The sequence below is a fragment of the Pogona vitticeps genome, chromosome 7 (assembly GCF_051106095.1).
Source record: "Pogona vitticeps strain Pit_001003342236 chromosome 7, PviZW2.1, whole genome shotgun sequence".
Classification (NCBI taxonomy): Eukaryota; Metazoa; Chordata; class Lepidosauria; order Squamata; family Agamidae; genus Pogona; species Pogona vitticeps.
In genome coordinates this window covers 637,037-770,956 of record NC_135789.1, presented here as the reverse complement: position 1 = coordinate 770,956, position 133,920 = coordinate 637,037, and the positions used below count along the sequence as shown (strand labels likewise).

General features: G+C 58.7%; 5 protein-coding genes across 29 annotated transcripts; 2 read left to right on the top strand and 3 right to left on the bottom strand.

Moving 5' to 3' along the window:
* Positions 1-7,313: 7,313 nt before the first annotated feature.
* On the bottom strand, positions 7,314-11,720 carry LOC110073187 (proproteinase E). Of its 2 annotated transcripts, XM_020782094.3 has the most exons (8): positions 11,566-11,720; positions 10,443-10,528; positions 10,068-10,165; positions 9,719-9,853; positions 9,307-9,443; positions 8,224-8,366; positions 7,793-7,945; positions 7,314-7,394 (listed from the first exon to the last, which is right to left on the bottom strand). In XM_020782094.3, the coding sequence occupies exons 1-8, from the start codon at positions 11,612-11,614 to the stop codon at positions 7,374-7,376; spliced, it is 822 nt and encodes a 273-aa protein (XP_020637753.2). In that variant the 5' UTR covers positions 11,615-11,720; the 3' UTR covers positions 7,314-7,373. The 2 variants fall into 2 exon arrangements, with proteins under 2 accessions (XP_020637753.2, XP_078234944.1); XM_078378818.1 differs by lacking the exon at positions 11,566-11,720 and having other exon boundaries at positions 10,443-10,652.
* Positions 11,721-13,725: 2,005 nt separating this feature from the next.
* Positions 13,726-18,840, bottom strand: CELA3B (chymotrypsin like elastase 3B). Its single transcript, XM_020782095.3, has 8 exons — positions 18,760-18,840; positions 18,417-18,502; positions 17,361-17,458; positions 16,726-16,860; positions 16,296-16,432; positions 14,584-14,726; positions 14,172-14,324; positions 13,726-13,921 (listed from the first exon to the last, which is right to left on the bottom strand). The coding sequence occupies exons 1-8, from the start codon at positions 18,800-18,802 to the stop codon at positions 13,901-13,903; spliced, it is 816 nt and encodes a 271-aa protein (XP_020637754.3). The 5' UTR covers positions 18,803-18,840; the 3' UTR covers positions 13,726-13,900.
* Positions 18,841-25,135: 6,295 nt separating this feature from the next.
* On the top strand, positions 25,136-105,758 carry HSPG2 (heparan sulfate proteoglycan 2). Of its 17 annotated transcripts, none has more exons than XM_078379486.1 (99): positions 25,136-25,676; positions 46,378-46,513; positions 46,770-46,844; positions 49,390-49,467; positions 52,176-52,285; positions 53,101-53,159; positions 53,507-53,667; positions 54,131-54,169; positions 56,512-56,637; positions 56,813-56,938; positions 57,358-57,618; positions 57,817-57,936; positions 58,541-58,672; positions 59,176-59,320; positions 59,433-59,584; positions 59,982-60,128; positions 60,426-60,589; positions 60,948-61,127; positions 61,564-61,760; positions 62,020-62,167; positions 62,645-62,772; positions 63,100-63,186; positions 63,383-63,441; positions 63,882-63,949; positions 64,445-64,585; positions 65,058-65,240; positions 65,551-65,730; positions 66,010-66,128; positions 66,379-66,490; positions 66,917-67,030; positions 67,334-67,461; positions 67,676-67,762; positions 68,141-68,190; positions 68,657-68,736; positions 69,144-69,284; positions 69,416-69,607; positions 70,022-70,060; positions 71,024-71,125; positions 71,780-72,028; positions 72,281-72,376; positions 73,130-73,213; positions 74,066-74,158; positions 74,306-74,386; positions 74,629-74,859; positions 74,988-75,101; positions 75,428-75,555; positions 75,666-75,752; positions 76,052-76,110; positions 76,696-76,869; positions 77,142-77,252; positions 77,808-77,908; positions 78,255-78,435; positions 79,038-79,106; positions 79,594-79,716; positions 80,504-80,656; positions 80,796-80,938; positions 81,971-82,106; positions 82,482-82,633; positions 82,778-82,916; positions 83,554-83,696; positions 83,894-84,026; positions 84,158-84,309; positions 84,989-85,118; positions 85,497-85,651; positions 85,968-86,112; positions 86,560-86,711; positions 87,096-87,237; positions 87,880-88,031; positions 88,953-89,091; positions 89,194-89,334; positions 89,528-89,662; positions 90,024-90,205; positions 90,572-90,764; positions 90,983-91,162; positions 91,425-91,685; positions 91,820-91,994; positions 92,513-92,610; positions 93,078-93,344; positions 93,470-93,582; positions 94,312-94,459; positions 94,756-94,872; positions 95,790-95,874; positions 96,229-96,373; positions 96,912-97,011; positions 97,429-97,538; positions 97,746-97,854; positions 98,321-98,419; positions 98,512-98,733; positions 99,407-99,651; positions 99,979-100,150; positions 100,415-100,537; positions 100,776-100,832; positions 101,130-101,208; positions 101,522-101,600; positions 102,284-102,325; positions 102,820-102,890; positions 102,979-103,062; positions 103,414-103,517; positions 104,067-105,758. In XM_078379486.1, the coding sequence occupies exons 1-99, from the start codon at positions 25,548-25,550 to the stop codon at positions 104,237-104,239; spliced, it is 12,951 nt and encodes a 4,316-aa protein (XP_078235612.1). In that variant the 5' UTR covers positions 25,136-25,547; the 3' UTR covers positions 104,240-105,758. The 17 variants fall into 17 exon arrangements, with proteins under 17 accessions (XP_078235612.1, XP_078235611.1, XP_078235610.1 ...); XM_078379485.1 differs by having other exon boundaries at positions 82,479-82,633; XM_078379484.1 differs by having other exon boundaries at positions 82,476-82,633; positions 101,133-101,208.
* A 401-nt stretch (positions 105,759-106,159) lies between these two features.
* LDLRAD2 (low density lipoprotein receptor class A domain containing 2) lies at positions 106,160-113,280 on the bottom strand. Its single transcript, XM_072977443.2, has 5 exons — positions 111,273-113,280; positions 108,201-108,659; positions 107,958-108,107; positions 106,933-107,067; positions 106,160-106,830 (listed from the first exon to the last, which is right to left on the bottom strand). Exons 1-5 carry the CDS (start codon positions 111,358-111,360, stop codon positions 106,607-106,609), a joined length of 1,056 nt encoding a protein of 351 aa, XP_072833544.2. The 5' UTR covers positions 111,361-113,280; the 3' UTR covers positions 106,160-106,606.
* A 236-nt stretch (positions 113,281-113,516) lies between these two features.
* Positions 113,517-131,385, top strand: USP48 (ubiquitin specific peptidase 48). 8 transcript variants are annotated; one of them, XM_020782091.3, is made up of 27 exons: positions 113,523-113,774; positions 114,935-115,055; positions 115,631-115,787; positions 115,876-116,003; positions 116,239-116,363; positions 116,481-116,589; positions 116,798-116,931; positions 117,469-117,551; positions 117,925-118,104; positions 118,353-118,475; positions 119,144-119,293; positions 119,923-120,123; positions 121,163-121,277; positions 121,480-121,610; positions 121,842-121,910; positions 122,436-122,560; positions 122,984-123,106; positions 123,642-123,703; positions 124,024-124,134; positions 124,602-124,732; positions 125,667-125,773; positions 127,197-127,301; positions 127,798-127,953; positions 128,491-128,616; positions 128,746-128,794; positions 128,952-128,978; positions 129,578-131,385. In XM_020782091.3, exons 1-27 carry the CDS (start codon positions 113,641-113,643, stop codon positions 129,598-129,600), a joined length of 3,105 nt encoding a protein of 1,034 aa, XP_020637750.3. In that variant the 5' UTR covers positions 113,523-113,640; the 3' UTR covers positions 129,601-131,385. The 8 variants fall into 8 exon arrangements, 5 of the variants coding, with proteins under 5 accessions (XP_020637750.3, XP_020637749.3, XP_072833532.2 ...); XM_020782090.3 differs by having other exon boundaries at positions 115,873-116,003; XM_072977431.2 differs by lacking the exon at positions 113,523-113,774 and adding an exon at positions 113,851-114,044 and having other exon boundaries at positions 115,873-116,003.
* Positions 131,386-133,920: the final 2,535 nt, after the last annotated feature.

Here is a 133,920-nt window from a genome sequence, read left to right as displayed (position 1 = left end):
CTTTTGCGCAAGACAGATAATAACGTACTACCTTATTGCACAAGTCCTGCTCGGCTCTGACCCACCCGGGGTCATCTAAGGCTTGAACCCAGGGCAAAGGCCAGCACTGGCCACCATGTCTGCTCATGGAGCATGGAGGTGGTCCTTCCTGCTAGGTGAGGAAAGATTGGGGAGGGGGGGGCTTGCATTTGTTAATCGCCAAGCCTCTAGTCCCTTTGGCGAGGATTCTCTGCCTAGTTGAAAGCAGATGGCTGGCTCGATGTGAGGTGGAGTGAGGCGGCCGCCTCAGGTGGCAAATGCTGGGCGCTGTTGGAGAAGAGACCTGAGTGCCCTGTAACTGGCCATACCCCTCCTGTGCAAGCTCCCCCTCCCCTTGGAGGTGATGGTGGTCCCCCCAGTGATGATCCCTCCCCACTGGCTCAAGGGGATCATGTTCCGTGTGTGTGTGTGGGGGGGTCATCCTTTTCTTTTTGCTCCCACCAAACCCCAGCTGAGCCCCCTCTTGACGGCCAGTTTCCCCAACCTCTGGCTCATGGGCCTGAATAAGGAGCCAGAACCGGGCGAGGGGAGCGTCTGGGGGGGGCTGGCTGGCTGGTGCGTAGCCCTTTCAAAAGCTTGCAGAAACGGCCATGCGCCGAGGGCATATCTTCCCTCCGGCTTTCCTGTCTTGTGAGCCTTTGCTTTTCTCCCTGTCCGGCTGGGTGAGTCTCCACAGAGTCCCAGCCTGTGTCCAAAGGGCCGCTTCTCTCTTCTCGGGCCACCCGGACTCCCCTGCCCACACACTTTCAACTCCAGTCAAGTTGCGGCAGGGCAAGGAGAGAGAGAGAGAGAGAGAGAGAGAGAGGGAGAAACACATGGTGGCGCATGTGCCTCTCTCAGAGCATTGGCACGAAGGCAGCTGGGAAGGCTTAGCCCTGGTCAGCTCAAGGAAAAAAGAGAGGTTTGTTTGCGCACTTGGGCATCCGACCGATGGACCAGAGATGAGCTTTTTAATGGGTGATGCCTTCTAGCCATGCGTCGGCCCTTGCCCACCGTTTAGCCACAAAACAGAAAACCTGGGCCAAGCTCCACGCGGGCTGGAAAGAGCGAAAAATCTCCACCCCGTGTGGGAACCGGCCCTCTTCCCAGGAACCTGGGAGCTGGGCTTCCTCCCCTCTTCCTCTGCTTGGCCCCGAGAGGAGGAGGCCTCTGTCTCCGCTCGGGGGCCTCCCCGGGGGTCCTCCTCCTGCCCGGATCCCAGGCCAGGGCGTCTGGTAGCCCACGTGCCAGGCGGAGGCTGTGAGGCCAGAGGGAGAGGGCCTTGGCGGGGAAGACGGGGGACCACAGGGTGCCCACACGCCCTCTTTGCCAGGGAACACTCCTCTCTTTGGAAGGGTGGCTGGAGGGCTGTCTTCCTTTTGAAAAGTGCTTCTGTATGGACCCTCTGTGAAAATGTCCCCCCTGGGCAGTACTGGAGTCCCCCCCACCCACCCTTCTTTGCAAAGTTGGGAAAAGGGAGGTGGTCTTCTTGGCTTTATGCACTTCCCAGGAGACCCCATCGCTTCTGAGGTCTGGGGCCAAGGCCGGGAAGCCTTAGCGGCTAGCCGGCGTGGATGACACAGGGAGACACGTGCTGAGGGTTCGACTCTGTACAGTATGATAAAGCCGCTTCCTCTCCTTTTGCAATCCCTTTGGCCTCTGCACCAGGCTTCCCTGGGCTGATCCCCTCCCTGATGTCTTGGATCACAAAGTCCATCCTCCCCCTAGAGGAGTCCGACCCGTTGAAAGGGCCCCAGTAGTCTGAGGACCGCCAGTCTGTCCCAAGGCTAAAGCACATCTCTTTATTTTTTAAGCGAGTCACGAAATTGCTAAGTAACTCTTTTTGCTGTTCTGGCTGTGTCTATGACGAAGATGATGATGGTTTGTTATTGCTGCTTGTTGGGTGGTCTTTTGGTTCCTGATGGTTTATTTACTTCTTAGGAAACTTTACATCTTTAGCGAAATGATATTGTTGTTGTTGTTCTTACCCTCAGATTTCTGGACTTTCCCTTGAGCCTCCTGCTTCTGGAGAGGCAGACTAGGAGGTCCTTCCGAGCCCTGCCTGGTCATTTCTCCCCCCCCCCCGCTCGCAGGTCAGGAGCCCCCGTGGTTCTCCGGGGAGCCCAGCAGGATTCTTTCCTCCTGGAGGTCGATTCCCGTCCAGGAGAACCTCCTCAGGCCCAGTTTTTCATGTCTGAAGCCAGACATTTAGGGACAGATAGAGACAAGGATTCAGGAAAGCAATGGCTTGACTCCTGTTTTATTTTTGAAATCTGCTGGCGTTCCCACCCCAGAGTCATCCTTCCTCCTCCTGCCCCCGCCCCCCTGCCCTGGCTGGCTGGGCACCAGAACAGTTTGTGCCATCCTCCGTCAACCTGCCAGGGTACGTGTCAGCCGCCCCCCTCCCTGGGGTGAATTGGGTCAGCCCATACAGGACCTGGGGTCGCTGGGTTTGCCTGTAGCCTCTGCCGCCGCAGCAGCCGCCTGCCCTGCGTGGGAGCTCGACTTTGCCCTGCCTTGGCAGGCTCTCGCGAAGGCTCCCGCACCCGCTCTCACCCCCCCCACACACACACACCCTCAGGCCGTAAATAAAGGCCGCCCGGCTTCTCATGCATTTCAGTTCAGGACGTTCCCAGCCCAGTTACGTCCGTCATGCCAGGAGTGATAAAGACAGACTTTTGCCTGCCCTGTGCGGGAACCGGGTGACCACGAGCACCCTAAAAGGGGCGGCAGGATGAAGAGGTCTTCCTTCTCCTGTCCCTGTTTGCGCGCATGCACACACACACCCCTCCTCACTCCCCCCCTCCGCATATTCGTTGGAGACTCTCATTCCCTGCTAGGACTCATGTGGTCAGCTGCACCCGGTAACCTTTTCTGTGGGCCAGAGTATTTACCGGGGCCGCCCCTGAGCTATGAATAGGGTGTCCCTGAACAGAGATGACTCAACACTCAGCCAGTGGACCCTCTGACTCCACCCTGCTGATGGAGGGCTCCTCAAAAGTAGATCTCTCTGCAGCTGGGTTTTGCAGGAAGATTAAGGGAGAGCATGGAGGGCAGTGGCCCGATACTGCCTCGTCCTAAAATAAAACAGATCCCTGCAAGGAACAAACTAGCTCCTCAGGGACAAATCTTCCCTCGGAGCCAGGGAATGTGTTTGCAAGGATGTGTTTGTTGGAAACAACAGGAAGGATTATTGGTCCGTTTTTTGTTTAGTTTTAAACGTGATCCTTTCTCTCCAGGCATCCGCCTGCAGCCATCCGAGGCAAAGACAAATAAAGAGAAGAAGGTGGAAAAGAATAACACGACAGCATCAGCCCAACAAAGTCCTTTAAAATTGCTCTGAGCCTCACCAGCCTTGCCGTGCTTGTTGTGAGGGCAAACAGGGAAGAGAGCTCTCTCTACCCCGTAGAGCTCACTAGAGGAAAGGCTACTAAATACTGTCTGGCTAGCTAAATGGTCGTTTCTGTCCTTTGCATGCTTTCATGACCTGAGGTTCTTGGTGTTGGTGGTTCTTCCCACCCACCAGGCTATAAAACCAGCTATAAAAGAAGTAATAAAACTCATGGCCTGTCTTCCTGCCACCCAGCTCTTTGAAAAGGGACAGCAAAGGGCAGGACGGTCAGGGGTGAAAACACCATCACGGAATCCATCTTTGCTCGACTCCACCTGACCGAGGAAAGGGAGGGTCCAGCAGGAACCTTTTAAGGGGAGGCCTTGAGGCGGATAGGAAGGGGGGGTCAGGGAAGGCCAGGAAGAGGAGAGAGGGATGGGCTAGAGACCCCTGACCCCTTCTGGAGGACAGGGCCATGGCATGGCTGCACCACACAAAGTGAAGGGCAGTCAAACAATTTCTCCTCTTCCGTCATCTTGTTTGAAGTGGCAACCCCAGTTCTGCCCTTTTGGCCTCCCTGAACCAACCTAAGAAAACGTTTGCACTGGAGCAAGGGTGCAAGAGAGAGGTCAGAGGTCAGAGGACATGGCCAAGGCTGGGAGAAGTTCCTCTTTTCTTTTTTTTCCAACTACCACTCTCAGAATCCACTGCGTGGCTGCCGGCCGGAGGTGTCTTGAGAGCTTTGATTGGGAAGAAAAAAAAGAGGAGCTTCTGCAGACTTCCAGAAACAACAAGCCCCCCGGAGGCTGATGAGGAGTTCTGTGGCACTGGGAAATGTGGCACATTCTCTTGCCAACTGCTGGGGGGGGAGGAAGAAAACTCTGTTGGCTTGGCTGACGGCTTCTTTCTGCTTCCCAAAGGTTTCAAGAGGACCTGGCATTGACATGGGCGTGGCCTGAAGGTAGGGATGCTTGAGTTTGTCAATGGTGGTTTCTATCCATTTCTCATTTCTCCAGTCTTAAGAGGTTTTTATGCCAAATTTTTAAAATATTTTCCCAATCTTCAGCTGCTTGCCCCAAACATTGACCGGGGGGTGTGTGTCTATATGTTTGCCTTTCTGAGTGGATTTCCTGCTGTTTTGTCCAATTGTATTCATGCATTTTGCAAGCAATTTTCTTCATGTAGTGCATCTTCAAACATCACACATTTTCATGAACAAACACATAACCGGCCTGCATTTTCTGGCAGCCTACCTGTCCTCAGACGGACGCCTTTGGTGGGGGTGTTCCCCAGCCGAAGGCAGACAGGGCCAACTTTAAAAGGGTTGCTGCATTTCCCCCTTTTGGACCAAGAGGCTGAAACCAGGAACATTTGCATACCCTTCCTCCCGGCAGGTGTGGGGGTCAGCCCTAAATATTTTGCTGCTAGAAGCAGAAGAGCAAAGAGTGCCCAGACCTCCCCCTGAGCCAGAGCTCCTGGAATCCAAGCCCAGACTAATTACCAAGGAATCACTAAATCCTGATTGCTAATTGCCTGGGGCAGAAAATCCACTAGTTTCCCTATCTTTTATTTTTAAAATGCCACATTGTTCTCATCTTTAACCTTTTGCTGACTTTTATTGACCTTGCTCATAATCTGGGGGAAGTTCCTTCTTTGGATATTGCTTTGCATGCTTCCCCCTGCCCCCCCCCCCCCGTGATGAGGACACCATGAATCTGCCGCCCGAGGCAGCCCTCCCCTATAGGTCCAGCTGTGTTGCAGCCCTTCTCAGCTTTTTCCTTGTATCCCCAGAGGACTTTTAATCTCTTCGGGTCGTCCTGAATCATGGGCGCTTGCCTGTAGGTTGATCAAAGGCCTGGGCAGGCAGCCGTGAGTGCCTGAGGATGCGGATCCTGCCCGTGAGAGGGTGTGTGCCCAGTGTGTCCTGAAGGACCATGGGAACAGGAGCCCTGCTGACTTCACAGAACATTCCCTGGGGCAGAGCCTATCTGATGGGCACAGCTCGGCCCCGATGCCCCCTGCCTGCAAGGGTGATAAGCCTAGCATGGAAACTAGGAAGAGGGAGATGCAGGGAAAAGAGGGTGAGGGAATAGGGGCCATCGACACGTCTAGGATGGGGCGGGCCAGGTCTGGGCCACCGCAGGTGCCACCCGGGGAGGGGGTGTCCCTCTTTCACCCGCCTGCCTCCTCTTGGGGGGGGGGTCAGGTTCGCAGCAGCAGCAGCAGCAGCAGCTTCCTTATCAGCAGGCTGCCCTCCTCTCCCGGTACTCACAGTGGCCTCCAGCCAGAACGCCCAGGGGCGATCAAAGTACCCGTTAATTGTCTTTCCTTGCTGTTATCTATATTGGGTGTTCTAGGACCAGGCCAAGTTAGAAAACAAATAAGGAGGCTGGGGAGGGGAGGGGGGAGCAGATCGCTGCGAAGGATTGTTTATATGGACTGTGTGTTTAAAGCCATGCATGTGGACAGCCAGTGTTGAATCTTGTGGCGGTGAGTTCCACCCTTTTACTGTGTGGTTGTGGTACTGTGCGTCAAAGAGAGAGGATGCATTTTTGTTGTATGAGACCGAAGCGGGCCTTTCCAACAGGGTCTGGGGTTTTGCAGCCTGAGGCAAAAGAGAGCAACTTCCCATATCGGTCCAAGTATTAAAGCCAATTAGGCAGAAATCTCTTTCTTCAGTGGTTGCCACGGAGCAGCATCTTCCAGCAGAGCTGAAGGCAGCAGGCTAGCTTGGGGGGGGGGGTGGCGGCGCAGAGGGGAGGCTGTGTTCTCCCCTCCCACACCTTGCAGCCACCTCTCTGGGCCGCCTGCCCGAGGACATCAGTGCCGCCTGGCAGTAAGGTTTGCTCTGAACAGGACAGGAACTCAGCGGAGCTCCCTTGCTGTTCCGTTTCCATGGAAAGGTAGACTGCCTCTGGTCCTGGAGGCTCAGTACAGGCATTGTGGCTAACCTCCACCTGTAACCCTGCGCCTCTGGGAGTTGGTCTTAATCTCCTTTTCTGTGCTGTGCAAGTCAGTGGCCAGGATAAACCTGCGGCCAAAAATAGATGCGCTATCTCCCCGCTCATGTCCCACTGCCCTTCTTCCAGGAGTGGCTTTCATTCCCAGGACAGCCATCGAAGATACAAATGAAGCCTTCAGAAAGCACTTCAGGCAAACACGCACGCACGCACGCAAAGTGCTTTTTTTTTTCTTGCCACAGGGTGAAAACAGACAAGGGGCTCCGTGGAATAACTCTCAGCCTGGGAAACATGACTAATACTGGAAACCTGATCCAATAAGCGGCTCTTCTTTGGCAGAGCTGTGCAGGCCTTCTAGAAGAAGCAGGGGTTATATCAGAACCGCCCGCCTTTGGAAGGAAGTGGCCACGGCGGAGGCGGCTGCCCTCTCCTGGGGACAGCTGGGATGGTTTCCGTGCAGGAAAGGACGCTCAGATGCTGTGGGAACCCCCCCCCCTTCCTCAGGGATTTGCAGAGATCTGCCTCCGGGGCCAGACCTGGAGTGGTCCAGGACATTTTGCCACCTGAGGGCAGGGCAGCTCCCGGGGACCCCTTCTTGGTGAATTCGTGGTGCCAAGCTCTTTTCGTAGAGGCGTCCGAAAACCCAGCCAGCCCCTCTTCCCCATCCCCTGACAGACCCAGAGACGATTAAAGCGCTGGCAGCTTGCTGCCCTGTTATAAAACCCAGATTCCGCCTCCTGAAGCAGCCGCCTCAGGCCACCTGATGGGAGGGCCAGCGCCGGGGGGGGGGGGAAGGCGCAGGGATTCAGGGCTGAAATTTGCCAAGCCCAGGAGACGTCTCCAGTGGAGACGCTTTACAGGGAGAGGAGGCAAATGTGCACAAGATGGATGGGCTGTGCATGCCAACTGGAAACATGGTTGCTAGGAAGATTCTGAAGCAGAAGGTGCTTTGCGTTCGAGACAGGATGCTGAGTGAAAGAAGAAGAAAGGAAAACGCCATTGGATTCTGTCTCGGTTGTTTTATTCAGGAATTAGGAAGCTTTCCCCAAGTATAAATCCAGTCATCATGGATGTGCGGCGATGGTCTGAAAGAGAAGGAGGAAGGAAGATGAATTTTTAGAATTAAACTCTTATCTGCTGTTGAGGGTCTTGAGTGGCAGCTACTCCAAAGAGGGCTCCTTGCCTTGACCTTCTAATCTCGTGGAAAGATTTTGGCCAGGAGGGCAGAGATTGCCTTGGACAATTATTTTGCAGATGAGAACTCTGGGAATTGAGGTCTGAAAAAGTTGCTTTTCCAAGCCCAGAGGTCTCCTCCACGTCCTTGTGTTTCCTTCCTTCCCAGCGGCTGGAAGGGGGTGGGGGAGCAACATCGACCTTCCCTCCAAAAAGCAAGGCACGCGTGAATTTTGGAGGAACGCACGCACCAGGCCAGCTCAGCCACGTCGCAAGGGCCACCTGTGGCTTCCTCGCCAAGGCCACTTACCTCCTGGATCCAGTCCTCAAAAGCGGAGACGCGGGTGAAGACGGTGGGCTTCTTCAAGGCGTTGCAGCCCAAGGCGGAGACGAAGCTGGCGATGCCGTGGACAGCCCACCTCCCGTCAGCAGCCTGGCAGTTGAGGGGTCCCCCGGAGTCACCCTGGAAACAGGAAACACCCCCCCAAAAAACCCAGAGCGTTGTGAGATAAAGGGCCTGCAAAGGACCTAGGAGAGGAAAGGTGGGCAAAGCCTTACTTGCACTCTCATCGGGTGGGCTGTTTGGCAGTCTCCCCTCCTTGCTGGGGGGGGGGGGCAGCTGCCCCATGTCTGACTCACTGCTTGATGCCTGCATTTTTGTTCTGGGTCCATCTGAACCAGAAGCACTTGAACCTTCCAGGCATGACCAAGAGTCTCTTTCTTCTGGGCTTTCCGACTTACATTGCAACCGGACCGGATGTCGCCACCTGCACAGATCATGTTCTGCCGGATGACACCTCCCCACCAGTCACGTTGGTTGCAGTGTTCATTGTCGACCACAGGAAGCTCCGCTTGCTGCAGTATATCAGGGAGGGGTCCATTGGCTGCAAAGGGAGGCAACGCGGGTAAGAGCCGGAAAGTCAGAGATCTGCACCGGGTCCAGCTAGGGAGACCACAGCCAAGAAGATCCCTTGAAAGGATTTGTAACGGTACAAGGAAATCCATTTATAGATAGAGCAGGAGGAAATGTTTCTAAACGTATTTAAGGAATCCCTCCTAGATCTGGTTTCCATGCTTGCAAGTCTTTGGGCAGCCATTACAGAGATGCCACAGACAGCCTGCTGTTCTCTGTCTGGAAAAAAGAAGAAGCTGGAAGTGACCTCAGAGTGAGAAGGAGGAAGGAAGTGAGCCCCTGAGTAGCAATCTATTTACCGATTTAGGGAAGGCATGAGGAGAAGATGCACCTAGGATCATCTGGCCCTTCTAACATTTGTGCCGTATTAGCATTGCTCAAGGGAAGGTGACAGGCCAGCCAACACAGCCATGCAGAACCAGGGGTGAGACATGCCATTTCCCCAGATTTTGAGACTTCTGGCTAAGCCCCATCCCTCTTCTGCTCCCCACCGCGCCCCCCCCTTTGAACAGGGGACCTTTCTGCTAGCCAGATTAGGCCTGCCAGCAGAGGTTTTTCCCCTCCTTTGGAGGGCCTTCCCCTTGACCTTCTTCAGATGGCGATGCTGGGAAAGGGACCTGGGACTTCTCCGCACACCACCTGGGTGCTCCCCCCCTTCCTTTCCCCTAAGCTGCACTTTGTCCCAAAGATAAGAGCGTTGCACGAGAACGTGGGGGCTATGGCCCAGGATGGGCCACGAGACAGACTCTCTCTCTCTCTCTCTCTCTCTGTCATACATACAAGTCAGTCTCTCTCCCAGTTCTGGGGAAACAGCCCAGTTGGGTGAAGGATTGTGAGAACGGTAGTTGAAAACACGTTCCTCCCTCCCTCCCTCTTTCTCGCAGCCGTTGTCAAGGCAGGACCCCACGTACTGTAAAGCCGTCCCCAGCCCGTGATGTAACAGGGATACTCGTTGGGCAGAATCTCTCCCGCGGGGGGAAGGCAAGCCAGCTGCACCCGGTCGTTCATCTTGGCACTGCGGGAGAGCTTCAGCAGGGCAATGTCATTGCTGGAATCGAAAGAGGGGAGAGTGAGTCCCAGAAGGGATCCACAGGGGAGGGGTGGTGGTGGCATTTGGCTGATGTGTGGGCCTCCCCCCTCCGTATTGCTGCCAGAGGGGGTCTGGGAGGGTCTCCTGCCGGCAACACACAGACCCCGGTTCAGGGGCTGGCCTTGTGAGATGCAGGTGGCCTCTTAGAATCTGCGGCTGGAGGCCGTTGCCACCCCTGGTCGGTCTAGCCCTCGGGCCGGCCCTGCAGCGCTCCCTCCAGATGCCTTCCTTACCCGCAGGCCGCGCAGATGGAGAACCACCGGGGGTGCACAAAGATGTCGTCCGCGTTGATGGGAATGAACTGCTCAAAGCCATCCTCCCGGCTCCGGTCGTACTCGCCCAGACCCACCCGGTACTCGCGGGATTTGCTGAAACGAGAGTCCCCAACCTCAGGAATGGCAGCTTTGGGGGTTTGGTTTGGGGCTGCCGCTGAGGCAGGGGGTCCAAGGGCCACCCAGAGACCAGCCTGAGGCAGGGATGGGTTGGTCTCTTCCCCTTGGCAATTCCCCCCCTCTCCACCCCCCCCACGACAGACCAGAGAGAAGGCCCGTTCCCTCCCTGCTCCCACAGAGAGGCACTCACGAGATGCAGTGGGCGGCTGTCATGACCCAGTTGGGGCCAATGAGGGACCCCCCGCAGGTGTGGTAGAACTCCCCGTCTTTCTTGTACTGGAGGGAAATCTGTGGGGGAGGCAGGTGAGAGAGAGAGAGAGAGAGGTGGGGTTTTTTTTAGCTCTTTGGGCAGCAGGGACCTCGACCACAGAGTTCCAGTAGAGGTTTATCAAAAGCTATTTCTTGGGGCTTCTGTTTGCAAAAGTCCTTGGCAGCAAGCCTGCCGCGTGGTCAGAAAGGAGGAGAGAATGGAGGGAAGGAAAGAGGAACCAGGGAGAAGGGGAGAGAGAAGAAGAAGAAAGAGGGAGGAGGGACAGGGAGGGAGAGGCCATGTGTCTTGGCTTACCTGCCAGGGCCAACTGTACGGATTGGCATCTTCACCGTTCACCACCCGGGCATTTGGGGAAGAGACGGGCTGCCCACATCCAGAGGCTGCAGAAGAGGGCAAAGGGGGTTGGCCGTGGGGGGGGGGAACTGAAGCCCCCAGGAGCAGCAGGAGCAAACAGCAGAGGCGAGAGCCCATGGGGAGCCTGAAGGGCCTCCTCTCTCCCTCTCACCTCCGTCTCGCCCTCTGTTTTCAAAAGCGTTTGACCCCTTGCTTCAGCCTGCTCTGAAACTTCAACCCAGAGCTTAGACCCAGAACCCCTAGAATACCTTGCCCCACCCCCCATCCCAGCCGCGGCCAGCTTATCCTGGGTACCCCACTGACTGTCCACCTTGCCTGTCTGTCCGTGCGCCTGTAGAAACCAAGCGCTCCTCGCTGCTTCAGAAGCAGAGCTTGAAGGCTGTCGGGCCTGGCCCTGTCCTTAGGCAAAGTAGAATGGCTGCCACAGGGAGTGGATGCCGAAGGGAGAAGGCAGCACGTTGGTGGAGAGACACTGAAAACAGAATGGGGTGGGGGGCGTGTGGCCACCTGCCTGCCTGCCTGCCTGCCTGGCTGCCCACCTGCCCAGGGGTCCAGACTGGCTCCCTCAGGTGACGGATGCTCTTTGGTGGCCGGCGTGCAAGGGAGATCGGACTGCTGTACGTGTTTGAGCAAGCACAACTATCTCATCTCTCATCCCATTGATAAAACCTCTGAAGCCTGTCATGTGTACGGACCGGTCAGAAGACCCCTCGATGATGCCGGATGAGCAGGGGCTCAAAGAGAGAAGCGACGTTCACACAGCACACCGACTAAGCCATGGTTTATAATAAAGGGCTCTTTGGTTTTTCACGCTAGACGAAGCTGCCCATACGAAGCGGCCTTCTGCCGTCTTCCGTCGTCACGTGTTTTTATTTCATGCATGTATGTGCCTTCTTAAAAGGAAAGTTTATGCACCATCAGAAGTACAGATCCTGGAGTTCCACAGGACAGAACCCCAACAGTTAAAGGGGGGGGAAGGTCACACGGTTCTTCGTGGGGTGCTGTTTGGTGAGAAACCGAGAGAGAGGAAGCGAAAGGGAGAGAATGGGAGAATGCTTCTTACCACCAGCCACCACCAGCGCCAGCAGCAGGGGGACCGACATCGCCAGCATCTTGTTCCAGACGGGTCCCAGGCCTGGCGAGGCACGTTAATATCCCCCCCCTCCTTATCAGCAAAAGCAGGACGTTGGGCGGATGGGCCTCAGCTGCAGGTGCTGATCTTCCCCCATCACTCCATCCAAGGTCGCTCCGTGACTTCACGGAAGGAATCGGCCTCATCCTTCAGAACGAGGTGGAAAGGACCACGTGATGGACAGGAAGGAAGGGAACAGAGCAGCTGGTTTCATGGCCTCCCTGAAAGAGTTTGCCAAACAGAAAGATTACCCACCAAGTTGGTGAACAGCAGCGGGGAGGGGGCGGGAAAAGATGGAGGAAGGGTTCTTAGCAGACTAACAGCCAGCGGGAAAGGAGCCGTGTCCAAAAGAAGAAGACACACCGCCCGTGCTTAAAGAAGGTCACTTCATTGTGTCAGGGCTGTCACACCATGACCGGGGCTGAAGATGAGCTTCCTGTTTCCGGGGGGGGGGGGCAAGGAATCTGCAGTTCACACACAGCCCCTTTCTCACGCCCTTGGTGTTGCCAGAGTTTGGAAAGGTGGCGTTCTTGGATTACAGTTCACACAAGCAAAGCGGATTGAGGGATGCTGAGGTCCTTGGTTCAAAAAAGCCGCTTTCTCAAGCTCTGCCCTCCGTTCCCCTTAGCCCAGATGGGAAGCTTCTGGCCTGAGAGCGACCGCAGGTGCCCCGGCAGGGGTGTGTGTGGTGGAAAAAGGAATCTGTTACCAGCTCACCCAAATTAACCTTGGTCGAAAAGGAGAGCTGTTTGTAAGAGCAGGAGGGGAGGCCAGCCCTCCAGCCACCTTCAGCGGGAGGTCAGAAAAGGTCAAAATGAAGACCAGCCCATTCAGGACAGGCTGCAGGAAAGGAACGCTGCTTGTGGCGGGCCAGGAAAAAAACCCATGCTCGGCGGCCCCACCTCAGATTAGAGAGCTGGTTTCTCCCCTCTCAACATGGGGGGGGGCAAATGTTGGTTTCTCAGGTCTCGGAATTCTGCTGGGGGAGTTGCACTGCCTTTTGCCTGGAATTGTTCTAATCATTCTGTTCTTAAAGCCTGCAGAGGTTTTAATTTCCACGTCCCCAAGTCCACGTTCTTCTTTGTGGTCTCTGTGAATGCACACGAATGGGTTAAAGTGCACCTGCGCCAGGCAGTTTTTGCTTCCGGCATGGCATCGGGGTTTTTTTATGCCTTGGTCTCTGCTCAATTTTTTTCAGGACTTCTCCAAGGTTCCCCCTCTGAACCTCCCACCACAAATCCTTATTACCAAGGCCTCTGTCCTTTTTATTTCTCGTATTAGAAGTAAAACCTTCATCAGGGCCAACCGACCACTCACAGAACAGTTTCCACGCTTTAAAGGCACAGAACTAGAGAAGTCCTGGAGAACTGGAAAGCTTGCACACTGTTCCATAATTATTTGATTGGCCTGATAAAGGTATTGCAAACCTGTTATCAATTTTGAGTCTCCCACCACCAGCTAATATGGCTGCTGTTCCTTGTTCATTATCCCTTCCCACACATTCTCTGCTTTTCCAGAACTACTTGATTTGGACAGTGGAGCAGAATTGCTGAGCTTATGTAGTTCCTGGTTGGAAAGAAGCCTGCAAAATGGCATGGTACTGTATCCGTAAACTCCATTGTGCTTCTTATGGCTTAAGCAGAGACTGAGCTTTTTAAGCTTACTGTCTCTCTCCCTCTTTCAATAACTGGTTCTTTCTATAGTCTTGTGCATAGCCCATATGTTGTTTTTTGTTAAGGTTTTTATGTGGGGTTTTTTTTTTTGGCAAAACTGATGTCAACTCAGCCAGCTTCTTCCTAGATCAGAATGTATTCCTTCAAAGACTAAAGACTAACAGTTGTGGTGAATTAGTGGATGGATGCTTTGGTACATTCTGTGCTCATATGCTGCAGGAGGGGGCCTTGCTTCAATTAATATGTAGCATGCCTTACTCAGAAATGGCGCTGGCAGTCCCTGCCGTGACAACCCCAGTAGATGTGGGCATGTGGGGGGCTGTTTGCCAGCTAGTAACTGTTCTGAGTTTGTTTCCGGGGCTGGTTTTGGTTCAGCCACATGTTATGTTCAGGTGTCTAAAGCCCAAGCACTGTACAGGAAGGGAAACCAATAGAAAATGCCTTGTTGGCATCTCCTGATATTTTGAAGGGATGAGAGGGTTGAGGACACTGGAAAGAAGGAAAGCCATGCTGCAGACAGAAGATTTTTATTATTGTTATTCTTGAAGATAGGTAGAGAATTTAGGGAAGGACAGGCTGGTGTTTCCTGCTGGTCATTCATTGCTTGCGATCGTCTGCAAGATAAAACCGGGATTGCCTCATTAGTGGACAAATATGGAGAACAGACCTAACCAGGAATGCTGTGGTAACTTCAAGGCCTACAGATTTATGACAAGAAGAGATTCCAGTCTGGGCCTCTCCCCCGCCCCCCAGCTGTGGTATTTGCAGAAATCAGGCTCGAGATTTCTGGCCTCTGAGGATGAGCTGCCTGTAGGGTTGGGCTACTTGACCGCTTGCCGCGCCACAGAGAGTAAAGGGCAATACCTCTTCAATCCAGGAATTGAAGGCCGAGACGCGGGAGAAGACAGTGGGCTTCTTCAAGGTGTCGCACCCCATGCTCGAGACGAAGCTGGTAACTCCGTGGACGTACCACCTCCCATCAGCAGCCTGGCAGTTGAGGGGCCCCCCGGAGTCACCCTGAAACCATATATATTGATCATTTCTAGAATGCCGTCAAGACTGTGGCTGGTATGAATAAAACACACACCATTGGGGCTCAGAAACAGAGTTGCTGATCCCAAGGAGTCAACCCACTGGATTGACGGGATTTGGGTCCAGTGCGGATCCTGGAATCCCCAGGCACCCCGGCCTGCCAAGCTGTCGCCTCCGAGCCACTGACCCTTTCTAGGCTGCACTTCATGGCTCCCTCCTCCTCCTCCTCCTCCTCCTCACTTACGTTGCATCCGGCACGGATGTCCCCTCCGGCACAGACCATGTTCTCCTTGACGGTGGCTCCCCACCAGTCGGGCTGCGTGCAGTGCTCATGATCCACCACGGGGAGCAGGGCCTGCTGCAGGATGGAGGGGAGGGGCCCGCCGGCTGCGAGAGAAGGGAGGAAGGAGCATCGCTGGAGAAGAGGCGCCCAGGCACCCTCTGGCCTGCTGAAGAGGAGGTGCTCACCCAGAAAAAAAAACCCTGCGCTTCGCCACAGAGCCTCCTCTCCCAAGAGTGCCCGGTCCCATCAAGGTGCTAACCTGTGGACCAGGTCCCCCGGAGCGGCTTGTGCTGCTCGGCCCATAAGCGGTTTTCCTCCCCTGGGTGAGACGGGCGGCTGTTGTTGGCGGCTCTCTTCCTCTCCCCCCCCCGTGCCAGTTTCAAAGCAGGGAAGCGAAGGGATGATAGGCTTTTGGGTGCCCAGGTTGTGAGAGCACCCCAGCCATGGGAGGAACCGGGGGGGAGGGAGGGAGAGAGGGGACTGGTCACCTAAGGCAGAGTCATGCCACCCTAGAGGGACGATGCCCAGCTGGACTCAGGAGGGCTGCCCAGCCTGTGAGGGATCCGTGTGCCTTTCTGCGGTAGTGCCTCATTTTGCATGTCCTGTCAGCCCCCCCCCCATGGCACTCTCTCAGAGGACAGAAGCTCGTGGGGGTCCTGGCTGGCCCAAACCCATGCGTTAGGACACAGGGGTTCTACTGTGGCCAGATGATCTGCCTCCATGCCCTTGGTTTCCACCCCTACAGCTTGCAAGCAGGGCTGCCCACACCCTGGGTCTCCGGCTGGCCTGCCAAAGAGATCCTGAGCTTCCAAAAGTTCCTTTTTAAATCCCTCTCCCCCTCCCGCCCCCGACATCCAGCATCCTTCCACCTGTAGGGTGCCATCTAGTGGAGGTTTATGGTCTAGCAGCTTTTCCCTATCTAAAAGATTTTGGGTCTGGCAGTCCAAAATAAACGTGGTGTGTGTGTGTGTGTGAGAGAGAGAGAGACAGACAGACAGACAGACAGACAGACAGACAGACAGACAGACAGACAGACAGACAGACAGACAGAGTTTGCCAGGTTCTATATACTGTATTTTAGAGTGGAGGGAGGCTGAAGGGGATCTGAGCTAGAGGGGCCTCTCTTATGTGTCTGGAAGTCAGCAGGACATGGAGCAGAACCCAGGGTGCTCCCTCCCTCCCTCCCTCCCTCTCCAGCAGGTGACAGAGAGGCGTCCAAAAGCACTGGAAAGGGTCCCGTCCAAGAGAAAAGCTGAAAAGGGCGAAGGATGTCCCTGCGGTGTCTTGGAGACCTGAATAGAGTCAATGGGGAGGAAGGCCCTGTATGTAAAATCTTGTTAGGGTGGAATTTCTGCCAGGGCATGGCATATTGAGGAGGCGCGTTCCTGTGATTCTAACAGTATTTTAAAATAATAATAATAATAATCCAGTGCCCTTCATACAAAAGGTAAAGTGATAGTAACATTGGGTGGGGGGAAGTAACTTATTGTGCTGCTTATTTACTTTTCTTTGGATTACTTTTCATTGCACTTGTTTAAAAAACCGTTTGAGGGGGCTGCTGCTTTCTGGGAGTGTCCGCTCGGTCCCCCAGCCCTTCTTTCCTTCCACATGGCGTTCCCCAGACTTCCCTGCCGCCTGCTCCCCCCCCCCCCCGGGGGTCCTGCGTCACCTACTGTAGAGGCGGCCCCAGCCGCTGACGTAGCAGGGCTGCCCGTTGGGGAGAAGCTCTCCCGGGGGTGGGAGGCACCCCAGCTGCACCTTGTCGTTGAGCTCCGCTTCGCGGGAGAGCCGGAGGAGGGCAACGTCGTTCCTGGGAGAGAAGGGAAGCGGGGCGAGTGGGGAGGGATCACTGGCCGGGGCCCTTCTCGGGAAGAGCGCCCTTGCCTTAGGCAGCCAGAGCTGGGAGGTGGCAGCCAGGGGCTGACAGGCGGGAGAGGACCAGGTGCCCCCCCCCCCGACAAAGCTGCCTGCCTGCCACAGAGGATGCTGCTGTGCGGATCCACACGTATGGATTCGGGAATGTGGTCTGAAGCAACCGGGGCGGGGGGGCTCTTCCCCTCTGTTTCCTTTGGGGCGGGGGGGAGTGTCTCAAGGGGAACTCACCCGCATGACAGGCAGTTGCTGTTCCAGTCCGGGTGCACAAAAATGTCTCCCGCATTCACCGGGATGAACTGCTCGGGTCCCTCCTCCCGGCTCCGGTCATACTCGCCCAGCACCACCCGGTAGCTGCGGGAGGAGCTGAAAGGGAGAGCCCAGCGGTCACCCCAGGGCCCAGGCCCAAAGGCCACTGGCCGCGGGTGCCCCACCCGGCTTGTTTGGGCTCTGAGGCTCCCGAAGGGGTTCCAGGCGTTGTGGCCCCACCAAGGATTTCTCTCTGTCCTCCAGAGGCACATCCTGGGGCTGCCCGAAGGAAACCCCCCCCCCAGCGCTCCCTTCCCCAGACCAACCGGGTTCTCAAAACTCCCCTCCTTTTCCTGACAGGACCTCGTAGAACAGACTGAGCTCCAGCCGGCAGACCTCGTTCTCTGCTTCCTCCTCACTTTCTCCTCAGAACAGCCCTGTGAGGTAGGCCACTCCCCCCCCCCCGGTCTCAGACCAGCCATTTCATGAGCACTCCAGGAGAGTTGCTTAGGGGCCTGGCTTTAGGGCCCAATGGGGCGGGTGCTTCTGCCGAGCCCGCGGGGGTGAGAGAGAGAGAGAGAGAGAGAGAGAGAGAGAGAGAGAGAGGCCGGACTTACGAGATGCAGTGTCCGGCGGTCATGACCCACTTGGGAGCGATCAGGGACCCCCCGCAGGTGTGCCGAAACTCCCCGTTGCTCTCATACTGGAGGGAGATCTGCGGAAGGAAGGAAGGAAGGAAGGCAACGGGAACAGAGACCCTGCTCTTGGCCACCCCGAGGCAGGCGTGGGCCCCCTTCCTCCTCACACGGCACCCAAACCCCCAAGGCTGGACCGAGAAGAAAGGCCAAACTGGGTCTGTGCCTGAAATGGGAGAGAGAACTCCCGGACTGGCCCAGCCAGAGTTTTTGGCGCCTCAGAAGTAAAATGCCCGAGCTTTGCCCCTTGCTCCTTCGGGTGATCTTAGCGAGTGTGCCAATTCCATATTTCAGTCATTCATGCCATGAAGAAGGGTTTCCCTTTTTATGCCCGGATTCCACCCTCTGTCTGCTTCCTGGGTGAATCCACGTTACAAATCCTTCCCTGTCATTTCCCCCCACATTGCACGTCATGCTAGAAACTTATGCTGCGTTTGCTCCCCTTCTTCACAAGTTATCGTTTTCTCCCCCAAACAAAATATTGTTGTTGATGATGATGATCAAAGCTGAAGTTTCTGTCTTTTCTCTTCCCCCATCTACTGACCCACCTAGGCTGTTGTCTCTCTCTCTCCATCTCAGCATCTTGCTTGATGAAAAGGCCTGGGAATCTGGAAAGCTTGCATGCATTTTTGTGCCCTTTTGATGGGTGCCATAAACGCTTCAGCCTAGTAGCAGAGACTGTGCCGAAGTGCTCTTGGCCAGTCTGGACAAGGGTTTTGAAGTCTTTCCTCCTTAACCCCCCTGGCTATTTGGGCTTCCATTTTCTGCCCCTTTCCTGCTCCAGCCTCTTCTTTCCAAGCACAAGCTTTTGAGATCTCTACAGATCTTCATCAGCCAAGAGGCTGCAAAATACAAGCGCTAATGGGTTGGTGACGCAGGCGGGAAAATTCAGAAAGGCCCCTGCAATGAGAACGAAACAGCCTGGATGGTCGTCAGCCCCTTCGGCTCCTGCCAGGCCTTCCCCTTGGCCGCACTCACCTGCCAAGGCCAGCTATAAGGAACAGCATCCACCCCATTCACCACTCTCTTCAGTGGGGAGTACGCGGGGACTCCGCAACCATGCGCTGTGGAGAGGAGAGAAAGTAAGACAGCCGGTCACATCCGTGGTCGTGGTGCCGGTGGCCACAGACGGGCCAGGGAAATTCAGAGTTCTTCTGAATGGGTTCTTTACTAGCTCTGGACCTAATCCAGAGAGAAAGCGGGGGGGTTACCCAGAAAAGAACACCACAGAAACTGCTGTGGGGTCGGGTCAGGTAACGGGGTAAGCCTTAGGGTCCCAGGTGCAAAACGGGCCCTTTCCTCCCGGGATTCTCAGGTTTACCCTGGGTGGCGAGCAGAAGCGTGGCAAGGAGAAGCCTCCACATGGCAGCACAAGGGCAAGTGGCGATGTGTGAGCGCGAGAATTAGCCACGAGGGGCTTTTATTCTTCCCCTCCTTCCAGGGGACGAGAGCGGTGCTCCAAGGACACGGACACACACACACACACACACGGACACACACGCACACACACACACACACACGCCTTGGCCATGTATGTTCAGTCCTCTGTCCACGTCACTTTTCTCAGGCCCATTGCACGTGCCCGGAGGCACCAGGAAAGAGGGGTGCGGCAGGAGAGAGAGAGAGTTTGCTTTCTGCAGGGAACGTCCCGGGTTGGACACCCCCCACCCCACCCCACCCAAAAAAGGTCTCCCCTGGGGCTGGGAAAGAGCCCCTTCTTGAAAGGGGCCGGCCAGAGCTGGCAAGGCTGGGCTACAGGGGCCTTCCCTTGGCAGGCGGCCTCTTCCTCAAGGGGGGGGGGAACGTGGTCTGTCTGCACCAGCTGTTTTCCTTGTGGAAAGAACACCTCTTCTTTCCCAGCAAGGACTCCCAAACTGCCCCCCCAGATGTTTTTGGACTACAACTCCCAGACACAACTCCTGGGGCAGGAAATCCAAAATCCTGGGAAGCCAGGCTTTAAAGCACCCAGCAGAGCTGTCCCAGAGCGGGACTTCTAAAGGGGGTGAGCGAGCGTGAAAGGAACGATGGCCTCTGAGCACGTGCCGAGCGCCCTGCCTTCCCTGGCAGGAGCCCCGTCGAGGCCAAAGGCTTGCGTTGGAAGCCTGAGCGTGTCTTTAAAGCAGAGTTTGCCAGCATCTCCCTCTGCTTTTAGGGAAAGGACAGGGATTCTCGCTTTCCTGGCCATTCATGGTAGTGCAGGATACGAGATGTGGGTAGATTATATTTCTTTTCTCTCCCCCCCTCCCCCCTCCGTGTCATGCCAGAGCCTGGCCAGGGAAGGGGAAGGGGTTTCTTCGGGACTTTTCCTGGCGAGAGAAGCCGTGCATTAAATCAGCAGGATCAGAACCACCCAAGCGTCCCTTCCTCCCGCTTGCTCGGGGCTGGGGAACCCCATCTGCTGCCCCCCAACCAGCCCCTGGGGTGGAGACCTCTCTGTGTCCCCTCCCTCCCTCCCTTCCTTCTTCACCTGAAGTCCTCTCTTTGCTCTCTGGCTTTTGTTCAAGGACTCCCACCCAGGGAGCTCCAGGGGGCCTCCCCTGTCCTGGGGGTCTCGCCCGGGCATCCTGCCGCTTGTCTTAGGAAAAGGAGACCCGCCCTTTGGTCAGGCAGCCCCAGTTCAGTGGGGGGGGGGCTCCCTTTGAGGCTGAAGGTGCAGGCCCTGGGCTTCTCCTCCTGGGGTTTTCTCATCCCCCCCAGCCCCACCTCCTCCCCCTCCTCCTGTAGCCTTTCCCCCCCACACACACACACACTCTTTTGCACTATCCGTGGGAGCTGCTGCGGCTGCTGCTGCCACTGAGGGGAGGGGGAGACGGAGAGCTGCCAATAATTAACCAGGAGCCCGGCTGGGAAGGTTATGTGGCAGACACCTGGCCAAGCACAAAGGGGGGAAGATGGACATTTTTTGGGGGGGGTGTACGTGGGAATCCAGAGTGGGTGCCTGGATCACATCCTGTTGCCACGGTGGGGCACCCCGGAGGGCAGGAGACCTCTGGCCAGAGGCCGTGGGGGGAGGCACCCGGTTCCTCCTTTCCCACTGGGGATGGGGCTTTTTGGGGGGTGGGTGTGGGTGGGCTGCCCTCACTGGAGCTGCCTCTGCCCTGCTTTCGGCAAACACCACTCCAGGCATCCCAGGCACTAGTACGTCCAGCAGCCCCTTCAGGCCTACCCAAGGCACCTGGGCATTATCCTCCATCCAGCTGTGCTCTCTCTCTCTCTCTCTCTCTCTCATATCTCTTCCCCCCCCCCCTTTGACAGGCCTGGTCTGCTCCACCTACTCCACCGCCCAGGAGGCCTTGACCTTCCCAGGCTTCCCATTACCTTTGACCTCCCCACTTAATCCCCCTGGGAAAGAAGGGGGTGAGGCAGACGGGGGGGGCGGCGGGGGTGTTTGCAGTTGAACAGAAACAGCTTGACCTGACCCCGGCCTTTCCTGTCGGTCAGCCCCGTCCAACCACCCACCCGCGCGTGTGTGTGTGTGTGACTGGCCCGTCTTGGGCAGCTCCCGTCACCTCTCGAGGGTGGGGCTCCCTAGGAGGTTTGGGGCACCGCTTTGCATTGGGGGGGCAGCAAGGACTCCTTGTTGGATGGGGATATTCCCTGAAACACACACAAGCACCTGCCACTCTGATTGGTGGGGGATTCTGGGATTCGAAATCCCACATAGTCACTCTCCAAAGCTCTGCTGGGTAGGGGATTCTGGGATTTGTAATCCAAAAATATTGTCTCCGAGCTGTTCTTGGCCAGGATTTAAATTATAACCAGGCGGGGTCTCCTTGTGATGTGCTCTCGTCCTCAGTTAAAGACTTGTCTCCACTATTCACATTGCCAGTTGAACTTCCCTTTCTGATATTCTGTTTTTAAAGATACTAATAGAGTGCGTCTTCTGGATTTTAATGTATTGTTTTTATGCATTTTAACCTTCTTTGCTGCTTTTAATGACCTGTTTCATGGCATTCTTGTAACCTGCTTTGGAGTCAAAACGTTGTCTGAGAAAGCTGTGATGGCCAAAGTGATATGCTGTATATATTACATTTGCCCTTTGGGCTGGCTCTACCATTAGGCGGAGGACAGAAGAATATTTGCTTTGGGGTGGGTGGGTGATGGTTTCAGTTTCAACCCAGGGAACCTCTGGTTGAAAAGACCAATTAGCAGCTGGCCATGAGGGGTGTGTGGGTGGACTGGATCTGGAACCCCCACCCCCACCCCACCCTCACTCAGCAGGACCTTCTGCCAGCAAAGGTGAGGCATCCTGGTCCAGACAAGTGAGCAGACAGGCTGAGGTTATGCCTTTGTGAGTTTCCTTCTGTGTACAGGATGATGATGAATTGCGGTTCATCTCTGATTTTTTCTGTCCCAAGGAGGCCTGCTCTTCCCTTCTGTGCCAGCAGAGGGCAGCAGCGATGAAGCCCAGAGAGAGAGAGTCTCCCTAACTCTGCCCTTTACGCCGCTGTAGGTCCCACTGGAACGCTCGCCCTACCAGGATCTCCTCTGAGATCCCTTTTGGTCCCTGGGCTGAGAGGCATTTTCCCCTGCCTTCGCCTTGGCTGGGCCTGCCTCTGGTTTTCCATCATGCCCAGCCAGAGGTGGCTCTGGGATCGGTCCCCCAAGAAGGGCAGGAGGGCAGCAAACCTCTCCTGTGCATTGGGTCTCCTTCTACTGGACATTCAAAGCTAGACTGCCCCTGAAAAAGGAGGCTCTCTTTTGTGTGGCCATATATTCCGTCCCTTCAAGGGTCATTCATCTGTGTTCTTGCAGGAGAAGGGGGGTTCATTGTCAGTGAGAGGGGCATAAGGTGCCCCCTGGGGGGGGGCTCCTTTCAGCACATGGGCTGTGCACCCTCTGTGTGGAGTCCACCTTGTGCATCATTTGATCTCTCTCTCCTGCCACCTCCTGACTCGCTTGCCTTTCTTCCCCTACCAGATGTATTTTGTATTTTGACGCTATTTCCAGCAGTCCTTCTTCAGGGGTTTAACTGTGAAAGATTGGGTTGTTCCTTTCCTGGCCTTGTGTCCCTGTCGCCTTGTAAGGGCCTGGTTGTGCAAAAAAAGAAGTGTGTCTGTGCGTTGGCAGGCAGGCTTTTGAGGTGCGGTTGTGTGTGTGTGCTTGTTCACTCTGCCAGCTGCCGAAATCTTTCCCGGGTGGCTGTGGAGCGGTGGCCTGGAAGCCTGACTTTGTAACGGATGCAGCCTCTTGAGAAACTCCCATCCCATCGCAGTGGGCTGCAGTCCACAAAAGGTCTCTTGGTTGTTTCCAGGGCCACACACACTAATGGGCGGCTGCCCCCACCGGAGCTGAGCCTTCCCTGCAGGAAGGTGTTTTGTTTGTTTGTTTTTGCCCATCCTCAGGAACATCCTTTTATCTGACAACAGCTTGTCGGGCAGAGGAAGACCCAGCTTTATGGAATCGGTTCCAGAGCTGAGCATCAGTGAAGGACACTTACATGCAAACACAGAACGCTTTGCCTAAAGGCCTCCCAAGAACTGGGCTCCAGATTTTTTCCCCCACCCACTTTTGGGGGGCTCTTTTCCGCCTGGCCACAAAATCCTCTCCTCTGTTTCTTCCCAGCTACTCTGCTCCTCCTGCATTTGCTGGAATTCTTTCTCTCTCTCTCTCTCTCTCTCTCCCTGCATGTGTACAGGAATGTGTGTGCACCACCGGCCCACAGCTGCTGGTGTTTGTGTAGCTGGTTTGTGTATCTGTGTGTATATTAGATACTACAGCAGCACACACCCGCCCGGGCCTCACCCTTTTGGAGCATGCTTCTGGGAGGACACAGAAGAGGGTGCAGCCACAGACAGCGGAAGAAAGCCAAACCTGGGGATGGGGCGCCCGGACTTTGCAGAAGTTGTTTTTCACCCCCATTGCCATCATCCCGTTTATGTGTGTGCCACTCCTCCATGGTGGAAAAAAAAATAGTAACACACACTCTCTCTCACTGTAACATCAGAAAATAGTTACGTAATCCCAAACAATGATATTTCCAGACGATTTGGCAACCCCTACAATTCAAGATTTAAATAATCATGCCCTAGGCTAAACACTTAAAGAGTAATAAATATACACCCTACAATGAAGCAGTCTTATAATAAGTCAGCAACAGGCTTCCATCCGTGAATCTTTAAGGCAAATGAAACTCGTTTCCTCTTTAAGGTGGCTGGAAATGTTGATAGGGCTACTGCTGCCATAATTCACATTCAGATCTAAAAAAGAAAAAAAAAGGAAAAGGGAAAAAAAGGAAAAGGAAAACAAAACAACAACCCTGGAATAAAATTTTAAAATGTTGAATTTCCCCCCTCCCCCTTCCAAAAAGTTGACCTCAGCAACAGGCCAAAAGCTAGATTCCATTTCCAGGCGGGGTGGGTGTGGATTCTGGGATTTGTAGTCTCTCCAGAAGGCATGCTTTGAAGCCATGAGGTGCCCTGGTCTGTCTGAAGGGGACCCTCAAAGCTCCCAGGCCTTGGCAAACGTCGCTGCTTCCAGACTTGGTTTCTGGAAGATGGGTAGCTCCTGTCATGGAGAGGGGCTTAGATGCTTCCTTTGGGGGTGGGGGCGAGGGGGGACTGGGGCGCACTCAGAAGGGTTCTAGCTGCCCCTTTGTCCCAAACTCTCGGCCACACACCGGCCGGCTGGCCTCGGCAGAAGAGGTCAGGCGCTGGCCCAACGGGGGACGCCATGGAAGCGGTCCCAGGGGCACATTGCCTGCAGAGCCTGTCGTGGCCCCCTAGAAATGACCCCAAGAGACGCAGGTGGCACCTTAAGACGTGCCCGTCCAATCCAGTCCGGCACCAGCCTTCAGGGGCTCCAGCCCGCTCCCCGAGAGACCTTTTTCTCCCATGAAGTCCAGGAGCCTTCCGGGCATCGTGGCCCTTTGAAAGAGGAGGCCCCGTCCAGGAGGCAGGACAGGCCCTGATCCACGTGCCCCGCTTTCGGGCCTCCTGCCAGGAGCTCCCTCTTGGGAAAGAGCAGCTTTGACCGGGTCTTCCTGAGATCCATGATTTGCTAAAGGGATTTTCCTCCAGGAGGTGCCCATGGGCCCTTTCTCTCCCCCCCCCCCGCCCTGCTGCATAAGAGGCTGGTCGCCGGAGGGAGGCTTTAGCCTCGTCCACTCCGGGGTCTCCTGGTGCCTGGATGCCCCTTTTGGCCCGAGGGACGGCGGGGCGGGGGGGGGGAGGGAGGAAGCTTCCTAACCGCAGAGGGCTGGCTGGGAGCGAGAGGCAGGACCGGGCGCCCCCCCCCCCGGAGGAGCGCGGCTCGGTTCTGCTTTCCCAGAAGGGCTCCGGCGGAGGGGGACCGGCAGGGTCCGCGCCCAGCAGGCGACCGGCGGCTAGATGACCTCCGAGCGCCCCTGGAGGGGGCCACTCGCCCGCCCGCCCGCCTGCCTGCCTGCCTGGGGCGAAGCGTCTCCTGGCCGGCGCCACGGGCCCCTCGCCTCGCCCGGGCCCGGCTTGCCCAAGGTGCCCACGCGGCGGCGCCTGCTCCCGCCTCCGGCTGCCCTCGGGCGGCACTCTCGCCCCACTGAGCGAACCGGGCTGGCCGGTGCCCGGGGGGGGGGGAAGGCGGTGGTCCCGGCCGAGAGGAGGGGAAAGGCGCTAGGAAGGAAGGAAGGAAGGAAGGAAGGAAGGAACGGCCGGAGGGGGAGCGGCGCGGCGCGGCGCGGCGGGCGGCCGGGACGCGCCACAGTCCCCCCGCTTGCCGGGCGCCGCCTTGGGCTTCCTCTGGAAGGGCCGGCTTCGGGAAGAGGGAGTTCCCGCCTCTCCGCCCCGCCCGCCCCGCCCCTCGGCCCGCCCGCCCCGCTCCCCGCTTCCCGATCCGAGGAGCCAGGCCGGGCTTGCCGAGCAGCCGGCGGGAAGGCAGGCGGGCAGGGGAGCCAGGAGGCGAGGCCGGCGGAGTCTGTGCTGCTGGGACGGGGCTCGCCCTCGCTCTTTCGCTCGCCTGGCGCGCCCGAGGGACCGGCCCCGGGAGGAGCAGAGCGGCGGGGAGGCAGGCAGCAGCCCTCGGGAGGCAGGCGGAGGGAAGCGAGCCCCGCGGCCGGAGGAAGGAAGGAGGGAGAGAGGGGGGACTCGAACCCGCGCCTTCGCAGGAACCCGACCCGACGGGGGAACGCCGCTGATGGGAGCCGGGAAGGGCCCAGGCGGGCCAGGGGCTGAGCGCGGCTGCGGCTGCGGGGGGACCGCTCGCCCGGCGAGGAGCCTCGCCGCCGCCGCCTCCTTGCTGCTGCTGCTGCCGCTGCTGCTGGGCGTAAGTGGGGGCGCGCCTCTGGGGGGCACCGTCGGTCGGGGGGGGACAGCGGGAGGAGGGTCGGTCGGTCGCGCAGGACTCGGCAGGCGCGGAGGCATCGTTTGTGGCCGCGGACTACAAAGCCCAGAATCCCCCGCCGCCGCCGCCGCCGCCGCTTGGTAGAGGTTGTAATCGAGTCGGAGAACTTTGCCCAGTCGGAGATCCCCTTCGGGCGGGGTGCCGGGACGCCCCGAGAAAGGCCGGGACTGGCTCGATCCTCTCCCCCGGGTCCGGCCTGCGAGGAGATGGGAGAGGAGGGATCGGGGCCACGGCTGCTAAGCCCGGGCGCCGCGAGGACGACGGCTAATTTTAAAGGCTGGGCTCCCCGGAGAGAGAACCTATTTAGGGCTCGGCTGGCGTCGGCCGGCTGCCCCCTCGGTGCCCAGCCCAGCCCGGGCCCCGCTTGCCCGCCCGCTCGCTCGCCGGCCGAGCAGAGGCTCCTCGTCTCTGCCGCGTTCCTGGGGGGGGGGGGGGATCGGGAGCCCCGGCGGGGCCTGGGCGGCAAAGCGGCGGCGGCGGCGGGTGGGGAGCCCGGGGCGCCCCGGCCTGCCCTGGCGGCGGCTCTCTCCTTCCTGGCGGGCTAAATTTAAAAGCGTGACGGCCCCCGGGGAGCATCCCGCCTGGAGACCCGTAAAAATAGCCGCCTGAAAATAAAGGCAGCGGAGACGGCCAGGGGTGCCAAGAGCGCAGACGTGGCCTCCTTGCCAATGGTGGCGGGCCGTCAGAGTTGGGGGAGAATGGGTAGCGGACTCCAAGGCCCAGGTTCCCCACCCCAGAAGGCTGGCGAGCTGCGGTGGGCGCGGCCCAGCGGGCCAGAAAAGGGGCTTGATGGCATCTGGACCGGGAGGGGAGGGGAGGGGAGGAGGCCCAGGGACTGCCCGCCCTGCAGGGGCCGGTGAATGCCAACGTGGGTGCCACCACCCACCCACTCACCCACCCCTTCTGGGGAGGATGGGGTTAGACCCGAAGTCCTCGTGGGGCTAGACTGGGTTTCCCACTCAGGGGTGCCCCCCTCCGGCAACAGGGCCAGCAGCCTTCCTCCCCAGACAGGTGCCCCCCCTCCCCCCAATTTCAGGGTGGAGGCATTTTGAGGGATGGACTTTGTTCTCCTTGCCTTTTGGCCCTGGAGGGTCAGGGCTTCTGGATTATTGAGAATTACTGAGAGGGCTCTAAATTCTTCCACACACAGACACACAAATCCCCTTTTCCCTCCTGCCTCTTTCTTGGCTTTGAGGAAGATGCTTGCTCCTCCTTTCCTAAGCCAGGCACAACCTCTGTGCCTTTGGGAAGGAAGCCTCTTTTCTGGCTGAGCTGCCCTCCCTGAATTTTCGCCTCTGTGCTCCCCAGTATTCCGGCTGCTTTGAGGTTCCTGCAGCCGCCGGGCCCCTCTCATGTTCCTGAGCTTAGAAAAGTTCCTTTTCTGGTACTACACGGCCTATGAGCCTTTGCCCTTTCTTTCTGCCTTTCCCATTTTGGACTACCACTCCCATTATCCAGTAACTTTAGACCACAGCATCCAGGGTCTCTGGGAGTCAGAAGCCTCCCCTGTTGGGATGATGACTCCTGGCCCATCGAGCAGGCTTTCCCGAGGGATGCTGGGTGATGTGGTCCCCGGAGGAGATGCCCTCCCCTCCCCGCTGGAGGGGGGGGTCTCTGCTCTGGACTGACCAACAGCTTTCTCCTGGTGGTGGTGAGGGTGCTGCTGCCATGGGGCGGCTCAGCCTTGGAAGCCGGCATTCTTCCCCCCCCCCTCTGCCCGCTGCTGCCCGTCTCCCCGCCGGCTGTTCCACCCACCCACAACTTCTTGCGCGCCTCACTCCCCACCGGTAACAATGGCCTGCTTTGTGCTTGACTTTTCGAGGACTGGGAAGACGAAAAGGAGGGAGAAAGGGGGGGTTTAGAAGTCCCACCAGCCACTCACCCTCAACCCCCCCCACCCCACCCCTCCTGGGCCAGAAGCCTCAGCCCTTTCCTTGAGGGCACATTCCTCGAGGCCCGGCCACGCCCTTGGCAAGCCCTGGCACAAGGCGCCTCTGTGCGAGGCGGGTGGGGTGACGTGCCGAAGAAGGCTGCCTTTCCCCGGCTGGGCTGCTGGAGGGAGAGGCCGGCCGGCCAGCCTCCCCGAGGGCTCTGGGTGCTGTGGGAGGGGAAGGAAGGCAGGAGGAGAAGGACCAGAAGGAGAGAGGGGGGGTCTCTGCCTCTCTCTCTCCCTCTCTCTCTGTCTGTGTGTCCATCCGTCCTCTCTGGCCAAGAAAGAGAAGGGAACTTTGGGTGGAGCCCCACGAGGCAGGGGTGCTGCTGGAAGGAAACCCACCCAGGGTGACTTCGGGGGAGGGGGGTGCCAGGGCTGAAGCTGGCTCTCTCCCTTCCTTTTGGGTGGCGTTCTGGGGCACGGCCTGGTTGGCCTCAAGGAGGGCCCCTGAGGCCTCACCAGCCTGGACGATCACCATGCGCCCTCCCTCCGGACTCTTGGGATCGGGACCTTGAGGGTTGCCCTCCCCGAGCTTCTCTGCCAACTGGATCCTGCTTCGAACCTCTTGTGTTTCCCTCCCATCTTCTCTTTCGGGGGTGTGTGTTTGTGGAGGGAGGGCTGAGATTCTTTTCCTCTTGAGGGCTCTCAACTCTTTTCCGAGCGCCCTCTCACTCCCGACGCCTCTGCCAAGCACGTTCCCGGATTCGGGATGGAGATTGGGAGCCGGGACTTCCCAGGCCGCCTTGCCGCGTTTGATCCCCGTGCGTCTTCACCTTTGCCCCTCCAGATGTTTGGACTTCCTCTGCCAGATTCTCCGTCCAGCCCCTCGGCTTGGCTGGCTGGGTTGAAGTCTGAAACACCTGAAGGAAGGATGAGGGTGGGGGTGGGGGTGGGGAGAAAACTTTAGCCCTCCAGGCCCTATGGTTAGGGCCTCAACTCTTATTTGAAGGGTGGGGGGGGAGAGACCATTTTTGTCTCCGTTTCTCAGCCCGAACATTTCAGGCCGTCATGGAATTGTGTGGCCCAATAATTCAGAGCTTGGAAACTTTTCTTCTTCCTTTTCCAAACTAGAAATGCCTGAATCCTCCACAGCCGGTATGGCCAGTTTGCAAGCTTAGAAAAGATTTTGGCTTTCAAGTTTGCAGAGAGAAGGAGACCCAAAATCTTGCAGACAGCCCCAAGGGATTCCGTGCCTCTTGAGTCCTGGCTGTTTCCTCCCCTTTCACCCAGTACTTCCAGCCTGGCTTCTTTCACGCCCCTCTCCTCACCTCCGCTGGCCACCTCGCGCTGTCCTCCACTTGCCCAGACTTGTTTGCCGCGCAGAGGGAGGGCGAGGGCAGCTGGTCTTTGAGCCATGGATCTCTCCTGGAATTTGGAGGGAGAAGAGAAACCCCCGTCCCGAGGCAGTCCCGCTGGGGGAGGTTCAAAAAGAAGGGGTAGGCGTGGCAGACTACGGCGCCCACAATTCTGGTGACGGCTTTGGTCGCAGGATTCTGGGAGTTGTAGTTTTAAAAAGGGCAGCCTGTCCATGTTCTGAGCAAAGCTGTAAACACTGGACATCCAGAGGGATCCTTGCCTGGCTTCGGACAGAGGGGAAATTTTCTGAGCGTCTTCCTTTCTGCCCAACCTCAGTCTGAGTTTGGTGTGTCGGCACTTTGCAGATGGACTTGAGCTTGGATAGGCCACAAGGGCGGGAGGAGGGTGTGGGGCCTCGAACCCAGGCAGATCCATACAGGGCATGCATTTTCCTGCCTTTGCACTTGGCCTTAGCATGGATGGCTTCTCGCTGGAGGGCCGATGGGGAGCCGATCTCCTGACATCTGCTTGCCTGCTGGAGGAAAGGGTGGGGGCTGCTTTTGGCGGCGAAGCCCTGAAGGCGGACTTAGAGGGCTAGCCGTATGCCAAGTCAGGCCCTCGGGATTCGTGTCAGTGGAGGAGTGGGTGCACTCTGTACCTGCTCAGGGTCCTCGCCTCATACATTCTGGGAGGCAAGAGTCCAGGGCTGCTTCTGAGATTCCCCCCCCCCCCAATGCTCTCCTGGCGCCTCCTGGGCTTCTCAGCTGGCTGTTTTTGGCCTCCCGGCACCTTTTGGATTTGGCTTGGCCCAGGTCCCCAGCGAATGGGGGTGGTGGCTGGACTGGGGCTTGTTTACAGTGGCTCCTTTGCACCCCTGGTTTGATGGAGTTGTTTCCACCCTGGTGCTTTTGGGAGCGGAGAGCAGCTGGCGAGGGGGGCCACCTTGATCTAGACCAGCCTTGAGAAAGTGGCTGTTTCGAGCGACACCTTCCGGCCTTCCCCAACCAACCGTTTTAAAAGCCACGTTCCGAATGCTCTCAGGGAGCTGACTTTCCTGTACTTGCAGGAGGCTGGACAAAATAAACCTTGGGAAAGGGGGGCTTCCAAGTTGGCGAGGCTGCAATTTTCTCGAAGCGTCGCGGGAGGTTTCAGGCGGCCAAGATGGCTGCCCCCACAGAGGAGGGGGCGCTTGCAGCATGGTGGTGAGGAACATGGCCAGCAGGTCTGAGGGTGAAGCTCGTGGGCTGGGTGGCACATTCTCGGCGCATTCTTTGGGAGGGGGCGCGGTGGTGGCGAGAGTGTGTGAGCCTGCAATGTGAGCGTTGATTTCCCTTGCTTGGCCACTCCTCTTCCTGGGTGCATGCCAGCTGCGATCTGTGATCACATTGAAGGACTCCCAAACTGTTAAATCTCCCTAGAGATCCCCCCTCCCCATTTCCTTCCCTCCCCCCAGCTGTGAAGAAGAGGGCAAAGGGCATGGCAAGGAATGCACGGTGCTAGTGCTGGTAGAAGGGCAGGCTTCTGGGTTGCAGCGTGGGTGGGTGGTTGCGGAGTGCGATGCAGCCCAAGGAGGAAGGTGAGCAGGATCAGGCCGAGCTGGGAGGGTCAGAGGCCTCTGAGCCGGGCGATGGCCTTGGGAGTCCCAGCTTTGGGGAAGAGGGTGGGCAGGGCTTTTCCGCAACCCCCCCCCCCCCAGCTGTCATAGTAGCTGCTGACTCCAGGTGGGCGAGCCGAGGAGGGGGAGGTCTTGGGGCATCAACCCAAAAGCTGAACCTTTTGGAAAAGAGGGCAAGAGGGCAACCTGGACCAAGATGTGGTTGGCCAGGTCTGGGGGGAGGCCAGCTGAGCCTCTGCTTCCCAAGCCTTTCATTCAGTAACCGCAACAGGGAAAAAAAAAACCTAGGGGTCTCCAGATGCAGCTGGACTGCAGTTCCCATCATCCCCCACCGTGGCCTCTGCTGTCAGCACTGAACTCCGGCAACCCTGAGCGGCCCCTCCTGGCCCGGACCCTGATGGGAGTGTTTGGTTCCTTGGACGGCTTCTGTTGTGGGTTTCTTTTTCCTCCCTCTCCCCCCCCCCCCCCAGCCGCCTTTCCTGCCATCATCTCACTCCCATCTTAATCTTTCCTGACCAGGGCTGCTATTTTTGAGCGCCTCGCAAAAGATAAATTCAGCCCTGTTGCTCAGGGCAGGAATGTGCCCGGCGTGTTGGGCCCAAAGCCCAGGCAAAGAAGAGCTGCCGCCGCCGTGTAAGACTGTTCCGAGCAGGACCGGGGGGTGGGGGGGGGAAAGGAGGTGACGCCGGTCCTCTGGGGGCAGCCTTGCTGCCACTGAGCCTCTGAGCGTGTGCAGAGGGCATGCCCCCTTCCCTCCATCCCCTTCCAGTGGCCCTCCGCCCATGATGACATCTCTCTTCCCTTTAGGCCTGCTCTTCTTCATCCCAGCGGGGGGGTGTGTGTGTGTGTCAGGATCCCTCCCTTCTCCTCCTCCTCTCCGGGAGGAGTCGCCCCTGCTGCCCCTCGGGGGCTGAGTTGCAGGACTCGGGACAGTGCAGCAAAGGGGGCTGAGCAGGGAGGCAGGAGTGGGCCCCTCCTCACCGTGTGGCTCCCCGTCTACCTGGTGGCCGTCCTTGGAGATGCTGGGTTTTGTCATCCAGCCAGGAGCCCAGCGTTTTCTGCCCCTGGACTCTCGTCCCCCTCCACCCAAACTACAGCTCCCGTAGGGTGAAGCATTTCAAGCGGCAGTGCCCTGCCAGAACAGTCTAGCGCCCCGGCGTCCCCTCGGGGTCCCCATCAGGGGTGCCACAACCACAGGGGTGCCCTTTGGCGCTCTTGCTGGGGATAAAGCCGAACCCCCCCCTCTCCAGGCTGCCCAGCCTCAGGGTTCTGGAAAGTTATTTTTAAAAACGACGACTCCCATCGTCCCCCGGTCTGAGCGGCCCCAAAGGGGAAGGTGCTCTCCTGGCCCCCCCTTGCCTGGCACAGACTTCCCGCCCCCCCCTTTTGTTGTCCTGACCAGAGATAGGCAGATTAGGGCTTGTTGTGACTGAGGTCAGTGGGCCCGCTGCCCGTTCCCTCCGTCCCCCCCCCCCGCGTTGGCATCTGGGTGCCAAGTTATGCACAGGCTGCTTTCTGGCTCAGCCTCAGAGGCCTGGCCAGCTGCCCGGGAAAGCAAGAGCGCGGGAGAGCGAGAGGACATGGCTGGGTTGGCATCTCCTGATAATGAAAACCAGCCGATGCTATCGCGTCTCGGGCCGAGGCCTCCTTGAGCCACCGAGCCTGATCCGGCCGGGCGCCCCGCGCTGCTCTAAAATCTGAACTTTTCGTTTGCCCTGTGGCGGCGTTCAGATGGGAAGCCGGCGGCACCGTCGTCGGAGCAGGAAACACCTTAAACGTTCCTGACGTCAGCCAACCTTGGCATGCAGGAAAAATAGCCGGGGAACGCTATTCATAGTTTCCTCTCCTTTTCCTTGAGGCTGTGCCATTTGTCGCCTCTTTGCTCAGACGTTTTGGACTGGCCTGTTCAGGGGTGGAAAAGTCCCTTTTCTGGGCAGGGAAGCAAACCCTCACCCTTTGCTCTGTTGTCTGTCGTCACCTTCCGAAAAGTTTGTTTCTGGGACCTCAAGGTCTGGACTTGGAGGCTGAAGTCCGCCCCCCCACACACACACACAAAAAGGAGCTTTTGGAAGTTCAGGCCTGGCCATGATAGGCCTCCCGAAAGGAACATATTATTTCCGTCCTGTGATATGTCACCCCCCCCCCCTTCTGTCCGGCCGCACAGAACAGTTTCTCCCAAGGTTGAGAAGTAACTCTAGACAGGCCTGGCCCCAGAGAGGGAAGCAACAACTGGCCAGCCCGTCTTTCTTCCCTCTGCCCCCCCTCCTCTTCTCTCCCTCTCTCCCCCTGCGTAGGAAGCATCTTCTGTGACCGCCCTTTCTGCTGGGGGCGAAAGCAACAGATCTTTAATGGGCTTGTCCAAATCGAGATGGAGAAGCACCGTTCTGCTCAGCCTTTGGTCCTTGTGTGTTGTTGTTGTGGAGGGGAGAGGATGCTTTGAAGCTTGGAAACAGGCCTTTCTGCTTGGAATTGGGTGGGTGGGGGTGGAGGAGCAGTACAGTATACTTGTCTGGGAAGCCCCGAATCTCCTCTTTCCCCCCCCTTCCCCTTGGGGAGTTGAGTTCTTGCTTTGAACCATGGCCCCAGGCAGGAGGTGGAACTGGGTTTTCACGATGGAGCTGCTGTGGTAATGGAAGCTTTTGGGGGGGGGAGCCTGGGTTTGGGACCCTGGGCCCCCAAATCCCCATCCCACGAAGATCCTGAGCGTGGTCGTTCAAGGAGCCCTTTTCAGAGTTCTGAGTCCGTCGGTCTCCCGCCTCCGCCTCCCATCGCTACCTCCCTTGCTCTCTTTGATGAATGTTGGTAGCAGAAGGCTCAGTTGAGCCTCTCCTGTGCGTGCGTGCGTGCATGCTCTGGATTTCCGGAGCTCCTATTTCACCCAACTGTGGATTCACCATATGTCATGCTGGTCATTATCTGTTGTCGTTTCCACATTTTAAGGTCCTCGCGGCTTCTCTTCCCAAGCAGACGCCCTCAGGGTGGGGCTGTGTATCTCTCTCTCTCTCCCTCCCTCCCTCTGTGTATGTCTAGGATATGGCAGGGGTGCAGAAAGCAGGTCTTTTTTTTTTGGGGGGGGGAGGGTGCTGCCCCTTCCCAGAATCCCTTGGTGGGCATGTTTGGTGGGGAATTCTGGGAGTTCCAGAAGAAGAGGAAAAGCCTCCCCCCCCCCCCGCACACACAGATCCAGTACATGTACCAGCTGGCGGATTTTGGGAATTGTAGTCCATGTTCTGTAATTTGAGCACTCTGTGCACCTGTTCTAGTTTGTGAACAATCACACGGTCGTAGACCCCCCAAAACGCCTCAGGGCCTTGGGTTGTTTCTAGAGGGCTTCTGTTTCTTTGCAGTTATCATTGCTTGCAGATGTTATTCTGCGTTTGTCCTGGAACGGTTCTCTCTTTGCAATCATGGCCAGCCCGGGAGGGCGTTGGCTCCAATGCCCTCCTTTCCAGAGAGCCTTCCGCTCTCCCGCTGCCCGTGGAGCGCATGCCAGGGAGAGGGAGGGAGGAAATAGAAAGATGAAAGGCCCGTGGTTTCCTCGGGGGGGGGTGCGTGCTCCCTACTCGGCGGCACAAGGTGGACTCTTCCTCCCCTTCCTTGCTAGGCTTTGGGGGCATCGGCAGAAGTGTGGGCGGCCCCGGCCGTGCCTGCTGGGGAGCCAAGGTCCGTTGACGCGCGAGGGCCCCCCGAGACGACCCGGGCACTCGGCAGGAAGAGCCGCGCGGCGGGGCTTGCTTTCTTAAGCCGCCCCATCCATACTCGCTCAGGGCTGGTGGCGCGAAAGGCAAGGGAGGCTCAGCTGGGCTGGATTAGCGGGCCTGGCTTATGCAACCGGGACGCGTGCGCGGGGTGGGTGGGGGAGCAGACCTCTCCTGCGGTGCCCCGAGGGAGGGCAGAGGGGTGGCCGGCCCTTACAGATCTGAGCCCGCTCAGCGGGTGAATTTGGGGTGTTCCTGTCAGCACCCTCCGGCCACGACTCTCTGGATGGGGGGCGGCTGGGAACTGTTGTCCAAAAAACGGGGACCTTCTCCTGATGTTGGTGTTTTCAGGCCCGTCCCAGTTGAGGAAAAAGCTCTTAGAGAGAAGGCGAAGCAGACTCAAGACTTCGTGGCTGCACCCTCTCCCAAACCCCTTTGCTTTTGTGGGGGAATAAGTCGTCTTATTGCCTTCTCAGAAGGCTGTAACTTCCTCCCAGCCAGTCCCTTTCCCCCCTTTTCAATACCGGCCGTCTCTAAGTCTTACTCTTCAAACAAAAAGAGGATCATGGAGCACAGGCGGGCTCCTTGCCGGGAGGGGCATGATGGGCTATGTTTCTCTCCTGCCTCTCTTCCCCTTGAGCTTGAGCTGAAAGGTGTGGTTTCCTTCTTCTTCACCCCTTATCCTCCCCTGTGAGGCAGAGCAGGCAGAGAACGAGAAAGAGAGAGAGAGAGAGAGAGAGAATCTAACACTCCCAGACCAGTCTACCACGTGGCTGGCTATTGGTATCGCCTCTGGGAATGCATGTCCACCCCTGTGGGATCAGTCCCAGCAAAGCAGTCATGTGGAAGGCCCCTACACACACACACACACACACACACACACACACACACACACACACACACACACACAAACACACACACACACAAACACACACACACACACACACACACACACACACACACACACACACACACACACACACACACTGCTTTGGGACTGGGACCCCAGGGTTCGTGATCCCCGCGTCCAGAACCATCTCTCCCCCCCCCCCCCCCCGGCTTATAGACAGGATGTTCTTCTCCGGCTGCTGGCAGGAGATTCTCGGGAAGAGGAGGCAGGCTGCCGGCCGGCCCCGAGAAATGGGCCACTTCCGGCAACCTGAGTCCAGCGAGCAGCCCTGGAATGCCTGCTCTTCCCCCTTGTTGTCGTCCATCCGTTCCCCCCCCCCCCCCCGCGTGCGCGGTCTCATCCTGCTGCTTTGGCTGACAGGTGCAGAGCGGGGACTGGGTGAGGAGGGTGGCCGCTCGCCACCTCTCTGGAGCTGAGTCAAGGCATGAAAACACGGAAGGGATCAGAGGGGCAGGAGCCGCTTGTAGGTCCCGTGGGGAGGATGCCTCCGTGGGGTAGAGAGGGCAGCCTGTAGGTGGGGCCTGGACCATGGAGGAGGCCCCCCAGAGAGGAGACCTTTCTGGAAGGAGAGCTAGTGGGAAGGCTGGATCCAGACCTCTCAAGGGGGGGGAGTGCAGGGGGGGCCTGCTCCTAGGCTGGCCTCTTGCCCTCGCCAGTGGGATGAGAAGCACTTTTGGAGGGATCTTGCTGGGAGGGGGCGCCAGTCTGGCTAACGGGAGAGGAGAGGGAGGATCGGGACCTTCCCAGCATGGGGACGTGCTCTAGGGTCTCCCAGGCGTCGCCACCTGAACTGCCACCTGCCTGCATATGTTTCTGGCTTGCCAGCCCCCCCCCGGGGTCTATTTTGAGGAGGAGGCTGCCGGCCGATCCACTTTCACCCGCAGCCATCTTGGGCTCCCTGTCCTGGTCGGTGGGCCAGGGCCTTGATCCGTCTTCGGGCTCCCTTGGTTGGGGCTGAGGGTCACACAGGCCATCGCTCGGGGATTAGTGCTAGCCCTGAGGGTGAGGGTAGCACGGGAGTATTGTGTGATTGTATTTTATTGTGGTGTTAGGGTTATGTTGTTTAGGCTGGATGTTTGTTAAATATATTTATTTTTTAAAAAAAGGAATAAGGGCCTGGAAAAACCACCTGCACCAGGGAAAGCCTGGTCCTTTTTTTGGAGGCGAAGGAGGAGAGGATCCAGAGGGGTGCTCTTGGCTGTCTGGCCCAGCCTGGCCGTGAGGCAGAGAGATTTCCGTTGTTTTTGAGTAGGTAGCCTTGACTCTTTCGGGATTACAGATGAATCCTGAAAAGCCACAGAAAAGTAAGGAGAGGCCCATGTGAAGTTCTCTCCTTCATGTGCCAGGTAAGGATCAGGTGGACCTGGGCTGGCTTTTTGGGGGGGGGGTTGCCCTTCTCCACCCTCCCCCAGGAGCCTGAATGCCTTTGGGGCAGCCCTGCTTGTTGAACTCTGGCCAGAGAGGCCCTCAAGGGAGAGTCCTGTGGAAGCGGCAGGAGGGGTCACATCCTTTGGAAAGTGAGAGAGAGATATATATAAAAAGCCCAGCCCATCAGTGGAAATGTCGGTCAGGCCATTGTTTTAAAAAAGGCAACGAGGGAGGAAGCAAAGAAGGTCAGGGTGGGAACAGAGTGCAGCTGATCTGGGGTGTGGGGGGGGGAGGCGCGAGGGGGGGGCGGAGGAAAGGGGTAGGGGGACTGCTCCGGGTCTGTTGGTTATTTGCCCAGGCGCTGAAAACGAGCAGGGCCCAGAAGAGGTCAAGGAGAGAGGATGCTGGTCAGCGGAAAGCTTTCGGTGGGCCCTGTTTGCTTTCTCTGCCCCCAGGGGGGATCGGGTCCAGAGGGCGAGGAGACCGTTTGCACCAAAGTAAGCAACTCCACGGCAGCGTCGCAAAGTTCAGGAGGCAGATCATTAACAGGACCAAAGAGAAGCGGCTTCGGCGCGGCGTGTTTCCGTTCCTCCCGGAGGCCTGCCCTTTGGTCTCCCTTTCTCTTGGGTCCCCACAGATGATGCGTGCGGTGAAAGAGAGGTTCAAACACACACACCCCTTTTGCCCTGAAGTCACCGTTGCGGTGGGGTTTGGAAAACAGCCCTCACGTGCTCTTCTTCCCCAGCTGTGCTGTCTGGTTTTGGAAAAAACCGTCAGTGTTTTCCCTGACTGTTTCTATGTATCTGTTCCGTTTGCTTCCGTCCCGCTTTTCTCCTCCTCAGGCGGCAAGCAAATGGAGGACAAAGCCAGGACCGCTAAAGGCACCCACACATTGCAGTATTGAAGTATTAAAGACTATAATTTGCAGCCGTCTAAACGTTGGGTGGTGGCGGCGGTTGAATCGAGAGAGGTGTAGAACGCGCTGCGTCACCTGTTCGGAGCCCCTCTTGAGCTGCCCGGACTCCTGCCCAGAGAGAAGGATCTTTGTCGCTGGAGGACGGGAGGCTGAGAAGAGAAGAGCAGGAGATAGCCAGGGGCTGGGACTACCGCTCCCAGAATCCCCTGTGGCAGAAACGTCTCTACAGCATCAGGATCGGCGTGTCTCTCAGTGGAAGGGAGCAAACCTAACAAGGGGGATCTTGGCCTTTGAGGAGCCCCAGGACGGGCAGAATTCCTGTGGCTGGCACGAAAATCCCGGTGGCTCTGTTGGTTGGAGGATGCTGGGGTTGGCAGTCCCTTTCCCACCCTCTCCTCTTGCCCCATGGTCTATCTCGGTAATGGACATTATTTAGCTGTGTTTTCCCCCCACCCTTTCCTCTCCGCTGGCAGTTGTCCCTGCTGTTTACTCCAAGGCTAGGGGAAGATGGATGGCGGACGCTCAAGGCATTCATTTCCTCGCCTTCCTGCGTGCGTGTGGCCCCGTGTGAAGTGTCCGGAGGAGGGAAGCCCTTGTTGTCACAAGGCTGTCGCTTAAGTGGCTCTCTGGGAGGTTTTCCGGAAGAGGGATGAGAGGCGAGCCAGGGAACCAGAGAGGGAGCAGAAGAGGAGTCTCTGAGGGGTTGACGTGGAGGGAGAAATCGGGGGTGGAAAGAGGGCCGCCTCTAGGGTGAAGCAATGGGACTTCCACAAGGCTCCAAAATCTAGGCTGGAGAGTCGTGGGACCTAAAGGGCAACCACCTGCTGGGCCGTTGGCTTTCTTTCCTTCCTTTTCACCCGTGCTGTGCAGAGGGGGTGGAAGGCGGTACCCGTGGCCTCGCGGCCAGACGCTGCATCGGCCTTTGGAGGGGTGTTCTGCCCTCGCAGGGTGTGACAACGCTTGTGCAGAAGCTTGGAAGTGCACAGACAGACAGACAGACAGACAGACACACACACACACACCCTGGCTGATGTTCTTAAGGGACTCTCCCAAAGCAGGAACCACCGGCCTAAGGTGGGACTCCATCCTGGATGTGGGGGGGGGGGAGAGAGAGAGAGAGGGAGAGAGGAAGGGAGTGGGTGTCTGAGCACAGGAGGGCCCCTCTGGGACTCCCTCCCCCCCCTCGTCCGGCGTCTTGGCAAGGGGTTCCTCCTTTCCCAGCGTTGCCATCTTGGCAACGAGGTCTCTGGGACAATTTCAGGAAGCTGGTCAAGGCCGCTGGGGCCCCTGGGGCCTCCCTCTGCAGCCTGTGAAAATAGCCGAGGAGTTCTGGAAATAACAGCCATTGTTTGGCTGGGGGTCTGGATGGAAAGACGCTCTTCTGAGGCAGGATACGGGGCAGGGTGCGGAAGGGGCGCTCAGGAGAAGAGCCAAGTTGTATTACGGCAGGAGCTTCCTGGAGAGTGGAGGCTTCCCCCCCTTTCTTTTTCTTTGGACTACAGTTCCCATAATCCCCCAGGTAGTGTGGCTGTGCTAGTTGGAAAGTCTGGGAATGGCAGCCTAGAAAAGAAACTTTCCCCAGGACTGGGCAGGATCTTACCAAACTATCCAGCAGGATGTACGGAAGGAAACTGAGGAGCCAAATGGGGGAGTCACCGCTTAGAAAAGTTACTTTGCGTAGGCGGGCCGGGCGACTGTGGAGGTAGCCGTCCGAAAAGTAACTTTTCAAAGCTCTGGGCAGCCGACTGAAAGGCTCTTCTAGGACCGGAGCCTGCTTAGGCTCTGCATTGCAGTCTTTTAGTTTGTTTCACTTTGTTTATTATTTCCTTTTCCTTAGCTTGTCTACAATTGTATCCCAGTTTCCAAAATGTTATCCCAGGTCGGCTACCCCAAGTGACACTAGCAATGAATGGAAGCAGATAAAGATGACTTAGAAAATGGAAAAGCGGTGGTAAAAGACAATTAAACCAGTAAAACACCAGCCAAGGTCTCAATTTTTAAATGCCTTGAGATTGTTATTATTGTTTTTTTAAGTCTTTGCTCACAGAACATTTAGCTTTGAGATGCCAACCTTTGTTACGTTGTATTAGCCTTTAACTGTATTAATCATTCCAGTGAATCAGCGAGGTTTCTTATGATTGCAGAAGCCTTTGGATGACAAAGCCCGGAAGCAGCCATGCTGGCTAGGGAATTTTGGGCCTTGTAGTCCCCCAAAGTACCATTTCCAAATTCAAGGGATGGTGCTTGTCTATAAATGGCATGCTCAAATCAAATGTGTTTGTCTTTAAGGTGCTGTTAAACATTGACCCATGGGGCGTTTCATACCCATTCAGACCATTCCCACCAGCTGCAGAAAACAATACATGTTTTAACCAATGTTTCTTTTGTTAAATATATACATTTAAGGCTGGCAGATTTTAGCCTGAGCTTTTATGGATCATAGTCTGTACAAAGGAAGCATGGCACTTAATAGGGTTTTTTTAGTTTTTAAAAAAAAAAACCATTTAAAAATACATGCGTATACTCTGCAGAAATGTGTGCATACCTTTCTGCAGGCTGTGATCCATGAAAGCTAAGACTAAACTCTGCCAGTCTTAAAAAGTGGCACTTTGGCTCTTGTTTCCATGTTGAAACTGACCTGAGGCTGTTTCCTTTCCCCCCTAGATTACAGGCCTTTGTTATTCTTCCCCTAATTAAGCGTAGATTAAGTGCCCTGGGAACTGGAGATAAAACCTGAGCACTGAAGGAGGGAAAACCTAGATCAGCCTCTTCTAAATTGTCCACCCAAATTTCGGACATTAAGGCACCGGTTTAATTGCTGGTGCTCCTGCAGCGAAAGCGTGGCACTCTGAGCCGGCCCTCCTCGGAGGTGTCTCCTTTTCCTGGATGCCGTTGGGTGTTAACCAGAGGCCAGGAATCAGGCGGTGAAGTCAGGGTTTCCTGGCTGCAGAGGAGGAAAGAGAGCAAGAGAGTGTGTGTGTGCGTGTGCACACGCCTTTTTTTGTGTGCACACACAGGTTTGTGTGGCTCTTGTTGTAGCACTCGCACCACTGGCTACGTGTGGAGCTCCCCGTCAGCCGAGTGGTATACCTGCCCCCCCCACCCCGGCCAGCCAGCCAGCCGTTGCCTCCCTCTCCTCCTCCTCCTCCTCCTCCTCCTCCATCTTTTTCTCTAGTGGGTGCCAAAGACGCTTGCCGTCCCGGATCGCTGCCTGGCGTTCTTTCCTCTGCGCTGGAGGGCAGGAATGTCCAGTGTTTACTCAAGGACTCAACTGGAGGGACCCCAAATCTTTGCAGGCTGCTCTCCCGGGGAAGTTGGTCTTGCCGTTGTTTTTCCGGGGAGTGTGGGGGTGGGGGTGGGGGTTGGTCCCTCCCTCTTGGAATCCAGTGATGACTCCCAAAGCTTGTGCCACAAGATTGGGAGCTGCTAGACGGAGCTTCTCACAGGGGCTGGTCCCCAAAACGGTGTCTGCAGTCTTGCAGAAATAAAATAACATTTAAATATGGGATGTCGAAAAAGTATGAGGCCACCCAAATAATCAGAGAAGGGGAAAGGCTCCCGGAGGACACTTTATTGTGCTGTGAGAGTCGGCCTGATGAAATGTTTTTGAAAGACCCAAAAGCTGGCTGTTAAAAAAGGAATGATTCTTTCGCTTTTTGCTTTCACCGATTCATCCCACAGCAGAGTTTCCTGTTTCTTTTTAGTCAAAAATACCAGTAATGCCTCTCTCTCTCTCTCTCTCTCTCTCATTCTCTGTGTGTGTGTGTGTGTGTGTGTGATCCGATAGGGCAAGCTAAAGAAAGGTGTTTTGGTCCTGGCACTGGACCACAGGAAAGACCACCTGAAAGAGCAAAGCAGTGTCCCTTCCATGGGCCTTCCCCCCTCCCCATAGAGGGCTTCGGGAAGCTGCTTGGGGGTGGCAGGGGGGCTATCACTTCAAAACAAAACCAAGCCCCCGTAGCTGGTGACGGGCTTTCCAAAGTCTTGATACTATGGCTGGTTATGAAATCGCGAGGTTGTGGTCCAAGGGAGGGGGGTTGTTGGTTTTTTCTGCAGCGTGAACGACGTACAGTATGTCGAAAGTCCTCGGTTCAAGTCTGCAGATGGAAGGGAAAGAGGGGTCCATTTCACAATCGTCCCATTTATTCTTCCTTGCTCCGTTTGGACCTCAAGTTGTTTCTGCCCTAAAGAGGATGTCTTCTGGCTTTGGTCAATCCTCCAAACTAAGGATGGCCGCCTTGGAGTACCCGGCCACTGCCGCTATCGCCACCCACGGCACTTGCTGTTTTGCAGCATGACCTCATGCTTTGTCTGAAATAGCCCCCTGTTTTGGTTCTTCCCTCACCCCCCCCCCAATCTTTGCAAGCAACAGGTGCAAGGCGGGGGGGGGGGGGCTGCCGCGCTAAGGGAGAGGCTGGATTCTCTTTCCTGGCTTCCCAGCCTGGCTCCCTGGGGGAGGGGCTTCCGAAAGGGAGGCCCGCACTGGAGGGAGCGACTGAGATGGGGAAACGGGAGGTAGGCAGAGTTCTTTCCTTCCCCTCCAGATGCAAGAGCTGGCCACAAGCCCTCTTTGCAGGGATTTTACAAATTAAGTTTTCTGGCAAGGGAGTGTGTGATCAGTGATCTGTCTCTGCTTACACGCCCCCCCCCGTCCTCTGCCCCCCATGGGGTTGGCTGTGCCCCCACCCACCCCCCTTCGACCTCCCCCTCCTCCAGGATTTCTCCATCCAGAGCAAGAATTTCTGAGTTTCTGGAGAATGGACGTGATGATGGAGGCGGATGTCCTGTTCAAGGGCAGCTGGCTAGGGAGAGGGGACGTAGGAAAGGGAAACGGGTGGGTGGGTGGTTAAGAATCCTGCCGGTGTGGGGCTCTGTAGAGAGAGAGGAGGAGAGAAGCGACGGGATCCTGTCCACCCTTGGCACCGAGGGAGACGGCGGGCCCCGGCCGGCCGGCCGATCCTTCCCTCCATCCCTGGCGTGGTGCCCTGCTGGCCTCTGCAGCCACCATGGTCGGCTACCTCCTGTTTCCCCTCTTCCTTTTCACGCCCTTTCAGACAGTCCGGCGCGATTAAGTCCCCTTTTATGCCTCTGGGCCTGCCTTTTGTCCCGCGCCCGACCAGCCTTCAATAACGCGCCCAGCGGTGTTTGCACAGGAAAATGCTGCCGTGACGAATTCCTGCCGGGGTCCTGTTGCCCCAGGCGGCGGCTCTCCTGGCCGGCGAGGGGGGGGTAGGAGGGCAGGCGGCCGGAGGGCAGGCAGGTTGCTCTTTTTCCCACCCCGGCTGGGCAAAAAGGGCCCACCTGGAGGAGGCAGACTGGAAGGGAGGGTGTTGGAGGGCCAGGTCTCAAGACTGCAAACCAAAAAGACAGGACCAAGGGAGGAGGGGTGGCCACCCTCGTGTCTGCAGCCAGTGTTGTGGCATGATGGGAGGTGTAGTCCTGCGTGGCCTGGAGGGCTGCAGCTTCCTCAGCCGTGCTACAGAGGATCCTGGAAAGAGGAAGAATGGCCAGTTGAGCCATTTTTCTTTTTCTTTCTTTCTTTCTTTCTTTCTTTCTTTCTTTCTTTCTTTCTTCCTTTCATGTTCCATCTTTCCTTCAGTGTGCTGAGAACAGCACCCACACTGCTCCTTCTCCCCTCTTTGCTCTCACAAGGACCCTGTGCAGCAGGTCAGGCTAAGAGAAAGAGCGACGGGCTTAAGGTCAGCTAGTAAGTTCCATGGCTCAGTGAGGACTAGAACCTTGGTTGTCCCCTGCACTATCCCACCTCCACCTTAATAGAAACAGGAGAGAGAAATCATAACTCTTTGTCCCTGGTTTCCACTGCCAAGATCACAGCCTGGAATGGTCTCAGCATAGAGCCTCCATCTCTGGAGGTAGTCTAGCTCAGATGACTAGCTACCAGAATATGCAGGAGGCTTCCTGCTCTGCTAGCAGGCGGCTTCCTTGTGGCCAGCCGGAGAGGGGACCAAGCCTGTCTTCCTGGGTTTGCTCTCATCGGGAGCACAGACGCCTCCCTCCCTCCCCATTCCTGATTCAGCCTCTGGAATTCAGTGGGACGAAGCCACGTCCGTCTCTTTGGGGGTCCCAGGGGGTAGCGAGGGTCAGCTGCAGGCTGTCGGACCAGACCATGTGGAGGCGCTGGCCCCTTTCTGGAGATCAGCTGGGGGAGACAAGTGGGGGGTGGGGGTGGAAATGAGGTCATTGTCCCCCCCCCCCGTTTCCTCAGAAGCTGACTCAGTTTCTCAGCAATGTCGGCAAGCGCCCTGCCAGGAGGGAGTGTGCAGCTGTGAACAAGGGGGGGGGAAGGAGGAGGAGAGGGGCCAGCAAGGTAGGCTCTGGCCAACTGGCCGCCCAGCCAAGATGGCTGTGGAAACGTTCCCCGACCGGCCCCCTTTTCGGCACCCGCGTGGCCCAAACTGGGTCACCTCTCTGAGTTGCCCCCCCAGATGTGCAGCATGACTTTGTGGGTGCCCAAAACATGTTCCCACACGCACACACACATTTGCATGCACCTTGGGGTGTTTGTTGTTGTTCCCCCCCCTCGCCCCTTTGGCTTTGGGGTTGCTGAATGTTCTCTGTGTTTTTTCCCCTCTGAGGGCTGTTCTTTTGCCCCCTCCTGGAGGAGATCCTTCCCCTCTCAGCCCATGAGACTAGGCTCCCGTCCATGGCCAAACAAAGCAAGCCTCTCCTGAGCTTCTGGGGCAGGTTTTGCACCCGGAGCTTCTTCCCCGGTTTTTGTTCTGCTGCAAAGGGCTGGACCCCTCTCTCTCCATGCGCAGGGCTGGCCTGCTCTGGCACTGGAGGGGTGATTGCCTGGGCCCTCAGCAGTGGACCTTCCAAATCAGTGTGGCCCTAAGGGCTAGAAACTTCATGTTCTACTTTTAAAAAGGAAGGGAAGGGAAGGGAAGCAAGGGGGACCCCTTGTTTTTCAGAGCGAGTGGCAGGACACCAGGCGGCCCCAGGCAGACATGGATTCCTTCCTGCTCTGCTTGCAACAGTTTTAAAAATCCAGCTGTGTTTCCCCTTCCACCTGATTGCTCCATGCAGTGAAAGCAGAGCAGGCGGAGAAACTTCTTTCTCTACCGAGAACATTTATTTGTGCATTACTAATCTCATTAAAAGCCTTCCAGACCTCTTTCCTCCTGGGGAAGTGTTCCCTCTTATCTCTGTTTGTCCAACGATAATAAATTGCGCTCCTCTTCAGAGCTCCAGAAAATGACTCAGAAAGTTAAAGAGAAACGAGAAGGGTCTGTTCATCTCTGGCCGTGAAAAGAGCCCCCTGAGCTGTCCAGGGACTTAAGGGTGAACAAGTATGGTGATTTAAGGATGATTTACGATAGCTGGGTCCCCCCTTCCCCCCCCCCACTTTTGGCTGGATGTAACTTAGTGTATGCGGTGCGCTAAGTGTTGCCCTGAGTTGGCCAAGATGGCTGTCGGGGAGAATAAATGGTCAGTTGTGAAGGTTTAGGATGTGAGGAGAAGGGTTTGCCGGAGACCTTCTCCTGCAGAGAGAGGGGGGGGGCGAAGGTCTTGCAAAATCCAGGGCAGGCGCCAGCCCCCCCCCCCCCCCCCCCGTGCCTTCTTCTTGGCAAAGTAAATTTTTCCGGACACTGGCTCACAGAGTCTCTGAGCCTTTTTGAACCTCTCTTTCTTTCTAGCTGTGTTGCGGCAGTTTGAGACCCATGTTGGAGGAGGGAAACCCTAGTCTCAGGGAAGCTGGGGGGGGGGGGGTTCTGGGAGTTGTAGTCCCAGAAGCATGCCTTTCCCAAGGTGCAAGCAGCCGTCCCTTCGATTCTGCTTGTTATGCTGCCCTGTTTTTGAAATGTGATGTTGTGAGGCTGTTGTTGCTCAAGGAAATGATTGGTGTTGGGTACCTTTCTCTTCCAACTTGGTGGGTCCAAGCTCTGGGGTAGCGGAACGCCTGAGCACCCCTTGTGGACCTGACCCTGCTCTCCAAGCTCTAAACCCACATGTCCAGCACTGACACAGCCTGGCCCTTCTTTCTCCCTTCTCTGGACCGTTGCTCCTTGATTCTTGCTCCCTTATCAAAGAAGCCCCCATCCGCCCAGGCCTTTCCCCAGGTCCCGCTCCACCGCCTGCTCTGAGGGTCCTCAGCACAGCTACTTGACTTGGAATGCTTTCTGTGCAAGGAGCTTGCACGGTGTAGCCCCTACTAGTCCAGCCGCCTTGGACTGTTTCTGTTGTTTGAAATTCTCTAGCCGAAATCCTGTTCTGTGAATTGCCTCTGCGTAAGGGTGAAGACATGGCTGAGACCAACAGATTGCTGGTAATTAAAGAGTTCCTGTTTGAATCCTGGGGCTTACCCAACTCACACGCAATGAGACTCATTGCAGGTGAGTTGAGGACCTGCTGGAATCGAAGCAGGAACTCTTCAATTGCTGTCTGTCTTCTCTTGCTCACAACTCTTACACAGGCATGATTTGTGGATCAAACTGTTGGCACCTTTTTGCAGCAGTGGCTTACCTCCCTGGAGGTGGAGATAGCATTGTTCAGATCACCACCTGGAATGAGGGGGGGGGGTCTCAAGCAACTCGTTTTATCCCCAGCCCTCTTTCTTGTTCCAGGTGGTTTTGCGCAAGGTGGCACCCTTAGGTTTGGAAGACAGGTGGGGATGTGGAAGCAGAGCTTGGATAAGTTCCCTTTTTTTGGGGGGGAGACCCTAGTCCCCATTGCCTGTGGGGTTTGGGGAAGTGTCTTCCGCAACAGAGACCATGTCTGTCCAGAAGGGATTCAGAGGGAGTTGTGTGTCCCATACAGGGAGACACGGGACATTGACCCGCAAGGGGTGTCTGGGGTGAGGACCCTCCCCTTGATGAGGCGGGAGCCGTTCTCGTTGGACCCATCTCCTCTCTTCCTCCTGCCACAGGTGGCTCAGGCCTCCCAGCGCCAGGATGAGGCCTCCTTCCCTGAAGACACCGAATCGGACACAGTGCGCCGGCACTGGAGGAGCTACCTGGACCTTTCCGACGATGAGGATCTGCTGGCAGACGAGGCTTCCGGAGGTAAGGTCCGGGAGGGGTCCCCCAGCACTATTGCTGCAGGTTTCCCACGGGGGAACCTGGTGAAATCCGGCAGGACGGGAGAAGGGGTCCAGGGCTTTTTCCCCGGGGAGTCTGGCGTCTCTCCTTCCCTCCTGAGACCTCGCTCCGCCAGGCGTTGGTGAGCGGGACGAGGCCCCCGTCGTTCCGCACCAAGAGCTGTTTTTTTCCTGAGGGGGGGCCCCCAGCTCACCCACCGCCCTCTGGGTTTTCCTTGCAGATGGCTACGGCAGTGGCGAGAACGGCAGCGGGACGGTGCCTCCGGTGGGGGGGCTTCCCTCCGTCTTCCCCACAGGTGAGAGGCCGCTGGACAAGCGGCAAGAGGCCAGGCCCCAACTTTCATCCTCATTAGGGTGTGTGGCCCTCGCAGAGTCAGGCTAGGACCCGAGTTCAAATCCCCCTTTAAATGAATTGGGTGATCTTGGGTCAGTCGCTGTGTCTCCGCCGGATGGAGGCTCAGGTCCCAAGCGCCACAGCCGGAGCCCTGAAAACTCCCGGCCTCGCCGTGGGCCGTTCGCACGGTCACTCACTTTCCGCTCGGCCTGCTCCACAGGGTGGTGGTTTGAGGGGATGAAGTAAGGAGGAGGCCAGATTGGGGGGGGGCACGCAGGCTGGAAACGAGGGAAATCAAATGAATGAAATGCAGGTGGACCCGTCGGCCTGGAGGGCTGCTTCCAGTCCACGTAGACCACCTGGGCCTGTGAGGGCTGGCCTTCCGACTCGGCGGGTGGCAGGATGGGTGCGGGAGGAGTTCAAGGTCCACCAGTGGGCGCTGGGTGCGAACGGTTTCCTTGGGACTGGCCGTCCTGCAGGCGGGGGCTCCCCTCCTCCCTCACCTACGGCTGCGCCGGCGAGGGCCGACGGGTGCTGCCGTGCAGGAGCAGCAGCAGCTGGAAAGCAGCCCTTCGCCTCCGCCTGCGTTGGATCCTCAGCCGCTCCCAGGCATCTGGGCTGGCCTGGCCTGCAAGCCCTGCAGCTGCCTGGCTCCGGTCGGGCCCGAGCCCCATGCGGTGGAGACCTGGCTGGGGGATGGACGGACGGACGTGGTTCCAGGATCTGTGACCAGACACCTCTCGGCCTGCCAGACCCCCAGCCCCAGGGGATGAGGAGGTGGCTGCTGGGGAGGGTTTTGGGAACCCGCCGAGGCCCTCCTCCTCGTCTGGGCCTCGTCCGCATCCGGTCCTGGCCCCGCTCCCCTTTCCCGGGCGGCTTCTGCAGCCTGGTCGGCGGGCTTCTAACTCCAGCCTTTCCCTTCCAAGACCAGCAGGGACCCTGTGGCATCCACTTCTTGCCTCCTCAGGGCTTTGGGAAAGTTCCCATCTTCAGCTCCCCTCCCCGCCCCCCAAATTTACACCTTCTCTGCACCCCCTGTGTAGCCCTTGCAAGAGCATGAAGGGGAAAAGGGGAAGGCAAAACGAGGAGCCGAGATCAGGAACCGGGTCGGGTCGGAGTCCTCTCCAGACCGCCTGTGCTGCTGTTTGTGCCATGGCTGTCCAGAGGAGCCGCCTTGCCTGCTTGGGCCAGTGTGGCCCACCGTCCGGCACGCTGCCTCTGATTTTTTTTGGGGGGGGGAGTACAAGGCCACTGGGACTGGGGGTGCCAAGGATTACTTGTAGACCAGATGCGGCCTTCCGGCTCACGTTGGCCACCTCCCAGGGGTGGTGGTTGGGGGGGGCGATGGGCGCTAGAGGCAGGGACGTCATGGGATTTCAAGGTGGAGGGAGGCTGGCCTCGGGAACTGGGGGTGGGGAGCATCCCCCTTGCGCTCAGAGCCCCGGCAGCTGAGATGGGCCCTCTTGGCCAAAGCCTGAGGAGGCGGCCATTGCAGGGCACGCAGGCCATTCCCTCGGTCCCAGTCCCTGGAGAACCTCTCGGGCTGGAGAGGACTCAAGTCCCTGTTGACCGACCCTGGGGAGGGGGGGATGGAGAGTCTTCTCAGCCTCTGATCTCCTGGCTGTGAGCTGCGGGGGTGGGGGTGGGCTGCGAAAACAGAGCTTGGGGGGAAATGCTTTCTTGGGCACAACCCAAAGGGGGGCCTTTCCACGCTCGCTCGGGCAGCCACTCCTCGGAAGGGCCCCTCCCGCTCGGCTCTGCTGGCTCTCAGAGTGCCGGTTGGTGCGGCACCGCCGAGCAACATCTGGAGGGCACATGTGGGGCCTGCCAGGTAGAGAAAGGACTCCAGGCAACCTTTAGCAGCTTCTGCAGCCTCTTCTCTCTCTGTGTGGGTGGGTGTGAGCAAATTTCCCCCCCCACACACCCTTAGGGTCCTTCCCTCCTCTGTGCCACCTCCGTTGTTTTCTGTCACTCCTGTCACACACACACGCCTCATTTTCATTCTTCCTCCACACCTGAATCTTTTTATTACCTCTGTCTCTCATCTGTACTGGCTGTGTTTGTGGACAATGGTGGGGGTGTGCATGAATGGCAGAGAGAGGGAGAGAGGGAGGGAGGGAGATCTCGTAAGCGAAAGCATCCTTGGGGAGGAAGAAACCTGGTCGCCCAGTGCCTTGGGGTTTCGAGGAGAGCTTCCCTCCGTTCCCCTGGACTAGGAAGGGCTCCGCAGGAGGCGAGCGAGGCCACGGAAGGAGGGAGGGAGGCCCCAGGAGGTGGCCAGGGCGGGGGCTGTCGAGAGAGGCTGGCCGTCCTGGAGCTCACCCGTGGTGGTCCCGGCCATCCTGGGCTTTCTCTGTTCTTCCTCCTGCCTTCTCTTGGGGCCGGGCCCCCCACCCCCCACCCCCACCCCCACCCCTCTCTCCAGGACTATACCCCTTCCTTGCCTGCCTTCTTCCCTTCTCTTCCTCTCCTCTCTTCTCTTCTCTCCTCTCTTCTTCTCTTTGCAGACCTTCCTCCTCCTGCTCCCGTGGGGCTCCCTCGCCCTGCAAGCATGACCTCCGAACCTGAGGATGATGCTCCGCTCAGTAAGTGGCCCCGGGGCCCTTGCTTGGGGGCCTCCCAAGGACCGAGTGTCACAAGCGCCCGGGAGGCAAGGCTCCCCCTGCCCTCTCCACAGAGCAAGAAGGCAGAGCGTTATCTGTGGAGGGGGCTCGTGTGGGTCTCGGGCAGAAGGGGGCCCAGGAGAGGCCGCCAGTAGCCGAGGCCTCTCCTCCTCCAGGCTGGTTTTGGCCCTTGGTTGGGTCTTCTAGCGGTCGTGCTGCAGAAGTGAGCCTTGCTGTTTTGGACTATGGCTCCTGACCAGCTGGGGGATTCTGGGAGCTGCAGTCCGCCTCCCATCCTGCCCCTGGCCAGGTTCCCCAGTGAGTTTGGCATGGGCCAGCCTGCTGCCAGCGGCTGTGCAAGCACGCAGGTGGGCCGAGGGAAGGATCTGGACCGGGAGGATGTGAGACCCCCCCCCCCGATTCCCCCCTAGCAAAGTGGGCTGCTAGGATGGGAAGGCATGTCCTTCTCACGGCCTCTGGTCGGACTGGGTTCCAGCGTGGAAGAAGGGATTTCTGTGTGCGTGCCCCCCCCCAGTGCCCCTGCCCCCACCATCCTCTGCTGGGAGGAAGGGGTCCTGAGATCAGCCTTTCCCTGTGATTTCAGGCCAAGGGGGCTGGCTGAGCCCCGCCTGGAGTGCCCTCTGCATCCGCCCCCCCCCCCCAGGCACCCGGGGAGGCTGAGTCAGCGGGCAGGAAGGAAGCCGAGGGCTCTGGTTTTGTCTGCTCATTGTTCTCCTCGGTGGCTGGAAAGTGATTTTCCAGCTCACCCCCTCCCCTCCCCTCCCCTCCCCTCCCTTTCCCCTCCTCGGCTGGTGCAAGAGCAGCCCACGGAGGGAGGGAGAGCGTGCGCCAGGGCTCCTTAAAAGGAGGCAAAGCGAGAAAGAGCCCAGGAGCTGGGCTTGCTTGGACGGGGGGGGGGGGGGGCTGGCAGGGCCGGGATGGGCGGAATAGAGCCTCCGGGATCTGAGGGGGGGGGAGGAAGAAGGCGAAGGCAAAGAGGCTGGCTTTTCCCCTCCACGGGGGGGGGGGGAGGGGGGGCAGACGCTTCCATCTCTCTCGTTCTGCAGAGGGACTCCCCGCAGGGCGTTGGGCCAGCCTCGACCCTCCCGGCCCCTTCCGTCCCTCTCAAGAGTTTGGGAAGGTTCCTTTGGGGGAGACTACAAGGCCCAGAATCCCCTGCAGGCTTGGCCAATCCGAGGGGCTCCCGTCTCTCCCAAACTCAGATTTCCCCATGCTCCGTTTCCTGGGTTAGCAAGGAAGGGGCTTCCCAGGAGAATCAGCCCTGAGAAAAGGTGGGGACCTGGCCAAGAGAGACGGGGGGGGAGACCCCTGCCCCCTTTTTCCCCTCTGGGGCGGCTTGGAGGGGGTCACGCGACCCGGAAACCTCTCCGCGCAGGCAAAGCTGCCTGTCTTCAGCTCGGCCTGCCCAGCCCCCCTCCCCATTTCAGCTTCCCAGGAGAGAAACAACTCTGTATGTGAACAGAGGAAGCGTTTTGCTGGATGGTTCACTAGCCCTGTCCAGAATCAGCTTGTGCCACCAAATTCAAGGGTTCAACCCAGACCTCTGTGAAGTTCATCCCCCCTCCCCCAAAAAGGAAGCGGGGGACACGCAGGGTGTGGGGGTGGCCTACCCCCTTCCCTGGAGCCAGAAAACGAGGCTTAAACGAAGAGCCGGCTCTTGGAGGAGAAGGCTCTCCTTCCTTCTCGGCTCCGTCCGTCTCCTGTCCAGCCCCCCACCACCACCCAGAAGGGCTCCAGCTTGAGAAAGAGCCGTTTGATCTCCGTGGGGCGTCACACATTCTTTGGGGGGTGACTCTGCAGATGGGTGGGGCTGCCTGTTCGCGTTGGGGGTGGTGGTGGTGGTAGAAGGGTTCACTGAACAGCTCTCCCGGGTCTGTGAATGGAGCCATTATGTGCCTCTAACAGGACGTGCCCCTGGGTGATGGAGGGGGAAGGCTGGGCACCCTGACCTCTCGGGTCACCCCCCCCTCCTAGAGCGTCTTGGGGGGGTAGGGGGCTCTTTGGGCCCCGTGGGTTCCTTTCCTGCCTCTCGTCTGTACCCGCTGTGCCCAGCCTCTGGATCCAAGAGGTGTCCCTTATCTGCTTGGGACAGCTCCCCGTGACGGTGGATGTCACACCCACCCTCGCCCTCACTGCTCCCCTCCCTTCGGTTCCCTGTCTGAGGGGCGCAGAGCACAGCCAGGATCTGAAAAAGCAACAGCCAGGATCCTATCCCTGCTCGGGGGAAGTTTGCACAGCCCAGTGCCGCCCCCTCCCCCTCCCCTGAGTGGTCACACGCTTGACGGCACAACCGAGATGGGCACGCCGGCACCTGGTCGGTTAGCTGCAATTGGGCCCCTCGCCCCGCAGTTCCAGAAAGGTGGAACCTCCTCTCCTCAGGGCTTGCTTATTGGCAGGTTTTGGGGAGCCTCCACCCCAACCCGAGGGATGTGGCTGGCCTCCAAGGGCCACCACGGTTAGGCAGTGCCGGTCCACCACCGCCTTTGGTCCATGTTCAGGGTGGGCTCATGGTCCGTGTCGGTGGGCAAGGGTCAGGATCCTTGGGGTGGGCGGAGGGTCGGCCCATCTTGTGGGTGAAGGCGCTCTGGGTAGCTTGTGTTCCAGGTGAGTCGGGGGGGCAGGTGGTCACTGCCACCCCCGACCCTCGTTTGGCCTCCCCTTCTTTCCAGTCTACTTCCGAGCCCTGGTGAATTTCACCAAGTCCATCGACTACAGCCCCCACCTGGACGACGTCAGCTCGGTGGAGTTCCGGGACGTCTCCGAAGCGGTGGTAGACACGGTGAGCCCCGTTGCCCTGGGGAAAGAACGGACGGCGGAGAGGGTCAGGATTGGGCCAGAAGGAGCACCAATAGACCTGCGCTCTGCTCACCTCCTGGCTGATGAGACCCCTCAGTGGGAGAGCCCACCAGCCAGGGAGGCGGAAGGAGAGGAAGAGGACTGGAAGCTTGATGGCTCGCTCTTTCTCCAGGAGTGGGTGGAAGACAGGGGGTGGGGGTTGGCTTGATCCGTTTGCCCCCCTCTTAGTCCTTCATCTTCTCCTTCCTCCTCCTCTGGCCCGTTCGTGTGTGCAGCAAACTCTTTTTCTATATTTCAAATTAATGACCGTATCCCATTTTCTTTTTAAAAATGCAAACGATCACAGATGTCAAGGTAAGGAAGGCCAAACAAAGGGTGACCCAGTGCAGGGGAAGGGAATGGCCGCGTGTGTTGTGTGCAGGGGGCTGCATCTTCCCCTTTGTGGGCGGAGGTGGGGCACCGTCGGCCCTCTGGATGTTTCGGACTAGGTTCTTCGCAGTCTTTACCCTGGGCCGTGCCAGGAGGGACTTCTTGCAGCTGAATGCCAGAAGCCACGGGTGGGTCCCTACTCTGTGCCTTTAGGGTGGCTCCTGGATCCTCGCTGGGTGCCACGTCCGTTAGGCCACTGCATCTGCCCACAGGGCCTAAATATTCTGAATAGAGGTCCTGCCAGAAGAAGTGGTAAAACAGATGTGCTCCAGCGAGGCACAGCTGCCAGGATCTCGGCTCGAGAAGGGCCGGGGCGCCACACTCCCCGTGAGATCCCTCCGTTCAGCTGATGGAATTTTCTCTTCCTAGCTGGAGTCTGAATATTACAAGATCCCCGGGGAACAAGCGGTCAGCGTGGTCTTTATCAAGTGAGTTTGGGCGGCAACCAGGGGAGGGGTGGCTGGCGGGCCCCAGTTTGAGCCGCCTTCTCTCGCAGAAAGAAGGGGTTGGCCTCGCGGGTAGAAATCTAGGCTGGGAAGGAAGCAGGAGATTCCCAGAAGGCGGGAAAGGTAGCAGGAGGCTCCGGGAACCGCCCCTGGGCTCCAGGACAGCCGAGTGAATGACCGAGCGATCCCGCAGCCGGCTGCCCAAGGGCTCTGCAGAAGAGGGACCTGCCCAGAAAGTCTTGGGGGGGGGGAGCGAGAGGGAGAGAGAAGGCCAGCTCCTTGTTTAAGCCCCCCTCCCCTCCTCCCTCCTCCCTGTGGCTTCTTTGCAGAGAGATTGATGGCTACATCTTTGTGGAGCTGGACGTGGGCTCGGAAGAGAATGAAGATGAGGCCCAGATCCGGGAGGTGCTTTTCTCTGTCATTGAGAGCGGCTCCATCGCCTCCTACGTCACCTCCACCGCCGGCTTCCAGTTCCGGCGCTTAGGAGCAGGTGAGAAGCCGCTGATCCCGACGGTGCCACGGACCGGCTTCCCTTGCCCTCTCCCTGGGGGGCCGGGCTCTGTATGGGTCTCCGGGGCCGGAGCGTCAGCAGCAGCGGTTTGGTCTGTGGCAGCAACCAGCAGAGGCTGCCAGAGTTTGAAATGGTGGGCCCAATCCTGCTGGCGTGGGGATTCTGGGACTCCTAGTCCGGAAGAATTTTCTCTAGCTCTAGCAGGAGCCGCCCAGCCTCTGGGGGGGCACCGGGAAGAGACGGGCTCTTTAGGGGTCAGCTTTTGTGGGATGCCACTCAGTCCACGGAACAGAAGCTTCTTCCCAAGAAGGCCTGCTCCTGTTTTGGGGGCCACGGGTCTCTGTGGCCAACATCAGGGGTTAGCTGTCTGACTTTTTGGTTGTGTGTGTGTGTGTGTGTGTGTCTATCCCGTGTCGGGTGCTAACTTTCTCTTCGCTTCCAGCCCAAACCCCGCCACCCCCCGTTGCGGCCAAGCCTCGAGGTGAGTGCAGGGCCAAGAGGGGTGCAAAGGGGCGCAGAGAGGACCTGTGGGAGGCCACGAGCGGAGACCACGCGTGGACGATGGGCCTCTCCTCCTCTCTTGTATCCAGCGCTGCCTTTCAGTTCCAGGCAGAGGAAGCGGAGGCTGATCCTTGGCCGAGGCTTCGCTGTGGCCTCTCCCACTCCCACCCAACCCACCAAAAAAAGAGAGAAGAGAGAGAGAGAGAGAGAGCGTTTCCAAGTTCTAAACGCCATTCTAGGGTCATTCTTTTATTTAGGGTCAAAATGTTGAAAGGCCTGAAAAAGACCCAAGGCCGAGAGAAATTGGGCGGTCCCGTCCACCCCTTCTGGCCTGGTTTTCCTCTCTTGTCTAGCGGAGATGGGACAGAAGCTGGCACCCTGTGTTTGGGGTCCTGCCCCGTATGGCCTGGGTGGCAACATCTGCTTCTCACCCACCCACCCCCCAAAAAAAGTCAGCCTTGTCGCTGGGGCATCCGTTCTCACAGCAGCCGTGGGATCTGCTCCCCCCTCCCAGGCACACTGACAGCCAGGCCAGGTGCTCCACTCCGCTCCGCTCGGCTGCCCTCGGGAATCCCAGCTGGAAGAAAGCAGAGCCCCCCCCCAGCTGTTGCTCCGGAGGAGCTCCAGTTTCACCCTCTGCCGGAGAGGTCCCAGGACAAGCGTGGTCTTGGCCGATTCGTGGCCGGGGTCGGCAGCCAGAACTTCCCCAGAGCTCAGTAGCATTCTTGTCCTTTGGGGAGTGGTTGTTCAGATGTTTTTTTTTAAAAAAAGGGATCCTTTCAGGGAAAGGGCGAGGGGTTGCCAGCTCACCTGATCCTTTTAGGGGCCAGTGCGTGAGGTGGTGGTCCTCAGCCTCTCCCATCCTTTCCCAGGGTGGGGTCTCCAGGCCCCCTTTAGCCCACCGAGGGAAGTCTCCAGACCCCTGGCACCCCTCTGCGCCTGCCCTGCGTGTGTGGCCTTTTGGGTTTGGCTTCCGTCCCTCCCCCAGAGGGGCTGCTCTCCGCTTGGGCCCTGCTGCATGCGAACCCCTGCCCCTCCCTGCCCACTGCTGGCCGAAGGGGGCCACGAGGGACAGACCCCCACCAGGTGGTTGCCCCTCGAACCCCTAGGGCTCCGCCATGCGGGGGAGGTTGGATGCTGAGTGCCTCTCCCGTGGACAGAAGGAACGTGGGCTGAGCTGGAGGGGGGGGAACATTGTCTCATTGACTTCTTCTGCCTGAAGCAGCTGGAGAAGGTTGGCCGGGAGCAAGTCCTGTGGCCTCCGACCAGGGGCTGGTCCCACACTGGCCTCAGGGAGCGAGCGGACAGGAGGGCTTGGCTCACGTTCAGCGGAAGAAGTTCAACTAGCAATAATCTCTCTCTCCCTCCCTCCTTAGACCATCTGGATGGGGTTTGGGGGAGGGATGGAGGGAGGGGGGCTGTGAAGCAATGTCCTTGGCAAAGTCCACGCCTGCAGGAGGAGAGAGAGAGAGAGAGAGAGAGAGAGATGATTGCCTTGCGCTCCCTCCTCCTTGATGTAGATCTTGAGGAAATGACATGTTTTGGACTACAGCCCCCAGAATCCCCTAGTGGCCATGCTGGCTGCAGGATTCTGGGCTCTGTGGTCCAAAGAAGAGAGACCAGGAGGCATCGAAGCCAGCTTTGCTTTGGTTTCTGGAGGTCGAGAGCAGAAGGGAAACTCCGGGCCCCCTTCTAAGGGTTGAGGAGGGTGGCCCACCTCGCTGGGAAACCAAGGGTTCGATGGCCAGTCCGAGGGGCGCTTCCGGTCTGCTGGGAGGGAGGGCCTTGCGTTGCTTGGCTTGCCCTCGCAGCTCTTGGTAACTGTGTGCCGTGTGTGTTTGGTGTGTGCCGGATTCCTAACAAAAGGGCGGCAGAGGGTCTGCTTTTTGTGTCGGTCGGTGGGCGGGGGGGGGCATGTGTTTTGGGGCAAGCGGGCGGCACCGTCGCCTTCCGAAGCCTCTGCTTGAGCCTGCGGAACAGCTGGAAAGCCTCTCAGGGCCTTTGACGACTGGATTCAGAACCCAGTGCCGACATTCTTGCTCTGGGCCCTGCCCCTGAAGGCAGAGTGCGAGAGGGAAAGTAGTGTAGTTCAGGTGGGTAGGAGGAAAGCGAGGAGACTCTGGCCCCGGTTTCTGAAAGTGAAGAGGCTCCTTGGCTTGGCAGAGGGGGGCGTGGCGTGGGCGCCCTGCTCTCCTCCAACCTCCAGTCCCGGCGTTGCCCCTTGACAAAGGATCAGAAGAGACGTTGGTGGGAGGCAGTAAGCGGCTCTGCGGGGTGCCCGCCTTGCGGCCCTGATCCCGGACTCTCCCTCCTTCCTTCCAGTGCCTCCCGATCTGCGCGCCTGCACCTTTGAGGAGTTCTCCTGCGGCAGCGGTGAATGTATTCCCAGGGAGTTTCTCTGTGACCGGCGGCCGGACTGCCGGGACATGTCGGACGAGCTGGACTGCGGTGCGTCTCTCTTTGGGCGGGGGGGGTGAGGGTGGGGGGGTCTGCAGGTGGGGCTCGGTGGGAGAGGAGGAGGAGGAGAGCCTTGGCCTGAGTGGCCCAGGGCTTCTTGTGCACCCCTCTTTCATCCCCCAAATCCTGGGGCCCAGCCTCACTTTCCTCCCGCCCTGCCCCACAGCCGAGCCCCCGGCCCCCGAGTGTGCTGCCGGCGACTTTGCGTGTGACAGCGGGCAGTGTGTGAGCGAGACCTCCCGGTGCAATGGGCACCCGGACTGCGAGGACGCTTCCGACGAGGACGGATGCGGTGAGAAGATGGGAGGGGTGCCCCAGGGCGGGAAGGCCCTGCCGGACGTCTAGGGGGAGAGGGGGGTTACCTCTGGGGCCCCACTCCCCCCCATGGCCATGGGCTGCGGCCGCCTGGGAGTAGCCAGGATGCAGCCCCATTCAAGGAACAGAGTTTTCCTTTGTTTGCTTGTGTTTTGGGGTGGTGGGGGGGGGTCGTGGGGACCCTCGGAAGCTGGGGGGGTTCAGGGGGACCATGCGGGGGAACCGCACCTACACTTTGTGGCCCACCTTGGTTGTCGGGAATCAGGAACCCTTTCTAGTCATTTCTGTTGTGGTCCCCCCGTTTGCCCAGCTCATCTCACCACTAAGCCTGGGGAAGCCGCTCCTGGGCTTCTGAAGGGAGGCTCACTGCCCTGGCCCCTCCGCTTTTGCTCCTAGACCTGACCACCCCTCCACGGCCGGTCTCTTCCGTGCGACCCGCCACCACCCGGGTCCCGGCCACCTCGACTCCGGGCGCCACCCGCCGGGCACCAGTCACCCCCCCTCCCCGGGTCGGCTCCCCCAAGCCTCCGCTCTCCCCTGAGCTGCGCCCTTGCCGGAAGGACGAGGTCCTCTGCGCCAACAGGCAGTGCATCCCCCGGGAGTACCTCTGCGACGGCGAGCGGGACTGCCCGGACGGCAGCGACGAGTCCGACTGCGGTGAGTCCTGGTGGCGGGAAGGGGAGGGGGAGGGGGAGGAGGTGGGGGTGGCAGCCGTGGCTCCCCGGGTGGCTCTTGGGGCGAAGGGAGAGCCTGGGGAACAGAAGAGGGAAGGCGTGGATCGGGGGGGGGGAGAGACAGTCGTGGGGGTTGCTGCTGCTGCCCGGAGGATCACTCCTCTTTCGACCTCCCGGACAGGCACGCCGTCCCCCTGCGAGCCCAATGAGTTCCGGTGCCAGAACGGGCACTGTGCCCTGAAACTCTGGCGCTGTGATGGGGATTACGACTGCATGGACGGCTCTGATGAACTGGATTGCCGTAAGCATCCCGGGGTGTCTGGGGCAGTGGCAAGGCTGGGAGGGGACAAACCCATGGGAGGAGAGTCAGGCTCCGGGCGAGCCTGGGCCCCTTTGGCTGGGCCCCTGCGTCCCTTTGGGGCTGGCCTTTCCTTTCCGAAAAAGGTCTTTCTCGTTCCCTTCTCCTCCATTTCTCTCTCTCTCTCTCTCTCTCTCTCTCTCTCTCTCTCTCTGTGTGTGTGTGTGTGTGTGTGAGAGAGAGAGAGAGAGAGAGAGAGAGAGAGATTGAAGGTGGCGCAGGCGGCTTCTCTCCTCCTCCTGCCTCTGAGACCAAACTTTCTGAGGGGGACGAGGCGGAGTGCGAGGATGGCCCTTGCTGGGGCTCCTCCAGGGACTGCTAGGGCTTAGCAAGGGAGCGGAACGGAAACCTCCCAAGTCACACTCTGAAACGCCGGCCACTGGGTCAGGCTGGCCACGGTGTGGGTTGGAGCCGTCTGGGTGGGCCAGCGAGAGACAAGGGGGGTGGCAGAGGGTGAAGAGGCGGTCGGAGTTCTTCTCCCCACCACCACCACCCCCATTGCTCAGGGGCCCCGCCCTGGCCCCTCACGTTCTTTTCCTCCCGGCAGCCACCAAGGGCCCCGGAGACACATGCGGCCCCGGCCAGTTCGTCTGCGTCTCCAGCCACAAGTGCATCCCGGCCAGCTATCAGTGCGACGAAGAGGTGGACTGCCCGGACCGCTCGGACGAAATCGGCTGCAGTGAGTGGACGGGGTGGGGCGGGGGCGGGCGGGGGCACGTTGGGTGTGAAGACAGAAAGACTGGGAAGTTTTAAGCGTTTTCAGACTTTCATCCCTTCATGTTTTGACCTCCGTCTGCCAGCTTGAAGGAGGATTCCATGCAAAACGTCATCACACATTTCTACAAATGGGGTTGTTTTTGCCCGGATTTTGCCATATGTGTGCATTTTTTCACATCTGTTTCGGACCTTCTAAGGCACGTACCGGGAAGGGATAAAAACTCTTCCCGACTCTGCGGCCTTTGCCTCCTGCAGCTTGGCTGGAGATGTTTGGGATTTAACCTGGCATGCTGCTACCGGGGTGGGGGTGGGGAAGTGTTGTCCTCTACAGTGGCAGTGAGTTTCAGAGTCCCCAAAACAGTTAAGCCAGAGCCACCCAGAGCCCCTTTTCTCGGCTCCATCTCAGCTTTGGCTTTTGCACCAGGTAGGAGGAGGAGGAAACGGTCCCTCTCCCTTCCTCCCCAGTTCCTCCGCAGGTGATCACGCCCCCAGAGGATTTCGTTCAGGCGACCCCCGGAGACACCGTCCGTTTCACCTGCGTGGCCGTGGGCGTGCCCACCCCCATCATCACCTGGAGGCTCAACTGGGGCCACATCCCCAGCAGCCGCAGGTGAGCTGAGGGGTCCGGGCCCTTTTCCCTCCTCTTCCTCTTCCTCCTCCCGTCCTGGCCCCACAGGGAGTTTAGGGGGGGGCGCTCTGACCTCCTGCCTCTCCACCCGCAGGGTCTCCATCACCAGCGAGAACGGCCGGGGCTCCCTCGTCATCCAGGATGTCAAGGAAGCCGACCAGGGGGCCTACACCTGCGAGGCCATCAACGCCCGGGGGATGGTGTTCGGGATCCCCGACGGCGTCTTGAGCCTCACTCCCAGCCGCGGTGAGCGGGGCTCGAGGCAGAGGGACAAGGGGGGGGGAGGCAGGGGTCCCCGCGTGTCTCTCTCCAGCCCCCCCCTCTCTCTGAGGCTCACCGCCTGAGTCTTGCCTGCCTCCATCACACACCTGTCCGTCCGTGACCTCCGCCTGGTTCTTACCTGGTGCATATTGATCTACCAACCTCAGTTTCTTGTTTTTGTGCCTGCCTGCCTGCCTGCCTGCCTGTCTCTCTTCATCTGCCCACCTCTAAGTCACCCTTAGCTCCAGCAGCCACGGGGAGGGTTTTGCCAGGCCTGTATTTCTTTTTCCAGAGATGGGTGAATGAATGGCTTTTACCTTGGTGGAGGGATGGGGGGGGCGGAACCATCCTGATCTCTGACTCTCCCCCTCCTGGCACTCAGGACCCTGCCCCGAGGGCCACTTCCACGTGGAGGGCACCGGCCAGTGCATGCCCTGCTTCTGCTTCGGCATCACCAAGGCCTGCTACGCCACCAGCCGCCACCGGGACCAGATCCGCCTGCGCTTCGACGCCCCGGATGATTTCAAAGGTGAGGCACAAGCACCGGGGGTGGGGTGGGGTGGGGTGGAGGGTTGTCCCTGGAAAAGTGGGAGGCTCGCTGGCTCAAGTGGATGTGGTTGAGAGCGGAGGCGTCTCCTGACGTGATTTGACAAATGGCTGGGGGTGTTTTCCTCCCGCCTTGCAAAACTGGCACACCTCTTGATCATGTGTAGTGCCTCTGAGCGTGGGCAAAGTTCTTTCCTGATGCAAGCATGACCAACCTTTCCCGGCGCTTTTTCTCCTCCCTTCCCCGGGACGGTCCCTCCTCCTGTCTCTCCCTCCCCAGGGGTCAACGTGACCACCCCCTCTCAGCCCGGGACGCCCCCGCTCTCCTCCACGCAGCTGCAGATCGAGCCGGGCCTGCAGGAGTTCCAGCTGGTCGACCTCTCTCGCCGCTTCCTGGCCCACGACTCTTTCTGGACGCTCCCCCGGCAGTTCCTGGGCAACAAGGTGAGGGGGGAGGGAGGCCCAATCCGGGAGGCGGCAGCGAGGAGGAAGAGGCTATGGCAGCAGCAGGACCCAGGGAAACCAGCTCCCCACTTCTTCAGGGACCTTCTTCCCCGTTCGCTCCCTTGCTGGGATCCTGACCCGTTTTTGGTCCCAGCCATCCGTGGATGAGGACGGTTTTGTTTCCGTTGGGGTGATGTAGGCGTATAACCTTGCTTTTTCAAAGCTCTTTCCCAAGGTGTCTTCCTACCCAAGAATGACAAAACAGCCTGGTTGTCAGGACTTTTTTCTCCCCGGACTAGACGGTGCTTTTTATTTCATTTCATTTTACTTTATTTTACTTCTTCTGTTTTGCTTCCAGGTGGATTCCTACGGGGGCTACTTGCACTACAAGGTGCGCTACGACTTGGCTCGGGGCCCGTCAGAGCCCGTGCTGAAGCCCAGCGTCATCCTCGTGGGCAACGGGCGGAAGCTCCTCTACCGGGTGCGGACACCCACCCAGCCGGCGGAGGTGAACCAGCGCCAGGTCCATTTCATCGAAGTGAGTGGCGCTGTGGGGGGAGCATTTGCGGGGGCCTGGGTGGGTGGAGGTTGCTGGGTGGGACCTGCCCTCGGCCCTTGAGCTCGGAGGGTGGTCTCCTAGCCCTAAGGCAGAAGGGGGACAGGGCGATCCTGCCTGCCTGCCTGCCTGCCCAACGGTCCTTCTAGCCTCTCCTTCCCGAGAGAAGGCAGGGGCTGGCTTAAGGGTCTGCTGTTTTGCCCCTCCGGACACGACAGCGCCCCAGATCCCAGGCCAGCACGGCTCCCAGGCAAGCGCATGGGGTTGGCAGGACAGCCCACCAAGGCTCTTCTCCTGGCCCCACGGAGACACGGTTGAGAGGTGTTCTGATGAGGGAAAAGGACTCGAGCCTTTTGGGCTGAGGGCCTCCCTTGACCCCCCCACCCCTCCCCCTCCCTCACACCCCTCTCGCCCGCAGGAGAACTGGGAGACGGAGTCCGGGTCCCCCGTCAGCCGGGAGGAGCTGCTCCTCACCTTGCAGAACTTGGAGGCCATCCTGATCCAGACCGTCTACAACAGCCGGATGGCCAGCGTGGGGCTGAGCGACGTCGTCATGGACACCACCACCACCGAAGTGACCAGCCTGGGCCCCGCGCGGGGTGTCGAGCAGTGCAGGTGACGAGGGCCCTCGGGAGCGGCCGCGGGAGGATTCCTGCCGTAAAAGGGCTTTCCCGGGCGCCCTGTGTGGCCCTTGGGGCTGTCCTGGCTTGGCCCACATTTCCCACCATTTCCTAGAGGTCACTGAGTGACACCCAAGGGGAGGGAAAGGCACTCGTGGGAGCAAAGCTTTTCTGGGGCAGCAAAAAGCGGCTGACTTTCCGGAGCCGCCTTTCACGTCCCCGCGGTGTTTTCCGTCCCGCCTCTCCCTCCGTAGGTGCCCCATCGGCTACTCGGGCTTGTCGTGCGAGCGCTGCGACGTCCACTTCAAGCGCGTCCCTGGCGGCCCCCACCTGGGCACCTGTTCGGGCTGCAGCTGCCACGGACACTCCAGCTCCTGTGACCTTTTCTCCGGCTACTGCCTGGTAAGGGGTGCAAGACCCGGTGGGGGGGGCGAGGAGGGGGTCAGCCGGGCCTCTGTGAAAGGACAGGCCTGGAGGCAGGCCTGCAAAGCTGGAGAGTCACGAGTGGCACGGAATTCGTTGCTTGTGAAAACACAAAATCGCATCTGCGTCGTTAAGTGACATTAGTTGGTAACCAAGAGGCGCATCGGAGCTCTGGGCTTATCAGGGCAACTCCTTCCTTCTCTGGAAAGGAACCCTCCCAGCTCGGCTCTTGAGGAGCGCTCACAGACCCCGGCGGAAGCCGCTCTGCTGGCTTTTGCCCAGGTTTTTGGCGACGTGGACCGAAGTGACGTGGTGGAGGGGGGAGCCCCGTGCGCCTTGACCTCAGGCAGCCGGGCGCCTTGTGCCAGCCCTGAGGTTCCCTTCGGAGAGAAACAAACGCCCCCATCGCCCCCCCCTCCAGCCGGTCCTTCGACCTCTCCTTCCATTCCTTTCCAGAACTGCCAGCACAACACCGAGGGCGCCCAGTGCGAGAAGTGCAAGCCAGGCTTCTTTGGCGACGCCACCCGAGGCGGCCCCAGCGCCTGCCTTCCCTGCCCCTGCCCGTACACTGAGCCCCCCCGCAGGTGAGCAGGGCCGGGAGGGCGGCGGAGGAGGCAGCCTCTGCGTCACACCCGCGGCTGGCACGGCCGGCAGGGCCTCGGCCTCCTGGGGGCCAGCCGGCTGTACCTGGGGGCGGGTCCCTGGGGCCGAAGGTCACACTGTGTCAGCCGCCCCAGGCTCGCGCCCCTGCAAGCCCCCCGCCAGGGGGTTCTTAGTCCTTGCCCCTCCTCCATTTCTGCCCCTGGGCCTTGCATCCCTCCTTCCCTGTGATGGGCCAGACAGGGCGGGGGGGGGCTGTTCAGAGGCCCTCCGTCCCCCCCCCCCCGACTGTGGCACTCTTGGGTTCCCAGGTTTTCCAGCACCTGCTTCCTGGACACCGACGGGCAAGCCACCTGCGATGCCTGCGCCCCCGGCTACACAGGGCGCCGGTGCGAAAGGCGAGTGGGCCCTCTTGTTTCCTTGGTGCAAAGCAGGGGACTGTTGGAGGGGGGGCTTGTTTGGGTGGCCGGGGGCCGTTTTCTGTGTTGAAGGCCTGAGATCCCTGAAGATGGAAAGAGGGGGGGGAGAGAGATGAATGAACGAAGCAAGGAGCGAACCACTGACTGGGGTCTCGCCTCCTGCCTCCCTATCCAGGTGTGCCCCAGGCTACGAAGGCAACCCCATCCAGCCTGGTGGGAGGTGCGTGAAGACCGGTGAGTAAAACCTGGGAGAGGGCCCCTCCCTCCCTCCCTTCCCAGGGAACCCAGGGGAACCATCCGCTCCCGATCCCCTTGATCTAGGTGGAAGCCAGGGAAGAGCACGGGAAGGGCTGGACACCCCTTGGGAGGGACAGAGGGCCTGGACGGTGTCTGCGAAGGTGCCCCCTCCTGAGGACTGCCAAGCCTCTCTCTCTCCCCCCTTCTCCTTCCCGCAAGCCAGTGACTGTCGTCTCCCAGAAGGAACCTGAATCTCTCCCCTTATGTCCGTCGTGGTGCCGGGCGCCAAACGAAGGGCTTCTTCTTCAGGCCAAGGCGGGTGGGCGGCAGTGGAGATGGGCGTTGGGGGAGGCGTGGCCCTACTTGTCAGACTTCTCCCTTCCTTCCAACCCTCTGCTTCTGCCCCCCCCCCGCCCACCTCCCGGTTATGGTTGCAGGGCAGATGCTGGGGCGGTGCGACGAGCGAGGAAGCAGCCAGGCCTCGGAGGGAGCTTGTCGGTGTAAGGTAAGCTGCATGGGCCGCGCTTGGGGTGGGGGGTAGGGGGGTGGGGGCTTTGCATGGGTCAGTGTGGGCACACTTGGACGGGAGATGCTTCAGGGCACTTGATGGATCCGTGGGGTGAAGTGGGGGTGGGGCGGGGGGGGGAATCTGGATCTCTGAGCTAATCAAAGGCCAGGGCGCAGCTGAGCTCCTGCCAGGAAAACAAGAAGCAGAACCGCTCCCCGGGAGGAGGGCGCCGGTCTGGCTCCTGCGAGTCTCAGCTCGAAGTCTGGGCTCCGATAACGTGGACTGGACGGCTGAAATACCGCGAGGAAGGCGCCCATTTGGCTCTTGCCAGGCCCTTGGCAGAGCTTAACGGGTGGGAGAGAGAAACGGGCACAACCCAGAAACCGTGCTGGGCGAGGGGGAAGCTGTAGGGAGTGACTTGGAACCCGAGTCAGCTGGAGGCGTCTTGGGGGGGGGAGTCAGGTAAAGCCCCTTGCCTTCCCCTCCCTCCAGCCCAACGTCATGGGGCGCTTCTGTGACGAGTGCGCCACGGGGACCTTCCACCTGAGCGACCAGAACCCCGAGGGCTGCCTCCGCTGCTTCTGCATGGGGGTGTCGCGCCAGTGCGCCAGCTCCACCTGGAGCCGGGACCAGGTAAGCCCCTCCCCGACCCTCCCCACCCGCGGGCCGAGGCACAGCAGGGGGTCCCAGGTTCCCACTGTGGGATTGACCCACAGATCGTGCTGGAGCAAAGGCTGTGTGTGTGTGTGGGCGGGGGAACCTCTTTTGGTGGAAGTTGAAAGACCTTCACAGTGTGTGTGGAGGTGTGTGTGAAAGGGGTGGGGGCCAAAATAACAAGGAGCAGCTGAAGTGTCTAATTGTGTGGGGACTAAACCCTGAGGAGGAGGCTGGCAGCCTTTTACAGCTGACCAAGACCTCTTGCGAAAGGGGGGGGGTCGTCCAGCAAGGGGGCCGTGGGGTTGGGTGCCCTTTTTCTGGATCCAGCCTACAGGAGAGCAGGATTCCTGAGGTTTCTGAGGTGCCTCTCTCCCCCCCCTTGCTACAGGGATCTCCTCTCCCTCCTGCTTTTCTCCCCACTGATCCCCCCCCTGTCCCTTGATCCCAGATTCGGATGGCCCACGAGGACGGCGAGAGGGCCCAGTTCAGCCTCTCCAACGCCGCCAGCACCCGGACGGTCAGCGAGGGCATCCGCCCCACGGGGCCCTCAGAGCTGGCCTTCTCCTCCTTCCACACCCTGGCCCGGGACGTCTACTACTGGGTGCTGCCGGAGCACTTCAAGGGGGATAAGGTGCTGAGGCCGTCTCTGCCTGACAGAGGTCCAGGGGAGAAACCCAGGGAGAGAGAGGGGGGGGGGCTCGGATGGGTTGAGGGGCGCCAGAGAAATGGCACCAGGGAACACGTGACACGTGGAAGGCCCACTCCTCCAGGGCCCGGAGCAGCTCCAGCTCCCGGGGGGAGGGGGGTCCGGCTGGGTTTTCTTCCAGCTCGGCCCTCCTGGCAGAGGTGGGCGCGTTCCGCTTGCCAAGCCCCCGCTCTGCCCACATTCTGAAAGGTGGGGGTGGGGCTGACGCTGCCTCCTGCTCTCCCTCCCTCCCCAGGTGACCTCCTATGGTGGGGAGCTGCGCTATACCGTCACCCACGACGCCTACCCGGGCTCCCCGTTGCTGCGGGGCCAGCCCGACGTCCTGCTGCAAGGGAACGGCATTTTCCTCGAGCACACGGCCGAAGGGAGCCCTTTGCCCGGGGCGCCCAGGACCTTCACCGTGCCCTTCCGAGAGGTGAGAGACCCCCGGGGACAAGAGGGCCCCGGCGGGGGTGGGGAGGCGGGGGGGCCCCCTCCTTTTGCAGAGGTCAGGGTGGATCTCGGCTCAGGCAAGTCTCGAGAGATCTCAAGGAAAGGCTGCCCGGCCGGCGGCCCTGAGGATGGCGCTTCCTGAATGGATCCAAGTGGGGGCTTCTCCTGCGCCCTGCTAAGGGGGAGACCCCCTGGAACACGGGAATGGGGGCAAAGGACGCAAGGAGACCCACGCCTCTTTTGCTGCCCCCCCCCTTTTCAGCAAGCCTGGCGCCGCGCCGACGGACAGAACGCCACCCGCGAGCACCTCCTGATGGCGCTGGCAGACATCGACCTCTTCATGATCCGTGCCTCTTACTCCGAGCGGCCGTCCGAAAGCAGGTGAGGAGGGGCCCAGGGGGCCGGGTCGGCCTCGGCTCCTGCCAAGAGCAGCTTGGAGGTGCCTTGCCACCCCCACCCACCCCCCCGGAAGCAACTTTTCTTTGCAGCCGTGGGCAGATTTGAGGCGACCGCAAGCCGAGCGGGACACACTGGGATGGATGGGACCCCCGAGGGGCCTCTACACTTGGGGTGTCTCTCCTTCTCTGGGGCAGGCCCTCTCCCCTCCGCATCACCTCCTCCCTTTTCGCAGGATTTCCGGCATCCACATGGATGTGGCGGTGCCCCACCCGACCGGCCGGGACCCAGCGGTGGAAGTGGAGGAGTGCGCCTGCCCTCCCGGCTACCGAGGGCCTTCCTGCCAGGTGAGCAGAACCCTTCCCCCCACCCCACCCCACCCACCCCCCACACCTCCGGGGTCCACAGCATCTTTCCTGCCATAATCAAAGCATGGCGTTTGGTCAAAAACGAAAAGGACGCTCCCCCCCCCGCCCCCCCAGTGGGAAACTGCTGAACCAGAACCCAGTGTGATTCGATTCCTTTGGGACTCAGTGCGGAACAAGGATTTCTCTCTCAGGATGGAAAAACTGAACAAGGGTTAAGGAGCACAAGACCCTTGATGTTGCCCTTAGCCTCTGGCAGGCCTTGCAGATTAGGCAGCAGATGGGTTTGGGGGGTGGGGAGAAGGGTGATATCAGAGAGCCCCAGAGTAACGGAGGGAGTGGGAGGGAGAGGGGACCAGCGCCCCCCCCCCCGCCATCACTGAGCCAAGAGCCGTCTCTGTTTCTCAGGACTGTGACGCCGGCTACACCCGCACCACCAGCGGCCTCTACCTGGGCACGTGTGAGCCCTGCAATTGCCACGGACACTCCGCTGAATGCGACGCAGAGACCGGGGACTGCCAGGTGAGGAGGTGGGGGCAGGAGAAGCCTGGGAGCAGGGGGGAGTGGAGGAGGGGCCGAGGGCGCAAGTGGGGCTTGGAGAAGCACAACACCATCCAGGCAGAGGGGTGTCCCTGCGCCGCACCCCTGCCCCCCCTCCCCAGTGTGGACACCCTGGGAGCTGTAGCCGCGAGGCAGCGGGCCGCTCAGCTGACAGGGCCAAGTTGGGAGATGCCAGCCGGCGAGGAGGTGGGGGGGAACGTCTCGCTGACCTCAGCTGACCTCAAGCTGCCTCTCTCTCGACGCCTCCTCCTCCTCCTCCTCCAGAACTGCGGGCACCACTCGGAAGGACCCCGATGCGAACACTGCCAGCCGGGCTTCTACGGCGATGCCAGACACGGGACCCCCGGGGACTGCCGGCCCTGCCCATGCCATGGGCCCTCCTCTGCCCACCAGTAGGTGCCAGGGCTCAGCCACTCTCCCCCCCCCAACCCTCCTTGACTCCCTTTTGAGGGGCGGTTCTTGCTTGCGGCTGAGCAACAGCACTCGGGAAAGCCACTCTTCCGGGAACCCAGATACATGTCCCTCCTCTCCGAGCTGGCCGGCCAACGCTGACTCTTCTCCCCCCCCCACCCCCGGTCTCTCTCTCTCTCTCTCTCTCTCTGGCAGGGACCTCAGGACGTGCTTTCTGGACACGGACGGCCAGCCCACCTGCGACTCCTGCCCTCGGGGCCATGCTGGGCGCCAGTGCGAAAGGTGGGCAGGCCGCAGGCCCTCCCCCGGCTGCTGACCCCCCCCCCCCTTTGCCCTCCTCCATTCCCTCCGTTCCCTCTCAAAGGGTGAAGCTGGACAACTTCCAGAGGCTGCAGGACTGCAACCCCCATCATTCCTCACTCCTGGCTGTCCAGCAAGATCAGGAGGACCCCGAGTCCCAACCCATGGCCTGATGGGCATCACAGCCCCTTCCTTGGACCAGATCCTCTTTTCTGGCCGCTTCCCAGGAGCCGAGAGGGTCGGGGGGAGGAGCTCATGTGGGGTGGAAGTGGGGGGGGGGACAGGGAGCCAGAAGAGACCCTCCTGCCTTCAGCAGTTCTGCCTTGGCGTCCTTAACTCTGCCCTCTTCTCTTGAGCCAGGTGTGCTCCAGGTTTTCTGGGGGACCCTGCCCGGGGCCAGCCTTGCACAGGTGAGGACCCCTTTGGGGCGAAGGGGCCCCGTCTGGTTGGGGGATGGCGGGGATTCCTGGCAGGGCCGGATTCGGACCCTTGATGGGGAAGGGTCCTGGGAGAGCCTCAGGAACTGGATGGGAGGGAGGGCAGGATTCCCTTGGAGGGAGGCTCTCTGGGGAGGAATGTGGCCACATTGCCAGGCCACATTGCCTTCCCCCCACCCCCACCCCCACCCCCACCCCACCCCCGGGCATGGAATTCTCCCGCTGGAAGGGGAGGAAGCTGCCTCTGGGACGACAGTAGGGGGAGGCTCCCCCAGGCCAGCCAAATCTCTCCCCCGGCATCCTCTCCAGAGCAAAGGGGGATGAGGGTGTGGAGGGGCAGCGGGAGGCAGAGGGACCGGCTCCCCTCCGGCCCACCAAGGAGCTCTGAGACCCCCCCTCCACTGTGGCCTCAAGTGCTTCTCCCTCCCCCTCTCTCCAGATGCGAGTGCCAGGTGCCACTGCGACCCCCAGGGCAGCCTCAGCAGCCAGTGCGATGCCAGTGGGCAGTGCCAGTGCAAGGTACAGCGGGCGGCTGGGCGGGTGGGGGGGAGAGAAACTTCCTGGGCAGGAGGGGCCTCAAGGGAGGCGAAAAAGGGGGTTGGCTCGTGTGGGGCCGGGGGGGGATGGGTGGGAGAAACAAGCTGTAAGCGGGCCGGGTTCTCAGGTGACCCGTCTCGGTCTCGATTCTGGGAGCCGGAGGTTCTGGCGCCTGCTGAGCCCTGAGACTCCCCAGGGGACCCTGGGTGGCCTGTTGCTTTCTCTTTCAGCCTGAACTGGTGTGGATCCCCTCCTCTCCCCCCCTGAGAAGAGGAGGAGGCGTCCCTCCCCCAGGCTGAAATCTTGGGAGGGAGGGAGGGAGGGAGGGCAGGCCGGGGGTGCCTCCTGCTCCCCCTCCCCCGAAACGGCAGGTCTGTTTCTTCCGGCAGGTGAACGTGGAGGGCCCCACCTGCGGCAGCTGCCGCCCGCACCACTTCCACCTGAGCGCGGAGAACCCGGAGGGTTGCCTGCCCTGCTTCTGCATGGGGGTCACCCAGCAGTGCACCAGTTCCTCCTACCACCGGCACGTGGTAAGCGGGGGGGGGGGGAGCTTCCACCTGGGCTCGGCCTTGCCCAGACCTGGCCAGCCCCCGCTTCCTCCCCACCTCCCCCTGGCGCTCTCTGCGTGCCCTGTTCTCCTCTGCCTCTCCCCTCTCCGCAGGTGGCCACCGCCTTCCTCCCCGGTAACTTCCAGGGCTTTGCGCTGGTCAACCGGCAGCGCAGCCTCCGCGTCCAGACGGGCTTCACGGTGGAGATGTCCCCCGAGGGACCCCAGCTCTCCTACGGCCTCTTTGGGCAACCAAGACAGGACCCCTACTACTGGCAGCTGCCGGACGTCTACCTGGGGGACAAGGTGGGTCCCCCTGCCGCCTCCTGAAGGCCCCCCCCCCCGGCCAAAGGTCTCCCACTTTGGACCTTCCCATGCCGTCCACATTCGGGGAAGCCGAAAGGACCCTGGCCACGGACAAAAGGCCGGTCGCTCGGGAGCCGAGGGTGGAGGCTGCTGGGGCCTCTGGCTCCTTCCAGGAAGAAGCTGCTCCGGGAGCCTCTCCTCTGGGTCAGCATCGATTTTGGTGTCATGAAGGGGGGCAAAGTTTCACCCGGGAGGGAGGAGGCGCCACTGATGGAGTGCAAGGGGGCTGGGTGTGGAGGTAGGTGGTAGACACACACACACACACACACCCTTTTAAAGCTCCTCCTTGGCCGATCTCTTCCTTCTGTCTCCTTTTCCTCCTCCTCCTCCTCTTCTGCCTGGACCGATGGGCAGAAGGAAACCTATTTTGCTCGGCTGCGGCGAGCTCACAAGGTAGGCAGGCGAGCAGCCCCGTGACAGAGCATGGCCTGGTAGACTCTTCATAAGGACGTGAGGGAGGGTAGCGGAGCGGGCGGTGAGCTGGTGGCATGAGGGAGTCGGCTTGTGTTTGTGAAGGGGTGTTTGGCAGTCCTGTTGTGGAGCATGGCCTTTTTGGACTCCGCCGTGATGGAAGGCGACATGATATGGGGATTCCCCCCCCCCGGAGCACAGCCTGGGGTGTGGTGTGGGGACGGAGCAGAGAGGGGTGGGGGTGGGGGGCTGCCTGGGTTTTGGTTTTCTGTGGTACTAAACAGGCTGGAAGGGGGGAGCCAACTGAGGGGGGGCCTGAGGGCTGCCCCCGCCGCGAGGGGCCCCACCAGGCAGGGTTTGGCATCTGCTTTGCACCGTCGTCGCCTTGAGGCTGCAGGGTTGGACCCGATCTTCTGGGGAAGGGGGCTGGGTTGGGGAGGGAGGCGCTGAAGGTCAGCTGAGTGGCTGTAGCCCCCGGCTTGTCAGAGAGACCGAGCGAGAAAAGCCGGGGTCTCCCTTCGGCCTCTGCTCCTTGGGGCAGGGGGGCCAGGGGGGCTCCTCGGCGGTGGAAGCGGCACAGTGGGTTGTCTTTCTCTGTGCCCTCCTCCTGTCCTCACCCCTCTCTCTGTCTCTCTCACTCACTCGCTCGCTCACTCACACACAGACAGACACATACAGACAGACACAGACCCTGGCATGGAATCGGTGTTTTTCCCGTGGTGGTCCGGGATGGATTCTGCTCCCTGCATGGCCTGCCTGGTCTTGATGCCCTCCCGGCTCTTTCCTGCCCCCTGGATTGCATGCTGTGGGGAGAGGGATTTGTGCAGGGAGGGGAAAGGGAGGGAGGGAGAGCCCCCCGGGCCTCCCCTATGGGGCTGGGGAAGGGGCTGGCCGGTGTTCCTACCCACCCACCCCGTCTCCCTCCCTCCCTCCCTCCCCACCCAGAACTCCACGTCCCTCATGGAAGAGCAGCTGAGGAGGGACGTGGCCGCCGGGCGGATCCCCAGCTCTGTGGGCACCACGAGCAGGGCCAGGCGAGCCCCCCAGGTAATGGGGGGCCAAGGGTGGCCCCGTGTGGATCGGGGAGAGGGGCTGGAGACAGCGCTGCTCAGGGGGTGTGTGGACAGGCTGGCTCTGGCACACACACACACACACCCCGAGGGTGCTCAGCAGCATCAGGCGGGGGGGGCAGGGAAGGTCTTTCCGTGAGTTCCTGGGTCCGGCTCCATCGTTCAGCTTTCTCACCAAGGGGAGACCTCGCGGGTCGCGGGAAGGGCTGGGCGTTTTTCAGTTCTCAGTGACCCAAACAGGAGGCGCTTGAAGGCTGGGGACAGGCCCCCTAGTCCTTGAGCTCGCGCCCACCATCAGGAGGAACCCATTTTCTGGGGGGCTCAGCTTTTGTGGGTCCTCCCCCCCCCCGGGCTGCGATTCCACGACCACCTCTGCCAGTGGGAGTGCGGAGGGACCTTCAGGACGTGCGAAGGTGTCGGGTTGATTTTGCCGTCCCACGGCTGAGGCCACTCTCCCCCTTTGGATGGGGCCCCTGCTCCGGAGCAGGCCCTGGGGGAGCGCAGGTGGTTCCCCCCCCCCCCCCCCGCGCGCGCTTGGGGTCTGCCCGTGCCTGTCTTTTTCTGGCTGTCCTCTCTTTCTTTCTTGCTTTGTCTGTCTGTCTCTCTCTCTCTCTGCTCCTCCTCCTTTCAGGCCCGCGAAGCCCAGTTGAAACAGGACGCCGAGATCTGGGCGATGCTCTCCCGCTTAGCCAAAGGGCGCCCGGCGCCCTCACCCCCCGGGGCACCCTCTCCTAGGCAGGGCTCCGACCCCCAGCCCCCTCCAGCAGGACTGTGGACCCCTTGGGGGGCCCAGGTGGCCCCTCCTCACCCTGCGGCCTCCTCTGCCAGGGCTTCCCGCCTCCCTCCATCTCTGGCCGCTGCTCCCGGATCAAGCCCCCAGGTATGGCTCAGCCCCCGGAAGCCCCCTCTTTGCAGGGGGGGAGGCTCACTTCCGCCCTCTCTGGTGGCTTGTTGTTCCTCTGGCTGAAAGGAGCCCCCTCCCACACCACCATTCCCATGTATTGGGGGCAGAAACCCGCAAAGGGGTCCGGATCGCAGTCCTCCCTCCCTCCTCTCTTCTCTCCCTCCTTGCTTTCCCGCTTTCCTTCCTTCGCCGCCCTTGAGTTACTCCTGCCTCCCCCTTTTCCTCAAGCCCCGCGGAGCAGGACCCCTGGCCAGACGGACGCCGGACCCCTCCCGCCACCAGCTGCCCACCCAGCCCCCCCGGCAGGCATCTGATGCCCAAGAGGTACCCGCGGGCGGGCGGGTGGTCATGCAGCAGTGGCCCCTCGGGCATGGGGCAGTCAGCAGGCCGAGCAGGGCTTGTGTGAAGTGGGGTGGGCCGGGGCTGGAGGGGGCCCTCGCCTGCTTCGATCCTCCTGCCCCAGAGGCGGTCCTCCTGCCCGGTTCCGCTTGGGAAGCCCCGCTGTGGGTGAACCCCTTTGGAGCCCTTTGTGGTGGGTCTCCCTTGCGTGGGGCCACCTCCCGCTCCTCCTTCAGGGCAGGCCCCCTTGTGCTCCTCTCCGGACCTGGGAAGCGGTCCTCCTTGGGGGGAACTGCAACGCCCCAGATTGCCCCCCCCCAGCCAGTGTGGCTGGGCAGTTCTAGGAGTCGTAGCCCCAAAGCGGCCTGTTTCCCGATTCTGCACTTTTCTCTTGTAAAAGGCTGGCCATGGGGTGGGTGGGGAGAGAGATCTCCCCCCTTCCTGGCCTTCTTCCAAGCCCCCCCAATGCTGTCCTGACAGCCCCCCCTTTTTTTGAGGGCCACCTTTCCTTGCAGGCTGGCTCTTTGAGTCCAGGCGGCTCTTTTTAGGCTGAGCGAGGCGAGGGCCTGCCCCCCCTTGCTTGCCCGTCCCTCGGCCGGGCATGGAATGAGTCGCGGGCCTCTCGCGAAGGGGCAACCCCACTACCTGGGGGGGCCCTGCCGCGCACCTCTCATCCTCCTCCTCAGTCTCTCTCCCCCCCCCCCACTTTGGCCTCACACTGCCTTCTTTCCATCTCAGTGGTGGCTTCTCTACAAGGGCTTCTCTCTCCTCCCCGACGTCCCTCTCTACTGGGAGCTGCCCAGACCTTTCCTGGGAGACAAGGTAACTCCCCCCCCCCGGGCGGAAAGGGGCCGGGAGCCACAGGGAGGGGGAGCGACCTGCGCCGGGGAGGCCCCCTCCCTCCCTCTCCCTCTTTCAAGGGATGGGGTGGCTATGTCAGAAAGGGGCAGGGGGGGCAGAAGGCTGGCTTTCCTGGCAGCCGCATGAACAAGCCCCCCCCCCGGTGCTTTTTAAGGAGAAAGCCGAAGGCAAGTGTGTGAAAGAGAGAAAGAATTGATCCATAAATGTGTCTCATTTTCACCCAAACTTCCAGGATTCATGAATTCTGGCTTGAGGAGGAGGAGGTGGAGTTTTATTGCAAGTGTAAAATATATATGTCCTGTATATATACTGTATAGGGTTAGGGGGGCCTTCCCATTTTCTGAGCAGGCTGCTGGGAGGTGAGGTTTTTAAAAAGTCAAATGAAATGTTGGTATACAAAGTTATTTTACAGGGGGGGAATAGACAAATAATGAGTCAATAAATAACAAATCTATTTATAAGGTGGGTTCAATCTTGGAAGTGTGTGTGTGTGTGTGTGGAGGGGTGGGATATATATATTTAGATGCCTCAGATAGTGAACTATTGTGAAGTGTTGTGAGAGGCCAGAAGGTGGTTTAGGAGGTAAATTACCCCACCCCCACCTGAGTGTTAAAATGAGAAGAGCTGGGTTGATTTTGGGGGGGGGGGGGAAGGGATATCAAGGTAAAAGATCACATAAAGAAAGGAAAGAAAGAAACAGAGGGAGCGCCTCTGGGGGGTGGCTGTGCAAGGAGTTGGCCAGAGGCGCCCCCCCCCCGGTCCGGGCACCGGCAAAAGGATTGAAAGGGACCTTCTGTGCTCTTTCCGGTCCAGGTGGGCTCCTACGGCGGGCGCCTTCGGTACACCCTTTCCTACAACGCCGGAAGGAGAGGCACCCCACTCCCGGACGCCGACGTGCAGATCACGGTGAGGAGGAGGAGGAGGAGGAGGAGGGGGGCGCAATGGCCGGGCAAGGACAGGGTCGGGGAGGTGGAGGGGAGAGCGCCCCCACCTCCAATTTTGGGGAAAGGGGCTCGTGGCTGCCTACCCCCTCTCACTGGTGGCTCCTTCCAGGGCAACGACATCACTTTGGTCGCCTACCTGTCGGAGCTGAGACCCCGGGAGCGCAAGAGCTTTGAGGTCGTCTTCCGGGAGGTGAGAGCTGGGATATCGCTTTGTGTTTGCAAATGCATTCTCTCTCTTCTCCCCGCACACCCCCCCCAGTTTTTGGGTATTCCTCTGACTGCTGTCCCCAGAACGGCAGAGCGGTCGGTCCATAAGGGGAGCGTTGGCCTGAACGGACCCTCTTTCTCTGACAAAGGCCCCAGAAGGGCAGAGGCACAAACTCCTACCCCCCCCCAAAAAAAAATCTCTCCATCCCGTGGCTTCTCTTGCAGCAATTCTGGAAGCGTCCGGACGGCCAGCCAGCCACCCGGGAGCACCTGATGATGGCCTTGGCCGACCTGGACGAGGTCCTCATCCGGGCCACCTACTCCACGAACATGGTGTCGGTCGGCATCACCGGGGTCAGCCTGGAGGCCGCCTTGCCTGCCTACACCAGCCTCGGGCGGGCGCTGGAGGTGGAGGAGTGCCGGTGTCCCCCTGGGTACCAGGGCCTTTCCTGCCAGGTGAGATCGACCGACCGACCGACCGGCTGCCCACCTGGGCAGGAAGGAGGGCCCGCTCTGGGAGGCTCCTTGGTGCCCCCGGCTTTGAGGCCAACCTGCCGCTCTCGCTCTCTCTCTCTCACATGCAGGACTGTGCAGCCGGCTATACCCGGACGGGAGGCGGGCTCTACCTCGGGCACTGCGCCCTGTGTGAGTGCAACGGGCACTCCGATTCCTGCCACCCAGAGACCGGCGTCTGCTCAGTGAGTGGCTCTCCCTTTGGCTCAAAGGTCTCCTGAGGACAGCAGGGGAGGGTGTGTGTGTGTGTGTGTGTGTGTGTGTTTGTTGTGAGATCTGTGCTGACCTGAACGAGGTGTCTGAGATTTCTCCCTTGGCCTCTGGGGTTATGTCCATTCTGTCTGGTCCTCGTTGGCCTTGCAAAAGGTTGTGCATTTTTCCTGCAGGCAAAACACCGCCTTGGGAATGTTTTGTAAAACCTAATTTGGCCCCATCTCTCTCTCTCTCTCTCTCCCTCTCTCTCTCTCCCTCCCTCTCTCTCTCTCTCTCTCTCTCTCCCGCCTCCGCCCAGAACTGCTTGCACCACGCGGCCGGGGAGTTCTGCGAGCAGTGTGCCCCCGGCTTCTATGGAGATGCCACGGCCGGCACCCCCGAGGACTGCCAGCCTTGCGCCTGCCCCTTGCCGGATCCAGAGAACCAGTGCGTCTTTGGGGAGAGGTTGGGGTCCGGGGGTTGGCCTCTGGGCCTCGGTGGCACCTTTTGCAGGCAGGCCAAGCCTGTAACTGGGGCGCTGATTTCTTCTCTGCCAGATTCTCCCGGACGTGCGAGAGCCTAGGAGCCGGGGGCTACCGCTGCACGGCCTGTGAGCCGGGCTACACTGGGCAGTACTGTGAACAGTGAGTGCCTGTGGGGAATGCAGAGCTCTGTGTGGGGAGGGGGTCTAAAAGCCTGCCCTTGTGGCTGGGTTTGTCCCTGAGAGGGTGGGGGGCTCAGGCCCGGGGGCTCAGGCCGGCCTTTCTCCCTTCTGGGGTCTCTGCCCCCCTCCACCTGCTTGATAGCTTCCCTGACTCTCTGTGTGGTTTCCCTCCATCCTCAGAGGAGCTCCAGCGACTCCCCTTTCCCTTGGGCAAGGGGACCATCAGGGCGCAGGCCCCCGCCGCCCTCCAAACCTCTCTCTTCCTCTCCCGCCCCCCAGGTGTGCTCCAGGTTACACAGGGAACCCCAACGTCCGCGGGCAGAAGTGTGTGCCCTTGGGTAAGAATTGCGTGGTGTGAGCGCACGCGCATACACACAAACACAAACACACACATATATACACACGCACATGCGACATGCACACACACACATGCACACGCACACACACGCACACACACGCACACACACACACACACACACACACACACACACACACACACACACACACACACTGATAAACGCACAAAAAAATCCCCATTGCTGGCAGTGAATCGTCACTGCCCATAATGAAGTCCCTGAAGGTGGATCAGAGCTTTTGACAGCACGGTGGCTGACTGGATGCCTCCTCATGGGGGGGGGGGGTCAAGCAATTGGCACTTGAGGGATATTTAGCCCTCTGAAGTCTAGAAGCCACGGATGCAGCCCACCTCCATGAATTTCCCCGATTTCTTTTTAAACTGCTCGCGGGTTGGTGGTCATTACTACACCTTGTGGCAGGGAGTTCCACAGCTGCCCTGTCTCCCTTTTCCTCAGCTGTGCCACCCCTGCTCCCTCCCTCCCTCCTTTGCCCTGTGCTGGCGCTGACCTTCTCCCCTCCTCTCTTTTTCCCTCGCCTCCTCCTCCTCTTCCTCCCAATGTTCCCAGGCCTCCCCAGCCAGCCTCCCCTCCTCGTGCAGGTCCACCCCGCGCGGACGGCCGTCTCGCAAGGCAGCGAGGTGACCCTGCGTTGCCACGTCAGCGGGGCCCCTCCCCATTATTTCTACTGGTCCCGGGAAGATGGGCGCCCTGTGCCCAGCACCGCCCAGCGCAGGCACCAAGGTGGGTTGGGGCTGGTCCGTGGGGGGCCCTGCGCGTCTTTTCCCGGACGGTGGCGCAGCACAAGCGGGCTTCCCCCCCCGCCCACAGACCACCCGGGGGCTGGGGAGTCTTAGGAGGTTCTGAGAGGCCAGTACCAAATCTCCAGACCTCTGGTGCCTTTTTCGTCTTTGTGGTGCCCTCCCCCAGCCTGTGCAGCTACTGCTGCTGCTCCTGCTGGTTCTGCCGCTGCCGCCACCACCATCATCATCATCTCCCGGTGTCTTTTTTCCAAGGCATGGAACTCCACTTCCCGGCCATCCAGACCTCCGAAGCCGGCGTTTACCTCTGCACCTGCCGCAACCCTCGGTACAGCAACACCAGCCGGGCCGAGGTGGTTGTCACAGGTACGGAAAAAAGACACACACACACACCGGCCTCTTTGAGCCGTCGCCTGGCAGATCCCATGGAGGTGCTGGTGGCCAGAGCTCGGGGGGCGGGGGCTACTTCCTGGGAATGAGCAATGCCCGGATCACTCTTGACTGACTGGGGGAGACTGTGGGAGCTGTCGTTAAAATGCATGCAGCGTTTCCGAGGCCTGGGGGGTAAAGCAAGCGGGACCTCCCGAAACACCCCTCCAGCCGAGGGAGTGCTAGAAAAAGATCTATGAACCTAAGAAGAGAAAGTGGTGGCTGGCAGAATGATTAGACCCAGTTGTTGTTGTCGTTGTTTTTAAATGGGGCATATGTGTGTGTGTGTGTTTGTGTGTGTGTAAAATGGGTGAGGGTGACGGTGGGCAGGCCAGGGAAGAAGTCGAATGCCTGCCCAGTCCAGTTGGGGGCTGAATTATTTTGCCTATGCCCAGAGGACGCCCCCGCCCTCTCACCCCCACCGTTTTGGTGAGGGTGGGTCTCTCATTCTGAAACATCACCCCCCCCGCCCTGCTCTCTTTCCGGGCCCAGCGTCTCCCAGCAAGCCCATCACAGTGACGGTGGAGGAGCAGAAGGTCCAGAGCGTGAAGGCCGGAAGTGACGTGACGTTCGTCTGCACGGCCAGGAGCAAGGTGGGCCCCCCGTGGGCGGGAGAGAGCAGAGCCCTCTCCAAACGAAGCCAGGAGGCCCTTGGCTGGCCAAGCAGGAGGAAAGGGGGAGAGAGAGAGAGAGAGACGAGGAAAGGTCCAAGTCTGGAGGACAGCTCCTTGTCGTTCTTTAGTTCTGGATTTCGAACCCAAACCGTTTGGGGTCTGAGTTTGGAATCTAGTCCGGGGAAGCTGTTTCGACAAACAGCAGCTGTTGGGAGCCCAAGTCCAGCAGACTGAAATGGGGCACGTTTGCACCCATTAGACTTAGAGCCCTGAAGCCTCTTTCTCCCTTCTCACCCCGCCCACCCGCCCGCTTCCGCACTCTCAGTCTCCAGCTTATACCCTGGTGTGGACGCGGCAGAACAACGGGAAGCTACCCAGCCGGGCCATGGACTTCAACGGCATCCTGACCATCCGCAACGTCCAGCCGGAGGACGCCGGCATTTACGTCTGCACGGGCTCCAACATGTTCGACATGGATGAAGGCATCGCCACCCTCTACGTCCAAGGTATTGAGGGGGAGGGGAGAGAGAACCTCCCGGGGCGCTTGGGGGCACGGCAGGCTCACGGCCAAAACACAGGCACCTCCCTCACCTGGGCACACACGCTGGGATCCCACGCTGCTCTGCTCTGCAGATGAACGGAGGAGGAGGAGCGGTGCCCCGTCGCGCCTGCTGGGAGGGGGCAGGCCAAGGGTGGAGGGCGTCCGTCCAGAGAGCTCTGGGCCGTCCAGGCCGGAGGGAGGCCACATCTCCGGTTGTGCATCCTGTTCTGAGGCTATGTAGCTGACCAGAGACCCGCAATGGGAGCGTGTGATGTTCCTCAGCAACGAGGGCAGAGGCCGAGCGCCTGTCGTCCTGGTGGAACGTATAGCCGTCCGTGGGGACGAGACGCTTCGGAACGCTTTCTCCCTCCCCCCCCCGCCGTTCTCTCAGCTCCCTGCAGAGCTGCCCAAGATGGCAGCCGCCCCTTTGAGGCCTTTCCCCCCCCATCCCCAAGGCGCCCACTTGCTCCACGCCAAAGGCAGAGCAAGCTGGCAGGGCAGGGGAGGCTCCCCCTTCCAGGGGCTTCTCCCCGGCGTCCTCTCTCCAACCCTCTCCCTTGTTTCCAGTGCTTTCTGGTCCGTCTAAGACCCAGATGTTCTACGGCCCTGTGGAGGTGGTGGAAGGCCACCGGCCCTGTAAGTTGGTTTGGCCTCCAGCCGCGCATGCCTCTCTCCCCCAGGCGGGGGCCGCGGGTGCGGTGGCTTCTCTTCTCTTGACCTCTCCCTCCTCCCTCCACCACTGTCTTCCGGGGGCACGCTGAGACGCTGACGGCCATCCCGTTCCCTCCTCATCCCCGTCAGAGACGCACACGCCTGCATGCACTCCAGGGGCGCTGGGGGACGATAGGCTCTTTGCCATTCCACCTCCGCTTGAGCCCCGGTTTTAGGGGGCAGGAGCCTCAAGGTTTTTCTCCTGCCCATTTCTCACTTCAGCCACCTGCTGCACGGCCCTTTGCATGCCCAGGGGAGCATGGATGGTTTCCTGCATCGGTTGGGGGGGGGTGTCTGGAGCTGGGTTGGGGCTTCCCCAGCAGCACACAAGGCAGCCGATGAGTTGGGACGGGCCAGCGAGCCTTGCCTCTGAGCTCTCCTCACCCTCTCCCCTCTCTGTCTCGGTCTGTAGCGGCGGCGGCTGTCCCTCCGATGGCCACCGTGGAGCCCTCCCAGCTGAGCGTCCAGCCAGGCCAGCCGGCGGAATTCCGGTGCATCACCACGGGGAGCCCCGAGCCCACCGTGGACTGGATCGGTAAGCCCTGTGGCAGCCAGCGCCCCAAGCGCCCTTGGGCCTCCTCCTTTTCCCTGCATTCGACCCAAAGCGAGAGTCCATTGAGTTCATGGCCAGTTGGCGGCCCTTTCGTGGCAACCCAGACGGATGCCTGAGGCGGATGCCTTCCTCTGCCTTGTGGTCGGACAGGCCCTGAAACCACCCACCCCCCAACCTAACAACTCCAGGTCGTCACCGATGCCTTGACTCCTCCACCTAAGCTCTTTCAATTTGGGGTTTTGGGCTGGGGGGGGGGCTGGCTGGGTTGGGCTGGGTTGGTCGTGTGAGATGGAAACAGTGATTCTTCGGTTCCTGGTGGCTGGGGGAGTTCTGAGAAACGTAATTGAAGAAAAAGGAACTTTTTCAAACTTGGGAGTGTCTGTCACAGAAACCCTTGTTTCGGCACCCAAGGGTGAGACAGCGTGCAGTAAAAGATGAAGGGAGGTTGTGTTTACGATGTCGGTTCTGGATCCAGTGCTGTGGGGCAGGCCTTCTGAGAGCGGGGGTCCAGAAAAAGTAACTTTTCCCATCGCCTCACAGGGGAGGCCTCTTGTCACCAAAGGAGGAGGGAGGCGTTGGTTGGACGGTTGCAGTGGTGGCTTCCGTGCCTGGAAAGAGGGCAGGAAAGAGGAGGCTGGGATCGGGGCCTCCCTCTCTGGGGCACCCTCACGCTTGCTGTCTCCACTCTGCCAGGACTCGCAAAAGAGGTCCCGGGATGGCAGGGATTTACCTCTGAAATGTTGGAACTCCCTTCTCTCTCTCTGTGCAGGCGGCCCGGGGGGCGTCATCCCCGCCAAAGCCATTATCCAGGGCGAGGTCCTGCGCTTCCCAGCGGTCGAGCCTTCCGACGAGTCCCAGTACCTGTGCCGGGTGCAGAATGCCGCCGGGCAGCATCTCGCCCGAGCCTTCCTGCAAGTGCACAGTACGTGGGTGCCAACGGGAGGAGTCGTGTGAGGGCACGGGGGGGCCTCTTTCTCTGGCCCCCTTGTAGCCGGGTCTCTCGTCCGGGAGGGTGTGATGGTGGAAGAGGGCGTCTGACGGGCCCTTCCGTTTTTGTCCAGGTGCCAGCGTGCCTCAGGTCCAGGTGAGCCCGGAGCGGACCGAGGTCCACGAAGGCAGCACCGTGAGGCTCTACTGCCGAGCCGCCGGATCGCCCGCGGCCACCGTCACCTGGGAGAAGGAGGGGGGCCCCTTGCCTCCGCAGGTAACTGAGGGGGTCAAGGTCCTTCTTTTGCTTTGGACAGAATCCGCTCCCTCCAAACCCCCTTGGGGGCTGTTTCATCCGGCAGGACTGCCATCTTGGGCCTGATCCGGGGTCCCTGCCGAACCATCCCTCCACCTCAGCTCTTCCTGAGCTCCTCCTCCTCCTCCTTCCTCCTCCTCCTCTCAGGGCTGAACCTGCCTCCTTTCCTCTTCCTTCCTTCCTCCCTCCCCACCACCCCCACCGCCTCTCTCTTTCTTTCTCTCTCTCTTTCTTTCTTTTTTTCTCCTTCTCCGGCCAGGCTCTTCCTGTGTTCGGCTTCTTCCACTTTCACGGGGGAAGCCTGGAGGTTCTCCGGCAACGGATTCAGGAGCTCCAGCAGGTAGCTCCCCGCTCCTTGCATGAGCCATCCCACCTTCCAGGGATTCTCCAGTGGAAAGCCAGAAGCAGGGCCCTGCCCTTTGGGCTCCTCTCGCCTCCTCTTTTCCTTTCCTTTCTGCAAAGCTAAACCTGCCATCATATAGAGCCAAAAGTCTATGCTACAGGTGGCCCATTGGGAGAAGCTCAGGGGTCTTTCCTGTACTTGCAGTCCCACTGACCAGTCCCACAACAAAGCAAGCCAGTTCGCAAACTGCAGGAGATGCAGGACAATTAGAGGCTATCCGCACTTAAGGAATTCCCTCGTCTAACGACGTGGTCTCTCTAATGTATAGGCTGGCCTGTGGTGCCCCAGATTTTTGGCAGGCTAATCTGAGTTTTAAAAGGTTTCTAAAAATAAAAGCTATTTGGTGGATAAAATGGCCATTTGGTGAAAGAAGATAACACGGAATGAAGGGGAAACCTTCCCATTTGTGGTCGGCGGTGGCTTCATCCGGTACCGCCCCTTGCTTTGCATCCCCTTAGCTCTTCCCAGGGTGCTGGCATCTTCCTGGTGGGGCGGTCTCCTTTCCCCCACCCCACCCTTTGTGCTTTCATCCCACTCCCTTCCCCCCCCCACCTGGTTCTGATCCTGTGCCTCTCTTTTCCCGCCCACAGTCCCGTGCCGAGAGAAGGGACATCGCCACTCTCGTGATCCCCTCCATCACGGCCTCTGACGGAGGGGTCTACCTGTGTGTCGGGAGCAGCGCTGCCGGAGTCGGGCGCGCGCGCATCGAGGTGGTGGTCTTTCCAGGTAGGGGGGGCCCAGAGCCCTGGAACCCTTTGTCTCGGTGTTGTGGTGCAAATGTTATTGCTCCGACATTAAAACCAAGTTGGTTCACTGATGTTAAAGCGTGAAGAACATTTAACAGAAACCAATGGAGACGATATTTAATTCTTTAATTGATAAATTCAAAAACAGCAATCAAATGCCCTAAAATTGCCCATAATACCTGGAAACAGCAAAAAGTATTGTTGCTATTTTACTGACTAAACTGATGAATTTCAAGTTCCTTGCTGTTTTCCCTCCCCCTCTCGCCCCAGTGAATTAAGGGGGATAGCAAACTACTCAAGAGCTCTTCCTCAGCTGGTCTCATCTTCTTATGTTCTTCTTGTCCTCCAGCAGCAGCCTCTGGGGCTCCACCTTCGGTCAGGATTGAACCGTCGTCATCGTTGGTCATAGAAGGGCAGACTTTGGACCTGAAGTGCCTTGTGGCTGGCCAGCCTACGGCTTCCGTTACGTGGTACCGCCGAGGAGGGGCCCTGCCGGCCAACCACCAGGTAGAAAGTCCCCTGATCTCAAATCCTGGGGGCGGCGGGGGGGGGGGAGGAGAGGCCGGTCACAGAATCTTTCCCCTGCTTGTTCGATGACCCCATTTAATGTCTGTGGATGGTCACGGCGTCCTCCCCTGTTTTCCCCCCAAGGTCTATGGACCGGTCCTCCGGATTCTCCAGGTTTCTGCGGCCGACTCGGGCGAATACGTGTGCCGCGTCAGCAATGGAGCAGGCCCCAAAGAGGCCTCTGTCACGGTGACCGTCCGGCACAGCCACAGTACAGACAGAGGTGGGACTTCTGCTCCGGTCAGGGACCAAATCCTTCCCTTGCAAACATACGGTGTGGCTTCCTGTACACCCAGACAACCGATTTAGTCCTTCTTGGAAACAGGGCGGCAAGTGCAGTGGGATCAGGGCCCCGAATGAGCCATGGCAGGTCACCCTCTGCCCGCTTGCAGTGAAGCGGCAGGACTCCTCTGGGAGATCGTGTTTCTTGGTTTAAGCACTTGCATCGACACCTTTGCTTTTTTCCCCCCTGAGCTCAAACCCAGGTGCCCGGGCTCTCACCCTCCTTTCCTGCTTTATCCTCACAACAGCCTTACGAGGTAGGATGGTCTGAGAGGATAGAACTGGACTGTGGTCCCTCTGTGCTCTTTCTCTAGATAGTTTTAAGGAGACTAAATTCCAAGTGCCGTCCCGGTGGTCTCCCGAGGAGCCCTGTGGCTCTCTACCTCGTCACAGAGCTGGGAGTGCAGAGACTCGCCAGACCCTGAGACGCCAGGGTCAAGGGACCACAAAAGCCTCTTGCGATCACGCTGTGGGCCTCCCAGGAGCACGTTGCTGTCCCTGGTTGGGAACAGAATATTGGGGAGCTGGCTCGTCCTCTGGAAGTCTGATCCATCAGGGGGGTTTTCTTGCCTTCTTAGAGACACCTCCGGTCAGGATTGAGCCCTCATCACCTTCCATCAATGAGGGGCAGGTGTTGGACCTGAACTGTGTGGTTGCCAGCCAGTCGCGCCCCAGAGTCACGTGGTACAAGAGAGGGGGAGCCCTCCCGGCTCACCACCAGGTATGGAAGTGACAGGCTGGGGGGGGGGAGGGGGTGCGGGCGCGGCAGAGATGGCACAGGATCTGGGCGATTTGTGCCTCGCCTCCCATTCCCTTGCAGGTGGCTCTGCCTTCCGGCAGATGCCCTGCAGGAGGCCTCCCTCTCCCTCCCTTGCTCAGCCTGACCGCTTTCTCCCTGTGTCCCACTTCCATCTTCAGATTTCCGGCACCCACCTGAGGATTCTGGGGGCCAAGGCGGCAGACTCTGGGGAATACGTCTGCCAGGCAAGTGGTGCCGATGGGGTCAGTCAGGAGGCTTCCATTGTGGTCACCGTTTACAGCACCTCTCAAAGTAAGTTGCCAGTACAAAGCCCTTCCTTCTGCCTCATGGTAGGACTGGCTTCGGGAAGCAGCGCATCTTGATCTCCCTCCCCCCCTCACTGCCCGCCCGCCTCCCTAAACATACCTTACCTGTTTTTCCAGCCTCCGGCGTCACGCCTCCACTGAGGATCGAATCTTCCTCACCCTCAGTAGTCGAAGGACAAACCTTGGACCTGAACTGCGTGGTGACTGGCCAGCCGGGTGCCACGGTTGTGTGGTACAAGCGAGGCGGGGCCCTGCCACCCACTCACCAGGTATGGAAGTGGCTGGATCTGGTCCGCCCTCAGGAGGGGCAACCCCCACTTCCCTGCCAGGCACAAAGCCTGGCGGCCGCTGTGCACTCATGTTCAGCCCTTCTGGGGATACCGCCACCCCTCGTTTTTCGTAGCCATCTTGCTCTGGAGGCCAAGAATAGTTTCCCCTCTGTGTCTCTGGACATGTCCGGCTGTGGTCATCCTTTCGAGAGCGTGGTTTGTGGGGGAGCAAGGTGGGCGACACCCACCTCCAGAGGAGAGCCGGTGGGAGTGAGAGGCCATACCTGAGCAGAAAGTGTTGTGTGCTGGAGGCTGCACGTTCTGCTCCCAGTATCTCCCATTCAAGGGACCCCAGAGAACTGGAAAAGAGCTTTGGGACGTGGCCTGATTGGGCTGTTGCTCCCGGCGTTCCTTCGCCAGAGGAAGCTCTGCTCCAGAAATGTGACTTAACGTTGGCAAGGGGCGAAGATGGGGAGTCCCGTCTTCCCTCTGCGTGAGTCCCTGGAGAGCCCCAGCTGCTGGAGAGTTGGCCTGGGAGAGAACAGCTTCCTGTCAGAACTTGGGAAAAGTGGTTGGCCGGAGGGATCCAGGCCGCTGTCGTCCCAAGAGGTACGGTTCCTAAGCTCCGTGTCCTCCCTTCCTGGATGTACACGCTGCGCTTCCTTCCGCCCTACACTAGGTCTCCGGCACCCACCTCCGCATCCCCCAGGCGTCCGCAGCCGACTCTGGCGAATACGTCTGCCGTGTAAGCGTGGAGTCCGTCGTCCGAGAGTCCTCCGTCATTGTCTCCACCAGTGGCTCTTCCCCCAGTAAGTGCCTCTCGGAAAGAGATGGGGATCTTCTGCTAACCTGTTTCCCTGAAAATAGGACAGGGCCTTCTATTACGTTTTGCTCCAGGAAACGCATTAGGGCTTATTTTCAGGGGATGTTTTCTTTTTTTTGATGTACAATCATCCACATTTATTCAAATACAGTCATATCATCTTCTGGTTGCTGCACAAGGGTGGAGAGCAGGGTTTCCCTTCACTGGGGCTTATTTTTTAGGGTAGGGCTTGTATTACGAGCATCCAGAAAAATCATTCCAGGGCTTATTTTGAGGTTAGGTCTTATTTTTGGGGAAACAGAGTAGCTGGCTCTTTCCGGCAGGCTCTTTCCTCACCCTGCTCGCTCTCTTCCTCTCCTCCCAGACCTGGGCATCACCCCTTCCCTGAGGATCGAGGCCTCCTCGTCCCCTCGCATCACTGAAGGGCAGAACCTGGATCTGGACTGCGTCCTTGCTCGCCAGGAGCAGGCCACCATCACCTGGTACAGGCGTGGGGGCGCCTTGCCGCCCAACCACCAGGTAAGGCAGCTGAAGCCGCCAGGGCTTTCCCCGCGGACTTCTTGGGGCGCCAAGCGTTGCAGCTGGCATTTTGCCTTTCGGAGACCAGCCCTGTGCTCTGATGTGGGTCGAAGCACTGCCTCGGGGCAGGACATCCCCCCAGAAGCCCCCCCTCCCCAACCATGCTCGGGGGGGGAGGATTCTGGGAAGAACGTTCCCACCCACCCACCCCCTCCTGTGGCACAACAACACACCCGTCTGAAAGCCTACCCGTCGGCTTTGTACACTTCCCTTCTTTTACTGGGCCGTTGCTAGAGCCACCTTTCCCCCCATCCAGGTGCTTGGATCCCGCCTGCAGCTGGTCAGGGTCACACCGGCCGATTCCGGCGAGTACGTTTGCCGCGTCACCTACGAGGCAGGTGCTGCCGTCCGAGAAGCCTCCGTCTTTGTCACCATCCGGAAGGGAGGCCAGAAGCTGATCCGTAAGTCTGAGCCGGCGCTGGTGGGCTCCCCAGGGCAGGTGTGTGTGTGTGGGTGGGTGGGTGGGTGCACATGTCTGTGTTTGTGAATCAGCCTTTGGGACCACCTCTGGGGGCAGCCAGGAAGACGCACAGGCCCTCCCGCTCTGCTTTAGATTCACTCCACAAAGCCACTTGGTTTGTGTGACATGTGTGAGAGAGAACACACCTTGGAGTTTTGGAGGACAGAAGACAGGCGGGGTTGGATCGGCCCAGACTCTTCCCGCTGTAAGCCTTCAGCTTGAACCACTGCCCCAGTGGCGTGGGGGTGGGTGGGAAGAGAACGGACCTCTCTCTAATTAAGGAGGGGGAGCAGGGCTGGTGCACCCATGACGACAGCTGTGGACCAAAAAAAGAGGTTTTTCCCAAATGGGGCCATTGTTGCTAGACATTTGTGACCATTTTTCTCAGCTGGGGACGTTGCGCCACCGATCCGGATCGAGCCCTCGTCGGCATCCGTCCTTGAAGGGCAGACTGTGGACCTGAATTGCCTGGTGGCTGGTCAGTCCCAGCCCCAGATCTTGTGGTACAAGCGAGGGGGCGCTCTGCCGGTCAACAGCCAGGTAAGGAGAGACGGGTCAGAGGAAGCGGAAAGAAGGGCAGAAAGGGAGGAAGGCAGAGGAAGGGCTGGGCGCACAAAGCCTGGCGCGGGGCTTCCATGAGCAGGGTGGGCTGGGGGGCTTCAGACAACCCCCCCCATCTGCTCCCCCACCGTTCCTATGGGAAGCCTTGGCCAAGCTGCTCCTTCTCAGCCTGACCACCTCCCTTGCAGGGCTGTAGGGAGAATAAAGGGAGGAGGAGAGCCAGATACAACCCCCCCCACCCCCGGGGAGGAAAGGGGGCCTGCCAGTGTGACCGATGAACAGCAATGAAGTCAAGACAGGTTGCTGCCCAGCCAGCCGCTCCCTTTCCTGATGGCCCTTCTTCTTTATTCTTCCTACAAACAGATCCTTGAATCCCGGCTCCGGATCCTGCAGGCCTCGGCAGCCGACTCTGGCGAGTATGTTTGCTACGTGAACAGCGGCGCCAGCCCCCTGGAGGCCTCCGTCGTCGTCTCCATCCACAGCAGTAGCGCAGCTACCACGCCCCGTACGTGTTCTGCCCCACCCCCACCCCCGCCCCCCAGACCTCCGGGATGACCCAGAGGGAAGGCTCCCTCCTCCGCGGGGCAGCCCATTTCCCAGACTCCAGAGCCTCCTGGCCCCAGTGGGTGAAGGAGGTGCTCAGAGCCGTCTCCCCCCCCCCCCAAGTGGAACCTCCGCTGTCCTGAATTCGTGCCACTTTTCTGGAGCTGTGAACGGCGGCGGGTGGGGTGGCTGTTCCTTGGTGCCCATCCAGGATGTTAACTTCCCAGCAGAAAGAGTCAAAGGGGACAGATCACAAACTCCAGTTTCCACCATCTGTCCCCCCACCCACCCACCCCCCAAGCTCCAAGGGAATGTCGGAGGCAATTTCTAACGGAACAAAGTGCACTCTGTGTACATGATCAAGCTACCCACCTCTCTTACTCTGGATGTGAGAACTGAGGGCCAAAACAGGTGCAGAAGTTTAGCCTTAAAAATACAAAGGAAAAGATGGGGGGGGGGAGAAGACTCCTACAACAGCTTGGAGGCATTAGGAAGTTTAGGGCAAACATAACTGGTTTATGGCACCACAAGACTCCGTGTCCCATGCAAATAAACCAAGATAAAATATGAGTGTTGCAAAATAAGGAGATCCCTTCTCTTGTAGCACCTGGCACTGCTCCCTCTCTGAGGATCGAGCCCTCGCTCTCCTCTGTCCTGGAGGGACAGACCTTGGATCTCACCTGCGTCGCCCCGGGACAGCCACGCGCCACCTTCCTCTGGTACCGGCGGGACGGGCCCCTGCCTGCCAATCACCAGGTACGGCAACTACGGAGGCGAGGAGGGCTTCTGACAGGGAAAGGGCCTGCGGGGGGGGGGGGACGGCAACAAAAAAAATGTGGTGGGTAGCATGTGCTCCCCCTCCCCCCGCCGCCCAGCCAGGTGTTCATTCTTGGGCACGAGGAGGGTAGCGCAGCAGGGAAGAGCTGGGCTTGGAAGGAAGGGTTTGGGTGCGAAACAGGGAGACATCAGAACAGCCCTGCTGGGCGGGCCCTCCTGATTTGCCCCCCATCCTCCCTGCCTTTTCACCTTGATCTTCCTTTGTACCAAGTGATAAGCCTTAGTTTTTTCATCACTGAAATTCAGAGGGGTTTTGCACATTTTAACCAGCAAATAGATTTGTCTTTAGTTGTATGCCTTCCTTATTTATTTAAATAAATGAACAAATAAATAAATATTTTATGTATTTGTTTATTAATTTATTCATTTATACCCCACCTTCCTCCTTGAAAAGGACCTGAGGCCACTTACAACAATGAAAGACAATATTTAAAGTTGAAAACAATGAGTACACAACTGGGGTGAACGTTATTGAAAGGCGATATTTAAAAAATATGAACAGTGAATAAGGAGGCATCTTACATCAAAGAGCAAGCAATATTAAGGCAGAGATCAATAAGTATACAATTTTTTTGGAAAAATAAAGAATTTTGTGGGGGTTCCCCCCCCCTTTTTGTGCACATTTCTACCCACTCGCATATTACGGAGCTAGATGTCGTCATGACATGCCCTCTGCTGCCTCGAAACATCCAGGAAGCCTCACAAATGGCCGTGCTCTGGAGGGAAGATGTTATTTTCTTCTCACAATGAGCCTGGGAATGTGACAGCGGGCAACGGTTATCCAGACTCCTGGATCGCCATCGCTGCCTCTCCTCCCTCCCTTCTGTGCGCCCCCCCCAGGTGTCAGGTGCCCACCTGCGACTGGTCCACCTCACCCCAGCCGACTCGGGCGAATACGTGTGCCGCGCCAGCAGTGGGGCGGCTCCGCAGGAGGTCTCCTTCGTGGTTTCTGTCCCCGCCAGCGCCAGCGCCGCCTCCCGTACGTTCTGGGTTCCTGAGGAGGGCGGGGGGGGGGGGAAAGAGTGGGGAGGGCAGCACAGGGGCTCAGCCTCGCCGTCACCATCCTGTCTTGTGCCTGCAGGTCTCCAGACCCCTATCATCTCCATCGAGCCCCACAGCACTGCCGTGCGCAAAGGGGGAGACATCGCCTTCAAGTGCCGCATCCACGATGGGGCTCCACCCATCGAGATCACTTGGAAACTGCCCCACAACCAGATGCTGGGTAAGGTGGTGTGGGGGTCCCGAGTGAGCAGCAAAACCAGCTGGGGGGGGCATGATGGAGGTTGGGTCTCGTTTCTCCAGTTAAGGAGTGGATGCTCTGGGGACTCGGATCTGCAGAAGGGAGCTTGGCCTGTTTTCAGGGGAGGGGTTGCCTGACGAAAGCATTCTCCTCCCCCTGCCCCCCCCCGTTGCAGATAACATCAGGATCAGTCCCAATGGCTCCGTGGTCACCATCTCCAATGCCCAGCCCCAGAACCAGGGTGCTTACCGCTGCGTGGCCTCGAACCGCTTCGGGGTCGCCAACAGCGTGGTCAACCTGATGGTGCGAGGTAAGGAGGGCAGGGCGACGCCGAGGCACCCTCTCTCTCTCCACGTGAACCGCCGGGGGGTGGGGAGGTAGGCCTTGAGTGCATCTGCCCTGTGGGACTGTGCCAGTTTTAAAACTGCCTCCCCAAGCAATGAAGCCCATTCAAGGGGGATTGGGTGGCTGTAGTGAGATGGTGCAGCTGGCAGGAAAGATGCTCCAGTGAGACTCTCCGCTGTGGATGAAGGGAGGAAGGCGCCACCACCGGATGAAGAACAGATGCAGGGCTGCTCCCCCTCCTCCCGGTGGCTGCTGGCTTCCCCCTTCCTTCATCTTGCTCTTTTGGCTTTTCTCTTCCTTCCCTTCACTCCCCCCCCTCCCCCCAGGGCCACCTGTGGTCTCCGTGGTGCCCAAGGGCCCGGTCGAGGTGAAGGTGGGCAAATCCATCAGCTTGGACTGCCTGGGGGATGGTGAGCCCCGGGCGCTGGTGCGTTGGAGCAAGGTGGGCGTCCGGCAGAAAGTGGAGCACCAGACGGTGATGCCGCTGGAGAGCCGAGCAGTTCTGCGGGTGAGTCGGACGCTAGACCGGAGAGGCCCTTGGCCTGACTGGGATGTTCCTGTCTTTCAGCAACAAGAGAGAGAGAGAGAGAGAGAGAGAGAGAGGAGGGCAGGCTTGGCCCGGCTCCCGCTGGGCCTCGCTGCCCCATAGCACAGCTCGGAGGTTTCCTCTTCCTACGGGCTGCTGCCCTTTCCAGGCTCCTCCAACTCACAGCAGAGAATTCTGGGAATGGTCGTCTGAAACCGCCGCCCCCGCCGCCCCCCCTCCTCCGTACTCCCTCACCTGTACGTCTCCTGGCCTCCCAAGGTGCCTGGCTGGCACCCGGTACTGCCATCCTGACCTCCTCTTCCTGTCTCCCCACCTCCTCTGCCCCAGATCTCATCAGCCAAGCTTGAGGACGCCGGCACCTACGTCTGCATGGCCCAGAACGCCCTCGGCACGGCGGAGGCGCAGGTGGAAGTGAGCGTGGAGGCTGTCCACGGCAGACCTGGGGCCCCCGAAGTCCACGTGCATCCGACCCAGACGGTGGTGGCTGGACAGACCGCCCGGCTCCATTGCTCTGCTACAGGTGTGTCTCTGCGGGCTCCCATCCACAGAGAGGGGAGGGCGGCGCCTCGGAGTGGAGGCTGGCCTTTGCCGTCATCCGCACTGACGCCTGTGGCTCTCGGGGGGGGGGCTCCTCTGCGTGTGGGGCCCCGCCGACCGCCCTGCTTCCAGGGATGCCTGAGGGCTGCTGGCCGCCTGGTTTCAGTGTCCCTTCCCCGCCCCTCTGCCTTGCCCTCTCAGGTGACCCCACGCCCACCATCCAGTGGTCCAAGCTGAGGGCCCCCTTGCCGTGGCAGCATCGGATTGTGAACGACACCCTCGTCATCCCCCGGGCGGCCCAGCAGGACTCGGGGCAGTACATCTGCAATGCCACCAACACCGCCGGGTTCACCGAGGCCTTCATCATGCTGGACGTGGAGAGTATGTGTGTGAGCGTGTGTGTGAGAGAGCGCGTGCGGGGGGCAGGGGGTTTGAGGGATTCCAGGAGAGGAGGGTGGCGGGGTTGGTGGAACAGGTCAGCGGGGGGGGGGGCTCCAAGGGGAAAGGAGGTGGGAACAGACCAGCCCCCTCTTCTGTCCTTCAGGGGAAGAGGGGGGCAGGCGATGGATGACTGGCCAGGCTGCCGGGGTGGGTGGGGGGTAGCGCTTGGCGCCCCTGACCGCCCTTCTCTCGTGCTCCACAGCACCGCCGTATGCCACCATTCTCCCGGACGAGGCCTCCGTACACGCCGGGGACCTGGTGCAGCTCCAGTGCCTCGCCCACGGCACCCCGCCCTTGCGCTACACGTGGACCCGGGTCAACAGCAGCCTGCCTGGGCACGCCGTAGTGCGTGACGGCATCCTCCGCATCGGCCCTGCCACGCCCCACGATCTGGGCACTTACCGCTGCCACGTCAGCAACCGGGTGGGCTCCGCCGAAGCCCTGGCCCAGGTCCGGGTGCAAGGTGAGCAGGGGTGCCCGGGGAGGGGGGGGGAAAGACAGAGGAAGAGAACATCTCCCGGTGGGCTGTGAAGAGAATTCGCTTAAGGAACTCCTTCTCTCTCGCCCACCCACCCCCCCCCCATTCTTCCCACGCAGGCTCACCCTCAGGACCGCCATCTGTCCAGGTGACCCCACGGAGCGACACCCAAGCCGTGGGGGGGATGGCGGAATTTGTGTGCTCGGTTGCCGGAGACCCCCGGGCCCAGGTGGAATGGTCCAAAGAAGACGGGGAAATGCCCCCCAACCACACCATCCGCAACGGTGTGCTTCGGTAAGGGAGGGGGGCACTGCGGGGGGCCTGGGACGTGGGCGTGCCCTGGCATGAGGGGTGGGGCCGGAGAGATCGGCTGGGAGTGGAATTGGGGGGGGGGGTTTGAGAAGAGGCCAGGCTGCGTATGAATATTTGGCCAGGGAGGGAGAGGAGCCGCCCCCCCCCCCCGGCTTTGCCCTGAAGAGAACCTGAGCCTCCTCAGGAAGATGCCGAGGCTGGGAGGGAGAGCAGGACCGAGTGGACCTGGCCGGGGGAGGGGGGCTCTCTTGTACCAACATCTGTCAGGGGGGCTGGTGAGAGAGCCCAGCTCTCAGGGGCCCCTTTCCTCAGGTGGGGGGATTCCGGGGTGGGGTGGGGGAGTCACCATGTGGATTGGCTCCTTTCTGGATCCGCTGTCTCTCTTCCTTCCCTGAGGGAAGTGAGACCAAGGAGGCGGCCGGGGCCGGTTGGGGGGGGGGAGCTGTTGTTCAGGCAGCTGGGCTCCCTCCAGCTCATCCCATCTCCCGGCTTCCCTGCAGGATTGAGAAGCTGGATCGCAGCTGCCAGGGGGTTTACGTCTGCCGGGTCAGCAGCCCCACCGGTCAGGCTGAAGAAAAGGCCAGGCTGATAGTCCAGGGTAAGTGGGAGCCGTTGGTTGCCAGCGGCCCCTTGAAAGGAAAGAGCCAGGCAGCCTCTAGGCCGGCCGGAGGAGAGAGAGAGGAACTTTCCTGGGGTGCTGGCCCTCTCCACACACACATGCACACTGGCCTGGCGTTTCCCCTGTCATTACCTCCGCAGGGACCCCCCGTAGCTTATCCAGCTCAGAGGTCTGGGACTACACAACTAAGCCCAAGACGCGAACCAAGAAGCCAGATGAACCTCCTTGGCCACTGCCTTCTGCCACCCTGGCCATGAAAGGGGGGGGGGCTGGACTCTGGGACCTTCCAGAGGCCCTGGATCTCTGGGCGTTGTTTTCCGTACAGGACAGAAACCAAGTCCTGGGGTGTACAAGGGCTCCCCCCCCTCCGGGCTCCCCTTTGGTCCCAGGAAGGTGCTGGCTCCCCCCCCCCCACAAGAGACCCGCCTCTGACTTCCTCTCCCCAGCACTTCCCAAAGTGATGATCAACATCCGGACGTCAGTGCAGACGGTCCTGGTGGGCAGCGCGGTGGAGTTTGAGTGCCTGGCCTTTGGGGACCCGAAACCGCAGATCACCTGGAGCAAGGTGGGCGGGCGGCTGCGCCCGGGGGTGCTGGCCAGCGGCAGCACAGTGAAGATCGAGCGGGTGGAGCAGAGCGACGCCGGCCAGTACCGCTGCTCAGCGACCAACGAGGTCGGCACAGTCCAGTCCCACGTCATCCTCCACGTGCAGTGTAAGTGCCACGGGGGTGGCTTCCTTGAGGGTTGGTCCCCCCTTCCCTCCCGCCCTCCCAGGGCACCCACCCCCGCCCCACTGTTCCTGACACCCGAGCCCTCTGGGGCTTGCTCTCCATTGCAGCTGTTCCCCAGATTGCTGCTCAGCCAGAAGTGAGAGAGGTCTCCGCAGGGTCCTCGGTGGTCTTCCCATGCTTAGCTTCCGGCTTCCCTGTGCCAGATGTCGTGTGGACTAAGGTACCCCCCCTTCCTTCCTTCCTTCCTTCCTTCCTTCCTTCCTTCCTTCCTTCCCTCCCTCCCTCCCTCCCTCCCTCCTTCCTTCCTTCCTTCCTTCCTTCCTTCCTTCCTTCCTTCCTTCCTTCCCTCCCTCCCTCCCTCCCTCCCTCCTTCCCTCCTTCCTTCCTTCCTTCCTTCCTTCCTTCCTTCCATTCCCTTTCCTTCCTTCCTTCCTTCCTTCCTTCCTTCCTTCCCTCCTTCCCTCCCTCCCTCCCTCCTTCCTTCCTTCCTTCCTTCCTTCCTTCCTTCCTTCCTTCCTTCCTTCCTTCCTTCCTTCCTCCCTCCCTCCCTCCCTCCCTCCCTCCCCGCGGGCTCAGCCCTCCAGGGAAGCAGCGAGGGCCGGATCCAAGGGCTTCTCGGCTTGTGGGGAAGGAGCCGTGCAGGCCACCCGGGCATCAAAAGGCTCTTGAGGTGCGGGCGCCGTGCTTCAACCCCTTTTCAGCCTCGTCATTCCTCCCAATATTGTGGTGGTCCTTGGGTTTCCATGCTTTGTGCACCGGGGTCAGCCTTGGGTGGTACCTTGTCATAAGTCAACCCGAAGTCCAGATTGTCAGGGAACCGTGAGGTACCAACGGAAACGGAAGAATTGAGGCAAACCCCGAGGTGTGTCACTTGCTGGTCTGGCGGTTGGGAAGAACCGCCGGAGGTTCTGGGGAAGGGCTGGGGCCCTGATGCCGGTCTGTCTTCCAGCTGGAAGGAGAGCTTCCCAAGAGCGCCCGCCTGGAGGACAATGTCTTAACCATTCCGTCTGCCCAGCCAGAGGACACGGGCGTTTATGTGTGCACAGCGTCCAACCGCCAAGGGAAAGTGACAGCTTTCTCCATGCTCAGAGTGCGAGGTGAGCCTCTCAAGCCTCTCCTCTCGGGGGTGCGGGGGGTGTTGAGCAGCAGGAGATGCTCGTAGGCCTTTCTCTCCCCCCCCCCGCCCCGGGAGACTTGCCCTCTTGTCTCTTCCTCCTACCTGTCCCTTCCCGCTGCCTGGGAAGGGACAGGTAGATTCTGGTCCCAAAGGTGGTCTCGTTGCAAAGGACGCCTTGGCTGGTGCCCTCCCCACAGAGCTGGGCAGGTCAAAGAGTCCCCAATCCTGGCCGTTCTCCAAGCCCTCTCTTTCCTCCATGGCTTCTTCCGACTGCAGAACGGGTGGTGCCCTATTTCACCCAGAACCCTCAGTCCTTCCTCGTCCTGCCCACCATGAAGGATGCCCACAAGACCTTCGAGATCGAGGTTACCTTCAGACCTGACAGCCCAGATGGTAAGCGGAGGGCTTGGGCGGGGAAGGGGGGACCCCACCGGTCCTGCTGCCGCTGTCCCCACGGCCACACTCTAAGGGCGGCCCCAGATCCTCCAGAAATCTGAGCCCGGTCCTCCTCTTGGGGCATAACCCACCATCCTCGGAGAGCCCAGTCCTCCTTCTCCGACAGGATTCGTCCTCTTCGACCCTCTTGGCTCTCTCTCCCTCTCTCACCTCCTCCTCCATCTCTTTTCTCTCCTGCCTCCCTGCTTCCTTCCCACTTTCCCTCCTCCCCCCCCCCCCGGTCGTCCCTCCTCCCTGGCCACCCCTCTGCTCTCTTCTTTCCTGTCCAGCTCTCATGCTTTACTCAGGTAAGCCGCCTCCAGCGCTGGGCTGCTCCCACTGCTTTCCCAGACAGTCCTGGGTGCCTCTCTTAACACTTTCTGCTCTTCCGCCTTATGGTGTGTGTGGGTGTGCTGTGAGACCCCCCCCCTCCTGTCCCACAAGCAGGAAGCTAACCGAGATATTAGGCAGCTGCAGGGGGTTCCCAAGCCGACTCCCCCACCCGCTCCATCCTTCTGCCCCCCCCCGGGGCTCTGCGTAGCCTCCCATCAGTGGATCCCCTCTGTGTTAGGGGTGGCACTCCCACCTTGCATCCCAAGTATGAAGAAGCCTGGGAGAATTCTGGGGTCTCCTCGCTCCCATGGTGCCTGTCTTGCCTGGCACACGTGGGGCAGTTGGGCTCTTCCTTGGAGAGCTGCCCTGCCCCATCTGGCCCCTCAGCCACAGGGGGTGGGGGGGTGGGTTTGGCCCTGAGGCTCGGCTCTGGCCCTCCGTGCATGGTCCTCCTGGGAGCTCCGCCTTAGAGGAGCCTGGCCTCTCTGGCCTTGTGGCCCTGTCGTCGTGCCCGCTCACCTCCTCTGCTGTGCTTCTGACAGGGATGCTGGTGTACAACGGACAGAAGGCGGCCATGGGCACCGACTTTGTGTCCTTTGGACTCGTGGGGGGCCGCCCAGAACTCAGGTGAGACGCTGCGGGGTGGCAGGACTTTGGGCTTGCCTTGGGTGGCTGTTCTCTTCCCTCCCTGAGGGCTGCCCCACGGATGATCAAGGGCTGGACGGGGAAGGGGGGGTTCTCCGCTCTTCCTCCTCCTCCTCCTCCCTGAGGGTCTGTGCTGCCAGTTCCTCTTGGCAGAGAGGCCTGCCCTCATTCCCCCTTCACTCATGGCTTATCTGGCAGTGATGCTCACGCTGTGGGCCAGGCGCCTAAGCCAGAATTCGGGAAGGGAACTTTATAGGTCCGCCCCGTGTGGCCAGAGAAGGAGCAGGTGGCTGCTGGGCGGTCCTCTTCGGCCTTCTAAGCGGTCTGGAATTGCAGGTTTGACGCCGGCTCTGGCATGGCCACCATCCGCCACCCTTCGCTCATCAAACTCGGGGAGTTCCACACCGTGCGCCTGTATCGCAACCTCACCCAGGGCTCCCTGGTGCTGGACGGCCATCCGCCGGTGAACGGCACGTCCCAGGTAGGGCATGAAGGCGAACCTTCTTGGATCGGGCCCAAAGCCCATTGGACTCACCGTCCCCTTTCCGTCAGCTCTGCAGCCTTAGGAAACCACAAGGTTGAACGAAAAAGTAGATGGGGGGGTCCACGGGGCGGGAGGAACCTAAACAGCCAGTTGGGAAATGAGCTTGATCGCTGGTGATGGGACCCCTGGAAACACCTCTGTGAATTTTGGAAGAAGGGGGCAGAGGTCATGCCCTCTACCCTGGGGCTTCTCCTCAGCACAGGGTAGACTGCCTCCCCGTCTGGAGGCTCATTTCCTCTGGTGGCTCATTAGAGCCCTCCTTCTTTGTCTCCTTCCTGGATTTATGCAGTACCCGCTAGCCATCTAAGCCAGTGGCAGCCATCGCCCCGTCCTGGGGCAGTGAGTCCCACAAGTTCGTGACGTCTTGTGAGCGCGATGGCAAACAGATCGAATCCTCCAGAAACCAGCCTGGTGCTGGCGGAAGGCACGCCCACCATGTGTGGCTCAACGTGCCATGTCTTTGTGTTTTCCCCAGGGCAAATTCCAAGGTCTGGACCTCAATGAGGGCCTCTACTTGGGCGGGCACCCCAACTATGCTGCCATCACAAAGACCGGCCTCAACAGCGGCTTTGTTGGTGAGGATGAGTGCTGGTGCCATGGTGGGGTGGGCGCTGCTGGATCCGGCCTGTAGAAAGGAAGTCACCCACTCCACGCTACCGGGATACCCCAGGGGCTCTGGGGGAGCCCTCCTTCCCCACACCTTGGGAAAGACCCCTCTGTGTTTTTCCCCTTCCAACCCGGAAGCACTGGTTCGGCTCCTGCTGAACCGCGAAGGGGCCCTTCTCTCGGACACGTCCTCTGCCACGGCTCCTGCTGGGAGCTGCAGGCGGCGTATCTGACGTTCTGTCCTCCCCTTGGATCCCCACGGCCTCTCTGACACCACTTGCTGGCTCTTCCGCCTGCAGCTTGTTTGTGGGCAAGGTGCGCAGGGTGTGGTGGTGGGGGGGCTGCTTTCTGATTCACCCTTTCCTTCCTTTCCTCCCGTCCTTTAGGATGCGTTCGGCAGCTGATCATCCAGGGGAAGGAAGTGATCTTCCAAGATTTGGACCTGCCAGCCCACGGCGTCACCAACTGCCCCACCTGCAAGGACCGGCCGTGTCAGGTAAGCTCTTACAGGGAGGTGGGGGCCCCAATCCTAGAGGGGAGCACAGCTGGCCTGTCTCTCCTCTCTGGTCCCCGATGTGCATTCAGAGGAGCGGCTGCCCCCCCCCGTCGGGTCCTCCAGTGCGAAAGGAGTGGCCCCTGGGCGTTAGGAGGGCATGTCGGGCGATCCGTGGCCCACCGGTCCTATCTCTCCCGTCCTGCCCAGAATGGAGGCGTCTGCAGGGACTCAGAGAGCAGCAGCTACGTGTGCGAATGTCCCCACGGGTTCGCCGGGAGCAAGTGCGAGCACCCCCAGGCCCTGCGCTGTCATCCAGGTAAGGGCAACCTTGGGTTCCCTGCGGTCTCCCATGTCATCTCAGCTGTGGTGCGTCACACGCCACAGGTCGGAGGACGAGGAGGCTGGACCTGGTGCGTATGGAGAGGGAACACGTGCGTTTTAGCACTGGATCACCGTAGAGGGGAGGCCGCTGGGTGGCGGGGAGCAGGCACCAGACTTCTGCAGAGCAAACCGTCGTCCCCAGGAGACTGCTTCAGATCGTGGTTGAGGAGGGAAGGCAGGCAGCAGGCAGCCCTGCCGTCGCCATGGGGCCCTCGTCCTGGACGGAGCCCCTGGACCGAGCTTGGCTTCTCCTTCAGAATGTGTCCAGAGTTGCAGCTTTGACCCCTTGGGCGGGCAGGCAGGGGGGCGGGCAGACACCCCGGGGGCACCCACGGCAGACCCTCAAGCTGTGTGCCATTTAAGCCCACCAGGTGATGCGCACACGTGCTCTCTCCTCACAGAGGCCTGCGGTCCGGATGCGACCTGTGTCAACCACCCCTCCGGGCAGGGCTACACCTGCCGCTGCCTCCTGGGCAAATACGGAGAGAAGTGCATGGCAGGTGAGCGCGGGAGGGCCGGGGGGGGGTCCCGGGGCGGCTGGGCGGGGTGGGGCCTCCTCCGTGTCAGCCCACCGCCTTCCTTTTCCCCACAGGCCTCACAGTGACCACCCCGCACTTCCACGGAGGCAACGCCTTCATCTCCTACCCGCCCCTCACCAACATCCCCTACGAGCTGCGCGTGGACGTGGAGATCAAGCCTCTCTCACCCAACGGCCTCGTTCTCTTCAGCGGGGGCGACGGGGCCCCCGTGGCTGACTTTGTCTCCCTCAACATGGTCAACGGCCACCTGGAATTCCGCTATGAGCTGGGATCAGGTAATGGATCAGGCCTTTCTCCCCCCCGCCCGCCCCCCCCAATGATTCCTGAGCCGTTGTTGCCCCCTGGTCTCCTTTTCCTTTCGGTAGGGCTCCCCCCCCCCGAGCCCTTGGGTTGGCCGTGTTTCAGAGCTGCTCCAGAGAGCCCAGGATCCCCCAACCCAGCCTCTCAGGGTCCTGGAGTGCCACCCTAGGATTTCTCTCCAAAATTGGATTTTGCAATTAACAAAGATCCCCTCATCTACTTCCCCCCCCCCCCAAAAAATGTTCTCCTTCCGTTTACTTTAAAATTGAGACCCTGGCAGCTTTTTCAGCACCTAGCGGTTCGAAAGCATGCAAATGCAAGTAGATCAATAGGGACCACCTCGGTGGGAAGGTAACAGCGTTCCGTGTCTAAGTCGCACTGGCCATGTGACCACGGAAGATTATCTTTGGACAAAACGCTGGCTCTACGGCTTGGAAACGGGGATGAGCACCGCCCCCTAGAGTCGGACACGACTGGACAAAAATTGTCAAGGGGAACCTTTATCTTTAACCTTTGGAGAGAAGGGGCTCCCGAGAGGCCCAAGAGGACCGTTAGACGCCTGCACCCTTTGCTTCCTCCAAAGCAGACTTGCTTTGGGGTGGGGGTGGCGGGACACACCACCCTCCTCTCCCCTTCTTTCTCTCCTAGGCACGGCCATCCTTCAGAGCGCCAAGCCCCTGGAGCTGGGCCAGTGGCACAAGGTCATGGCCGAGCGTGTGAACAAAGACGGCACCCTGCAGGTGGACGACGAGCGGCCGGTGAAAAGGTCCTCTCCCGGGAAAAGCCAGGGCCTCAACCTCCGCACGGCCATGTACCTGGGAGGCGTGGATGGCGCCGTGCGACTCCCCCCCACGGCCAACATCTCCAGCCACTTCTACGGCTGCCTTGGGGAGGTGAGCTTCCAAGCATGGCCAGGGAGGAGGAGGGGTGCTGGCTAGCTGGCCGGCCAGCTGGCTCCAAGAGGGAAGAGCTGGGAGCGGCTGAGGGCTGTCTCATCTCTCTGGGAAAGAAAATGAGGCTACGCCGCAGGAGCCACTGGGCTGGGACATGTCTGAACCCTCCCCGCTCTGCTGTGGGAAGCAGCCTGTGTCCCCCTCTGCTTAAAGAGATGGGGTTTCCCACACACACACACCTTGGGAAGAAGGGAAGGCCTGAACTGGGCAGGGCGGCCCCCTCCTGGACTAAGAAGGCCACCCTGCCCCCCCCCCCCCGTCCTGCAGGTTTCGATCAATGGGAAGAAAGTGGACCTCTCGTACAGCTTCCTGGACAGTCGGGGCATCTCGCAGTGCGTCGACAGCTCTCCTTGTGACCGCCGGCCTTGCCAGCATGGCGGGAAGTGCCTGGTCACGGGCGAGTATGAATTCCAGTGCCTCTGCTCAGATGGTTACCAGGGTGAGTCCGCCGTGGGGGAAGGGGAGCAGAGAGCGCAGAGGCCTCGCGGCCAGGGCTTCGCTCTCCCTTGTGTTGGAGACGTCTTTCTTCATCCCCCTTGGGTGTTCTTGCATTAAGACGCTCAGCGTCCAGGCATGCCCGCCACCGGCTGATCCCTTTTTTCAACGCCTCTGCTCTGCTTGGTTCCCACTTGGGTTCTGCACATCTGTGCAGCCGGGCATTGGTGCCGATCTCTCTCTCTCTCTCTCTCTCTCTCCTCTGCAGGGGAGCGCTGCGAGGTGTCGGAGGTTCAGTGCCGGCTGCAGCGTCCCTGCCTCCACGGGGGCACTTGTCGAGACACGACGTGCGTGTGCCCCCCGGGCTTCCTGGGGTTATACTGTGAACATGGTGAGCTCGAGGGGCGTGGATGGCCGGCGTGTCTGTGTGCATGCGTGTGTACGTGCAGCCCGCCAGGTGTCCAGGCTCCTCGGTAGCCGGACGTCTCCAGAGGAGCCTCTTGGGCCCCAACCGGCCGCCTTCCTCAGAAAATAATCCCATAATCTGAGGGTACACTGCAGCATCCTAGAGAGTGGGTTTTGTTTGTTTTTTTTAAAGGATCCATTATTTATTTTCTGTCTCCTTGCAGACGAATCCCAGCGCCAGCTGCCTGCTGAGTGGATTCCTGAGGGCAGTGGGGGAAATGGTACGATGTCTGGCGCAGACTGCACCCCGTCCTTGTCTCGTTTGAGGTTGGGAGGGGGCCCCCTGTGCAGCCAGAGAGGTGGCCCTAAACATCTGTAGCAAGAGTGGCCGAGAGAGGGGGCCTCTCTGTGGGAGAGCTGGGCACCGCGAGAGTTTGCCCCCTCCACATGAGCCCACGTGGCTCTCCCGTCCGAGCATCCCCCTCCCCCACCCCTCCCCCCGGTCATTCCTCTGGGGTGCTGCAGCCATGATGGCTTGTGCGGTCCCGGCTCTGGCTAACTCTCAGGTTTGGATCAAGCAGATGCTCCTGGACAGTATGGCGCCTACTTCCATGACGGCGGCTACGTGGCTCTTCCGAAACACGCCTTCCCCAGGAGGTAAGAGTTGCCCCTCTTGCCGTTCAGCTGGGAGTACCTGCCAGACTCAGCCTGGGCGCTGCTGGCATCCCTGGGAAAACGCCTGTCTGGCCCGTATGGAGGAAGCAAGGGACCGAGGCGGGGCGGTGGGTGCAAGGGCCAGGTGGGAACTTCCAAGCAGAGTCAAAGTGGAGAGTTCTGCAGGCACACACACACACACACACACACACACACACACACCCACACCCACACACCCCAATGCTGGGCCAGCCTCGTCCCTTCTGCCCCTTTCTTCCCACGGAGGGAATGTGTTGCGTTTTCTTTTTCACGGCAGCCTCCCGGATGCGCCAGAGGTCATTGAAATGGAAGTCCGCACCCGTTCTGCAAACGGACTCCTCCTGTGGCAGGGGGTGGTGAGTGAGCTCGAGGCCCCAAGAAGGGAGAAGCCCAGAGAGCAGGAAGGGTCATGGATATGGTTTTAAAATGGGAAGCAAGCGGTGGGGGGGCCGGGGAGGTTGGAAAACGCAGGACACAGGACTCAGCCCCGAAGGGAGGAGCCACATTCTGGACTTTCTGGCAAAAGCAAGCCCCGGAGGGCCGAGGCGAGCAGGCCCTTGCCAGGGAGAGCCTTTCTTGTGGGGTCCTCTTGGTGTGACACCTTCTAGCTGAGCTCCGAGCGCTTCCTCCCCAGGCCTCTCCCCAATAAAAAGCGGTGGCCTCTTTGACTCAAGCCGTGCAAAGGTGGGAAAAACCCCTCCCACCCGTCCTGGTGCGCCTCCCTGGGCAGCAAAGCAGAGCATGAGTGTGGGCTGCCGTGCTGGAGAAGAAAAGGCCGGAGGGAGGGCCTGTGTGTCACCCGCCTGCCTGCCTGCCTGCCTGCCTGCCTGCCAGATGGCTGTTGCTCGTGCATGCCTTCGCTTTAGGTGTTTGCGCGTTGCTCCCACCCAGCATCACAGGCTCTGCATGTCACCCGCACAAGAACGTGGCACGCCTGTGGCCGAGGCTGCGAGCAAGGGGCACCCTTGCTTTCTTTGGCACGCTGCTTTGCTGACTTGCATGGCCCCTGCTTTCTCTCTCTCTCTCTCTCTCTTTCCAGACGACCAGGGAGGCGGGCCTTGAGCCGTTGGCTGCTAACGAGGTATTTACTGAATTGGTCCAGTGAGGAGAGTGTGGAAAGGAAGGAAAGGGGGGAGAAGGGAGCTAGCAGGGGACTCGCTTGCCCGCCCCCCCCCGTGCAGAAGCGCTTGGGAGAGCTTGCTGTTGCAGTGCTGTGGGGGTCTCGGGAGGGCTCCGGCATGGCCCTGATGTTCTTGCCAATGGGTGTGAGCAGTGGCGTGCCTGGAGTCTTGAAAGAGCAGCTGCTGTTTGTGCCAACCTCTTCAGGACAGGCTCCCTGCTTGCTTTTCTCTTTTTCTGTGTGCGCCGTGCCCTCATGGCCTCAGGGGGGGCATGTGCCAGCCGCTTTGGGCCCTCCACCTCTTGATGGACTGCAGCTTTCGCGATGGATAGCCCAGCCTTGGTAGAGGAGACTGTGGCCGTTTATCGCACAGCAGTCTTTGGAGGGCCACTTGCCTCTCCTGAGGCAAAATGGGAGAGGAAAACGAGGGCCCAACACTTCCTTCTCTGTCACAGGAGGAAGGAGAGAGTGGGAAAGGACAGGACTTCATCAGCCTCGGGCTGAAGGACGGGCACCTGGTGTTCAGGTGAGTGAGGCTTCCTCCAAGCCAGCACCGCCCGGGCTTTGCGCTAGACGACAGCCTGTCTGTGGTGCTGATGAGGCTTCTTTTTTAGTTACCAGCTAGGAAGCGGGGAAGCCAACATCGTCTCTGAAGACCCTGTGGACGACGGCGAGTGGCACCGAGTGACAGCCATCCGGTGAGGGGGAGAGCAGAGGGGTTTGAGTGGCTGCAGCCAGGGATGAGGGAGGGTGGGGGGAAAGGCACAGGCAGAGTGAGTGTGCCAGCACCATGAGGAAACAAGGCAAAGACAGGGGATCATCCCTGGCTTGCCAGGGGTAGGGAAGGGCGTCTGCTGCATGAGACCCAGCTGTTCCTTGACCAAGATGAAAACTCCTCTCCAGAGGTTCAGAGTCATTCTCTGGCCAGCTTTGCAGCCCTGTTCCAGATTTGTGTGTATGCGTGTGTCACACAGATATACTGTGCACACTTCCTCCGTGATTGTTCTGTGTCTGCCAACATCAGTCGACCTCTCCTGTTCCTTTTTCAGGGAAGGGAAAAAAGGCTTCCTTCAAGTGGATGGCGAGGAGATGATGACCGGGGAATCCGTCGGCAAGCACGTCATGGTGAACACCAAAGGTCGGGTTTATATCGGTAAGTGCTTTCCTCTTGGGGACCTGGATGAATTTCAAAGGCTTCTGTTTTCTGCAGACACTTTGTGGTGGAAGCTCAGCCAGACTGAACTTCCAAGATGCGCTTGGGCAGAAAGAAAGGTTGCCAGTAGCCCTTCGCTCCCTTTGTTCTCCCTTCTCGGCTTGGTTCGTTTGCCGGAGAAACAGGACTGCCAAATTGTTTTCTCTCTATAAAATGAAGTGCAGGCCCAGTGGACATGCCCCCAATGTGAGCAAGGCGGGGGCTATGAGGGGGGGTCCTCCATAATCAAATACCACATCAGGATGGGCTGAGAAAGCCCGTCTCTCTGGCACCCTCCGTAGAACATGGGCTCCCGTGGTCTCTTTGCCGTTGGCCGCATCCACCAGGGAGCAAGGGAGGCCGCTGTTCGGAGGCATGGCTGTGGGTCTCCCTTCCTTGTGCTCCCGAATCCTCGGGGGGTCCGTGGCATGACAGGAAAGGCAAGAAGAGCTGGCTCTCAAACCGCAAACGGTAACCGATGCTCTCTTCTTTTTTCCCCCCTACAAACAGGAGGTGGGCCTGACATCCAGACCCTGACCGCAGGGAAATACCTCTCAGGAATCACAGGCTGCATTAAAAACGTGGTGCTGCTCAACGACAGGCCGGGCCAGTTGCCTCACCAGCCGGTCGACCTCCAGCATCTCTCGGAGGCTGCCCTCAACATCCAGGAGTGCCCCTCGTAGGCCCGGCGGGCCGCTTCTGTGCTTTCTGCTGTTGTTGTTGTTGTTGTTGTCGTCAGGCCAATCGAGAGACATCTATTATTATTATTATTATTTTAATATTATTATTACGAATTTTTAAAAGAAAGAAACACAAAAACGGTGCTTTGCTGCTACCAAAAAAGTGGGGGGAGGGACTGGCTTGCAAATTTTATGTAAGTGACAGACCAATGGGGTGGGGAGGGGGCCACGAGTGACCCTGCCAGGCCCCTCCTTCTTCTGGCCCTCACACCAGGAGAGACGGCCAAGAGGACTCTTCCAAAACGGAGAACGGCGCTCTTGGGAGAGGGCCACCCCACCCCCACCCCCCGCGTGGCACTGTGTCGGAATTGCTTCGAGGGATGTCGGAAGAGCCCGCGCAGAGCCCTTTCAAAGGCTCACGCCAGAAGGGGGCGGAGGGCAAGGGGGGGCTGCCTGCGCTCTCGCGCTCCTTGCCAGGGGCCCACGGGTAGAGGCCCACAGGCAACCCCCTGGCTTTTCTGCCTCGGCTCCTGCTGGGCTGGGCCAAGCCGGGCAGGTTGTGACCAAAGAAAACACTGACACACACACACACACACACACCCGCCGCCACCACCCTCGAGGGAGACGGGATTATCACGCTGAGCAAGACAAGGGCTGGGCAGGGAGACGGCTGCTCCTGGTGTGGCCAAGGTCCCACTCCTCTAGCCAGGTCAGGGGGTGGCAGGGTCACTGGCGGGGAGGGCTTGAGCAGGGCCCCTCCATGAGGGGGCAGAGGTCTTTGCGTTAATCATGAGCCCCACCCCCACGTGACTACTGTGTTGTCGGCCAGACAGCCCGCTGGACCCGGAGGGCAGGGTTACCTCCCTCCTGGGTGTCCTTCAGGGATCCCTGGGGAGCCCCAGGCAGGGTGACCCTGAGGAGAGCTGGGCCGACCCTCCCCACCGCCCTCAGCCACTGAGGCTCTTCGGCAAGAGGCACTGGCTCCTCTGACTGCAGCCAGATGCCTGAGCTCTGGCCAGGCCAAGAAGGGCAAGGAGGGAGCCTGTGCCCACCTGGGCATCTCCTCCGGAGTGGGCAGGGTGGGAAGGACACAGTGTGGTATCAGATGCGGAAAAGGGGGGGGGAAGGTGACCAGCAGCTGCCACCTAGCCTTCTGTGCCACGAGCCACAGTTCCCGTCCAGTGTTTCAGGGGAGGGTACATTTTAACGTCGGAAGGAAGCTCTGCTGCTCCCCCCTCTCTCCGGCAGAGCTCACCCGACAGGGGCCTTTGCCTGTCAGGCTCGCAGCTTCAACCCTTCTCCTCTTGGGGTTAGTTTGCCTTGGTTTGGGAGCCTGGGCGATCGGCCTCCACTCTTGCTTTGCCCACTTGCTTTCAGGATCAGAATGGACTGCCTGTGAGACGCCGCAGGGCGCCTGTTGCTCCAGAGCTCATTCCTGTCCTAGCTTCCTCTGCCAGGCTCCCCCCCCCCCCTTGTTCTTATATATTTCTTTTTCTTAAATAAATGGTGCTGAACCCCACAAGTTGCAAAGTTTATGGCTCTCTCCTGGCAATTCTTAAGCACGAAAGTGGGTGCTTCCAAACCAGGCCCTCCTTGCGTGGTTGTTCTGCCTCACTGAAAGGAGGCTGGGGACAGAGAGACGGGATTGGCTTTCTAACTGCCAAGCAAACTGGCTGCACGACTGGAAACGGGAAAGGATTCCACCTGCTCCAGTAATGTGTTCCCAGTGAGCTCCTCCACTGATGGGGAAGGAAGATTCTCTCATTAAGGAGGAGACTGTTTATGGCTGTCAAGGATTCTTTGCTGTTTCTCACTGAACTATAGTCCACGGTATTTAAAATGCCTGTGTTTGGAAGCTGAACATCCCCCGTATGTTGTTTGTGATGCTGCCCCCTGGAACAAAGCCAAGACAGAATGCTGAAGCAACTTGAAGACTGGCATATTTTATTTGCCACCATCTTTCATGGGCTGCCACCCAGTGCATCAGGTGTTAACAAAGTGAACAAGCGCCATGGAAAGCTCACTAGCCTTTCAGATGCCACAGAACTCTGCCAGTTTTGCTGTGCAAAAAGCTGTACGTGTAAGCCGTCTGTTCGCTTAAAGGGACTGAGGTTCTCTAGGGAGGGCCAGGAAACCCAGAGCAGAAAAGGAGGTCCATGTCCTGAAGAGTCGTTCCCCTCTCTCATCCCTGGGGACTCTTCATTTCCAAAAAATGTACTGAAAAAAGAAGCAAGTATTCTTATTATCCAGTGTCTCTGCTGGAAGTTTATTCATGACCTGTTTGGCCCCGTGCCTTCTCTGCCTCCTGTCCTGAATTTTGAAACTGGGACGTGACTACGCTCTCAGTCAACTTGCCAGAGGAAAAGACCATCACACCGGTGGTTCGGTGGTTCCATGCGGGGTGACCTTGGCAGTCTCCCGCTGGGTGCAGCTGCGTGTGCAAAGGTGGCAGGCGGCACAGACGGAATTGCACCCCCGTAGATGCCTGCAGGCACCAACTCTCCAAACAAACCAGCCAGGGTTCCAGCAGCACCAAAACAGCAGGACAACACCCAAGACAGCAGCCAAGGAGGCCAGAAGCAGTTTGCATTTGCCTGCGGAAGAAGAGGAGCGAAAAGGTTGCGAGTTGCAGAACATCTCAACCCACTCTCTTCCTCCACCCAGCCCAGCCCAGCCCACTGAGCCACTGGCAGTACCTGTCTGGTCCCAGGTGCGCACGCCTGGGGGCGGCAGAGGGGTCTCCTGCTGTCCCGTGCAGGTTGCTTGCGTTGGCCAAACACTAACGGCTGGAGCAGCCTCAGAAGGCAGCACTGGCAAAAGTGTTGGTGAACCTGTGCAAAAGAGAGCGTGTGAGGGGGGAAAAGGCCGTTATGCTCCGCCCAGGTTAGAAAGACATCCGAAAGGGCCACTCCACCTCCTGGCTAGCCATGAATTTGATTTGGTTATTGAAATTGTTTTAACCCTAACCCAAGGTGGCTTACGACACTGAAATACAATATTTAAAGCTGAAAACAATGAGTATAAGAAGGCAGCTTAACACCCGAGCTGGCTCGTAATGGGAGACACAGTCTTTGAGATAGCTTGGACCCAGGCCATTTAAGGCCTTATAGGTTAAAACCTGCACTTTGAATTATGCCCAGAAACTGGTGGCTGAAGACCCTGAACAGCCAAGAGCAGAGCTTCCAGGAAGCCGGGGTGGACAACTCTGGCCTTCCCATGTTTTAAAAATATGCAACCGCTGTCTGCCTTCGCCAGAATACCAAGAGCAAGAGATGTTGGGAGTACAATCTGAAAACACTGAAAGGGCCACAGTTGCCGTTCCTGATCCAGTCGGGTCTCTTGCCGGTAGAGAGCTTGGAGCTCCTGTTTACTTAAGGTCCAATCAGACAATCCAGTTGGCGCCTCATGAGAAGCAGAAAGGGCTTCTGCAGACAGCTATGTCTGAGCCCTGGGTTTGCCTCCCAAGGATTGACTGAAACACCCTAAAGCGAACCACTTGCACGAAGAGATGGGTGATGAGGAAGCGCCTGCCGCAACCAACAGGCCCCTGGCCCCAGGGAGGGCCTTTCTGTCTAGTGCTCTCTTAGGTAGAGGCCGCCGGCCCTCCCGTCCCCGTCTTTCCAGTCCTGACCCAGATCTCCCTTCTAAGGCGGCGGAGGCAAGGAGCCGCCACGCCCAGCTGCTCTGAGTTCCTCCCTCCTCCTCCTCTCCAGCTCCTGACCTTCACACCAGGCTGGGGGCTGGGCCGGCTGGTCGGTGCCGTCTCCACAGTCGTCCACCATGCCCCCATCGCACACCAAGAAGGGAGGGATGCACTTGCCGTTGCGGCAGGGGAAATACAACTCTGCGCGGCAAGCGGAGGCGTTCAGGCCTGGGAGGTCACAAAAAAGGGGGGGTGTCATGCAGTGAAGCCAGGCACCCAGCCCAGGCTGAACCAGTTGGCTGAGGCGGCTCTCGCCCTTACCTGTTCGGAGGGAGGTGAAGTGCCCCACAAAGTCCACCCGAGGCTGCTGGCCTCGAGTCAGCAGCCGCAAGGTCAGGAAAGGGCCGGTGGAGAGGACAGGCCTGGGGATGGTCTTTCCGCACAAGGGTGCCCCAAGGGACTTGGCCATCTGGTCGCTCCCATCATAGAACTGCAGGTAGGAGCCTGTTGAGCAAGGGCCCCCGAGGGGCTCCCGGGGAGAAGCTGGGACCCGGTGGTCCTGGGGAGTGCTGGGCGGCATGCTGGAAGGGGAGCGCAGCATGCTGTACACCAGGAAGAAGCGAAACTGGAACTGGACCTGGTCTTTTGGGGAGGCTGCCTGCAGGGTGAGCTGGCAGTCGGTGTCCGGGACCACAAAGTAGTAGCGTCGGGAGTCTCGGTGGGAGGTTAACACCATCCCGTCCCCATGGAGGGTCTTGCCACAGAAGTCAACCATACTCACTGTTGGGGAGAGGAGGAGGAGGAATCCAGCATATCAAGAGAGAGAGATCCACTTGTTTGCTCCAGCTCACTGGAATCTAAAGAAGCTTCTAAGTCAACCAGACCCTATGCATTTAGTTTCCGCCTGGGTGTAGAAGAGCAAGACTTTGGCGCCAAACAGTTAATGGCTCTCATGGCATGTTAAAGGCTGCTAGATATACCACAAGGTAAAGGTTCCCCTTGACAATTTGTCCAGTTGTGTCTGACTCTAGGGGGTGGTGCTCATCGCCGTTTCCAAGCCGTAGAGCCAACATTTGTCCAAAGACAGTGTGACTTAGACACGGAACGCTGTTACCTTCCCACCGAGGTGGTCTCTATTGATCTACTCGCATTTGCATGCTGGCGGGAGCTGGGACAAGCGACGGGTGCTCACTCCGTCACGTGGATTCGCTCTTACAGCTGCAAATCTATAGACCTTACAGCACAGAGGCTTCTGCGGTTTAACCCGCAGCGCCACCACGTCCCTTCAGATATATCACAAGAAGGCAAGAATCGTTGGGAAAAGCAATAATGTCAGGAAGAGTGGGAAAGCAGTAGGACAAGAGGAAGGCCAAATATGAAATAGATTGATTTATTCAAGGAAGCCTTCAGTTTGCAAGATGTTAGCAGGGCTGTTAATGATGGGAGCTTTTGGAAGAGATTAATGGATGGAGTTACCGTAAGTAGGACATCCATGACAACTAATAATTGGTAAGACCTCCCAAGACACAACTGTGTTACTGTGTTGCAGAAACAAGAGAAGATCCTTTTGACAACTAAGATAAGGCATTTCCTTCTAGCAGAAAAAATTGCAGCCACCATCCACAAAGGCTCATAGTACAATAGAACCTCTCTGTGTTCCTGAAAGCTTTCATCACGCAATAACCCTGCTTGAAACAGGCTTTTATGAAGGGTCCAGAGGCTGTGATCTCCATGTCTGCAATCTTCCAATGGCAAACCATCCTATCTTTCATCCTTTGTACTTCTGAAGGAAAAAATCCATTAAATGGGAAAGATGTGCGTTTGATTCATAATGCTAGGAGCTCTCTGCCCAGAAGTATCCTTAGTTTTTATGATGCCAGGAAGCCCTCTGTCCTTTAATCTCAAAAGCCTTGAGCCAGCGCTTCAATTACCAGACACTTGTCTGTTTAATAGTCCTTTTCAGCATTACCCAGAAACAACAAACAGCAGATCTCTGGGTCCAGGAATTCCTGAGCCTGTGAGGGTTCTGTAACTTACACACATTTCATTGTGAACAGCGAAAAATTAGCCAGAAAGTCAAGGAGAGGACCCACCCTTCCCTCTCATAACCCTGCTTCTGGGAAATTTCACTCTGGCCTTCATGGCACCTGCCCATTTTAGCTTCTTTGCCAGTGACCAGAGGATTAGCCTAAACCACCCTGTTTCTTAGCAGGGCCTCAAAGTACCAAAATCGAGCTAAGTCATTACTTCTTGTGAGTCTAGGGAACCGCCGCAGCAACGGTGTCATATCCTTAGCAGCCCTGCTTAGTTCTTGTAAATTCAACCTTAGGGTTTCCTTTAGGGAATCAGTCCATCTCATATTTGGGCTCCCTCTTTTCCTGCCGCCTTCCATCTTCCCCAGCATTATTGTCTTTTTCAGGGAACCAGAATCCTGTTTTCTTGCGATCTGCATGAAGTAAGATAGCCTCGATTTCAACATTTTTGCCCCCTGAGAGAGTTCAGTCTTGATTTGATCTGGGACCCACTTGCTCGCCTTTCTGGCACTCCAAGCATCCACTCCAAAGCTCTCCCCCTGCACCGCCTTTCAAACGAAACCATTTTTCCCCTTACCTTTCTTCCCTGTCTAGCTTTCATACGCATACATAGTGATCAGTGATCACCCTATACCTGGGATTCAACCTAAACCTTTCCCCCCCTTTTCATCCATAATGCTCTATATGCTACTTTCTCCTTTTCACTTCTTTATTTCACTCTCTTTTCTCCTTACATTCAAACCGCCTTTCTGGACTGCTTGTTTCCACCTTTCTCGTAAAAAACAAGAATGAGGTAAACAAAAGAAAAGAGTATTAAGTTGTACCTTAGAGCAGCTTAGGTAGAGATAAAGGTTCCCCATGACATTTAGTCTAGTCATGTCCGGCTCTAGGGCGCGGTGCTCATCCCTGTCTCCAAGCCGTAGAGCCAGCGTTTGTCCATAGACAGTTTCCGTGGACTAGACATGGAATGCCATTACCTTCCCACCCTGGTGGTACCTATTTATCTACTCACATTTTTACATGCTTTCGAACAGCTAATTTGGCAGGAGCTGGGAGAAGCAACTGGAGCTCCCTCCGTCCCGTGGATTCAATCTTACGACAGTTGGTCTTCTGACCTTGCAGCACAAAGGCTTCTGCAGTTTAACTCGCAGCACCACCACGTCCCTATAGAGCAGCTTATGGGAACACAATTCCCACGCTACAATGACACTTATATCCAAAAAAAATATGCCCAAGTTGTTGTCTCAAGACTTAGTGCCCACTCATTGCCAGCACAGCACCCTGAGGCTCAGTATCAATCTGAGACTTTGCTGCAGCTTAGCAGGGAAAACGGAGGAAGCCCCTACCCGCCTCCTCTTACCTGTCTGCATAGCTGAGGCCGGAAAGACCTGCATATTCAGCAGAAGCAGCCATTTCGCCCACGCCTGCAAACGACTTCCTCGGCCCATCTTTGCCGGCACAGGACTCTCTTTTGGAGCCCCTTTGTACCAGGATGGGCAGAGGCGGATCTGCCAGGAAAAGGTAACAGCTGTGACAGAAGAGGGCTGAATTTGCACACTCACCCACCCAGGGCCCTCCTGAGCAAATCGTCCAACTGGAGACGGCTTTTGCACAGCTTGACATGAGAACAAAAGAAGAGGCTGCCAAGCCTTTTGCGAGCAAGAAGGGAGGGGGGAAAGGCCCCATCCCGGAGTGTGTGTGTTTTTACAGGGGAGGAAAAAACTTAGCACCGCACAATGGCTCCGACAGCTTGAATTTTGTTCTCTTCAGCCCAGCTTTTTGCGGTCACTGTGTGCAAGGCTCAGTTGCTATGGGAAGAAGGGGAGTTTGATGGAGCCTTGCAAGTACCCCCCCAAAAAAACCAACAACAAAAAACTGTGTAAAATTTAAACAAAAGCCAGCGGCCAATGAACCAAACCGGCACTAAAATGCCATGGGTGTTTCTCTTCTCTCTCTCCTTCCTCAAACCATCTCTGCTCTGCAAGATTAGGGGGAAAAAACCTGGTGTCTGTTTTCTGTCTTGAAGAAGTTTTACAACAGGGCCCTAAAACAAACATAGACCTAATTACAACAGGTAACCAATGAACATTTCATTCAGTTTCTTTATGTCTGACGAAGGGAAGGTGTCCACAAAAAATGATACTGATCAAAGACTGCTGGATAGTCCAGGGATTTCAGGCATCTTATCTGGCTGGGAGTTCGATTCCCCCCCCCCCCCCCCAGAGGGCCTGTATTCAAGGATCCTTTCCAGCTCTGCAGTTCTGAGAATGATGACGGTTGCTGTCATTATTATTATTGAAAAATGCCAGGCACAGTCAAATCAAAAGTACGAAAATATTGACTGACATTATATATAACAGGTACACGCTTTAACCAAAGACCTGCTTCTGTTAAATTTTTGCAGTAAAGCAACCCTTCAGCAAGGCCCTGGTGGGCGGGGGGGGGGGGAATTCATCCAAAGCCGGAATAGAGCCTCGTGGTGCAGTGGTTAAAACGCTGTACTGCAGCTAAAACTGTGCTCACGACCTGGGGTTCAAATCCCAGGTAGCCCAGCTCAAGGTTGACTCAGCCTTCCATCCTTCCGAGGTCAGTAAAATGAGTACCCAGCTCGCTGGGGGGGCAATGTGTAGCCTGTATAATTAAACTGTAAACCGCCCGGAGAGTGCTTGTAGCGCTATGGGGCGGTATATAAGTCTCCCCCTCAAAAAAATTGTCATCTGGGCCGCAATAAAAACCGGGTGTCCAGAAGCCATCACACCAACAGCAGTGACTCTGGGGGTCGGTTGTCCCTCGAAGAGAGCCGTGGCAATGGTGTGTGTGTTTTGTTTTTGTTTTTTGCGGGGGGCGGGACCAAGGCCAAAACCTTTGGGAAGGCTTCCCTGAGGTAATTCATGTCTGGGCCGCTAACCCTCGATTCCTGTCAGGAAAGGGGCCCCAAGGACGCGAGGGAGGACTTTCCCTAGAGGGCCCACAGCCACGCTACCCTTCGGAGGGCGCCCTGAATGGGGTGTGTGTGTGTGGGGGGGATTCAGCCCCTTTCTTCCCACTAAAAAAAAAACCCGCAGGAGGAGCCGTCCCTTTTCCTTTTTCCCTTTTCCTGAGGGAACCGCCGAGAGCCGGGGACGCGCCGGGCATTCTGGGTAACGCCTAGCCTCAGGGAAAAGCCCGCCGCCAGAGGGATAGCTGATCCGCACTGCGCCTGCGCGGAGAATAACGGCTTTTTTTTTCCCCCTCGCGGGCTCGGCCCCTCAGAAAGGGCGGGGTAAAAAAGAAGGGGTGGAGACGCGAAGAAAAAAAAAAGGAAGCCCCGCCCACTGGGTAGAATTACCCAATCGGAATGAAACCAGGACCTTCGGGACGCGCCTCCTCCCTTCGTTTTAACCCAAGGGCGTGACGCTACCGCGTCGTTCGCGCCTTCTCGGCGCGTGGCGTCATATGCAGGCGCCTAGGCACCTATGAGGGGGGAGGTTCGTCTCGTCTCGTCCCGTTGCTAGTCCCTCTCGTGCCTGAGGGGACGGGTCTCGAGTTGGACGCGCGCTCTGATTCGTGGAGAGGGGCAAGAAGGGGGTGGGTCAGTAGTCGTTACGTCATTCCGTTTCCGTTGGCGGCCCTGCGGCGCCTCACTTCCGCTTCCGGGTCCCCCTTTTTCCGCTCCTTTTCGCTCACCCCCTTCTTCCCCACACCCGTCGCGGCGCTTCTTCCCGGCTCCTTCTCCGGCCGGGCTCAGGATGGCGCCGCGGCTGCAGCTGGAGAAGGCGGCCTGGCGCTGGACGGAGACGGTGCCGCCCGAGGCCGTGACGCAGGAGCACATCGAGGCGGCCTATCGCATCGGCCTGGAGCCCTGTCACCGCGGGGCCTGCCGGTGAGCCTCTGGCCCGGGAGGGCGGGGTGGGGGTGGGGGGCAAGAAGGAAGGAAGGAAGGAAGGAAGGAAGGTCCCTGGCTGGGCCTGGCCTTGGGGGGCGAAGGAGGGTTTTCGTGGGCTGCAACTCCCAAGGTCCCCCTACCTCGCCTCCCTCAGCTGTGGGGATTCTGGAAGTTGTAGTCCAACGGAGACTCCCTTTTTGAGGTGGGCCTGGGGGAGGGGTTAGAGAGAGTTGGGCTTGGAAGAAAAGGAAAGAGAGGCTCCTCTAGGTAAAAAGAGGGGCTGCCTCTTGGTGGTGGGGCGGGTCGAGGGGAAGCCCGAAAAGGGATCCCATCTCTGGACCCAGTGGGCTGCGAGGTTGTGGGGCGGGAGGGACGACGAAGCGGGTTGCAGGGGGTGGGGAGGGAGAGAGAGAAAGAAACTAGCGCAGGCTGCAGGACGCCATTGCCAACCACCCAGAGAGAGCGCTTAAAGGGCTCTGGGGCAGAATAGAAGCAGCAGGTTGTTTTGTTTTGTTTTGGCTTCTGCTTCGGTGCCATAAAGCAGAGAATGGCTTCCAGGAGTGCTTCCCAACCTGAGGGTTTGGAAAGTGTTTTCAGTGGGCGGGGTAGTCTCCTTATGTAGCTTTTGCTAAATAATTTCTTTCTCCATCTTTTAGAACAGGATGTTCAAGTTACCTTGTATGTGTATGTATGAGAAACAGCAGGGCTTTTGGGGAAGAAAGAAGCCTCTGTTTGCTGAGAAAAGATAACTTTACCTTATTAAAATGCCTTTTTATGTTAATGCAGCCTGGGGGGGGAGTCACAAGTTATTTGGTTATTATAAAAGGGGTCACAACTAGAAAAAGGAAACCATAGGCTTGAGTTATCAAGAGCTGAGGAGGGCACTTGAGAGCTGGACCTTTTGAAGCTTTGAAGTCAGAGGTGATTTGATGGCAGGAAACAACAGCAAAAACGAGCCAGTTAGGGCCCTCCGTGTCATCTTCGGAAGTCACCTGCTTTGAGTGTTCTCAAAAATCTTGGTAGAGGTGAAGGGGGTGGCAATCTGTTCAGCCGCCCAGAGTGGTAGAATATACCAGATGGGTGGGATATAAATCGAATAAATAAATAAATAAAAATAAATAAAAATGGGATCCACCCTGGTGCTTTTCATTTCCAAGGAGGAACTGCAGAGGAAACCCAAACTGCTTGGTGGGGATTGGTGAGCACGTTTGGCTGGGCGAGATTGATGAAAACACCTTTCACAACATTGATGATCCAAACTTTGAGAGGAGAAAAAAGGTACAGTTGATGTCCTTTCTGTAAGAAACTGCCTTGATTTCGGTGCTGTTGTTCGTATCCCATTCCTTCTTTCTGTGAGCCAGGTTGTTGTTGAGTGTCCAAACTGATAGAATTGGTTTCATGACAGTCGTGGGATTTTTCGTTACAAAACTTAACAAGGCCTTAACAGTTATTGCATACTTTTCTGGAGCAGGGTGGGTTGACCTCTTCAGAGATGTGAGAACCCCTAACCCATCTTTTAGGACGCTGTGTTTAGCAGGAAGCTGCTGAAACTTTGGGTAGATGTATTTGATGCCGACACTGACACTTCTAAACTTTCTTGGTGTCTTTGTACGTCCTTTAATATATTGACTGCCTTGAGCATCTTCTAGCATAAACCAAGAAGAATAAATAGGAGCTTTAATACTGTCTTTTCAACGATGTAAGGTCCTTTTAAGGAGGAAAGTGGGATAAAAATGTCAGCGGAGCTTCCTTTAAACTCTGGATCAACTTTTTGCAAGTTCCATCTCTCAGCAAAATGTCAGATTTGTTGGCGTGCTTGATCTCATCGCTTGCATTTTCTCTTCTCTGGCCAGAATGCATTTGTGGGCCTCACAAACCTCGGCGCCACCTGCTACGTCAACACGTTCCTGCAGATGTGGTTTTTGAATTTGGAGCTTCGACAGGCTCTCTATTTGTGCCCTATAACCCGCCCGGGATATGTGACGGCAGAGGGCACTGTTGCAAATAAAGGTCAGTAGAGAGACTTTCTCTGTGCCTCTGGTTAAGGGGATCATGAAGCTTTGAAAGTTCATGCCAGCTCAATCTTCTCATCCAGCAGATTATGAGCCTCAAACCATTTGCGAGCACCTCCAGTACCTGTTCGCTTTGCTGCAGAACAGTAAGAGGCGATACATTGATCCGTCGGGGTTTGTTAAAGCCCTGGGTTTGGACACAGGTCAGCAACAGGTAACGTTCGGGGAGGGGATGTGTGCAATTTTTGTTGTTCTGCATCAAATGGTTTGCTATCTGTAACACAAAAGCTGCCACTTCCAAACTGGCATGCGCCAGCACTGCTCTGCTGCTGGGAGAAAGGACCCTCATTCCACCCTTAGGAGCACAAAGCTGCTCTGCTTGTGTGCGCATGCCCTCGCGGTGTTGAACATAACCTTTGCCCCTGCAACAACACATTTGGTTTTTCTAGGATGCGCAGGAGTTTTCAAAGTTGTTCATGTCTCTGTTGGAGGACACCTTGTCCTCGCAGAAAAATCCAAACGTACGGGACATCGTTCAGAAGCAGTTTTGCGGAGAGTACGCCTACGTCACCGTGTAAGTCTGCTCTCGTTAAAACATCACGTTGTAGGCCTTCGCTTTGGCTGTTTCTGATGCCTGTGCGCTTAAGTTGCAATCCTTCCTCTGGTTCTGTGCTGCTTCCCGTTGTTGCAGATGTAACCAGTGTGGCCGAGAGTCCAAACTCATCTCCAAATTTTACGAGCTGGAGCTGAACATCCAAGGCCATAAGCAGCTGTCGGACTGCATCACAGAGTTCTTAAAGGTACAGGCGGCATCGGAGCATGCCCCCCCCCGAGAGCCCCCTCCCAGGTCCAGCGTGAACGCTTTTCAGCCTGCAGCAGGTGCCCTTGCCCTGCCGCCCCCTCTCCCTTGCATGATCTGAATCTGAACCAGCTCTGCCTCTCATGGGGAAACGCGGGATCCCCCGTGGAAGCGTTCTCCTGCCCCACTCCTGCCCCTCTCCTGACCAGGAAGAGAAGCTGGAAGGGGACAACCGCTACTTCTGTGAGACCTGCCAGAGCAAACAGAATGCCACCCGGAGGATCCGGCTCCTCAGCCTTCCGTGTACCCTCAACCTGCAGCTGATGCGCTTTGTGTTTGACAGGCAAGTGGCTTCCTTTCCTCTTTGGCTGCAGAGGCAGGGAGCTTTTGCTGTCCTTGGGTTGAGTCTCCCCATGTGGAGGGAGGGGGGCAGGCTTCGCTTGCCTGAAGGAGGAGGGTCATGTCCTGATCCCCGCCGAGGACGTGCCTGCCCCTTGAAACCTGCAGGGTGCAAGACCCTAACCCACGGCACCACTTTGGAAGCTTGTGTCTGCTGCCGTCTCAGTCCAGCAAGGCTGAAAGGGCTGCGGGCCGCCCGCTAGTTGTGCAAATCAAACCCCACCAACCAGCATTGGCCTATGCTTTTGCAAAGGACAGAGGAGACCTGGTGGGGGGGGGGGGCGCAGGCGGGAAAGCCTGGCTGTTCTTTTGCCCTTGTCTGGTGGCAAAGGGTTTTGTGAGCCTTTCAAAATGCTTGCTCTGGAGTCTTGTTGGGATTGAATGCTGAACTTAGCAAATGTTTTTTGTGTTTCTTTTCAAGAGTCTGTCGCTTGTTGTGTTGAGCATTGCGTGCCTCTTTTGATCCTGTTTTCTTCATCAGGCAAACCGGACACAAGAAGAAGCTGAACACCTACCTTGAGTTCTCAGAAGTTTTGGACATGGGGCCCTTCATGGAAGACAAAGGTGGGCTGCCAAGAATACTCTCCCCCCCCCTCTAAGAAGTCCAGGTTCTGCTGCTGCAGCCCCATAGTGTTATTTTTCAGCCCAGAAGATCCCCGAGGTGTCATGCAGTTTAGAAGCAGATCTTTAAAAAGAGGCAGGCTGCGAGGGGAGGGGAGCGGCCTTTGTGCTACACCGCATAGCATGTTCCTGCCCCCAGGTTCCAGGGTAAAGGTTTAAGCGCCTGGTCTTAACGCAGCCGAGGAGGCACTCGCGACAGCTGGTGTCAGAAGAGGTTGGGGGAAACGGCAGATGCCGGGGGCGTCTTTCTCCGGGACCCTGGGAAGCACCCCGGGACCCCAGCGGGGGCTTCAGGGGACTCTCTTTTGTGTTTCAGTAAACAACTACGTCTATGAGCTCAGTGCAGTCCTTATCCACCGGGGCGTGAGTGCCTACTCCGGCCATTACATTGCCCATGTGAAGGACCCTCAGACGGGCGAGTGGTACCGATTCAATGATGAGGAAATCGAGAAGATGGAGGGCAAGAAGCTGCAGCTGGGAGCAGAAGAAGATCTAGGTATAGGCGCCATCTGCCTTCCGGATCGTTCCCTTTCTCGCTCCAGCTGGGGAAGCCCCCAAGGGCCACCCCAGGAACCAGCATGGCTGCCGGGCGGGGTCCTGATGCAGAATGTGTCCAAGCTAGAGGTGGCTGTCAAAAGATTTGGGGGGGATGGGCAGGAAGGTGGGAAGAGAAGGCGCCGGCATTTTTCAAGGAGAGCAGATTTCACAGCACGGGCTTGCTCTGGCCTCTCTTTTTCCCACCAGAGCCATCTAAATCCCAGACTCGGAAGCCCAAGTGTGGGAAAGGGATTTACCGCTCCCGAAACGGCTATATGTTGGTGTACAGGCTCCAGACGCAGGAGAAGTCGCTGAGGGTGGAAATCCCAGGTAAGCCAACTCCGGGCGGCCACATTTCTTCGTGCTGCCAGTGCTGTCTCTCCCTTGACAGCCGGAGTGCAAAGCTGAGCTCCAGGAGGCCGGCAGGGAAGCACGTCTTGTGTTGGAGATGCTGTTTGGAGAGCTTTTTTCACTCCAGGCCCCATGCGAGGTGGTGGGTCCTTCCTCAGGGAAATCAGCGACCGAGCAGGAGTGTCCTCAAGAGAGCCTGGGTGGCTGTCCTTTACGTGGGCTTGTGGAGTGCGCTCTCCATGCAGGCCTTTTGAAACAAGGCCCTTTGCTTCTCCTGGTCTTCTCTTTTTCTGGCAGCCTGGACGGAGCTGTCTTGGGAGGGAGCGACCCTCAAGCCTTAGGACCCTGTGCGCCTCTCCTGGGTTCCCCATCTAGCTGCTTCCAGCCTCCCCGGAAAAAGGCCGCGCTCTTTCCTTCCTGATACTGCCTGCTTTTCCGCAGCTCCCCCTCCTCTGTTCCAAACAGGCCAGAGTCTCCCAAGGGCTCAGTTCCCTCCCAAGGGCTCAGTTCCCTCCCCGCTCTTTCTGCTCCTGGCCTTTTCCACCCGCTGGAAGGCCGCTCCGAAGACCTTCTCTGAACATGGACTTTACAGCCCCGGGGTTTCTATCTGGGTTCTGATTCTTCTCCTGCCCTTCGGCCCCGCCTAGCTTTCCTCCAAGAGCTCGTGGAGCGGGACAACAGCACGTTCGAGGAGTGGTGCGACGAGATGGCCGAGATGCGCCAGCAGAGCGTGGCCCGAGGCAAGATCAAGCACGAGGAGGTGAAGGAGCTCTACGAGAAGTTGCCCGCCAAAGCTGGTCTGTAAGATCTTCCCTTCGTCAACCTCTGGGTGGTGGGCCAGGACCCTGGGCATTGGGGGAGGGGGGCTGTCCTGGGCCAGCGGGGGTGGAGGAAGCAGACATAATCCCTCTGCCCTCATGGGGGGGGGCAAAGAGGCTCCTCCACCTTCTCTCTTCCCTACTGCAAGTGTTGGTGCCTCCCCACCCCACCCCCGAGGGGCCCGAAAACCCTTTCTGTCTTGCTTTAAACCGATTTCCCTTCTGGGAGAGCTGCCAGGCAGTGGGCTTCACTTGACCTGGCTAGCTCGGTTGAACTTTCAGAGTGGGCGTGCAGCTTGTATGTGGTCATTTCGGGTTTGGGAGGGGGAGGGGGAGGGGGAGGAGGACGCCGAGAGAGGGTTAAAATGGAGATCTCCGTTCTCTGGAGGTTGGTGGCTGCTGTCCTCAGTCTGGCTTCAGCCCTTAGCAGGACGTAACAGGGCCTGTTCCACTAGTGAAGGGAGACACGGCTCTTCAGCACAGATGTTGAGTTTTCCAGGAGGAGCAGAGGGCGTGTCGCGATCTTAAATCACAGGAGCCTAGGCTGGATCTGCTGAGGTCTCAGCCCACGGCCCTGACCCTCTGGCCCTTCTTGTCCCTCCCTCCAGGGGCCCCCTACGACTTTGTCTCCCTTGAGTGGCTGCAGCAGTGGCTGGATGAATCGACGCCCCCCAAACCCATCGACAACACGGCCTGCTTGTGTTCCCACGGCAAGTTGCACCCAGATAAAATCCCGGTCGTGAAGAGGGTGTCGGAATACGTCGCTGATTATTTCTACAAGCGATACGGAGGGGGGCCTCGGCTGACAGGTCTGTAAGAACCCCACGGAGCGTATTGGGAAGGATTTAAGCCTTGCTGCTCGTTTGAGTCTCTTTTGATGCTTTTAGCTGAACGATGAGCACTTCGTCTCCCCATTGGCTGCTTGCAGGGAAGTGGGAAGAGCAAGAGAACACAATGCTCGACATATGGCCATAATTTGGAAAAGGAAATTTTGGATCACAACTCCCAGAATCCCCCAGTCTGAGCAAGGGATTCTGGGAGCCGGAGTCCAGAAGCAGCAAAGTTTCCCAGCTTTGGAAAGGCAACGGGCTTTCCGAGCGCAGAGCTGAGAAAGGAGTCTGTCTGGAGTGCCAGATGGGGAAGCCCATCCTCTGTCGGTGGGCGGGAGGAGAGAGAATCCACCGTCTCTTCGCAGGTCTTTAGCAGTGAGAAAGCTGCTTGCCACTTCCCTGCTCCTTCCCTTTCGCACCTCATCGGCTGGTGCCTAGCTTGAGATGCAAACTGTTAACTCTCAAAAACTGAGCGGCTCCTCCTTAGAAGTCACTCCAAAGGAACTCTTTCTCCAGGCAGGAGCTGAGCTGTGTGTCTCTCCTCTGCTGGGGGGGCACGGAAGGAGTGGGCAGGTGACGTCCCCATGGCCTCTGTGTCACGAGAAGAGTAGAGTTTCCTCGCGACCTCCTCCAATGTTGGCGGTGGTGATTTGCAGCCTCCCCAGCTCTCTTGAGGTTTTTTTTTGGGGGGGGGCGGGACTGGCAAGGTCTTGGCATTGCCGGCCAGGCTAGGAGAGACTTTGAAGTTCAGGATAAGACTGGGGACTCCCCGGCACAGGAGGAGCACAGAGGTTCGGGTTTTTTTAGGGCTTCTGGGAATTGAAACCCAGAGCGACCAGAAGGCCCCGATTCTTCCGCCTTTGCTGGATGAAGTGGTGCAAAAGGAGGAGGTGGTGACAGTTCAGGATCAGGGCAAACTGGCAGGTATGGTCAGATCAGGCCGAGGTAGTAACAGTTTGGCCTTCTGCCTCCTCCTCTCTCCCTCCCTCTCTCTTTCTCTCTCATGCTCTCTGCTCAGGCAAAGCGCTGTGCAGAGACTGCGTGGTGGAGCGGTGCCGAGTGCTGCGGCTCAAGAACCAGCTCAACGAGGATTACAAGGCCGTCTCCAACTTGCTCAAAGTGGGTATGAAGGGGTAAGTGTGGACCCTGTGGAAGCACCGAGGAAGCGGTCCTGGCAGGCACGTTCCGGGAGAGGGAGCCCCATGACCAGGATTTAGCCCCTGGCCCCCCGCCCTCCCTGTTCCCAGCCTCGTATCTGGACTGCTGACTCCCTCACTAGCTCTGTTTGGCCCCTGGGATCAACAACGGCCTTTTTTTTTTCTCTCCTCCCAACAGCGATGATGGGTTTTGGGTCGGGAAGTCCTCCCTGCGGAGTTGGCGGCAGCTGGCCCTGGAGCAGCTGGATGAGGCCGAAGAGGACGGGGACCAGAGCAACGGAAAGATGAACGGCGACGCCAAGAGCAAAGGTGGCTTTCCTGGTTTATTTTGAACGGCCAGGCTTCCAGGCCTGAAAGGTCCGGCCCCAGGCATCAGGAGATGAACCTGGAGCAGCCCATAGTGGTGGTGGAGGGAGAAAGGCCCCCCGCCCAGGAGGTGGCAGCCTTGGTGCCTCTTCCTGACATCACCACCACCACCCCCGGCTTCGTAGCAGGTGGGTTTCTCGCTCGCTCTGCAACCTGCGTTGTCCTCCTTTCCAGATGAATCCAGTGCAGAAAAGCGAGAAGAGGAGGAGCTGAAGTTCAACGAGGATGTTGTTTGCCCTCACGGTGAGAGAGCCGGCTGGGGGACGGGCCAGCAGAGGGTGGGTGGGTGGGTGGTTTTGCTCTGCTTTTCTGCCCCGTCTGTTTCTGACGGTGGATGCAAGACTTTACTGCCGGCGGTCTAATCTCTTTGACCCCCCCCCCAACTAGAAGGGGCTCACTGAGGCAGTGGGAACATGTGGGTCCGTGTTAATTAAACACCCTGAGACCAGGGGGCCTTTTAACTCTTTACTGGTTTATTGGGCTTGGGTAATTTTGGCCCTGCGTTTGGTGATGAGCAGTGAGGCTCGTTCAGGGCCCGTCCCTCTTCTTGTCTGGCAGATGACGCAAGGACGTTGAAATCGCTTGAAGGTGCCTCGAGCGATTCCTGCCTCTTCTTGCTTTTGGGCCCATCCAAGTTTTTGGCACCGCCTCCTGCCTGGCCGGCAAAGCCACCTGACAAAGGCTCTCCCATTCCATGATGACTTTTCAGTTTCTTTCTTTTTAGCTGATGCAGCTGTCCGTCTGCTTCTCTCCTTCCGTTCCACGCAGGCAACCTGTGCATTTCGGAGAATGAGCGGAGGGTCGTTTCCAGAGAAGCCTGGGAGAAACTCCAGTGCTATTTCCAGAACGCCCCCGAGTTCCACAGCAGCCAGGACTCCTGTTCTCAATGCAAGGTGCCGTGGGGAGCAGCCCTCCCCTCTTTCACTGACTAGGGCACCCCTGGAAGCTATGGGGAAATTATACCTGCTCAGGGGGTGGCAAGGGTGCAACGCCAAGCAGACAACCCCTGGAGTGGGAATTGAAACCTCTTTCCACTTTGATGGCTGCCAAGGCATGGTGGGCCTCTGAAAATGGGTTGCGTTTTCCCCTCCCCCCTTTTTTGTTTCTAGAAACCAGATATAGGTGAAAAAATTAATGATTTAGGCTAAAGCTCATCCCAAACAGGACCCCTGCCCAGTTCTGCAAGACACCCCCCCCCCCCCAAAAAAAAAATGGCCTGCCACCTTGCGATTTCTCCTTGGCTGAGAAAACAGGTCCCCCCCCCCCCCGCTTCCTTTTCAAAGGAGCAGCAGTTAAGAAGGTGTCTTTGCCTGCAGATTCTCGAGCGGGAAGGAGAAGAGAACGAAGCGCTCCATAAAATGATGGCCAGCGAACAGAAGGCGTCCCTTCCGAACCTCTTCCAAGATAAAAACCGGCCTTGCCTCAGCAGCTGGCCTGAGGTGGGCAGAAACGGGGTCAAGGGTGGGCCGCTCTTTCAGCTTGTGCACCAAGAACCAACCAAGTAAAGTGGAGGAAATCCGCTCCCCCTCCTGCTCTGTCTTTCTATTTGTGCCGTCCTGTCGACAAAACAAGGGGACCTTGCACGCGCTGAATCGCGTTCCTTGCCGTGTGGTTTCTTTTAGCTTCAAGAAAGTGAGGAAATCAGAAAAGTGGCAACAGGCCAGACTGGGAGGGAGGGCTTTGATGCGCTTCCGGAGACCTGAGGGGTGCCTCTCGGCCATTTGTGACGTTCCCTTCTGAGCGGCCGAGAGGGCCCTTTCCACCAGGGGAATGGGATGGGACAGTCGGGGTGAACCAGCAAGGCCAGCAGCTGTAGGGCGGGATGCCCAGGCGAGATCTCTCTCACACACACAAAAACCAATCAGTGCACAGATATCTCTAATCTGGTGGAATTCCGGCTGTCACTTCTGGAGAACAGAAGGGTCTCTTCTTCGAGAGAGCGGATTTCACAAAGCCGAACCCTCTTTTTTTCAGGAGGTGGGCGAGCTCTACGTGGTCTCAAGGTTTTTTGTAGAAGAATGGAGGAAGTTTGTAAGGTAAGGCCTGATTCTGCTCCGTGGGGTCTCCTCTTCCCCTGGAGGAGGTTCCTGGCTTGCTCGGCATCCTTCAACCTGAGTCGGACGCCTCCTGATGTCACTGTCGGTCCTTCTCCCACCTCCTTTCTCAGAAGCTGTGGAGGTTGCTTTCTTTTACCACCGGGAACAGTTACTGATTTTTGGCCCACAGCCCTTAAAATTCTCCAGCCGCCGCCACCACCACCTGTTCAATTTTGGAACTGTAAACTAAATCGGTTATTTTTCGAGGCGTGGTTCTATTCCCCCCCCCCGACATCTGTTTCCTCTTCAACCACCCCCAGGAGACCCACACGCTGCCGTCCGGTCTCCTCAGTAGGAAACCGGGAGCTCCTCTGTCCCCACGGCGGCCTGATGTTCACCTTTGCTTCCATGACCAAAGAAGACTCTAAACTGTGAGTTTTTTTGTTCAGTTTTGCTGTCTTTTCCCCCCTGTAACTCCAGGTAGAAAACTGGGACAGAGAAGGATTTGTATGATTTAAAACAACAACAAAACCCAGCGGGTTCTGCTTCAGTTTAGCACTACGAGTAGGGGGCTGGGGGGCCATGGTGCTTAGCACCAAAGGGCTAGCCAAGGGGCAGCTTCCCAAAAGGTGGCTTGGGTCGGCCTGCATGCGCACAGCTTCGTTTCCCCTGCCGTTTGTTGTCACGGGGACTTCTGAGAAGGCTTTTAGCTCAGTCCTCCCTCCAGTTCCTTGGCCCAGGTTCCGGCATCCCAGCCGTCTCCCCACCTTGGCTTGAACAAGGAAGTTCCTTGTGTTGGCCACTTGGAGTCAAGCAGGGAGGGAGGGACAGAAAGAAGGAAGGAAGGGGTGTTCTTCTCTCTCCCGGGTCAGTCAGCATGCGACGCTTCTTTGCACAGTATAGCTCTCCTATGGCCCAGCGAGTGGGCGAAGATCCAAACGCTCTTCGTGGTGGATCACCCCGTTCGAGTCCTCCGCAGGCGGCCCCTCCAAGCGACCCCGGAAAGCCCCCTCTACATCACGGAGCCCGGTGAGTGAATGGGTGGGTGAGGCTCCTGCCGGCCTCCACCTTTGGCATGTCTCTTCCATGCCTGGCGCTCACCTTTCCTTGGCAGGGCGGCTTCAGGCCTTCTGTTTTTAAACAGGCGAAGGAGGGTCGGCGACTGCTGAGCCCAAGGGGTCACGTTGGCAAAACCGTTGACTTTCACTCCTGTCGGCCAAGAATTATTTTAGGAAAGTGCTGGGCTCCTGAAATGACGTTTGTAAAAGTGACCCTCTTGCCAGTGGCCGGGGGAGCCAGCACAACCCCTGGGCCGGCCCTACAGGCTGGGGGGGGGGCTCTGGCCCTCCTCCAGAATAGATTTCTTAAGCATTGCAAAACAAAGTGGCCAGCCGCGAAGAGTCTGGCGTGTGCCACTTGTGTCTGACAGAGCTTTCTGCTTTCCCGCAATTCCCTGAGAGCACCTTAAAATCTGCCACAAAGGTCTTTTGGGGCTGGACTCCCCTTGGAGCGTGGCCTTTCCACGGCTGGACCCAGTTCTGTCTCCTCTCTGGGGTCCTTTTGGGTCCAAAGTCATCTCCGTTTAGCCTGGGTATCGCTCTGAAAGTCAAAACTATTTGAAGTCTGATTTCAGTGGATTTCAGGGTTTTATTAGGACTGGAATATCACCTTTCGGGACTAGGGGTGCCCCGGAGCCCCATGCTGCCTACGTGGGCTGGGAGGTCTGTGGCTGGTTGTCCAGAAGGGGAGATTTTCTGAGGCCGCGGACGGACTGTGTTGCTGTTGGATGCCATCAGCGATCTTGACGCCCACTCTGACACTCTCTTTGAATTCTGCCTGTCCATCAAGGCCAAGGTTGGCTCTCTGCTCCTGGCGGATGGTGGTGGAAAGCGCTGGGGGTCTCTCTAGACGTGGACCCCCTTGGCCAGAGCGCCCGCCTTTCCTCCTTTTCTCGCCCCACCAGAGCTGTGCTCGGACTGCCGGGAGGGCCTCTTGTGCCAGCAGCAGCGGGACCTGCGGGAGTATGCCCAGGCCACCGTCTACGTGCGGAAAGTGGTGGACAATAAGAAGGTAGACATCTCGCAGGAGAAAAGATCCCCACCCCTTCCCCTTGGTCTGGTCATCATTGGTGTGGCCGGCCAGCAGAACGGGTGAAGGCAGAGCCAGGGGACCGGAGTGGCTCTCTTGGGCCCCGGGGGCTGCCCTCCACCCACCCTGGTCCTTGAGGGGCGTCAGACGCAGGTGGCAGGGCGGTTGGCACGTCCTGGACACCCCCCACCCCTACCCCCACCCCACGTTCCGCAGAGATAAGTGTGTGTACGCGCATGTCTTTGCTGGCGTGCCCTTCTGGTCGCCTTTTCACCCAGCGAACGCCCCAGCGTGGGTGTCAGCATCTGCTTCTGGAAGAGACTTTCCAGCAGGGAGGACTCATTAACGGGCAGGCCCCGTCCTCCCTTTGGTCCCGAAGCCGGCCCCAGCACATCTTCATCGGGTCATGGATGAAAGCAAGAGGGTTGCCTCGGTGCTTATTAGAGAGCCATTTGAGTCACGGCGGATGGCACTGGGACTGGGGAAGGTCAAAGGGCGCAGGCGGCCCCAGGCGGCCCCTTGCTTTTGATTTGCCAGAGGCCGACTCCTTGTGTTCCCCCCCCCCCCGCACTGTGTGGGCTCACCCTCTTTTTGCCCTTTTCTCCATCAAGAAAGCATTTGTCCTTGGGCTGTGGGTTGACATGCAGGGAGTCTGGGGCTGAGGCTGCTGTGTGGAAGGAGGAGGGGCTTCCCAGAGCAGCTGGCGAGGGGGGAGGCTTGGCATACTGAAGGGAAGAAATCTCGGGTAGATGCCAAGGAGCACAAAAATGCCCCCCCCAAAAGTAGGTTTCCAGGGGGGAAGGAGGGCGAGGGGGTCCCTCGTCAGGTGTGCGGGGTCCGGCATCTTCTGGCCAAGAAACGTAGAGGCGCGCAAGAGGGTGGGTGCGCCACCTCAAGCAGCTGCATCATGCACGAATGTCTTTTAGCCGGGCTCCGCTCCTGTTGGGGAGTGAGGTGTGATGCTGGCCTTCCGCCTGCCCCCTTTGCCTGCCTTCTGGCATCCTGGGCCTCCTGGGAGGCGTCGTTTGGGGAGCAGAGGAAAGCGATGGCAGGAGAAGGGCTGAAGGAAAGAACAAGGAACTGAAACCGGGGGGTGGGGTGTGCTCAGAGATCAGGCACCTCTTCACCAGAGTCGCACCAGACTCTTGCCTCCCATCCCTCCACCCTGGCGCTGCCTTGCCGTCGGTTGTGTTCATACAGTCCAGTCCTGCGTGGGCACACACCCATAGGCCCCCTTCCAGGCCTTTCCGTCCTCTTCCCCCCCCCCCGCTCTTCGGCTTCCCCTGCCTTTGGATCTCATCCTGCCCGCAGTGAACAGGGCACCTTGGAAAGCGGCCTCTGCCTTTGCCCCTCAGCTGATGGGGGTTGTTTTCTCTTTCTTCCGTCTCTGCGCGGATGGATCCAGGTCATGAAGGAGGCCGCCCCGGAGCTGAACGTGAGCAGCTCAGAGGCGGAGGAAGAGAGGGAAGAGGGCCGGCTGGAAGGGGAGCAGGATCCGGATTTTAACCAGGTCAGTTTCTTGAAAGGAAGCCAGAGAGGAAGGCCCTCTTTGCTTTCACGCTTCTGGCTGGGAAGCTTCATGGAGGGGCTGCCCTGCTGGGTGGGAGACGGTGCTTGACGGCCCCTTTGGTCTGATCCAGCAGGGACTAGCTGTAGCTTGCTGAAGTTGTTTTTTTTTTTTTTTTTTTTTTTTTTTTTTTTTGGATGAATTCTGGGAGTGGCCCTCTATCCAAGCAACTCCTCCAAGCAGTGGCTCTTAATTTCAACAGATACCTTCTGGGTGCTGAATTTTGGCACCTTGCTGACGCCTCGCAGGGAGTGAAGCAGGTCTCTTAAATCAGGGCTGCCGTTGGCTTCCTGGGCTCCTGCTTCCCCCTCGGGGATGATGGGAGAAGTAGTCCAGCCGCCTCCAGAGGGCCGTGTGTCCAACTTAATCATGAGCTCTGTGCGACCTCCCATTAAAAGCTGCAGCCGTTTGGACCAACAGAGAATGCTCTCCTTTCCAGGCCAACAGCAACGTGAAACGGCAGAAGGTTTCACACCCAAACTATCTTGCGTACCAAAAGCAGGGGATCCGGCGGAGCACGCGGCACAGGAAGGTCCGTGGGGAGAAGGCGCTCCTTGTCTCCGCGACCCAGACACTGAAAGACCTGAAGATCCAGGTGAGGCGGGCGGGGCTCTGGTTGCCCGAAGCGGCTCCTCTGCCTCACCTGGGCAGAGCGAGGGGCCTTCTGTCTCCTGCCTGCCCACCCACCCACCCACCCACCCGCAAAAAAGCCTCTGTTGGGAATCCAGTTGGTGAAGGCTGGGGGAGGGGGCCACTCTCTCTGTGCCGCGACTTGGGAGCCAGAAAACGAAAGGGGCTCCAGCGCAGGCTCTTGATTCTTGTGCTCTGCTGCTCACACTTCCTGCGTCAACCTCCTTAAAGGTACATCCTTCCACTTTCCGGAAGGGGCTCCAGAGGAAATGATCCTTTTTAACTGGGGTGGGGTGGGGGTGGGGGGCTCAGCAGGCAAGGGGGAGAGGGCCAGGGCACCACAGCCCTGCGGAAGAGGTGTCATGATCGAGAGAAAGTCAGGAGTAGCAAGGACGACCCGGCCGCAAAAGGCATGGAAAGATGGCCTGGCTTTCTGTGTGCATGTGCGCCTCGCGCTGTCACCTCGCACCCATGGTTTCTCTCTGCGCTCTCTTTGGCACAGATCATGCACGCTTTCTCCGTTGCGCCGTTCGACCAGAATCTGTCCATCGATGGCACGATCCTGACCGACGACTCAGCCACCCTCGGCAGCCTCGGGGTCACTCCGGAGTCTGTAGTTTTATTAAAGGTAACCAGAGAGCCACCAGGGCTGGTGGGAGGGTTTTTCTCCCTCCGTCCTGCCCCACTCAGGCTGCTGGCGGCAAGATGCCAGGGGAGCCTTATGCGTCGTCTGCTGTTTTGTCTTTCCCTCGCACAGGCTGACGAACCCATTGTGGACTACACGGCCATAGATGACGTTATGCAAGGTAAGGAAAAAAGCCGCCCCCCGACCCCCTGAAAGCCCCCCTCCCTGGCGGAGAAAATGGAAAAGGTGGAAAGGACGTAGTGCCTTCTGCAGGCCTCCCGTCACCCAAATACGGCACTTCGTGGTTTCTCTGACCCGTGGTTTCTCTTCTTTTCCAGTCTGTATGCCTGAAGAAGGATTTAAAGGTAAGAGCATTTCTCCCATCCTTTCCTTCCTTCCCTTTTATCTTGTCCTGGGTTGGTGGGGAAACTTGGCAAGGAAACCTGATTCCCACTGAGCCAGATTCACGAGGAGCCTCGTGGCGCAGTGGTTAAACCGCTGTACTGCAGTCAAAACTGTGCTCACGACCCGTGGTTCAAATCCCAGGTAGCCGGCTCAAGGTCGACTCAGCCTTCTATCCTTCCGAGGTCGGTAAAATGAGTACCCAGCTTGCTGGGGGGGGGGGGGCAATGTGTAGCCTGCGTAATTAACTTGTAAACCGCCCAGAGAGCGCTTGAAGTGCTATGGGGCGGTATATAAGCAGCACACTTTGCTTTGGTCTGTCTGGGCTTGTATGGTCACCTCTCACAGGCAGCCAGTCTTGGCTGTGCTCCAGGCTTCCATGAGGGAGGGAGGGAGGGATTCCTTCCTTCCTTCCTTCCTTCACCGGCCTGGGGATCCCCGATGTTGCCTGGTGGTCTCCCAGTCCAGGGCTGACCAAGGCCGGGCCCTGCTGAGCTTCCAAACTCCACGGGGCTAGCGTGGGTTCAGGCTGGCCGAGTGAGACCCTTCTTTCTCCGTTCAGGGACTGGCCTCCTCGGACATTAACCTTTGGATCGCCGCGAACCACAGACATCACCAGAAGGAGGGGAGCCGAGTCGAGGGTCTAAGCGGGGCATCTCAGGACTGGTGGACCTCTGAGGCCAGCCATTTGGCCTTCCCAGGGGCGGGACTCCGTTCTGAAGGGCCACTCTGGGGGTGTGCGGGGGGTGGGGTGGGGGCGCGGAGGCGACTGCACTGTCGGGGATTGGACTTTAGAGTTGAGAGACTTTGGGGTGGGGGCTGTTGGCACTGGAAAGGACAGCCTCCGCAGGAGGAGGAGGAGCAGGGGAGGGGTTGCTCCACATTCTTCTCCCTTGGCATTCAAGCCTGCGAGCCTCAGCCGTGCCACCGGCCAGGCGTGTGCGCTCCGTTCTTCAGCCGCGTTTGGGAACCTCACTCCCGTGGCTCTCTGGCTACCGCAGCAGCCGCTGACCCTTTTTCCAGCCTTTCCTGGACGTGGCACCCTTGGAAACATTGTGCTCGATTGGCTCCTCCCCTTCGGCTGGACTGGAAGCCACAGGGGGCCTGCAGGATCCTTCCGTCGGCGGCTTCCTCCAAAAGCCGGGCCAGGAGGGCACATGTCTCTCTAGTCTCTTCCCGAAACCCGCTGCCTCCAGCCCCACTGCGTTTTCCTTCCAGCGGATTCCAGCGGGGCCCCTGTCGTGACGGAGCTCCTGGGCAGAGCGGATGCCCCTTGGCTGCTTTTTGCAGCATCTTGACGGGAAAGGAGGGAGACCAAGGGAGAAGAAAGCACAGAGCTTCCAGGATTGGTCTGTACCACGTACAGAAATGATTTTCGGCTCCAGACGTTTGTCCCCGTTTGTCCCCTGCACCTTGCACTGAAGTGAAGGCCACGGGGCTGGCAGCCTCGGGGGGGGGGGATGCGTTGGCCTGCCTCGTGGTTGCTTCAGGGGCTGGGGACAAGAAGAGCAGCTTGTCTAGGCGACAGGACTTCTTGAGACCTCCAGGAATGTCTCCAAAGGGCTTTTTTCCCCCTCTCCCCTCCTTGGGATTCTTCTTCCCAACGGCGCTTGCAGGAGGAACAACGTGGAGCCCCTGGAAAGGACCAAGAGGGATGTTCAGTTTTTTTTCCCTTTCATAATGTATGTTTCTTGACTGTCATGCCGGCACATCCGCTGGCTTTTCTGGGGGAGCAGGGGAGACGGGGGGGGGGGGAAACAGGGCGGCGGGAAATGCGCCCGTCTCTCCATCTTGGTGGCTTGGGAGCTGGCGAGACCGGCTGGATCAGGGTTTTCTTCCCGGTGAGGTGAAAAGTGGAACTGGCCCATCTATTTCTTTCCCAAGGTAAAGAGCCCAATATGAGTTCCCCCCGATCATTCTTAGTGCTCCGTGAAGCAGTTTCTTGTTGTTCTCTTTGAAAAGCAGGCCCAGGAGGGTTTTTTTTTTAATTCTTATTATTTGTGCTCAGTGGAAGCAGTCATGCAAGGGCTTCTTGCCCCCGGACCCCTGAGGTTTTTACTTTCCATTTGTTCTCCCCCCTGTTTTCTGGGTCTTATCCTTCCCCAGTTTGAACAAAAAGCCTGCCTTAATTCCTAGGGTGGGTGAAGCGACCACAATGTGTGTGTGTGTGTGTGTGTGTACATAGATGTATATATGCAAGGGGGGGCAGAGAGAGGACACCCACGTTCTGTCAGACCGGCTTGTGGCATGGGTGACCACTGAAGAGACAAATGTGGGTGCCGGCCGTGTCTTCTCGTTGCCTTTTCTGTCTGCACTTGCAAGATGTTCTCAGACTTAGTTTTCAGAGCCTTATTAAAGTGTGTACCTGTGGCCCATCGTCTTGACTACTGGACTGCCTTGTGTGAAATGTGGTGCTTCCCCCTCCCCTCCCCTCCCCAATCTCATCTGACACCTTCTGCTGCACACCCCCTTGGTTTTCCTTATCGAAGCCGATCCTGCTTTGCACCAGAGTGTGTCTGCGAAGCCTGGTGTGGACCTTCTTGCGCGTTCCTTGAATAACTTTTGCGAGGGGGATAGAAGAAGCAGAGGGCTGGCACGTGCCTTTCGGAAATGGGGTGAAGCTTCTACCTCCCATGGCCTCCTCTCGGTGGCCCTGGGAGTGGGGTGGTGAGATCCGCCTGAGCTGGTCGGCTGGGCCCAGCTCCTCGCTGGAAGGGAAAGGGCGAGTGGCTGTAGTCTTGGTCCCTCTTCCATGGGGCAGGGCCGTGGCCTGAGGGGTCCGTTTTGAAGAGCAGGCCATGGAGTCGGCCCGTAGAAACAGGCCGGAGAGATTTGAGCAGGTTTCCTCTGGGTACCAGGAGGAGGGTTTTTACGAAGCTCGCGGGGGCTCAGTGGCCTCTTCCAGGCCAGGCTGCTCCAGGATCCTTTGCGTTGCGACGGAGAGAGCGCCTCACTCTTAGGCTGCTGCCGGGCCAAACCCGATTTGCCCCCTTTGCGGTCATGAGGACTGCAGCCACGTTGAGAAGGAGGAAGGGGGGGGGGAGACGTTGGCGTGTGGCAGGCGGCGGGACTCTTTCTCCCTGGGGATTGGAAAGTTCCATGGAAAGATCATATCCATGGTTGGGGAGAACTATTCTTCCCCCACCCCCCAAAAAAGAAAAATAAGCTAGACAAGTTTGGGGGTGATTGGTGTGATGAGACCAGGAGAGGGCAGCCTCCTCCTCCTCCCGTGGTGTTTCGCTCACGTCTGTTTTGGCTTGTTTGTAAACAAAAGATCATCTCATTTGGAGTCTCCTGCACAGGCCTTGAAGTGAAAAACCGATGGTTTCTTTTAGTGAGTCAGTCTGTTTTGTGTTTGGCCTTCCTCCTCACTCCCTGCTCTCCTGAGCTTTTTCTGGTTCCTTTCGTGCTAAGCCCTCCTTTTAAGCAGCAGCTGGATCCTGCCCGTTTCAGCCCAGTGGCTGCAGGGGAAGCCCAGACCCTTCTGGCTGAGCTCCTTACCTGGTGAAGGGCTCCTGACCAATCCTTTGAAATCCTTCCTGTTCCCCTTTTGCCAGTTCCTAGAAAAAAGCAACACTCTGCCAAGACAAAAGGGAGGCGTTTTTGAACAGCAGAGGGTGTTCCTCTGTAGGAAGAAACGCTCAGCGTCCTCCTGGCCCAGGATATGCTGGGACGATGCTCACAAAGCAGCCAGCCTGGACGAGGTTGGGAGTCTCGCTTGGTAGACGGGTGCAGCAGCTTCGCCCTGGGTGACCAACCACATGTGAAAGCAGATGGTGCATCTGGGCACAGTACAGAGAGGAAAACTGGCCCCTGGGGGCAAGGGAGATGAACAAGGCACTGGTCTCTGTTCTGTTGGTAGCCCTCTAGCCATTTCCTCTTGGGGAATTGGGGGGGGGAGAGCGGGGAACAGCTGCTTGACACTTCAAAGAGTGGGCCGGCTGGATTTTTCTGCACTTGCAGCCTCTAGCGTTTTGAGCTCCAATGTTTTGACTTCTAGGAGCGCGGGGCTGCCTGGGGAGCACTTAGGCCTGGAATTCGGCATTTGCTCTGTAATTTAAATGTCATGAATATGCAACAATCATTTGCATGCACCCCTCCCACTTTGAGCCCTCCTTTGGGCCCATCCATTGCTACCCTGAACTTCTCCAGCGCCTTTTGAAGCTAGATCTTGAAATCTCAGCATGAGCACGTCTGGCTGTCTGGGAGCAATGGAGTGCCATCGCCCGGGACTGGGGGGGTGGGGGTGGCAGGGTAGGTGGGATAAGTCTGATCAAGGGAAGGATGTGCCATCTGAATTCCCATCTTTGACACCACTGGAGCTTGTGCTGCAAGGCAAAAAAGGGTGTGTGGGTGTGTGAATTAATGTTCTTTGATCTGCAGCTTTATTATTTTGGGGGGTGGGGGCATGAAAAGGCTGCTGCTCGCAAAGTGATGGAAGACTTGTAGTACTTCTGTTGCGGTTTAGTGATTGGCAGTAAGCACTGGCAGGTTTCTGTGCCACTTTACTGAGTATCTGGCTGGGGTCTCTGGGAGTTGCCATCATCCCTCTCCTTGAAAAAAAAAACTGATGTCTGAATGAACAAAGCCTTTACAGTCTGCAAGTGAAAACTCAGGATTCTGGGTTGCAGCCTAGATAGGTGGAAGCCATGGGGTATTTATTTTTTGAAGAGAAGGGGGTCGATGGGGATCTCCTTTCTCCTGCATCACTGTCATGTAGGAAGTGTTCTCACTTTTAAGTCAAGGGTTACACTTGAGATGTTAGAATCCTCTGGGGATGTCTTTGAAAAAGGCCCTCTGGGGAAAAAAATAAGTGGTTGTTCCTCACCCAGACTGTTCTGTGAAGTGCTCTGGAACAGGAGATAAGACGAAGGTGTGAATGATCCTTTTACCTGCTGACTTCTG

Excerpts from the sequence above, each read along its gene's own strand:
- LOC110073187 (XM_078378818.1), bottom strand. The coding sequence starts at position 10,619 with ATGGGCTCTCGCCTCTGCTGTTTGCTCCTGCTGCTCCTGGGGGCTTCA. Across the intron at positions 10,166-10,442 it reads CGTACAGTTGGCCCTGGCAG|ATTTCCCTCCAGTACAAGAA; the intron begins GTAAGCCAAGAC and ends CCTCCCCCACAG. Across the intron at positions 9,854-10,067 it reads ACAGCCGCCCACTGCATCTC|CAAATCCCGCGAGTACCGGG; the intron begins GTGAGTGCCTCT and ends CTCTCGTTTCAG.
- CELA3B (XM_020782095.3), bottom strand. The coding sequence starts at position 18,802 with ATGTGGAGGCTTCTCCTTGCCACGCTTCTGCTCGCCACCCAGG. Across the intron at positions 16,433-16,725 it reads AGCAACTGCCTGTCATGCGG|GAACGACGTTGCCCTCCTCC; the intron begins GTGAGTTCCCCT and ends CTTCTCTCCCAG. Across the intron at positions 14,325-14,583 it reads ACATCCGTGCCGGATGCAAC|GGTGACTCCGGGGGGCCCCT; the intron begins GTAAGTGAGGAG and ends ATATGGTTTCAG.
- HSPG2 (XM_078379483.1), top strand. The coding sequence starts at position 25,548 with ATGGGAGCCGGGAAGGGCCCAGGCGGGCCAGGGGCTGAGCGCGGCTGC. Across the intron at positions 64,586-65,057 it reads CCACCTGGAGCCGGGACCAG|ATTCGGATGGCCCACGAGGA; the intron begins GTAAGCCCCTCC and ends CCTTGATCCCAG. Across the intron at positions 102,326-102,819 it reads AGCCGTTGGCTGCTAACGAG|GAGGAAGGAGAGAGTGGGAA; the intron begins GTATTTACTGAA and ends TCTCTGTCACAG.
- LDLRAD2 (XM_072977443.2), bottom strand. The coding sequence starts at position 111,360 with ATGGGCCGAGGAAGTCGTTTGCAGGCGTGGGCGAAATGGCTGCTTCTG. Across the intron at positions 108,660-111,272 it reads GGCCTCAGCTATGCAGACAG|TGAGTATGGTTGACTTCTGT; the intron begins GTAAGAGGAGGC and ends TCTCCCCAACAG. Across the intron at positions 106,831-106,932 it reads GCGCACCTGGGACCAGACAG|GCAAATGCAAACTGCTTCTG; the intron begins GTACTGCCAGTG and ends CTTCTTCCGCAG.
- USP48 (XM_020782090.3), top strand. The coding sequence starts at position 113,641 with ATGGCGCCGCGGCTGCAGCTGGAGAAGGCGGCCTGGCGCTGGACGGAG. Across the intron at positions 113,775-114,934 it reads TGTCACCGCGGGGCCTGCCG|GAGGAACTGCAGAGGAAACC; the intron begins GTGAGCCTCTGG and ends TTCATTTCCAAG. Across the intron at positions 125,774-127,196 it reads AAGTGGTGGACAATAAGAAG|GTCATGAAGGAGGCCGCCCC; the intron begins GTAGACATCTCG and ends GGATGGATCCAG.